The 100,942-nt window shown below is 53.2% G+C and overlaps 1 protein-coding gene and 2 long non-coding RNA genes across 12 annotated transcripts; 2 read left to right on the top strand and 1 right to left on the bottom strand.

Annotated features, from left to right (window-relative positions):
* Positions 1 to 1,780: 1,780 nt before the first annotated feature.
* Positions 1,781 to 65,062, bottom strand: MID2 (midline 2). Of its 3 annotated transcripts, none has more exons than XM_064427358.1 (10): positions 64,928 to 65,062; positions 48,888 to 49,609; positions 22,257 to 22,352; positions 18,548 to 18,655; positions 16,287 to 16,435; positions 15,691 to 15,818; positions 14,565 to 14,708; positions 11,094 to 11,255; positions 6,202 to 6,409; positions 1,781 to 6,020 (listed from the first exon to the last, which is right to left on the bottom strand). In XM_064427358.1, exons 2-10 carry the CDS (start codon positions 49,551 to 49,553, stop codon positions 5,618 to 5,620), a joined length of 2,064 nt encoding a protein of 687 aa, XP_064283428.1. In that variant the 5' UTR covers positions 49,554 to 49,609; positions 64,928 to 65,062; the 3' UTR covers positions 1,781 to 5,617. The 3 variants fall into 3 exon arrangements, with proteins under 3 accessions (XP_064283428.1, XP_064283429.1, XP_064283430.1); XM_064427359.1 differs by lacking the exon at positions 64,928 to 65,062 and adding an exon at positions 64,797 to 64,833; XM_064427360.1 differs by lacking the exon at positions 11,094 to 11,255.
* Positions 10,830 to 16,213, top strand: LOC135304682 (uncharacterized). 8 transcript variants are annotated; one of them, XR_010365956.1, is made up of 5 exons: positions 10,830 to 10,909; positions 12,639 to 12,716; positions 12,983 to 13,207; positions 13,356 to 15,013; positions 15,503 to 16,213. It is a non-coding gene; the product is annotated as an uncharacterized LOC135304682 (long non-coding RNA). The 8 variants fall into 8 exon arrangements; XR_010365955.1 differs by lacking the exon at positions 15,503 to 16,213 and having other exon boundaries at positions 13,356 to 14,296; positions 14,377 to 14,569; XR_010365957.1 differs by lacking the exon at positions 15,503 to 16,213 and having other exon boundaries at positions 13,356 to 14,034; positions 14,158 to 14,569.
* LOC135304683 (uncharacterized) lies at positions 16,366 to 18,550 on the top strand. The gene is made up of 3 exons (XR_010365962.1): positions 16,366 to 16,500; positions 16,828 to 18,024; positions 18,140 to 18,550. It is a non-coding gene; the product is annotated as an uncharacterized LOC135304683 (long non-coding RNA).
* Positions 65,063 to 100,942: the final 35,880 nt, after the last annotated feature.

Genomic DNA, 100,942 nt, shown 5'->3' on the forward strand with positions numbered 1-100,942 from the left:
CAGATTTTTGCTCTGTTGTGTCCCTGCTGCTCGCTGGGTGCTCACTGGGCTCTGGGCAGGCTGGGTGGCAGGGCTCCAGGTCCCTCCTGCCATGGGGACTGCTCACCAGGGTTGGGTCACCTCTGCCTTTTGGAAACTGTGTCAGGATCTGTTTGACTAGTGGCCAGAGCTCAGGAGCACTTGCAGATCCCTGCCAGACCCCACACACTTGTCCCAGGACACGCAGCAAACCAAGCTGGATGGGATGGATGAAGGGGATGGGGTTGGGACAACTCCCTGGCAAGCTGTGGTGGTCTGGGGCTACCCTGCCAGTCTCTGGACCAGGGAATAAAATGTCTGGAGATGGAGGCTGTGGGCCCTGGGCACTGCAGCTCCCCACTCCCCAGTGTGGGGCTCTGGGCAGTGGGGTCCTTGTGGCAGAAGCAGGAGCAGCAGCACCAGACCCAGCTCTTCATTGCTGCACGTCACTGACAACCCAGAGCAAGGGCAGAGCTCTGACCAATGCAAATGCCACAGGTTTGTTCCTAGCCAAAGCAGCAACTCATCCTCCAGGCAGGTTCCACGTGCTGGTGGTTTAACAGGAAAAGTTTGGAGCAAAGGCATAAATCAAGAAATATTTAATTCCACAGTGTTGGTTTGCACCCTATGTTTTCCACTTAAATATTTTAGGCACTTGTGGTCCCAAAATGGGCTCTGTTTTCTGCAGGTTTGTGTGCCTGTGCTCCCCCACACGAGGCTGTCCCCAGTGTGCCTTCTCCAGCAGCTTCTGCCCAGTGGCACCATTCCAGCATGGGCTCTGCCCACCCCCTGGGAGAGCCCAGGGATGTGCCCCCGAGCTGCCCCCTGCTCGCTGCCAGTCCCTGGGCACGGCAGAGGCTCTGTGCAGGGGGTGTCACAGCCAGCGCTCAGCCCCACCGCCAGCTCCAACCCACCCTCTCCAGGCCACTGGTGGGGCAGGAGCACCAGGATATGGCTGGCACTCAGAGGTGTCCAGAAGCACTGTGGCTATGTGGAGGAGTGTGCTCCCGGTTGACAGAGTGACAAAACTATCCTTTGTTCCCCAAAAAAGGAGAGAAGCCCAGAAGTTCCTCTCATCGATTAGGGTAAAAAGCCACCTCATAGGACCTTGGGGACATCACCTTAAACTTAAGGGCAGCTAAATGGATAAAGCCAAAAAGTCCCGCCTGACCAACTGGGTAGAAAAAGAAGAGAGCAAAGGAACTAAGGGCTTTTGTGAGGTGTTTTTACCAGGAGCACATCTCTGCACCTAGCTTGGGTTTTTCTGTTTGTTGTTTTGCCTTTTATTAAATCTTTTTGTTTCCAACACTGCAGCAGAAGCCATCCTGCTTATTTTATGCCCCCAAAAGTAGCTGAGCTATCTTGGATGTATTATATATTCTGAGCTTATAAGACCTGGCTCAAAGAAGAAAATATAACAGCCATCCAGGACGGGGAAAAGGCAGGCTGGCACACTCAGTGTCCTGGATAACAGGACATCATCCAGGGGCTGGCAGCAGGGTGCTCAGTATTTATGTGTACAGATGTTTTTGGATGGAGCTTTAGCACCCCCTGTGCCTGGCCACCCCACAGGCTCTCCAGGCTGGGCTGAGCCCAGCACAAGGAAAGCTGCTGCTGGATGGTACCACAAATTCCCTCTGCTCCTGTAGATGCACAGCCATACGTTTTGCCAGGTTTGGGGAACACTGTGATGGCCAGCAAGAAGATCCCAGGGCTGCCCTCACCTTATGGCCTCCCTCACATAGAGACATACACTGTAACGTATATATATTATATTATATTATATTTTATATATATATATATATATATATATATACACACACACATGTTAACAAAGAAGTTGCAAAAAAACCAACAAAAAGGGAAAAACCCAACAGGAAGAACAGCCCTCCCCCCAAGTAAAATGGAAGCAGGAATGTTACACGTGGAAGGGGAGGCTGAGGGGAGCCAGGAGTCCACACATCCTGAACTTGAGCACTGGTGTCACCAGGAGCAGAGGAACCAGCAGCAGCACTCTGGTCCCCCTGCATGTCCTCAGCAGGGCCCAGGGATGGGGCTGCTGCTCCCCAAATCACGGTGACGACTGGATGGGCTCTGCTTTCAGTACCACCAGAGGACAATGTGGGTGACTGGGAAAGATGCCCAGCCCCTGCTCGGGGTGTGGGGCTCCCCCAGTCCCCATCTGGCTGGGTATGAGACACGTGTGGGGTTCAGTGGGTCCTGGCATGAAATTAGTGCAATTTCATCAGGCGCAAATGTCCCGTTAAGGGCTCATGGTCTCTGAGCTGAGGATGCTGAATGCTCCCTGAGCCCATCCCAGCAGTGCAGGCCCCATCCTTGGCACTGCCAGGGCCAATATCCACCTCCAGTGCCTGGCATCCCTCTGGGTTGGCACAGGGCGAGCAGCCCCATGGGACCAGCTGAAGGGACTTCCATGAGACCTTCCCATGAAAAACATCCAACCTAAAAGGGTGATTTAACTTCCCAAAGTGAAACCAGGCCATGAGCCAGGCTGTGGGGATGGCAGGCATGCCCCTGCTGCACCCTCCCTGAGCTCCTAGGCTCCGGGGCTGGAAGAAGCAAACAGAGCTGCTCCTCTGCTCAGGAGGAGTCAGAAGGAGGGGGGTATCCCCTACGCTTGCCCTGCCAGGCACCATGGGGAAGCAGAGTGGATCAGAGGGAAACCCCTCTCAGCTTGGTAGGGGTGGCAGCAGATCCTTCCCCAAGGTGCTACCCACCTCCCTTTTCCAAAAACCACAACCCAGACACACAGAGAGATGGCATGCTGGGGAACACTCTCCTCCTGGGCAAAGCTGCCACCACCAGACTCACCAAACATACATCTCCTTGGCCAGGTCACTGGCAGGGGTCACCAGATGAATTCTGAACTGTCTCCAGATGAATTCAACCTGTCTCTGGCACAGCCCCCATGGGATGAGCCCTAAGAGCCCTGTCCAGAGCCTGGTTTTAGAATCACAGGATAGGCTGAGTTGGAAGGGGCCCATCAAAATCATTAAGTTGAACTCCTGGCCCTGCACAGGACACCCCAACAATCCCACCCTGTGTTTGGGAGCATTGTTCAAACGCCCCTTGACCTCTGGCAGCCTTGGGGCCATGACCATTCCCTGGGGAGCCTGTGCAATGCCTGACCACCCCCTGAGAGAAAAACCTTTTCCTGACATCCAACCTAATCCTCCCCCGACTCAGCTCCAGCCATTTCCTTCAGTCCTGTCACTGGTCACAAGAATGAAGAGATGGGTACCTGCCCTTCCACTCCCCCTTGGGAGGAGCTGAAGATGACAAAGAGGCCTCCCCTCTCTTCTTCTCCAGCTGAACAAACTAACTGACCTCAGCCACTCTTCACAACTCCTCCAGACCCTTCTCCATTCTCACAGCCCTTCTTTGTTCACTCTCTAACAGCTTCATCCCTTTTTATATTGTGGCGTGCAAAATAGCCCTCAGGGCTCAAGGTAAGGCTGCCTCAGCCCAGAGCAGAGCATGACAATCTCCACCCTGGCCCAGCTGGCCTGATGCCCCCAGAGCAGGGATTTCCCTCCTGGCTGACTGAGATCCAACAGGCCATGGACCAGGTACCCCAGGGCCCTTCCACAGCTGCTCCACAGCCTCTCGTTCCCCAGTTCACACACACCATCAGGGTTGCCCCATCCCAGGCACAGAATCTACCACCTTCCCTTGTTAAACTTCACATGGTTGGTGATTCTCCATCTGTATAATTTGTCTGGTCTCTCTACAGGGCCTCTCTACCCTTGAGAGAGTTGACAGCTCCTCCCAGCTTAGTGCTGCCAGCAAACTGACTTAGTATCCCTTCCAGTCTGCATCCAAGTTGTTAATGAAGATGTTGAAGAGCACAGGGCCGAGGATGGAGCCCTTCAGAACCCCACAAGCGACTAGTGCCACCCTGATGTCACCCTTTGTGCCTGACTCACGAGGCAGCTGGTCACCCACCCCATGATGTGTTTATGCTGCTGTGGGCTGGACATCTTGTCCAGAAGGATCCTGTGAGGGACTGCTAAATCCTGCTAAGGTCCAAAAGGATTCAATCTCATGGTTTCCCTGGATTGATCAAGTGGGCAGGGGTAGTTCCCTATCAGCAAGCTCCACAGGGAGAGGCTGGCAGAACTGGGTGGTCCCAGCTCAGTGGTCCCCACTCCCACTGACGCACCACATCTAGAGGAGGAAAAGGGGTTTCAAATGTCACAGAGCAAAGACCAAGCACCAGCTGCCTTGGGCCACCATAATGCCTGAAATCCTTGCCCCCACAATGTCCCAGCCACTCACATGCTCACTGGCCCCAAACCCCCATGGTGGCAACAGGAATTGTGTGGAAGCCCAGCTCCTCCTGGCTTCTTAAATAAATCTAGAGACTGGAGCTTGGCCAGGGGACTTGATGCTTCTGGCTACTGGGAATACTGGAGACAGGCAAGAGCTCCCAGTACCCAGGGACTCTGAGGCTCTGGGATAGACTCAGTCCTCTGCCACGGACTAAACAGGATGGCTCCACACTCATACCACCACAGAATCATGGAATAGTTTGGGCTGCAAGGGATCTTTAGAATCCACCCAGTCCAATTCCCTGGCATGGTGGAGAACATACCAGAAGTCAAGATTCAGGGTCATAAATTGAGATTTTGGATCACAGAGCATAGAGGTAGTCTTTGAGCAGGACTCTACTGTGGCCTCGGACTAGGAAGATGAATTTTTGCTGCTGGGACACCAGACAGGACATAATGGAGACCCATGTGGAGCAGGGCACTGCTGGCCAGACCCTGCATCAGGAAGGAGCAGCTGCCAATCTCCATCCCAGGGGCCAAAGCTTCTCAAGGATGCAGACCTCCCTGGTTACTGGGAAGCTCTCAAAGGAGGAGATGGTGGGCTGGGGGTCCGTGGGTCTTCACTGCAGGACCCCGAAAATTATCAGGAGCATGCCATTTGCAGCACAGACGGCCACTGGGAACACCCTCAGTGCCATCTTCACTCCCACAGATCACCACCCTCCCTCCACAGGACCACCATGCACCATCCACTACTGCCAGCACTCACTGAGCCCAGGGCCTCCAAGCCTTATCCACCCCACCAGGGAAGCCACCGAGCCTCAGCCACACGGAAAGTCCTCCCAGGAAAGTGCTGCTCAGTGCTCTGGGTCCCTACACCAGCTGTCAGCAGGGTCCAGAGCCCATCCCTCCTGTCCCAACCTGCGCCTCATGGTATGCACGAGCCGTTCCCTGACCACCATGGCACCTCAGGTCACCCTGAAACCTGCCCTGGCCTTTCCAGCCCCCCAAGGGAAGACAGAGCCATCCAGGTGACAATCTTCTTGGGGAGAGATGGGAGCAACCGCCAAAGAGCTGCTCCAGCCACTCTTGCACACCCTGGAGCTCACTAACAGCAGTTGATTTCCAGCTGTGATTCGAGGTTCTTCCACTTTTTCCATTAAAGTAAGATGGAGCTGGGTGTGGATGGTGCTCGACTGCTCAGGCGCACAGTGGCTCTCTGGCACGGCTGCCAGCGGGCAGCTCTGGCCACCTGCACCCACTGGCACGGCCAGTGCTGCCACGGGGCACGGGCAGGCCTGGGCAGCCTAGTGACAGGCTTTCATTCCTGACACGTATGGGGACTCCTGGGGCCGGCAGTTACACTCCTGCTGTTCAGGGTAATCGATGAAATCTGGGGCAGGCAGCCCCGAGAGGATCATCAGGGATTTGTTCCAGATGGTGAAGGTGGGACACACCGGCAGGATGAAGGAGACTTCGAAGGTGTGGAGGTGGAGGGAGTTGGCCGGGTCGTAGAAGGAGAGCGCGTTGTTGTCGTAGTCCAGGAGGACACCGAGGCGCTTCATCTGTGGGTGCACCTCCACCAGCATCTCCTTGTTGTTGTGCCGCACAACAAAGTTGTTGTTGCAGCGGGAGAAAACCCAAGAAGAGGAGTTCTTCCCAATCCACTCGTTTTTGGGGGCTGACTTGTAAGCCACGCCGATGGCATACCTGCAGAAGAGGAGAAGCTGTGCTCAGCACCCTTCAGGCTCGGCACAGCACCGAGCCCAGCCCTGATGGCTAGAGCACCCTGTGCTTTCAGAGCCCATCTACTGTAAAAGGGCACAGGGTGGGCATCTCTGGCAGAGGCCGGACTGGGAAAGCATGCCCCCTCACACAGGTGGTGCCTTACCAGGTGGAGGATCCCACCACCACCTCCCAGTAGTGGCAGCCGCTGTCGATGAAGACGTTGCCGGCCGCGCCGTAGCAGCCTGTCCCACTGAACCTCTCCGGTGTGTGGCTCTTCTTCAAGGAGCTCTCGTCCTTCTCCATCTGCAGCCCATCATTGGAGATCTTCAGCTTCTTGTGAGCCATCTTGGGGTCCAGCTTGAATGGCTGACCTGTGGGGAGGAGACACATGGATTAGGATTTATGTTATTAGCATCATGGTGCAGGAAAGGTGCTTCTTCACATCCCATGTTCTCAGCTTTGCATATTTAATGGTGGTTTGCTTGGGTGTTTTCCCCAAAACCAGACCAGATCTGGGTGATGTCCCAGAGCTTCAACCAGCCTCCTTTTTTGTTCATGATTTCCCTCTGAAAGTCATCAGACTATCCCTGGATTTGCAAACAAAACCCCAAGATGCTACAAAGAAGCAAATTGAGTTCAGGTGAGTTTTGCTGCTGTGTTTTCATGTGAGATGCAGTAAAGTGAACACAGGGACCAGAGAGCATTTCCATAGGCATTCACCTGCCTCAGGACAAAGCAAATGACAGCTGAATAGAACACCCCAAGTTCTGCCAATATCTTCACTCTCATGTTTTGGTACCCAGTTCTAGGCATGACTAGCTGTGTCCTCCTTCACACTCTCATTTTTGGCTGCAGACACAGAGTCCCAGCAAGAAGAAACAATGACACCACCACATCAGTGGGGTCCTGAGTCTGGCCTGGGGACCCCCAGAACAGCCAGGAAAGCCAGGAAACACACAAGAAGAACCCCAGGACACCTGGGAATGTCTGCAAAGAGCTGCAACATCAGCGACCATTGCAGCTGCAGAGCGGAGCTCATCTGTGCTGTGCTCTGTAACCTGATGGTAACTCGTGCTGGTTTTCCTTGGAGCCCAATTTGCTGAATAATTGAGTTGAGAAGCCTGAAAGTAAAGCTGCAAATTGGGAGTGACCTGCCCCCTCCTTCTTCTGGCTGCTCTGATCTTTCTGCCGTATCTTTTCCTGGCAGTAATGCAAAGAGACAAGCTCTGAGGAAGTGAGGTATAAAAATACTTGGCTCCATCAGGAGAGAGACACTCACAGCTCTGTTTCCAAAGGCAACCCCTTGCTAAGGTCAGTGTGAAGAAGTGAAGCCCAGCCCTTATCAATGGTTTGTGCTGGCGTGTCCTGGAGCAAGTGCTTGAGCTGCATGCACAGGCAGTGAGTGTGATGGGCAGGCTTGGAGGGGTTGGGAGGTATTTCAGAGAACACAGCCAGGAAACTGCCACCCTTCCCAACATATCACTCTGGCACTGGGAAAAAATATAGACTTCACACAGGTCATAACAGTCCCAACCTCAACCCCCCAGCAGGGGAGCTGCCAAAGGGAGTTCTGACTGTAGCCTTCACTCCCTGCTCCCACACCATCAGCAGCCTCTGTGCCTCCCAGTCACTGTTCCCCAGCCCCCCAGCCCTGCCCTGCAGACAGCTGAGGCTTGCGATGTCTCTCATCATTAATGTGTAGCTCCTGGGCTGGTCACTCAGATTACCTTTATCCCACAAATTCAGCTTGCTGGGATATTCCTGGTAGCCTTTTGCTGGTCATCCCTGCACGAGGCTCAGGAGCTGTGGGGAAGCAGCTGCCTTCAGGGCTGGACACAGCCGGCTGCACCCCTGGAACGTTTATCAGCTGGATTAGCCCTCCCTTCCCAGCAGAGCCAGAGTGAGCAGAGCAGAGGAAATCCTGTCTGGCACTGGGCGTGAGGGAGCAAAGAGGAGGCAGCCAGAAACATGGTCAAGGTCAGTGGAATGTGGGGATGGAGCCAGGCAGAGGGAGGTGTGTGCTGGAGCTGCATCCCCACCCTGCAGGACCCCAGACACCCACCCATTGCCCTGGACCTTGCAGGGCTCCTGCACCCATCACAGCGAGCAGGGGCTCACTGTGGCTTGGGACGATCCTGCCACCCACCTGGAGGGACAGTGAGAACAGGCTGCCAGCTGCTTTACATAACAGCTATGGAAATGACTGGAATGAGATCTCCAGGAGCAAGAGACAACATCCAACACTCAGCCAAATCCAGGACCAGCAGCCCAGCCCACCAGGGGTCAGTGCAGAGGTGCCACCAGTGCCACCAGTGCCCTGTAGCAGAGCAGCTCCTCTGTGCCCCACTCCTCTGGCTGCAAGGGCACAGGGACAGGGCAGGGTGGAGAGGGCAGACAGCTGGTGACTGCGTTTGGCTGAAAATGCGTGGAGAGAAAGGAGGGATGGATACGAACTCTGTACCCAAGGATGCTGCAGGCACCCACCACGTTCTGCCCAGAGAGCAAAGAAAGATGCAGGGACACAGGAACACAAAGCCAGTCCTTCCTGCATTTCGTCCATCCTCTCTGCCTGCAGTGGCAGGGTCCCTACACCCACCAGCCATCCAAGATGCCACATGTGGGGTACAGGACACCCACAGAGCACAGCTGCCAGCACCATCCTGTCCTCCCTGAGGACATCACCTTCAGCAAAGAAAGAAACAAAGATGCAGCACTGTTCTGCTGAGTCATCAAGTCATATGAAAGCCATAAATCCATCTAAATTTTCAGATTCCCTGCTGGGAAGTTTCTGCAGGGATCATCCTGCCCTTAAAAACACCTGCACTAACATGATTTAATCAGTAATACTGACCTTGCAGCCCACTGCTCAGGCATCAAACCCACTCCTGACATCTCACGTGGGATGTGGATGGAGCCATCCTGTAGAACACTAAAGTCTTGCCAAATATGCAGAAATCAGGAAAAGCCAGAATTGCAAGGAAAAATAAGGCCAGGATGCAGTGGCCAAGGCAAGGGCTGTAAACCCCATTTCCCTGCACTTTTATTTATGGCAAGAGCTGGGCCTGTCCCTGCATTCCAGCACTTCCAGCTACTTTTGGACACTCACTCCTAAATAAGTCCTGTTCAGGCCCAGCCTCAGCAGAAGATGGTCTCTCTGTCACTAAACCAAACCTGCTCTCCCCAAGCCTCTCTGTTCAGGAATGCAGATTTAGTGCCAGCACTGACAGCGCTGATGCTGAGGCAATCAATGTCTCCTGACACTGACCTTCTGGCGATGGAGAGATCTCTCCAGACATCCCTTCAGACACAGAACAGGCTGTGAAATATGTTAATAGGCATCTCTGTGTTGAGCCGCTGACACTTCCGCCAAGGTTACAGCAGTGGGAAAGGATGGGTGTGATATCCTCTGGATATTGTCCACTGGTAAAGGAGAAACCCTGGTCCCAAATACCAGCAGGAGGAAAAGCCAGTGGGGGCATGCTGGGGCTGCAGCACAGGGCAGCACCACTGGACACCCAAAGGAGCCCTTGTCCCCTGAGGCTGGCCATAGAAGGAAATAAATCAGTATATATTGTATCCATATATATGGCTAAATCAACCTTTCAGGAATTCAGAAGTTTCCATAAACACAGATGGCAGAGGAACACCAAACTGGTGGCAGAGAAGGATGTGCCCATCAATGCCACATGCCTCTCCTGCTCAACATCTGAGTAGGAAGTGAGGTCCTTGTGGAAGGGACTTTAGCACACCCACAATCACACAGAGCCTGTGCAGTGTCTCAGGTGGGGCTGCTCCAGGTTTCAAACATGCAAGAAGCTGCTGCAGACACATCCCTGCAGCAAGGGGGGCTCAACACCTGACTGGACTCTGATCGAACCCAGTCCATCCCCAAGCAGGAGCCCTCAGAGCTTGCTGGCAGCTCTGGTGACTGGCACTCAGCTAGGATCACAGAGAGCAGAGCCTGTCCAACGGGAGCTGCCACCACGGCCATCCGCCCTCGCTCCCAGCTTCCCAAGCCGCCCATTCTTCACTCCCAGAGTGAGCGCCTTGCAAAGCCAGGGAAGCACAGCAGAGAAACAGCAGCTGCAGGAGGGATAAATTTTTAATGAACAGGCAGATTGGGTTGGAATTTGCTCTTCAGCAGCTCCCTCAGCCCCACTGCCTCAGTGTTGTTTTATTCAGTTTAATGTCACACAAAGAAAAGGAGGAGGTAGAGGTGATAAATCATCATGAAAGTCTTGCTCAGGCAGAAGCAGCTGTTGGGAGAGGGACAGATGGGAGGGCTGTGCTCACCAGGACCACAGAGAGACACGCAAGCACTGGGAAGGTATGAGCACAGGGCAGGCAGCCTGGAGAGACAACTTATTCCTCCCCCAAGATCTCACACTGTTCCTCCTGTGTCACCCTTCAGGCCACGGGTGCCACTGCTTCTGCTGTCTTTGCTGTCTTTCAGTGGAAAAAGGTTTCCTATCACAAACCCTGGAGCTCTGTCTGTGCCAGAACAGACAGGTCTAGCTCCACTGCTCTCAGAGCTCAGTTTTCCCTAAACACATTTAACCTTCCTTGGCATCTCCAGGATACTGGAAAGAAAAAGCTTCTGCTTTGTGTGTGGCTGCAAAGCCCCATCCACCACCATGGAGACACTTTTCAATCTTATGGCTTTCCAAACCACAACCCTCAGCAAGCTAAACCGCACACAAGAACACAGTTGCTCTGTGACTCCTTGCATCAGCCCCAAAAAGCCCAGGGATGTAAAGCCACCAGAAGAATGGACCATTATGACCTAAGACCCCAGGGATGGGTGCTGACCAGAGCAGAGGGCTGATGGGAGCCCCTGGCACCACATGGGGTATCAGGAAACCATCCCTGAGGTAGGGAAGGAACAGAGGCACCAAGGGAGATGGGCACTCCAGTGATTTAACAACACAGTGTTTCCATCCCACTGCCAGCCACTGCCTGCTCACCAGGGGCACTCAGCCATACCCCAGGCATCCTGGTGCCCTGGAAACTCTCCTCCCCCACCTGCCACGGCCAGCTGAGTGCCTGGGCACCTACTGTTGGTCTTGAGGCGGGCAGGCTCACTGTTCCGGCTGCCCGCCTGGTTGATGGCCTTCACCAGGAAGATGTAGCGGGTGCCACTCTGCAGCCCATGCACTGTGTAGTGGTTCTGCTTGATGTTGGGCACGATCATCCAGCTGTCCATGGAGTTGTAGAGACCTGCAGTGCAGGAGAGGGGCAGAGATTTATTCCCAGGGAAGGACAGAATACAAAGCCTCTGTGCTGCTAATGCAGAGCTTACGACCCGCATGTCCCTTGGAAGGATTTACCACCTGCCTGGGAGTTCAGAGTGGCATGGAAATCTCCAGAGATGATAAATCACAGCAACACAGATTCTCTTCCATTATCACACAAAGGCAATGTTGGTAAGACAGGACCAGGGTTGCAGCACTGGCATCTTGGGATGCTGCCATGGGAAGTGATGGGAAAAGGGTGCAGAGATAGGGAAATGCAGCCAGCAGCACCTTCCAGCCAGGGCAGACGGCAGAGGAAGCTGTTGGTGCCTGGGAGGGGGAGATGGCCACCATCCTCCCACCACCACCCCACTGTCACTCTCTCCCATGTCTCTGCTCCCACAGGACAGCCTCCTTCCTGCTCAAGGGCCCCAGTATGCAATTCCAGTAGCAGAAAGGGATGCACTTGCACCCAAATCAATGTGTTTGCTCGCTCCTGCCCAGCCTGCAGTGCTCCAGGGTGGGAAACAATAATCCATGGCTAAGGGAGGTTGATGCTTAACTCCCTGAATAGACTGGTCTGCAGAGTGATTCAAAGAAAATAAGCTCCCAGTGAAGGGATCCAGACATTTGGAAACCATTCAGCAAGCTGAACTCTTTCTGGAAATGGGAAGGAATGAAGAATCCAAGACCGTAGAGGTGCCAAACTGACTGCTGCAGTGATTTGTAGTGCCAGAGCTACAGGGCCTGGCATGTGTGGAAATGTAGTACTGCACCTCAGGTGGGGTGACACAGCGCTCCAGGAAAGGGGAAAAGCCTTACATAGTGCCACAGGCTGTTCCTGCCATTGGCATGACTGGGATGAGGATCACCTGCAGCTGCCATGGGCACCTGAGTAGCTGAACTGGGGACAAAGCTCTGGGGCTCAGGGGAATCCGGGCAGCTACCACAGTACAGGGGTAGGGCTTTGAGCCAAAAGGAACAAGGAAGCATGGAAGAAGTAGCTGGAGGCTTCCTAGATCTGGTGAGAGGTGAAGAGTGCATTGTGAATTTGGGGTGACTGGAGCGGGGGTTTCAACATGTGCAGGGCTGGGAGGCAGGAGCTGGGAAGGCTCCACACCTTTTTTGCAATGGCTTCCAATTAATTTATCTTCAGTGGCTGGCTCAGCCGCAGGACAAGGGCAGGCTGCAGTCCCTGTCATCCTGAATTTGGTTTGGGATACACATGGGAATGGCCGAGGGGCACAGAGGAGTGTGATGTGAAGTAAAAAATAAAACAGATGTGATCCTGATTGCTGCCTGCATGCAGAGCTGCTCTCGTTGGAGAGCACAGCTTCAGCCTGGCCTGGTCGGTGTCACCTTCCTGCAGGAAGGACCAGCTGGGGATGCTCCATCCGGAAGAACGAGATGGCTAAGAGATGACAACGAGAAGGACTTGACCTTACAAGTAGGTTTCTTTTGCAAAACAACCTCAAAGAGCTTGGCCTTGAAGACTAACCTCCTCGCTCCTACCCTCACCAAAGCTTTAAAAAATCCCTTTTACTGTAGCATTCATCATCCACAAAAATGTCTGGCTCTTGCCAAACTCTTCACATGAGTTCAGCCAGGGCTCACACGGTCCCACGACCCAAACTGTGCTATTGCAAGGGACAATAAGTTATTGATTTTCTTCTCAGGGATTTAACTGATGTTTTCTTCACTTGTTCTACAAAGAGCAACCTGGAGGTTTCTGGCTGGCCAAGGAGGACACTTCTGATGTGTGACCCTTTGGGCCCTCCTCCAGCACTGCCCTCACTGTTCTTCACCCTCATGGTCTCCACAGTTCCTCCTTTCCCAATGCCTGTGCCAGGCCCCAGAGGTGGGCAGGTGACTCATTCCCAATTCCCTCGGTGTATGGAACTCCAAGACACATGTGTCCAAAGTGGCATGTGGGAAAAGGTGAGAGCAGATCCTTCCCTGCCATCGTCCCAGAGCAAGGGCACAAGCTGGAGCAAGGGAAATCCTGAGTGGAAAAGGGCAAAATCCTCCTAGCTGAGGGTGAGGAAGCAATGGATGCTCCATCCCTGAACAGTCCTTCTTCCTCAAGGAGCAAGCACTGAGCAACCTGTCAGACCAAACTGCACAGAGCTACACACGGACCTTCAGACATCCTCCCTACAAAAACCACGAGGTGACACCAGCAAGTCCCCATCTTGTCCACAGCTGGAAGTGCAGGGAACATGGAGCTGGTGGCCACCCAAGAGCACAGCAAGAGAGGTGGCTGAGCTCTCCAGGCTTCCAGAGGACAAAGAGCTGGAGACAACGTGTTCTAGCTGGGAAAGAGAGGAGAGCCAAGCAGGGCGGCTCTGGCTGCAGCAGCGCCGGCACCCGACAGCCACCATGGAAAGGAAATGCATCATCTTGTTTTCTAAAACAAGGGGAAAGGCTGGGCCAGGGCTGAGGAGGTGAGATCCAGCTTGGAAAGTCACAAGGAACTTTCTCTGGCAGCTTCCTGCACATTTCAGAGTGCACTGAACAGCCTTCCGGAGCCGTGACACCACGCTGCCGGTGCCAACTTCCTTCCAGCCAGCAGGACAGACTGACGGCAGCCCAAACACCCGCTCTGAGGCACCTTGTCAGCACTTCTCACAATGGCAAGTGCTGCTAGGAAAACCAGGAACAAAACTTTCTCACAAGCCACAGACCATCAGTGATTCTGTCCTCACTCCTCAAATCAAATCCCATCCCTGTGAGACAAATCTGCGGCACTGTGGAAAAACAACTAGGTATGGCAGTAATTTTCATGAAAAATTACCAGGAAATATGCCTCAGAGCCATTCCAGAGGGTTTATAAACCACCTTAGTTATGAGCCATGGAGCAGCCAGCGCTGCCCTGCGTATGATGCCAGGTATCCATGGATCTGGGAGCTGTGAAATGGACAGGAGCCTCCAATGTTCCTGATGCTTCACCAAGTGCAGACCAGAGCACCTCAGGGATGCCACCCCCAACACGAGGAGGTGTCCATTGCTCTGATTCACTAGCCCTTGGTAGATCATTTGCTGCTGTTTCCTCCACAAATACCCATCCTTTGAAAACACTGATGAACCTAAGAATGTTTTCCTTACAGAATCCCAGAATGCTTTGGGTTGGAAAGGACCTAAAAGCTCATCCAGTGACACCCCCTGCCATGGGCAGGGACACCTTCCACTGTCCCCAGTTGCTCCAGCCTGGCCTTGGACTCTTCCAGGGATGGAGCAGCCAAAGGTTGTCTGGGCAACATGGGATTCCTTGCTGAAGGGGAGTGTGGTGACTTACTGATGAAGTTGGCCTGGCCAGTGAAGATGGTGTACTGGAGCTCATAGGAGCTGACGCTGAACTCGTCCTCTGACATCCAGTGCACGGTGATGGTGTCATGGGAGGCCGTGCAGAGCTCCTCACGGACTGACGGGGGGTTGGGTGCTGTGGGATGGCACAGACCACAGACTTTGATCAATTTGGGCTTTCCTTCCTTAAAAACCCAGGCCTTTTCTACTCATGTTAGGACTGACATGGGCTTGCGGCAGGAGTAGTCTCTCAACACCAAAACCTCTCTCATTCCATCTGTCATTGTGTTTCCCACTGAACTAAACCTTTTAGTTTCACCAGGCAGCCAGAGGTCAGAGAACAGGGTTTTCACTGCTTCTCCATCAGGTCTGACATCCCTCACCCTGAAACAGGCTGAGAACCCGCTTCAAATCCACTTATTTCTCTGCCCTGGTTGTGGAGTAAGTATTTTATCCCATAACTGATCTGGACATGCTTGTGCTAATCTTGCACTGAAAGCTGATCTGCTTCATGATGATAAAATTGGATTTGGGTGAGTGAGGATGTCCTTGCCTCCCTGGAGCTCTCATCCCTCCAGTGCTCCAGCACAGGCTGATCCAGCAACCGTTGCTGCTCCCAGACCACCAAGGGCAGTGATCAGTCTGTGCTGGGGCATCAGGGCAGCACTGAGGAGCCCACTGAGGTCCCGCCCACAAGGGTTCATAATTTAGGACCAGGTGACCCAGAAAAAGGGCAGGAAAAGAGAAATGTTAAAGCACAGAGTGCCTTAGAAGTATAATAATTAGTTAATTCATCATTCCTCCTCTGTAATCCTTATGAACCCTCATACAATCCTTATCCCTCTTGCATCGTTATGGGCATCAGCCTCCCCCATCAGGTCATGGAGACCATAAATTTAAGCTTTCTGGTCTTTTCCATGGATCCTCCAGGAACAGCAGTGTGAAACAGGAGGATGGAGACACGTCACTGTCCTGGGGACAGCACAGGCCCTGCTCTGCCACAGATGACCTGGCACTTGTTACTGGTTAAGTCCTAAAATAGGTCTGCCAGCCCTTGGTGGAGCACAGGGCAAGGGACTGAGGGGAAGATACAAAGTGGAGCACACCTGAGCACTCACCTGTTAGGTAATCCAGCCCCTCCAGCAGCTTCTTCTCTCTGGAAAAATCTAAAGCAAAGTTTTCAAAGGCATCATTAAAATTGATATCTGGTATCAGGACTTGCGAGGATGCAGTTGCCATGGCGACCCTGGAAGGAAAGAAGGGACCATCAGTATGCAACAGGGTGCATGAGGGAGGCACAGGGATGGGGACAGCCTCCCTGTGCGTCACCTGCTGTCAGGAAAACAGCTACCTACGGACCACTGCCCCCACCCAGGGGGTGGCCTAACCCGAGGACAGGTTCCCTGAGAGTGGGGGGGCTCCATCCCTGGGGTTTACAGCTTTGACTGGCCCCTGAACTCCCTCTGGACTGGCATTTCCACCACTTTCCTACCTCAGGGAAGGGGGCTTGCTTCCACAGAATTGTTAGGACCTGCCATGCAGCCCCTGTCCTGTGAGGGATGGGAACCTGGTTTATTTGAGGACAGCACAGTGGGAGGCTGCAGGTATGGCTGGGGATCTCCAGGGAAGTGACTGGAGGGCACTTGGGTCATCTCTGGGCAGGGACCTCCAAGCGGGGGCCACCTCCAGCAGCAGTGTCCCTAGCCCAGCCCACCTCTCGGCCACGTTCCTGGCAGTCTGCAGGAACCGTGCGTGGTCGTTCTCCTTCAGGATGTGCTCGGCCTGGTTGATGAGGACTGTGGAGCGCTCCAGGCACTGTCGGCAGTTGGCAACCTGCTGGGCCAGCTTCCGTAGCTTCATCACCTGTCGGAGGAGCAGAAGCTTGAGAGGCACAGAGGGAAGGAACCCTGAGCCAGCAGCTGATCATGGTGAGCAAGGAGCAGTGAAAGGGCACAGGAATGTCCCAATGGCTCTGGGGAGGGGGCACAGCAAAGCACTTTCCATGTTAAATTTTGCTGGGGGTGGGAAAGCCCCAGGGCACAGCCTGCACCTGCTCTGAGGGTCCCATATGTGATGGACCCTGGGGAACAATGCATCCTCTCTCCACTCCTCCTGTGCAAATGCAATGTCCCCCCATGCCAGCCCGAGGAGAGCAGGCTGTCATGAAACTCCTGCCAGTCACTCAGCACAGGGCAAGGGAACATCAGGAACAGGGGAAGTGTTTACAGAGCTAATGGCAGATATCACATTCACAGGTGCTGAACTGAACTGCTGGGTGACCAAGGTGTGAGGGAATCTGCATGTTCTCCCCCTCCCTTCTCCCAGGCTCCACACATCCACTGGACCATTTGGCAGGCAAAGCAGGGCAGAACAAATGGAAAACCAAATGGCAATCCATCAGGAAAACAGAATTTCTCACTCCTCAGCTGGAGCACTTCAAACCAGCCACTAGAGGTTACTCCTTTCTCCACTGCTTCTGCGGAGGGTTTGGGCACTAATCTGTGCCCTTTGCCTCTACCCAGCTGCCAATTGTAGCAAAACAACATCTCGGAGCTTCCAGGTCTTTCTAAGCATGGGTGGAACTGGACAGCACAGCCTGGAGGAGTCAAGGAAGAGGGTGGGAAGAGCAAGCAGACAGACAGGTGGACCCCAGCACCGTTACATAAAATATGTTCTCTGGAGTGCTTGGGGTAGAAGCAGGATTCCAAAGCTCCCACTGCTGCCAGGGTGTCCTGGAGCTGTGCTGGTGGCTCTTCTGCCTACACACGTGGTGGAACCTGCTCCCAAACTGCCTGGCAGCATCTGTATTTGGGGCTTGGCCATGGGTACCGTGGTGGGACCCCAGTGCACACCCAAGCTCAGTGAGAACAGCAATGGGGTCATGCAGGCTCCCCTGGGCACCCTCAGAACTACGGCCCTACAGCCCTCTTGCTGCTGCATGTGGAGAGCCCAGATGAGGCTGATGTCTCAAACACCAACAGCTGGACAGCTGCAGAGCCAGCTGAGGGTTGTTAGAGCTGGAGAAGGGGCCCCACAGAGGTAGGGCAGCACTGTCCTGGAAAAAACATCCTTGCTGTGACTCCTGGAGATAAGCACAACACAGGAGCGAGATGAAGGAGTGGCATGGACTGTAGGGGAATCGAGACCACGAAAGACCCCTGAAGCCTCTGACCCATTTCCAGAAACGTCTGGAAGAATGGACTGTGCATGAGAACTGATTTGCAGAGAAAGTGAGAACTCCCAGGAAAGGCAAAACTTACCTGTAAAAAGGTCCCCCCCATAAGCACAGGCAGTGCCCCCAGCACCCTGACCCATTTGTCATTCCTTTCAACCATGAGCACCTATGAATCTTGGGTCCCTTCCCCTTTGGGGTGGGATGCTACACATAGAAACCACCGGGAAACACCTGGAGCCACTGGAGGAAAGGTCCAAACAGTCCCACAAAAATGAGGGTAAGAAGCAGCTCCCCCCCGCTCAGCTGTGCTGCAATGCAGAACATGCAGCCTCTGCTCTCTCTGCAGCACTGGACTATGGCCCTTCAATATTAATTCCACATTATTCTATTAGAACCACAGTGATGAAGAGCCCTGAGGAAGCTGTCTGGAGTGATCCAAGCCTCTGCACCAACTTGTCACGCTAACCAACACACTGTTCCTCCTCCAGCCAGCACATGCTTTGTCCTTGGCAGAGCAGCCCTGGGGCAGCAGCAGTGATGGACACCTGGATATAGGCTGGCATGGAGGGAGGCACCAGGGGACACCTAGAGTTTGTACAAGGAGATGCATCAGTGCTGCTCAAAGCAAACCCCTCATGGCAAGGCAACACATGCTGCTGCAGCCCCTCTGCTTGAGGCTGGCACGTGGCAGCCTCACCGGCTGCGGGAGTGCTGCTCCTAGGGAGGCAGACCCTGCAGCAGCCACCCCGTGGGCACAGGAGGGCCCTGTGACCAGGGACACACGAGCTGGGACCCCTCACCTTTGTCTCCTTGATCTTGACGGCGATGACCTGCTTGCGCTGGCGGATGATCTCCATCAGCTCATCACACTCCTCCATCAGCTTGGCCTCGTGCATGGCTGTGTTCACCTGGCCAGGAATAGCAGCACACAGGTGTTGGAAGGGACACACAACACGCTGTTATGGCTGTGCTCACAGTGGTGCACACACAGAGTGCACTGGGGCACAAGCAGAGGTTCCAGACCTCTGCCTCCAGGGAAGACCAGTACCCATGGGAGGATGGACAGGACAGGACAGGACAAGGGGGAATGCACTTCATGGAAGAGGAATCAAGCCCTGGCACTTCATTAAAGCACACTACAGGACAGAAATCAGTTTTCCTCATTTTATACTCCCAAACCTCTCTGAAACAAGGAAGCCTTGAGTGAACCACATTTTTGTTACAGGATCTTTTTTTAAACCTGGCTAGCAGATTATGCAACACTGGAGTGGGAGACAGCTGATGGTCTGCAAAGAGAGCTCCACTGAGGAAAAACAGTGGAAAATCTTCCCAATCTGCTGCATGTAGCGGGGGGTGGGGAACAGCCCCAGGGTTTGGAGCCTGCAGCAAGCTGCTGTGGCAGAGCTGCTGTGCTGCTGTGGCAGAGCTGTTGAGGCAGATCTGGCAACACCCTGGTCCCTCAAAGCTGTGTGACCACAGGGATGGCTGTCACCCCCACTTCCCAGAAGCACAAACCTGGACTCCTTCTCTCATTCAGCTTCTGGGACCCATGAAGGTGAGGGAATATGAGGCTGAAGGCTGTGCACAGCAAGGGGCAAGAAAGAAATGCTGGGCCAAGGGACAGGAGGGGAGACTGGGGCACCTCAGTTTGGCCCTGGATCCACCCCTCCAACCAGCTGCTGCCCAACAGTCCCTCAGGCCTGGAGTGTTCCCCTTACAGGATGGCTACAGGATAACATAAATCTGTAGCCATCCACAGCCTAAATCTGAAAACCTGCCCAGGGCAAGAAATCTCCCCTCAACCATGCTGATGTTTGGGGGGGCTGAAGGCAGGTAAAGTTGCAAAGGACACCACAGTCCTTTCCCAGTTGCCTTCTACTTCAAAACAGGACATTTTCAAGGCTGGGGCTCCCCCAAAGGGCCAGCAGAGCATAGAGAGGGTACTGCAGACCAGAAATGCTCCTGGCAAAGCCCTGGCTCAAGAGCACTTGGACACTGGCCAAACCACTGTATGGATGAACCGGCTCCCAGGTAAATGCTGGCTCAGGGTTGAATACTCAGCAGGTGCTACGGCTGCAGGAAAGCTGGGCAGCTTTTAGTTGTAACAAGGGAGAGAAAAAACATTTCACTCACCTCAGCGGTGGGGGGGAATGTGCTAGGGACAACAGTCCTGAAATAAACCAGCTCTGGGAAAAGCCTGTCCAGCACCTCGTGGGGATGAGAAGCAGCATCTCAGCCCACAGCCTGACTCAGGCAAGCCTCCTCCTGGCAGCTCGAGCACGGAGCAGAGGACCCCATCCCACCTCCACAGTCCTCAAGAGGTTTTTAGCTGCGTAGCAGCTGTGCCTCGGGGAGAGCAGAAGCTCACACCGAGGCTGCTGTGATACAGAGGCCACAGTCCCATGGCACACCTGCAGCTTCTGCTCTCCCCACAATGGGACATTGGGCTGGTACCATCCCTATTTTACAAACTCAGCTTCTCTGCAGGGTTGTTATCTGCCCTCCTTGGTCCACATTTCCATCACTGCCACAGGATTTGGCCATTTCAACCTCTCTCAGTACAAGCCCCCCATGCACCAGAGTCACTCTGAGGGGCAGCACAGGCTCAGGGCCTTGAGGACACTTGCAGTGCCTTTCTCTGGGGTGAACCCCTGTCCCCCAAGGTGTTGGTGGCACCATTCTCTAGACATACCATGAGATTTACACCAAATGTTTCTGAGGAGCAGAGTACATGGGGATTGTATGTGCCTGCCTGTGTGTCATGTCTGCAAATATCTCAGAAGCAAAATTCCCTGGAATCAGATTGATGGAGAGCACAGATATTTTCTGCTTCACAGTTTACTGTGCTCTCTGCGAAGGGGCCTCTGAGGGCCTGGCTGCATTCAACATAGCTGAGAAATGTTATTTGAACTGTTATTTTAAGAAGAGTGTCTGACAAAGCTGAAAACTCACAAGCTCTGTCAAAAATGACAGCTTAGAGGTCTCAGACTCTGAGGATCAGACAGAAATACTAAATATCTTTCAATTTATCCTATGTCAGGTCATTAAGACATTGGAGCTGGATTCAAAGGAATGCATTTGGAAGGACATCCAGCCACATCCCTGCTCTATCCCTGGTGGGTTCTCATAGCCAAAGCATGGCCCATCAGAGCAGTAAGTGCTGGTGACTGTCACCAGAGCTCTGCAAAGTCATCCTGCCTCCTTCTCTCTCTGCCAAACATCCATGCTATCTGTATTCCCAGACTCAGTCCAAGCCCACTGAGCCCTGGGGAAGAGGAAGCCCAGGAGAGACCAATCCAACAAAGCCATTCCTACTGAGCGGTGCACAGGCAGAGTGGTGCACAGGCAGAGAGAAGCAGGACAACACCTGTGACACAGAAGGCCAGCAGTGCTGCAGAGTGAAGTGGGATTTTTCTGCTCCTTATTTTGGCTGGAAGTTCAGAGCATCTCAGCCCCCTCCTCCTTCTCTTTGCACATTGTGACAGCGGCTGCCAGCTGCTGGCGGCACACTTGGCCCTGCTGGCACTCACAAAAAGGGCTTCTGCACTCACTTCCTCTTGCCAGATCATCAGGACATTATTGAGGGAGTGAAGAACAAAGCACTGATGCTGCCTGCAGAATCCACAGGGCTTGAAGCACCTTCACGGCCCCAGACCCCGGCTGCTCTGAGATTCAGGTGGTAAAGGACAAGCTGCAGCTCCCTAGGCAAATGCATCATAGATGCTTTGCTGCGGGCAAATGGCTTCACCCTGCACAGGAGGATCCCTTGTCCTGCTGCAGTATCCCTGCATCCTGCTGCAGCATCCTTGCATTCTGCCACAGCATCCCTCCATCTTACTCGCAGCATCCTGAGGCAACATCCCCACATCCCACCACAGCATTCCTGCATCCTGCTGGCTGCTGGGCCCATAGGATGGCTTGGGGGAGTGCAGGGGAGGCACAGGACTTGAATGCCCTGCCAGGCCTGGGGTGCTGTGGGTGAAGTAAACAACTGCTGCATTCCCTCAGGCACTGGCAAACTCCCCCTGAATCCATGGCTGCGATCCCGGCAGCTGCCTGGGGTTTAGTCCTGTGGGAAGCTGATGGTTCAGGAATTGCTGCATGCTTGGTGTCACCCAGCTGAGACCTCCTTGCAGGCTCAGTGTCACCCAGTTGATGAGCCTTGTTACAGGCTCAGCGTCATCTGGCTGAGACCTGTTTTCATGCTCAGTTTCACTCAGTCTTCCACCAAAAGCTGCTGCTGCCCCCAGCACAAAGCAGTGGGCAGGTCTTCCTGCCTGGAGCCAGCTCAGCAGCCCATGTCTCTTCTCAGTGGCTCCCAATCATGACAACTCCTTCAGACCCCTGGGAAACATCCCTGCGTCCTCCACTGCTTGGGACTACTCCCCACACTTGTCTCTGCTCCCAGGGGAGCCCCAGGAAAGGACTCTGGGGTGATCCATGCATTGACTCCCTAGAGCTGGGAGCTGCCCCGGGCACTTCCCCCAGCCCCCCCCGGCCCTCACCCACCTCCACTTGCTGGCAGATCTGTATCAGCTTGGCCATCTGGTTTTCCAGTTCGCTGTTGCGTTTAACCAGGTTGGTGAGATTTGTCTCCAGGGTTTGCTGCAGGTCCAGAAATGGGAGAAAGAGGAAAAATACAGAGATCAGCAAAGCTGGAGTGTCCTCAGTCCCCTGCCAGCAGCTGAGAACCTCTGCCACCAAGCACACTACTTGAGGGAGAGACACTGGAATAACTTTGGGCAAAAGCTCTGGGGGTCCTCGGCAGCTCCTGCCCATGCCAGCAGGCTGTGCCATACACTGAGCCCAGCACGGCAGTGACCCTGGGGTGCCGCTAGCTGGAGAGGACAACATGGCCGTCTGCCCTTTGCCACTCCTTTGGAGAGCGAATTTTGACTATTTTCATCATCAATTTTGGTCTGCACAGGGTGAGGGAGATGAACAAAAGCCTGAAAAGCCATGGGAGAGGGATGCCTTCTCTGCCAACCACTTCAGCTGGAGCTACAATGGCACAGGCAGGGAGAGCTCAGCTGCACTGTGCTGGCTTTCATTCCCCAGCCACGGTGCCCTTTGCTCACTAGAGCAGATCTCAGCCAGATCACAGCCAGTGGATCTGGGCCAGAAGATTATGAGCAGTGGATCATGGCTGGTGGATCCCAGCCAGCAGCTCTTGACCAGGAAGTCATGACCAGTGAATCATGGCCAGCAGATCTCTGCCAGCAGCTCACGGCTTGAGAGGACAGGGATGCAGGGCCTGCTTTAGTGCCCACAGGCTGCACTGTTCTGGGAGAAGGAGGGGATGCAGTGAAGCACCGATGAAGAGTCCATTTGAGGGGATATCCACACCCATGGCCATGGGGGGAACAGAGTTTCTGGGTGTTAACAATTTCAGAGACACAGCATTGCCAGTTCCACGTGCTCTGCTAACGGGAATGCTTTATAACAAAGCACTCGTTACCTGTTGCAGCGCTTGTCAGGAAATGATATCCTATTAATATTTTAAACTCCAGGGCTGGAAGAGGGTCCCTGAGGTGGTTCATGCATCTGCAGGTAGGAACTGCAGTCTGAGGCTTTCATCTGACTCCAGCAGGCCCATAAACACGGCCCCTCTCCGTACACATGGGTAATTGGGGGCTACTGAGCCAGGAGAACTTGAATTACAGGCACAGAGCACAGGCAGAGCACTCATTCCTGAAAAACCACTGGCTCCTAAAATATCCTGAGCTTGTTTGCAACCCTGAAAATTGCTGGCCAAGGGCAAGTAAGGCAGAATGCAGGAACAGGCTGGAGAAATGGAATAAAACCCAGAGAGCCTTGGTTACGCCAGAAGGGTTTGCAGAACGGGGCTGTATGGATAATGGAAAGCCAGCTGCTCCCACCCTCCTCTCCTCATAACCCAATATTATAAACATCATTTCACTACAGCAACGAACATTTCACTTGCTAATTACCTCCCTCATCACCAGCGTGGCTGCACTGAGGTTGCAGCTTTGAACTCACACCAATCTGCTTTAATCTTCCAAGCTGTGATGGAGGGCAGGGAGGGGGGCCAGAGTACAGCTTTGAAGCACAAGTGCCCACACCCCATTTGCAGCATCCCAAGTTTTCTAGGGGATGGTCTCATTCCTCTCATCCACAAACACACACAAACCCTTTCCCAGAGCACCAATCCCTTCATCACACATCCTTTGTGGCAATGCTGAGGCAATCGGAGGTGCTATACTGGTGCCAGTGATGGTTCCACAGCCCTTTGCTGCTCCCCTGCCCCTCAGTGCACCCACAGACCCTCGCTGCTAACCCCTCTGCATCCCAGCAAAACAGATGGAATGTTTCCATCTGTTTGATGTGCTAAAACAAATAAAATGGGCTTGAAGCCTGGATCACACCAGCTGGTTATTTTGTAGGTGTATATAAATTACAGCAATTACAGGGGTTGGGTTTTAATTGCTTTATAAAATGCCTGTCAATACCCCAAACCTCCACCTTCTCTCCTGAAACACAAATAGGTGATTTCTTTACAACTGGGGAGACAAGTGAGAAAAAGTGATAAAAAAGGCCTTGAGCAGGAGTCACTGGGGAGAAGGGCCTGGGTCACCCAGGAACAGCAGGGCCAGAGAGGGAAGTGCCCAGGCACCTTGGGACAGAGGCTGAACCTCCCCTATGCCGAGTGTAAAGAGACCCACAGGACCAAACCCTCCCATGACTCCAGCAGAGCAGCTCAACACCTGCACCCCTTCACCTGTCAGTCACCAGATACACAATAAATCCATTCCCACCCCGCCAGAGGAGAGTAATCACACAACACTGACCCCCAAGTACCAATGCTCACATTTGTTCAGTTATGGGCACAATGAGCAACAACTCCTTTTCCTTCAAATACCAAACAAGCAGTTGAACTAAACATGGATTTATTTCTCTGTTTGAAGAAGGCATCAAGGTTGCAGGCTCAAGACAACTTCAGGAACTATAAATACGTGGTGTCCTCCTAGTCCCTGTGCTTCATCAAACAACCATGCCTGTGCCTGGCCACAGTTGCTCACCATGGCCAGTCCCCAGCCCATCCACCAGTCTGGCAGCTGGTTCACTCTGAGAACCAGCTTTAGCCAGCTGAGAGATGGAACAGAGCAGGCTCTGAGCCCCAAGCAGGTGGCCAAAGAACAGACTCCTTACACATCACACAGAGCTGAGGGGGCCCAAGTCCCCAGGGCTTTGGGCCACGCAAGCCTCAGATCTCCTCCAGTGGCATGAACTGGTGGGTGTGGGATGGGAGGACTTGGAGAACCCTGGAGCTGGGGAAAGCCCTAGGGACAGGAATGCAGGGGTGGTGGGTGGCTGCTGCCATCCCTCAACACTGCTCAGGGGCAAGAGACTCAGCCTGGCATGATGGCACAGAGAGTGTCCTTTGGCTCTGCCTTTCCCCAGAGAGGTTTCTGCACTCATCCTCATGGGAAGGCAGCCGAAACCGCAGAGTGATACTTCCAGAGATTTCCTCAGGGCTTTTCTCATTGCCCCCGTTCATCTATAATCACTTCCAATAATGGAGGCAAATCCCTGCCCTGATCCTCCTGCGTACCACAAACACATATTGTGTGCATCCACAAACCCACGTGCAGGCACATAGGCACCAAGTCAAACCCACTCTAAAATGCTCCCTGCATGCCAAAGTGGCAGGAAATCCAGTTCCTGGAAGCCAGCAGCATTTGCCAGCCTCACCTGGACAGGGCAGGGGATGAGGCCCTGCAGGGGCCATCTGGGACTGCTGCCATGCTGAGGATGCACAGTCAAGCCCTTGGGGCTGAGGATGTGCTGCCAGGTCCCAGCATGGGGCACGATTCTTGCTGGGTGTCCTCTGACTTGTCTTGGAGCAGCACAGGGAAGCCAGATGTCACCAGGACATTGCCCAGGGCATCAGGAGTCTGCCATGGAGCTCCTAAGGGAGCTGCTCATTTTTTAAAAGCACAAAATTGTTGATAGCATGAGACAGCTGTAATCGCACTGGAGCCGTGGGAACCTCCACCCATGTCCCTGTTCCTGGCCAAAACACCGCTCTGCACTGAGCTTCTGCCCCAGGCACCCACTCTGGGGATGATGGAATTGACATGGTTTGTCTCAGGAATGCTGGGCCAGCCTTCTGGGGAAGCAGCAGCTGGACAGGGTAACCTGCAGGTAGCTCCCACCAGGGTTGTTCCAACCCCATCTTCTCTGGGGAGATTTTGGAGCAGGACAGTGACAGTGGGGCTGGTACAGCATCCCCTCACTCCACTGACAGCTGCCTCTGCACTGCCAAACTAAAATCAGAGAAGTTTGGAAGGGACCATAAAGCCCATCTCATACAACCTCTTGCCATGGGCAGGGACACCTTCCACTATCCCAGGGTGCTCCAAGCCCTGTCCAACATGACCTTGGACACTTCCAAGGCATTGACAGCCCTGCACAGATCAGGCTCCTCTCAGTGGCCACAGCAAGTCCAGAGCCTGGCATTGCTCCCGTGCCAGCGGATGCTCCCATTCCCACCTCCTGTGGCTGCACAGAGAGCTGAACACAGCACTGCTCACTGCCAGCCCTGGCAGCAGCACATACAGGTGATTCAAATTGGAAGAGGGGAAATTTAGGTTAGATGTATGGAAGACATCTTCCCTGTGAGGGTGGGCAAGCTCTGGCACAGGGTGCCCAGAGCAGCTGTGGCTACCCCTGAATCCCTGGAAGTGTTCAAGGCCAGGATGGACAGGGCTTGGAGCAACCTGAGATAGTGGAAGGTGTCCCTCCTCATGAAAAGGGGTATAACAAGATGAGCTTAAGGTCTCCTTTAAGCCATACCATTCTGTGATTCCATAATTCTATGTTTAGAATAAATTCCCACCACCAAGAAAAAAAACAACTTTGGGGAAAAATATGCAAAACCAGTCACCTACTGGGCTTTTCTCAGAGAATGTCCCTAGACAACACGACATGTGACAAAGGACAGGACTGAGCTGCCATGTGTGACATTAATGCATTTTAAGTCACTTTGGAGCCAAACAGGCTGAGTAAGAGCTGAAACCTCTGCCAGCATTCGGGGTTGCTGTTGCCCCACTGGCAGAACTGACCGAGAAACCAAGTGGCTCTGCACAGCATGGGGGTGGGGGGGCTCTGATGGTGGTGAAGAGTCAAGAGCCAGAGCCTGAGCCAGGCAAAGGGGCTCTGGCAGTGACCCCGGCATGGAGGGGATGGGGACCAGGGGGATGTACTCAACCAACACACACCTGAGGGTGCAGCGACATGCCCCATGTCCCCATATCAGTGTGAACAAGAAAAGAGCAGCTCCAAATCCATTAATCAGGTTTAATCCCTGATGATCTATCAGGCTTAAACCCTGACTTGCTCTTTCTACACTTACTTCAGTTGGGAAGCAGCTCTGGAAGGAAGCTCCCTATGGGGAGCAGGGCTGGGGATGCAGGGGGCACAGGGGTAGGTTTGTCGCAGCTGGGGCTCCCAGCCAAATCCACCATGAGCCCTGTGGTGGGAGTCACCCATGCTACCTGGGCACACAGTGCTCCAGCCATGTCCCCAGTGCCCAGCTTGGGGGTGGCCCCAGTCCCTCCCCTTCACCTCACAGAAAGCACAGGGTAATCCCAGCCTGGCAAGACCTAAGGCTGGATACTGCCAACAGTGGGGTAAATCCACCACTTCAGTGGCCATGCTCCAATTTGTAAATGGGATGAAAGAAAGGAAGGAACTGTCAAGAGCCCACAGGAGCAGCTGTGCTGGGCTGAGCAGGGACTGGGGGAGCAGGCAGGCAGGTGGGATCCATGCTCCTCCTCACAGCATTCCCGCGTGGGCTGCATCAGTACAAACTGTGTCTTGTGTTTCCTTGGGAATTTAAATTGAGAGAAAAACTAAAGCAGAAAAACTCGAGCAAACGGGGTGAGCTGAGTATGGGATTTGCAGCTGCTGCACGTGCTGCTGCCGAATCAGCACATCCTGGATTTGTGTCTTGTCGGCTCTTCTGCAGCTTCTTCTCTTGGGCTGACCCAACCAGCATCACCCAAATCTGCCTGGTTTTGGAGAGCTAACTTGTTGCTTGTGCCACATAAGCTAAAAGCACACTGCCATGCAGCTGCCTCACCCATGGGTAGGTGTCACTCATACCCACACCATTACCAGTGCCACACATCTGTGATGGCTCCAGCATTTAATTATGCCTGCAGAGCTCCTCCTTTTCTAGGGTGCATCTCAACTGAAGAAATGAGAGGGACAGAAATGGCTGCAGGTAAAACTTGCTCCATCACCTGCTGATGGAGTGACCTAGGGTCCCACTCACCTCCTTCCAATGCCTCACTCTTTGGCCTCTGTCACCCAGGAATGTGACCAAATGTTCCTGCTCCTACAGAAACCTGAGGGCCGGGGAGTGCCGCTAATTCTGTAAATCAAAGGTGTCCTGGGGAAAAGTCACAAGGGGGAGAAGTCACACAAATTACTTTAATGTTGTTGTTTCTCCAAAATCGCTGATTAGTTGCAGACTTGGTCTGAGCATTGTCTTGGCAAGGTTTGTGTCTGGCTGCCTAGTGCAGCTCCAGGGTGCACATTCCCTGTTCCTCATTTACCCCTGTCCCTGTGCTACTTAACAGCAGCAGGGGCTTTTCTTCCAAAAATATTCCTCCAGGCTAAATACTGTAAGAGCCCGAACACCTGGAAGTCCTTGGCTGTCCTCCTCAACGCAGGGAGCAGACAAATGGCTGGTGGTGGGAGAGAGTCTCTGCTGCCGGAGCTCGGCCACGCACGCATGTCTCCTCCAGAACGAGCTGTTCCTTGGCAGCCACATCGGGCTGCTGTGGCAATCAACACACACAGGTAACCAGGGCGACACCAGACCACAGCGGAAACGCCAGCAGTAGAAGCATTTAATTACCTTGCTAGCCATGCTGGGCAGCACAGACACACCGGGACACTGCTCCTTCAGGCTCAGCTCATCCCAGCAGGCAGGGCTGCCCGCCCCAGTGGGTCAGAGGGCTTTGTGCACACGCAGTTTATCACAAGGCTGTGTTTTTATGGTCTCTCTGTCTCCCAGTAGGAGGCTCCAGCATGTCTGTCAAAGCTTGTTACCCCTACACCAGAATTCTACTTCTCAAAACAGGCAGAGGATGAACAAAACTTGGCATAATAAATTGAGTTTTCCCACACTGATGTTCTTAGCATTCCCAGATGCAAGGTCACTGAGCAAAAGTATTCCTCCTCACCAACTCTTCCAGTTTTAACCCTTTCCTCCCAACAGCTGTTTTCCTGGCTATGAGAAAAAGGATGGGAATAAGGCAGCTGACACCCTCCCTGTTAGGGGGTGACCAGACCTTCTACATCACAAGTGCGTGGCTCCACCAGAAAGTCAGCACAAGGCAGAAGCCTGCCAAAGCACAGCACATTTCTGCAGCTCCTGGAACTGGAAGGGAAAACCAGGAGCTACCCAAAGACAAGTTCAGCTTCCACACTTCCACCAAATACACTTCCAGCAGAGGCTGGTTCCCTTCATTCCTGTGACAGGGCACAGCACAGAAGCGTTTGGGTGTTCCCTCTCCTGCATCCTTCCTTATCAACCAAGACATTTTGGGACACATCTTGTCGTGGTTTTGACACCCACTTCCAGGCCATGGAGAGGCAGGACAAGTGGCAGGTCAGGCCAGGGCTGCAGCTCCCCCAGCAGTCAGAGGGCACATGTGAGGCACACGCTGCTGGAGCACCAGGCATCCTCCCAGCCCAGGGTGGGGAGCTCCTGTGAACAAGCCACGTGGCAGCAGCTCCCACAGGACACCCAACTGACTGCAGAGGACGTTTTAACGCCACCCTGCACTGCCTGCTGCCTCAATGGGTATGATGGGGCCAGCAGCACCCAAGGCAGCTGTTTACATCTGGGCAGGTCCCCCAGTTCCCCAAGCACTCACCAGAATCAGCGAATCCCAGAATGGTTTGGGTTGGGAGGGACCTTAAAGCTCATCCAGTTCCACCCCCTGCCATGGGCAGGGACACCTTCCACTAGACGAGGTTGCTCTAAGGCCCTGGCCTTGAACACTTCCAGGGATGGGACAGCCTCTGGGCATCACAGAGGTTCATCCTGGCAGAAATGTGTATGGCTGATTTAGGTCCTTCAGTCTTTACATCCTTCAATCTCTCCAAAGCCATTCTTCTCCAATTGCATATTATCCTGGTTTTCTGTACCATTACAGAAGTATTGAAAATGGTTTAAATATTTTATTAAATTCGTCCTCACTGTGATAAGTCAGTTTTTTTCCTGAAGTCATCTAAGCATGATATGCTTGTTGGAGCTGTCCTAGTTAAACACTGAGATTTTACTCCTCAGTTCAGTCCGTGTGTTTTTCAGCTTAAAAGAATGTGATTTTCAGACATCTTATTAAATGTGCTACATTTGCTATAAAAAATTCCCAAACTACGGTTTTGAGCCTGGAGCGTATTTGTGCATTTCCCAGTATTTTTATTTATTCCTTTAAAAAGACAGAGTAGAAGGAAAAGATTTCCAGTGCTCCAAACAATGCCTTTTTCCAGGAATTTTTCTCAAGGGAGTAATTCTTGGCTCCTTCCAAACCAGGAGTTATAGAGGGGTCATCTTCTGATGCTCTGCTGTAGGAACCACCACAACTGCACAGCCCGAGGGGTAGAAGGGCTGGGGAACAGCTCCCCATTTCCCCTCTCTGAGTTCACTGCAGGATAGGTGATGGTGAGCAAAAGAAGCCAGTGCTGGCAGCAGCCCCAGAGCTCCCCACCAGCTGCAGTCCCTCCCACTGGCCCCAGAAAAACCCAGAGCTCATTTTGGGAGGAACCCAGGAAGCAGCTCTGTTGTCCCCAATGGAGCTGAATGTCACTGGAATTCCTGCTTCTCTGAAAAATCCCTTCTGTGAGAAAAGTAAGCCATTAACAATGGTCCTATTTTATTCTGCCACAGTGATGAAACCACAAAAACTGAGGAAAGAGAAAAAAAAACTGAAAGGAGACGCTGCAGATGTCCACCTACTCCTTCAGTCTCAACCTTCCAGCCTTCCGTCCTCTCAGGTTTCTGTCTCTCCTGTGCAGCAAAAGGGAGTAATTTGTCACCCCTTTGGGCCACTGTGGCCTTGGGGATGATGCTCAAAGCCCTCCATGCACAGGAGGATCGCTCTGAGGAGGCTGTAAGGGTTCCTTCTACCTCTTGGGGTTCCTGCTGCTGGAGCTGTAGGATCCAGGTGCTGGCAGCAGTGCAGATCCTTCCCAAGATCCTCAATGTCCTAAGGACACCCAGGTGAACAAACCCCTGCCGCACATCCCACCACATCTGGGGTCTGCAAGACCCCCAAGGGGGGATGGCTCACAGGGTCCCATGCCCAGAGAGCTCCACCAGCAGCACTTCAGGGGACAACAGCCCAGCAAGCCCTAGGGTAAGGTCAAGTAGGAGTCACCCACAACCCTGGGAAGACAGAAATTCCAAAGGACAGGCACAACCCACAGCCTGAAACACAGAACAACAGTCTCAGGCATGGGGAAGGATCAGAAACCAGAACACACCATGTGCCTGGAGGGGCTGTCATAAGGCAGAGGGATAACCAGAGGACAAACCAACAACAACACAGCTCAAGGAGAGATCAGACCATAGACACCTTGAGAGCTCCACATTTGAGGACTGACTGTCAGGCATAAGCCAGCACACTGGCACTGCTGGCTGTGAAGCCAAAGTGAACAAAATCCTTTCAAAGTACAAAAGACAGATAATGCTTTATTCCATAAATAAGTATATCCTCTTGGAAGAGCTGACTGGTGGAAAGAAGATGCACCTTGTGAATGAGTTCTATGAATACATGGTAGGCAAAGAACACCGTCAAAGTTTTCCTCAAAAGGGAGGAGTGGAGAGGAAAGGAGAGGAGGGCAAGTAAAAGGAAGGAAGGACAGAGCAGGGAAAGGCAGGGCAGGGCAGGGCAAGGCAAGACACTAACTCCAGCGAACAGCAGTCTCCAGGGTTGCTCTAAGGATACTGCAATCATGTAACTGCTCTTGCTGCAGGTAACTGTCTGGCTGGGAAGAGCCCTTTGGAATACTCTCAGGGTGTGTGCAAATTCAGAGATGGAATTTCCAGGGAGAAAGACTGACACATACTGATGTGAGGTACACAGGTGTGTCTGAGTAGCAGGAGATTCAGTGTCACCAGCCATTACTAAAGGCAGAAGAGGACAAACTACCTGAAAGAGCATCAACAAACACTTTTTCCATTAAAATTTCCTGCTCATCTGGGGCTCTCTGTGTGATTCAGAACCAGGAGAGTTTCATTAGGCAAAGCCCTGTGATACAGGACGTGTTCTCAGGAGCCATGGAACCATCCCGTGGGCACCTGTGACACCTGGCTCAGAGCATGGCTGGGGTTCCACAGGCTCCAACAGCTTTTCCAAGCAGCAATATAATCTCGGGGGTGCAAACACCCATCTGAGGCTGATAAAGGAAATCTGGGATTTGGCAAGTCATTTATGTAAATTCCTATCGGCACTTAATAAACAGCCAAGCTTCTGTGGCAGAAATGAAGAGATGCAATTCAAAGAGAATGCACTGAGCAGGGAGTTTAGTGCTAGAGAGAAACTCATGGAAGATTCATACATTCCCAAAGAACATCTGGTTCCATTCAACATCAAAAAAGCTACTTTGCGATTTTCACCAGATAATGGGTTTATCAAAGATTTACTAATCACTTAATTCAATTCCTATCTCACCTCCCAAACCAAATTAGCAAAATTTAAGCAAAAAAGAAGGAAGAATTCTGATGAAGGTACCTGTTCCCCTCCTCCTCACTATCTGGGCTGCACATCAAGACTGAGATCTGGCTGCTCCCAAACTGAATGGGAAACACGTAAAGTTGCTTCTAAACAGAATTCACGCCTAATTCACACCTAAACACCGGGAAGAAATGGTCTGAATTACAAATACAAAATTAGTTGGAGTGTGAAGTTAAAGCTCCTGCATTTTAAATTATGGCAGGAGTCATAGGAGATCATTCTGCAGAGATCAGCCAGACTTGGCACCAGAGGTCGGTGACAAGTGACAGGGGTGACACCAAGCCTGACTTGTGCTGTGAGCATGACACAGGATTCGGCTTTATTGAGCCAAAACACTGCAGAACACAGTTTTAATCTAAAATGTTACACTGCAGAATACAGTTTTAATCTAAAATATTAATTGGCAATAAATGCATAAATTATGTCTGCAAATGGTTCAGCTCCAGCCTGCCTGTTTGTCCCAGACTGAGGTTTGTTTGGTGTCTCATCCTCCTCATGCTTATACTGCCTTTATCAGCACCTCACTGTTACCTGCCATGGCACTGGCACCCAGCTCCTGTCCCTATGGATAATTTTTCAGTTCCTCCATCTGGGTAGAGCTGGGTAGAGGCAGAGCTTGAAATCAGACAATCCATGCTGGAAGGGATGAGAGCTGGAAGTGGATGGGGAATGAGGGCCGAGGAGGAGGAGGAAGTCGAAGAGGTTTTGCTGGGTGACAATGTCCAAGGATGGGGAGGGACCACCCAATAAGAAAAGCTCAGTAAGAAACCCAAAGGGATGGAAACCACTCTGCCTATATTCATCTCTGGGGCTGTGACACCCATCTTGGGGCTGTGACACCCATCTCTGGGCTACAACAGCCACCTCTGGGCTATGACAGCATGTCTGGGGCTGAAACACCTGTCTGGAAGATGTGACACCCATCTCTGGGCTGAAACACCCATCTCCAAGGCTGTGATACCCATCCCATCTCTGGGGTGCATCCCACCTGCAGGAACTGAGTTGGGCAGCCAGAAGCACCACAAGCACCCGCCCCAGGGAGCCCCCTCCAAGCCCCCTCCCAGCATGACACAAGGCAAGTGAGTCATTGCCAAGACTCCTGAATATTACCTCCTCATCCCTCCTTTTTCACAGCCTTCCCCCCCCACCCCACTCCTCATCAGGAGCTTGTGCTGGAAAGGGGCCCTGAGCTGGCTGCCAACGCCTGATAACAGAACACAGAGCCTGCACTCAGGAGTCTTCCCTCTCCCAGCATGCCCTGAAAATTCATCTTCCAGCTCTGATGATCAAACAAGCTGATCAAACGCTCCAGCAGCTGGGTTTTAATTCCCTGTTGATCCAGCTCCTGCGCACACTCAGAGCCTTTCTCGTTCCTTCCCCCATCCCTGCAGCAGCAGTAGCTGGAGCTGGAGCCACGGGACAGTCGGCCGAGGCAGAACAGCAGGCGGGAGAACGTCAGGAATCACACGCATCTCTTCACCTGTCTCACATCGAAGGATTCCTCTCAGTTTAAAACCTTTTCCAGGCAAAATACCAGAGAAGCTCCTGCAGATGCCAGAGCAAAGATCTACTTGCTTTATTTTAGGGGGCAGGATCTTCCAAGGAATCCCTCTCTTCTGAGAGAGAGTCTGATGGACAGGAAACCCCCAAAATGGGGAGGATTTCCCAGAGAAACATCCCTTGCATTTGGTGGCATCACTCTCAAAAGCTTGGGCACGTGGGGACAGTTTGCTAATGAGGATTGCAGTGATTAGAAGCATCAAATTATCTTCTGCAGCACACAACAAACAATGCTAATGGTGGGATAATGTCAGGCGGAATCACAGTGGATTGGAACAGCACTGATAGCACATGTTAAGCAGACATATAATTACAACTGTGGCGTCTCGATAATATTAATAACACTGCTAATTAGACTGATATAAATAGCAAGATTAATTGTCACAAAACTTCAGTGTCAGGGTTGAAAGGCAGCTGCAAACCTTGCTCTTGTGTCAGCACTCAGGCACCAGGGCTAAAAGAGACAGCACCCAGCACCGATGCTACCCAGAGTTTCCTGGCTGCACCTGGTGGCACCTGGCAGCACCTGACCCCGATGGAGGGAGATGGCATGAGGTGGGCAGCAGCAGCAGGAAGACACAGCCCAGCACTGAGCACTACAAAGATGCCTGAACATCCCAAAGACACCTGAACACCCCAAGGACAGCCAGGATGATCCTGGAGCATGTCCCCATGCAGCCCTGGCAACCTTATTTATTCTGGATTGACAAGGGAACAGCCTGTCTGAAGGAAACAACGTGCTACTTTCCCTTAATACCTTGAAGACAAAGGAGAATAGCATTGGGAGCCATTGATGACTGTTCTTCCACTGGGGCCTTGTTATGTTCCTGTGCAAGTGAGCACAAAGACCCCCCAAGGATGGTTTAGAAACCCACATCCCACTGCTGGGAAAGGCAGGACAGGAGCAAGTGAGGACAATTAAACCCAATGTGCCCCTTGGCAGACCTCCCCTCTCATCCACAGCTGTCTCCTGCTGTGAGAGGCTGGCATGGAGCAGCACCAGGCATAGGCTGGAGGGTGACACCACAACCCGGGTCTCCCTTCCTCATCTCCCCTGGTAGAAGAACAAATTTGGATGGAAAAAGTGGAGCAATTGGCCAGAAGGGGTGGGTCCCTTCTAACTCGGGATATTCTGTGATCCTATGAAGTGTAAACCCCGTGGAGACTGCTGCATAAATAACCTCCTCCCAAACTCCTGCTTGGGGTGGGATGTGCCTGCACTGAACCAACTTTTCCACCTTCTCAGCACCAGCACGGTGTGAGAGCTGCCGGGGGCACGTTCACCCCCATGTTCAGCTGGGCCATCCCACATTTCCCGGGGAACCTGCCCTGAGTTTCTCCCTGGCTGGCTGGGAGCCACGCCGAGGGGAGTGGGAGCTGCTTGGCTGGGTGAGCTCTGCGGGTGCTCCGGGCTCCCTGCCCCAGCACCTGGCTGCGGGGGCAGCAGGCAGGATCCTGGGAACACGGGGAGCTGGCACGGGGAGCTGCCAGCGGCCGGCCCAGCCATGCCCGGGCTGGCAGGTCTCCGTGTGGGCGCTGCCAAAGCACGCAGGAGGATGCAAACCCCTGGGCTTCTCTGGGAAGTAGAACCAACACACCAACAACTGCCTGGGACGGGGCTTATTTTGGCTGATTTGTTGCTTATGTAAAGCCATGGTGAGTCTGTTCAAACCAGCGCTGGAGATGCTGAGATAGATGCACTGGGTACAAACTTAGCCTCGGGGTGAATGTACCAATGCTGGAGAAGGCTTTAACCCCTTGTGTACATGCAAGCAGAGAGTCCCAATCCTTCTGCCTTTATCCCTTCACTCTTTTGCTTCTGGAAAAGTAAACAAAATACCTAAACCTACCAAAAAGTCACCAAAATCACCAAGCAATGGCACACCCAGCATTTTCGGAGTTTCTTCTGTGGCCAGAGCCTTACTGCTGCCTGGGGACTCCTTTTGCCCCTGCAATGCACAGGGTGCTAGGGGGAACTTGGCAGAGATGTGGAAGGGACACTGAACTTCCAAAGCCTTTGTATCCCAGAGTCCCACCACACCAAGTGGCACCGTGGCTGCCACTGAAATCTTGGGCCAGCAAAGCCAGTGCACTTTCCCCTGCACAGCCAGGGCACCACTGGTGACTCTGGGTTGAGGCCAAGACCAGCCCAGGGGTCTGAGCCCACGGCCTCCTCCAGCACATCCCAACACGCTCCTGGGCTGCTCCAGCACAACGCCAGTGCCAGCTTATCCAGCAGATCTTGGGCACCAGCCCCATGGATTACTCAAGCTCCAATGTGTTATGGCAATGGGCACGAGAGAAAATGCCTGAACAGGTTTTCCCTCCTGGAGCAAACAGCCCTGCCTGCCGTGGCTGCCCTGGGGCTGGGGACAGTGGCAGTGCTGGCAGGTGCCCCAAGGTGCCCGAAGGCAGCGGGTCTGAGCAGTGCAGAGGGAGCCCGTGTGCCCAGCCCTGCCTTCAGCCAGCCCTGCTGCCCTCCTCAGACCCCCAAAACCATGACCATGTGCCAGCCAGTGGTGCCGAGCACCCCAGGAGCTCCCTACCCTGTGCCACGCCGCTGCCCAAGCCTCTCGGCAGACCACCTTCAGGAACGGGACTGGGAACCAACCCAAGGCAGACTTTTCCAAAAGTTACAACATCTGGGAAGCGAGGAGGGGAGGGACCACTGGAGCCTTCGTGCTGAGCAGAGGGTAAGTGCTCATGCCAAAACCTGCTCCAGCTGCTTCAAACTTGGCTAAAGCTGCACCCAGTGAAGTGCAAAACTCCCACCAGCCCTTGTTCACTTTTCCAGAAAAAGCTCATCAATTTCTGATAAAAGGAAAAGTCTCCTTCCCTCCTCTGCACTAGGAAGGAAACAGGATACAGCCAGTAAGGGGAGCCTCAAGCATTGTAGGCAGGACCCCAGGGCCAAGCACGGACCTTCGGCAGGGGTTGATAAGGGGGCAGTGTCGCTGTCACCCCGTCCTCACAATTGCAGACCATCTCCACACGCACAAGGTTTCCCAGCGTGGACCAAGAGCAACCAGCTGTTTCCCTGGGAGAGCCCTGGGTCAGGCTGGAGCCACCATCACTGGCATACAGCAGCAAGACAAGGGCTCTCAAGGGGCAAGCAGCAGCCCCCAGGCAGCCCCTGACCCTGGGTCCCCTGCCAGCCCCTGCCCACCAACCCTGGCTGCCCAGCGCAGGTCTTTCATTCCATCCCAGTGAGTCAGAGCCTGAGGGAGTCATGAGGCTGGCTGGAAAATCCCAAGAGTTTCAGAAAATAAACAAACACCTTGTGGGTTTGCTTTGGGTTCCCCCCGCCAAGCCTTTGGAGTGGATTTGAGTCAACGTTTGAGCTTCTCTCCAAAGTCTCGGCATAACATACATACCAGCCCTGGGATGCTTGATTTGACAAGATGTTGATTTCACATCCCCTCTCCTCCCAAAGGAGGGGCTTCCCAAATCCCCTGGGATAGCTGGGATGGAGCTTGAACCAGAGACACCCTTCAGTGCAGTAAGTCCCACTGGGGCCTGGCTTGGTGGGCAGAAGACTGGCATCATCAGCACAGGGAGCTGCACAGAGCATCCCAGCTCCTTGGGGTCTTGGCCTGACTCCCAACTCCCAATGGGAGAGAGAATCTGGGAATGCCAAAGGTCCCTGCAGCACCTCCCTACGAAGTTCAGCAGTGGAGCAACACCTCAGGAAGACTATGCACATGGAAGGAACAACAGGAATTCCCACATCCAGGAAAATCACAGCCTCACCTCTTTGTACCCTTTGCCACCACACCAGGAGCTCAGCTGCATCAGCTAAAACACTTGGGCCATTCTCTGCAGCACATTCTGAGTTATTCTAATGAAAGGCTGACATAGGAATCCTGCTCCCTGCCTGCTCCCAACCCCTTCCCTGCCCACTCCTCCTGCCCACTCCCGGCCTCAGCAGCCCCTTTCCTGCTCATCCACCGATGGGTCAAAAGGCTCTTTCAACATTTAACAGTGTCAAGGCACAAGAGTAACCCTCCCACACTGATCTCCCTGGCAGACCCCAACCCTGAGGGTCACCCGCTGAACCTTGATCTAATTTGCTTTTCTTTCCTTTCTTCCCACCATTAGTCTCCTCATCTTTCTTTAGAGACTATCTTTGCCAATGGGAACTTTTTGTTCCCTCTGACGCCACAGATTTATGTGCTGGCAGGGCTGCTGTGAGCAACAGCTTCCATGAGAGGCCTCGGCCTGGGCTCTGGTACAGCCCCATTAGAATTTAATTTCTAATTTTTGTTTTACAACAATTAAAAAGTAGCTTTTGAGCACTAAATAACTCACCACAGATCATACTGGAGGTGTGCAGGATCCCTTCACTAACCCATGGTTACACAAAGCTCAGCCGTGGGCAACTTGAACAATAAACTCCCTGGATGGGCATGACTTGGATTTAAATGATTCCAAAACCGTCACGTTTATTACTCTCTATTCTCCTTAATTTTCCCAGCTCTCCCTGTGCCTCAGCCCAGCAGTGAATGGAGCTCAGTGCCAGGGCTGCCTCTCAGGCGGGACCCCCAGGCGTGCCCTGCTCTGCTCACACCCAGTTCAGATGAAAGGATGGGAAACCCCCAGCCTGGCCCCCGCAGCCCAGCCTAGGGGAAGGTGGGGCTGGAGAACAGCCCCTCCTACCCTCCTGCTGCCCAGAATGGGAAGGGTGTGGTTCCCCCACGGCTTCCCGTGTCTCTTTCTCAAGGCTCTGGTCCCATATAGAATGGGCTTTGTCCCTGGTGCTGTGTTAGAACCATGGAAGGGTTGGGAGGGCATGGGTTAGTGATGAACAAGGTGAAGGTGCTGGCTGATGGCTGGACTCGATCTTAAACGTCTTTTCCAACCTTAAGGAGTCCATGATTCAGTGTCTCAAACCCTGCAGCCAGAGTTTTGACCCAAATGCACTGCTCACCCCACGCCCCTCCGAGCAGAGCCATCACCCAGGAGCTGCTCATGCATTGCATTAATTAATCCTGAGGAGAATATAAAATAACTCAGCATCAGTCTGAGACACAACCCCCATCTGGCACAGCCTCCAACCAGAACCCAGAAACAAAGTAAGAGAGAATAAAAAAAAAAGAAAAAAAGAAGAGAAAAAGTGGGAACAAAATGGGTTAATTCCAGAGTTCAGGAAGTGACATGTTTAATTGCTAATGTGGATTTGGGATTATTCTTTTTTAAGACTTTTTTACCAGCCCAGCTGGTGTCATTCTCTAATACCCAGCAAGCAGCAAACAGATTGTGGGAGATGAGTTGCACTCTCGCTGCGCTTTCTGCTAATAAATAAATAAATAAATAAATGCAGATCAAAGGAGTGAAAAAAAACCCTTCTGGTATTTTTTTCCCTTCTGTTTCCCAACTGGTCCCAAACATATTTCCTGCTGGGACTGACAAGGAACACTGTGAAATTCAGAATCACAGCTTTAAGAACCGAGTGGCATCAAATGAAACGGAAACGCTGGGTTTGAACAAGGGAGGAAGGGGGTGAGCAAACACGGTCCTGGGCAGAGGCCTGGCCTTCCCAAGGCAGGGGCATTGCAAGGGGTCAAGGGGGTCCCTGCTGTGGGTGGAGGCCTCAGTCTCCCTGGGAACAGCCTCAGGCTGTGCCATCCTCCTTCACCCTCTTCCCAGTCCTAAACTTTAATATTGATTTTTTTCCAGTGGCCACACTATCACTGTGTGGGAAGGGAAACTGTGTGAGAAGGAAGAAATTTCCCTCTCATTTCACCGGGAAAACAGCTAAAAATGAGCTCAGGACAATAATTTCTCTTCTTCCAGGGCATAACCACGCTACACCTGAGGTAGATTGCAGGGCTCAGAGATGGTGATGAGGAGAAGGAGGAACAGAGATGCCCAAACTGCAGGTCCTGGCAGCACCTGCCACCCCCAAAACCACTGGCAGAGCCATGGGGCTGTACTGCTGGGAATGCTGCCTGCACGGTGGGCTTCCCCTGAGGGGTGCTTGGGAGATGTGCCCAAGGAAAGCACAAACATAGAGAAGACCAAGAAATAAATAACCAGCACTTTGTCTCCAGTGGAAGCATCAGCCATGGACCAACCCCAGATTCCTCTCTGAGCACTGCTCTGGTCCCCAGCAACTGGCATTCATTGGCATTAGCAAGCCCAGCATGGCCTGTGGCCATGCTCCTTGGGGAAGGGAGAGGGCATTCCCAAGGGAGTGCTCTGACCCCTCAGAGGTGAGAGGCTGCTCCCAAGAGAAATGCTCTGACCCCTCGGGTGGAGAAGCTGGCACATTGAAGCTCACACCTGGGACTGGGCAAACTATGCACAGTGGGAGACTTCAGCCTCGCACACACCCCCTGTAGCCCGGCTCTGCTAAAAACTCACCCTTTCATCCCGTGACTTGTAAGATTAAAGCAAAACCCCAGGACTCCTCCAGCACCAATGGAATAGCAGCAGCCCCCTCCGAGCCCGTGGCGCTGTGAAGAGGCCCTCAGCAGCTGTGAATCTCCCCTGCCTCTGATGCAGTGCTCAGAGCTGGCACTCCAAAGGCGCAGGAAGCCCAGGAGCATCCCAGGAGCAATCTGCCCCTGGGATGGCATCAAAGCAGGGGCTTGCCAAGGCCCACAGCAGCGTGATGCCATGTGGAAGCCTCACCGCAGATACACACAGGCTGTGGGAGTGGGCAGAGCCTGACCTTGCCTGGGGAGAGGACACTGCATGCCATGCCCTGCTCCATGGCCCCCGGAGATGGGCTGAGTCCTTGGTTTACTCAGTTTACCTGTGTCCCACCACTTCCAGAGCCTCCTGAGTGGGTGGCTGTGACAATAGAAATTGCAACCCCTTGGCTTTAGCCAGTAGACTGATGTTCCCAAGGGGCTGGGGAAGAGATGCCACTGCATCTTTTTCTCCAGCCCTGCCACTGGAGGACAATACCTCATGATCCCTGTACTGGTGCCTGAGTCTCTGGGAGGAGAATGCAATGAAAGCCACAACACATGTCCCACCTCCATCTCTGCAATGCATAAATAACCTGCTCTGTCCTCACCTGGCACATTCCAAACAAAACCAGTAAGTTTATGTTGCAAACAGGATTCCTAAAACACATTCCTAAACCCCTCCCTGCTCCAGCTGCTTTCTCCTTAACACCCTCTCTAAGCATCCTTCCATTTTCCAGCCTGTGTGGCTTCCTGCTGGATCTGACTGTCAGGAGTCTGCTAACAAAACCACTGCTGTTGGAAGCAGATGTGGCTGAAAACAAATTCAGACTCTCCTGCCTTTAACCTAGTCATTAGTCCCCTAGAACATCAACGTTCTTGACTGCTCACAGCTTCCCAGCATCGTGGCCCAGCTTTATGCCTGCAGATGCCATCAGGGAATAGCCAGCTTTCAACTTCTGCACCCAATAAACACACAATCCTCCATCCAGTGTTAATAAAAAATGGCTCCTTGCACCAGTTATCCAGGAAAAACACCATTTTGAGAAGTATGGAAATACTCAGGGTGAGTTATTTTGAGATGAAACTTTACAAACACACTTCAGAAAGAGGTATGGGTTTTGTCAGGCATCATGATGCAGCTCCATTACCCCTGAACCACTTGGAAACCTCTCCTTCTCCATAGTACTGGGAGAAGTTCAGGCAGGACACGGCTCCTTCCTTGGCAGGCCAAAGAAGGGGCTTGTTTTTCTCATGTTTTTCATTACAGGCTGGATTTTTATGGATCACTCTACCACAAGCATCTGACTCCAGCCAGGACACAAAGCTGCAGTGAGCACATCCATCAGGCTCTCTTGTCTCTCGACCTTTAGTTTCCAATTACCATCATCATAAAAATAAACAAACAAAGCCAAAGAACTCATGCTGAAAGACAACCCGTGCATGTTTTCTTTTGGATACCGGATGTCTGGTTCCCAAAAGCCCTTTGGAGAAACAAGGGAGGAATCTGGATTTATCATTTTGGCACATCCTGCATGACACACACCTTTTTGCACATTATTTGCTGAGCTTATCCCATAAACCAGAGATGCCCACAAGGGCACAAAGGGGTTCAGCTGGCTCACAATTATTTGGCTGCATATTGTGATGATTTTGAACACTAAAATGCCCAAATCCCAGCCTTTCACAAGCAGACGTGAATGCCTGGAAAAGCTGGAGTGCTCAGAATGGACTCCAGAAGGCCTGTGCTCAGGGTGCAGGGGATAGCAGGATGAAAATTTATCCAACAGCTTTCTCAGGAGGAAAAGGTGTTTCCTGCTGGGACATCCCACCTGATTCCCTGGCCACCATGGCTGCTTGCACCTCTGGCCATGGGGCAGGAGCCCATCCTGCCCAGGTCTCTCCATCCTGGAGCACATTTGGTGAAGCTCCACATGCACAGAGCTGATGGGGTCAGAGCCAAGGGGAGCTCATGCCGGTGGTAGTGTTTGATGTCCCTCCCAAGAACACTGCTGGACATGTTCCCATCAAAGCAAAATATTCTCCCAAACCAACCAAATGAAGGGAAGGCAACCAGCAGGACCAGGAAATGCCTAATCCATGCCATAGAGACTAAGATGATCAGAAATATCCCTGCTCCTCATATCTGAGACTCCATTTCCTCCACGCAGCAGAGCCAAGGACATTGATCTATGCCCCAGAGGGCCTGGCTCCCACAGACACTGTGAACACCCAAAGACAGCCCTAATCCTGCTGTGCATGGCCAGAGCCCAGCACAGGGACAGGCAGGTCAGGGGGACTGAGTGCCTCATTAGTGTAACAAGTCAGCAGGAACTCACCCAGCCTGGCTGCACAGCATCCCACCTCCTGACATAATGTTCTACCTCACATGTACAGACTTCATGTCCATTGCACATCATACAGCACCACAGGGGCATGTCACCCTGCAACAACAGGGGCACGACGCCCTGCAACAACAGGGCTCTCCAGCTGCTCCAGACATGCCCTCCTAGGACCACCCAGCCAAGAGCTCAGAAGCAGCATCAGAGGTGCAAGAACTTGTTTATCTGGAAGCCAGCTCAGAAAATTTTGGGGACACACCTCTGCTTTCCTCATCACAGACCTACCTGTTTGTTGACAGAGATCAAACCCAGGTGGGCTGATCTGCTGCTGCTCACAGAATCCTTTGGGGTGGAAAAGACCTTTGAGGTCAAATGAAAGGTCACAGCTCCCATGGGGAGCAGAATCTGTCAGCTCCACAGTAGCCAACAAGCACCCTTCAGCAAGAGGATGGTTTCCCTGGAGATCCTGAAAGCACAAAACAGGAGCTGGAACACTCATAGAACCAGCCTACAGCTGGTAAGGTAACCCCCTTCCCCTCTTTCTCAAGGTCCCTGAGATCCATCTCCACTCCTGACACAGGAGGATTTATCAGCAGATGTGCTGCTACTGCACATTGATTTCTCCAAAAAAGCACATCAAACTACTTCAACTGGATATTCAAAGCTGTTTAAAAAAAAAAAAAACAAACCAAAAAACCAAATACATCAGCTGTCAAGGTAAAATCACTTAATTACACCTGTCAGGTGTTTCACAGGCTAATGTGATAATAATAGCAATATTCAGTATCAGAGAGCAAGGTTTTGAGCCTCCTGAGAAATTCATCTGACACTCAACTGCACGTAGCTGACTTTCCAAATTACTCAAAGCCACTGAATGTTGCTGGGACCCATTTTTCAGGGACACACATGCCAGGAATCACCAAGCAGAGCCTGAGAAGAGCCAGCATCACCCCCAGCGCTCAGCCAGCAGCATCAGCTGAGCTCTGCTCATTCCCACTCTTGAATATTCATTGTACCCAAATGCAATATATCCTGAATATTAAACAAGAGCTACTCAGGGCAGGAATATCAATCCCTCAGCAAAGCTGCTGGTTGTTTGGGGAACGGAGGGCTGCCAGCTGTGGGGAGAGGGACAGCATTGCTGCTCCTCCATCTCCCAGGGAGGTGCTGCAGGGAGAGGAGGGCTGGTGGCCTTGAAGCAGCCACCCTGCATGCAGCCTGGGAGATGCAAGGGCACACATCCCCTGGGCACAGCCCACTCCACCCAGCCCTGCAGCCCAGTGCTGCTCCTGGGCCAGCACTGCTGCCCAGCCTTGAAGTAGGGCTACGCTCTCCAAAACTGCTGGCTATGCAATTTTGAAAGCAAAAATGGACTTTGTTTCCCTCAAATGAGGTGTCCACAGGGTGGCACCTTCCAACATAAGCAGCTCAAGACCCCTTGTCCCATTGCACTGAGCTCTGCCCAGCACAGTCTGCCTTCAGGTAGGGCTTGTCACTGACATGGCTGAAGTGCCAGGAGCACAAAGAGGGAAAAACCCAAACAAAACAGAAAATGCAGCAGCTGCACGTTCTCCAGAAATGCAGCCATTGGATGGGGAAGGATGGAGACTCACACCCTCCACAGCCCCTCTGTGCAAGAGGGTTGCCTCAAAGGGAGGCCTTTCTGAACAGCTCAACAACCTACAGAATGGAAAAGCAGACAGGTAACCACACCCTGCTGCAGAAACACAAAGAAGGTGACACCTGTTATTTCAAAAGAACCTCACCTGGAAACCATCTTTCTCCCTCCAGAGAGCCTGGACTCCAGTTCTGGGCTGCCATCTCCTAGGATACAAAGGCTAGAGATGAATCCTCCAGCCTCATCCCAAACATAGAGCCACCAAGGGATTTTCACACAGTTTTATGCTTTCATTTTCCAGCTCAAGCTGCTCTTGAGATAGCAACATTGAAATAATCTTGGATGTGAAGTAGATTTGGAAAAAGTGAGAGATTAATCTAATCAAAGCAGTTTGCAGCTCTGCTACCTCAATATTCATAACAGCTTAGTTATTAATTAGGTAAAAAAGGAAAACTCTCCCTAAAAAGAAGATTTCTGTGAAGCAAAGCAAATAATCAAAGATCCCAGCCCTCACTACTGGCTCCTGGCCCCCGTGACCTCCAAACAATCAAAATTTAAGCAGGGATGAGGATGATCTTCTGGGTGTTCAGTGCCAGCTGAGCACCAGCTGCTGTGCCATTGAGGGCAGCAATGGGGATGAGAACCCTGTGGTGGGGACCCTGGTGTGTGGCACAGGTCCCCCTGCTCAGGGAGGTCACTTGATAAAAAAGTAGCTCTGAGATAACACTAAAACCACCCAGAGCTGTTGAGAAGCTCTGGGCTGAGCTGGGGGTGCCCAAAGGCCCTTGCCCGCACAGCTGAGGCTGCAGCACCCGAGGGGACACGTGTCCCCTCCTCAGGTCCCCACAGCAGTGGGGGGCTCCAGCCTCCACCACCCCGGACCTGGAGTGAGCCTTGGCTGGGGCTGCACCCCCTTCTCTCCCCTTCTGGAAATAAAGCAGCCAAAGCATCCCTGGTTCAGGGCTCAGGTGCCAACAGCTCAGACACCACCAGAACTCTGTTCCTACCGGCAACTGCCCCCATCTGTTCTGTGGGAGTCTCATCAGTCACAACTGCAGCCCTTGTCCTCAACTGACTCTTCTTGGTGTGAAGAAATAGAGACACACACACCAAAACTCCTCTGAGCCCCATGGCAGTGCAGTAAATTATAAATCAAGCAGCAGTCTGTGACTCACCCTGCACTAGTGGGAACACACTTGTTCCCAGGTGGAACAAGTCCCAGGGGGAAGCGTGATGGAGGGTTTTCCTCAATTTTCTACCCTACCAGTCCCTAAAAGCCTTGGAATCACTACTGGCTCTCTGCACAATTTGTCAGCACAGTGAGGCTTTGTTAATCCTGGTCTCACTCCCACAGCCCCATGGGAGGCAGTGCTGCTCTGACAGGTAACAGGATGGGTTTTCCACCTGGCTCATGGCTCGTTCTCCAGCAGAGAGTGGATGTGTTACAAAACACCACACTTCTCTTTCTTTTGCATATTTCCAGCCTGTCAATCTACAGAAGACAGTACCAGCAAAAGAAAAGCCTCCTCAGAGCTGGCTCATCTCTGGCTCTTCAAAGGGAGGAGAGCTCATGGAAAAGCCACTGACAGTGGCCAGTAATTAAGGCAAAATCCTTTCTTCAAATACTCCTTCCACCAGAAATTGTGGATGGGGGAGCCAGCTGGAGCTCTGCACACAGAACTGCTCTTGCTGTGTCCCCCAGTGTAACAGAACTGCTCTTGCTGTGTCCCCCAGTGTAACAGAACTGTTCTTGCTGTGTCCCCCAGTGTAACAGAACTGTTCTTGCTGTGTCCCCCAGTGTAACCCTGCCCCAGCAAGGCAGCAGCACTGCAGCACGGGCAGAACTCAGCCAGGCACTGCAGAGAGGATGCCAATTACAAATTTCAAGCAATCTGAATTTATAATTGGCTGAGATTTCACTCGGCAGATAATGCACTGCTATCTTGGGCACTTGCTGTATCTAGGTCAGGCCATTAGTTTTGCTCTTAATCTACACACAGTTTTAATTTAATCTTTAATGTCGACTTCCAGCCAGTGCTCAACATCTCAAGCCCTCCCACACCCACAGAGAGGGAAAACAAGCACCACCATCCCGATGTGTGCTCCCAGCCATGCTCACACAGTGCGAGCAGCGCTGCCTGCTGCACTGGGGAATCAGAGAACCATGGAATGGTATCTGCAGCTGATAACCCCTGACATGAACCTTCCCAGGGAAAGAGAATGTCACTGCATCCATCCCAGCTTTAGAAAGCTCCTGGACATGGCCCAGCACTCCATCCTCTGCTCCATCCTGCCTGGCATCCATGGGATCCCTGCTTAAATCCAGAAAACTGCTCACACCAGCTGGAATTGTAATTTATGACACAAACAAATGGAGCTGAAGATACACAAAATAAACTCATCACGTGCATTAAAGGGATTAAACATGGTTCCTAAAACATTTGGAGGTGTGTAACACAGTATGTATGGATCATTGCAGAGAATCCACAGGGAAGTCAGGCTGCTGGCACACACTGGAGACTTTAGATGTAAAACCAGCTTGGAAGAAAGAGGAGCACTGGGAGAACGTTTCTCATTTACACACACTAGTCCAGTTTCAGGCACTCAGCTCTTCTAAAGAGACAAAAAAAATTCCCCACCAAAGATTTCTGTGGAAAGCACAGCCCTTCTGACAACAGGAAGTTACTCACTTCAAAACCCAATTTTTCATCAAAAAAATCTAACTTGAAAGGCGTTCCCAGCTCACTGAGGATGCGGGATCAAAGCCAGGGATTAAGTGCATCTGCTGACTGCTGGCTGCCCGAGAGCATTGCAGAGCTCCAAGAGCAGCCAGGGAGCTCACCAGTGACGTCCTGAGGAGGGGACAGAGGGGCAGAGCCCTGCCTGGGCACAGGACATGGGGCAGGCCCATGGGAGGCAGCAGCTGCTCCCCTGGCCACAGATTCCCAGGCAGCAGCATCCTATCAGCACATATTTAAGGATTTCAAGTATTTCAGGTACTTGCAAGGATTTTCATTGCTGCCAAGGAGCACACAGTGGTCAGAGCTTGGACTGAGGCCATGTAAGGAGATGGCACAAGATGCCAAAACAAATACTGGCTCTGTTGGTGAAGCCCAGCATCAATCCTGAGCAATTTCTCCAGTGGAGGCAGAGTGTCAGGAAAAGAAACACCCTAAACCATCCCCACCAGTGCACAGCCAGAGGCGGTGATGTGCTGGAGGATGAACCAGAAGAAGGACACACATTGAAGTCCTCTCCAGGCAGCTGTGGCCACCCTCACCCCTGCACCCCCAGCACCTCCAGCCCTGCAGAGGCGGAGGAGCTGGGCAGGATGAATGGCACAGGAAGAACGTTTTCAGCAGAGGAGAGCTTCCATCCATGGCCAAAATCACTTTGGACTCTTATTTAAAAGGAAAAAGTGTTCTGGCAAACTGCTAGGCTTTCTCAAAAGGACTTGCCTGGCTGGCACAGGCTGGATCAGGGAGGAATATTCCAGGGTTTTAATTTCTCTGCCCAGGTTTTATTGCATGCAAACATACATGGTCCCTGCTTTTGAAGGTTTCCAATTTGCTAATTGAGACATTTCCTCATGGAAAAAGAATGTCCTGGACTACAGACAGGGCTGCTGGCGCAGCTCTGCACACTGGGGAAGCCTAGGTGAGGATGATGAGATGGGAGATGGGCAGGCAAAGCAAGCCTCCCCAGGCCCCACTTGGCAGCAATAACCCAAAGCCAAACCTGGTGGCTGGAATATGAAGAAGAAACACCCAGGACATCCCATCCCATTCCTCATACCATCATGGGTGTTTAGTCACAGCACTGGGCACCTCACACCAAGTTCAGGAAAGTCTGGAGACAGGGAGGTGGGAAACCAGCCCAAGGAACTGGACATCTAGGAAGATTTCTTTCCAGGCACCAGTTTGTTTAAAAACAACGAGGAAAAAATTATCTGGTCTGCACAAAAAAACCCCCAGTGTTCTGTGTTTTTGCTGGAGCACTGAAGTATTCCTTCTGCCCTCAAAATACATGAGAGCAGAGAGAGTGGCTTTGTTCTGAACATGAACAGGTCAAAGATCCCAGAAAAGCACTTTTGGGGCAGAACAGGCCTGGAACATGAAGGGAGAAAGGCCAGAGGAACCAGCAGCTTAGAAAGGCATAAGCAGGGTTCTAATGGGAACATGAGTGCTGCCACAGTCACGCCTCACCAGCATGACCTCAGACGGGACTTGCAGTATGTTTTTGTCATTTAAAAAAAAGGGAATGAAAAGTGTTGTGCAGGCTTATTCAGAATTCATGGGGGGTGGAGAAGGAATTCAAACTTCATATAGGTCAAACATCATCCACACAGGTTCACATCACATTCAGTTCAACCTCAGTTCCTACACAAAGACTGAGCTTCAGAGCACTCTGGAGGAATCCTGTATCCTTACCTTCAGCTTCTCGAAGCGATCGCTGAGCGATGCCACTTGGTGGTCGCGGTGGCGGCCCACCAGTTTACATAAGGCACAGATGAGCTGGTCATCAGCGACACAGTACATGTTCACCTTCTCGTTCTCGTGCTCCAGGCACGTCAGTCCACGGAAGTGCGTGTCGGGCACGGGCTCCACCAGCCGGTGGCTGGTGAAGGGCTTCTTGTTGGGGTGGGTGGCCCGCAGACAGCGGTCGCAGTAGGACACCTCGCAGGTGATGCAGGTCTTGACGGCGTCGCGGGGCGGATCCTGCTCGCAGAACTGGCAGGCGATCCTCTCGCCGGCCACGGACATGGTAGGGCTGTTGCGATAGGTCCTCTCGCGGCGGCTCTCGCTGGGGGAGTTGGGGCCGCTCAGAGACGCCTTCTGGAAGCGGTCGATGATGTTCTGCAGGGTCACATTCCTCTTGAGGCCCTCCAGGCCCCGGTGGTTGAGGGAGATGACATAGCGGCAGGTCGGGCACTGGAAGGCGGTGATGGGCTCGATGGACTCGCTGGAGGAGCAGCTGGACACCAGAATGCGGTGGGCACAGCTGAAGCAGAGGCTGTGGGCACAGGGCAGCAGGAGGGGGTCCTCGAATAACTCCAGACAGATTGGGCAGGTCAATTCTGACTCCAGTGTTTCCATCTTTAGTTAACACAATCCTGATTCAGCATCAAAAACCAGGGAAGGTGGTCAGGAACCTGCAAGGAAGGAGAGCAGAGATGTGGGACTACTGCTCCACTCCTCCAGCAGCAGGTGCCTGGGGGCGTTGGACACATCACCCACGCAACACCCTGACACCCTTTGCATTCTGATGCTGTCAGCTCCAGCCCTGCCAGGCCCCTGCAAGCACAGGCTGGAGCTATCTCACCCCACATGGAGCAGAGCCTGGAGTCACAGCGGGACAGGACCCGTATGGAGGGGATGGGAGAGGAGGAGCAGCAGCTCCTCTCACCCCTTCCAGCCCAGCCAGGGCAGGACCTGGACCATAAGGCTGGAGACAAAACCAGGAGAAACCACATGATTTCATGTTTGTGTTAGTGTGTGCTGCCAAGACCGGGGCGTGGCTGTGCTGGCGTTCCGTGCAGAAGGGCTGCTCTGTATGGCAGAGATAAACCTCTTAACATCCCCTCCAGCAGCTCCAGGCCTGCTCCTGGTGAAGGAGAAAAGGCAAATCATGTAGTGGAAACTCTGAGCAGAGCAGGTTGGGAGCTCTTAACATCCCATCCTGCTCCCTGCTTTTCCTGGCCATTGCATTTTGGAGCAGGGTGGGGAGGGCACAGCAGCGAAATTATAGTTGGCAAAATTCCACTACTGGCTGTCCTCCGCTGCACTCCACAACAGCCAGGGATACCTAAATCAACTCCAGCTGAAGGCAAACAAGCTGTATTTTTAGCTCCCTTCCCTTGCATGAGGCTGGAAAACAGCTCCCAGCAGGCAACTCAACCTGCTGCTCCCAACTCTGGTTTGCAGAGCACCAGGAGCTGCACCTCAAGTGCTACCCACCCTCTAGCAGCATCCCAGCACGTGCCCAAACAGTCATGCAGTGATGTGGAACCAGATCCAGCCTCTCCTTTCTCACCCAGCACCCAGTGCACAAGGGGTATCTCCCGATTTCCTCAGCCACAGCAAGGCAGGATCTGAGTGATGCCCACTGTGGTGTCCCTCATTGCGGATGTAAGGAGAGCCCTGTTCAGTCACAGCCACAGGGACCCCTCACCCTGGCACTGCTGCAGGAACTGACCCTGTGGGAAGTAACATGGTGCCCAGCCCAGCCTTCTTTTCACCCCAGGAACACCCTGGTGTGGTACACAGGTTCTGCTTGGGGAGAAGACAAAAAACCCTTCCCTGTGAGCGTGGGCAGGCCCTGGCACAGGTTGCCCAGAGAAGCTGTGGCTGCCCCTGGATCCCTGGCAGTGTTCTAGGCCAGGTTGGAGGGCACTTGAAGCAACCTGACATAGTGGAAAGTGTCCCTGCCCATGACAGGGAATTGGACGAGCTTTAAGATCCTTCCAACCCAAATCAGAATGGGATTCTGTGAAAAAGGGCTGTAACCAAAGTGCAGGGGGATGACCCAGCAGCAGGAAAGGGTCTGGCTGCTGGAAGCACCGATCTGCTGCTAGCTACCTGCAAATGGAAAATTGCACAGGTGCCACACTGGGACATGCCTACCCCATCCCACTGAGCACATGAGTTCCATCACCCCCATCCCACCACACCATCTCTTCCCCATTGTCTGCAATAGGATATGCAAGTGCCTGGAAGAAACCCTGAGCTCTTCCCTGCACCAGCTCAAGGGGCTTATAAAATAAATCCCTTGGATATTTTCATATGTTCATGCTGAAGCAGCTCTTGCTGGCCAAATGCAGCCCTGTACATACATACACACATTTAAAATTATTTTTCTTTTTCCCAAGAGAGACAGTGGAGAAGTCACTGGATCCAAACAAGCAGAGAAGCACAAGGGCTCCCAGCAGCTTCCTCTGCACAACCCACGGAGGGTTTCTGAAGGCTCGGAGCTGCCGCAGCCATGGGAAAGCAGTGGGGAGGAAGCGCTCCTGGCCCGGTGCCTGCTGGCTGCTCGGACTGTCCTGGATCCAGTGGGCTCCCCACGCTGCAGGCCTGGCAGGATGAGGCATCCCAACACACCCCCAGTGCTCCGGGCACCTCCCAGCACTTGGGCTGGCAAACCTCCCACACTGGTCCCTCCCTGTGCCAGAGCTGCAGACACAGAGGCTGCCTGGCCCCAAGAGCCCCACACCCTGCTGTGTGAGCCCAGCTGGGGGGCACAGCCCCTCCTGCCTCCCCACATCACTCACAGCTTCTCTCTGGTCAGCAAACACAAAGACGACAAAAAAAAAAAAAAAAAAAAAAAGAAAGAAAAAAGACAAGAACGGGATTTGTTTCATAGCCTGACTAAGACTGGGAAAATAATTTAAAAATCATGATTGGTGTGAGAGGCTCCCCAACACCTTGCCAGAGCCAGCTGTCCCACAGAGCAGCATCTCACACTCCCATATCCAACTTCAGGCTTCACATGCAGCTCCATTGCTATCCAAGGGAAAACAATGCAAAAAGTTTAAACAGCCTTTAGTTTTGTAACTGAGGGACGTTTGTACATTAATCTTGTTTTCCTTGCTGAGACAAGAGCTTTTACCTGTGACATATCCAAGAGGAGCCTCAGGCTGGGACAGAAGCAGGAGCCCTCTCAGAGGTGTGGAGGAGGCACAGGAGTCTGCTCAAAGGCAGTACAGCAGCAGGGACAGGAGCACACCTGGAGGTGCTGGTGCCCTGCAGGAGGTGAAGGAGCCCCCTCGGAGGAGGGAGAGGAGCCCTGCTCCAAGATGCTACACCTGGCAAAGCAGCCATGCTGCCATCAGAGCCTTTCATGCCTCTCACTTTGATGTTCTCTTTGATGTCCAGGACTGACACAGCTCAAGGAATAGTTGATTAGATTAAAATCTGCTTTCTTTAGAGTCATTAACTCCCTAAAAATAAAAGTTATAAAATACTAACAACTGTTTATAGACAGCCCTGTGTCCTCTGTGCCCAAGAGTCAGAGGCCCTGTCCATGCTGGCCTCTAATGAAAACGTGCAGCACCAGCAGGTTAACAACACATGACATCCAACCAAACATTCTTCTGTGTTGATCTGAGCTTTGCACAAAACTGAGGGAAAAGGGGGTGGGAAATCAATGACTAACAGAAGAGGTAGGCAAGGCCAGCAAACCCCCGGGGGGGCAGAGCTGAGGATGGTACAGGGCCAGTGCAGAGCCAGTGCCAGGTCCTCTGGGACACAGTGACCACTGCTTTTACTTCCAGCCCAGATGGTCTCCAAACCCTTGTGCCAGCCTGGAGCAGCAGGAGCGTGGTGAGGGTGCACTGGTTACCCTTGGCAGTTACACCAAGAGTTCTTGGATACAAAGGTTCCCCCACCTCTTCTCCAAATTATTATTTTCGCAATATCAAAGCACTTCATAACTGCCTGAACTTCACGGGTTTGACAGCAGAGATGCAGAAGTCTGGCACCAAGGGAAGAAGGAAGGAGAGACATGGAAGGAGGGATGCTGCCCACATCACCCCATCCATACCTGGGAGGGGACATCCTGCTGTACATCACCTGAGGCCACAGGCAGCCAACCCAAAATGCACGCTTTCCCCTCAAACAGCATCCATTTTTACCCATGTTTTCCAAGTCCACATAAAATTCCCTCTGGTCTCTCCCAGCACCAACCCAGGGCAGAATTTGGCCAGTCTTCAGAGTCCCACACCAGGCTATCCAGATGTGTTCAGACAAATGTTAATTCTGCAGGCTGGTATTTTCCACACCAAATATGATTATTTATTTCCCCTTCCCCTTTTTATCCCTCTTTTTTTCTTAACTTCCCCTCCCCCTCAAAAAAGCTCCAGCAGAGATTGCTCAGCCCCTTCCAAGAATGAGGCTTTAGAAAAGCTATGCTGCTCCACCCGTGCATTAACGAAAAAAGTAATAAAATATGGCAACCCTTTCCTTAATTGGCACAGTGACAGCAGGATACAAAATCTGGGCAGCAGTTGTCTCCATCCTTTTTGTTGTCCTCGGGAAAATTAGTTCAAAACTGGATCGGTGTTGAGGGGAGGACAGAACAGCCCGTGCAGCAGCCATATCTCGTCCGTCTCATTCCTGAGGAGCCCAGCGCAGCCCCCACGGCAGCAGGGACCCGTTCTGCAGCTCGAGGGGCAGATGTCCCCCCTCCATTTCCCCAGCTCTGTCAATGACAGAGCCAGCCTGCCAGCTCAGCCTTCCCAACCAACTTGCCTGAATCTGCCCTTGGGATGGGCCTGTCCAGGAGAAACAGGGTCCTAGGAGGGAACACAGCCCCAGCTGCAAAATCAGCAACAGCTTCTGACCTAAGGAAGGCACCCCAGAGAGAGGGGAGGCCTTCAGGCTCCTCCAGCCAATTCACATCCACCGTTACTTATTTTTTCTGTGCTTTATTTCCATCAGCTGTGCATATTTAGCACCAAATTTAAAGCTCAAAGCTGCAGCCAGCATGCAACATCCCTCAGCCAGGCCAGCACAGAGAACCCCTTGGCCACATCATCTCCTCTACTCCTTCCTCCCAGAACACCTGAACATATCAAACAGAACTTGGTCTTTCCTCCCACCACTCCCACCATAGTAAGTCCACAGATTTGTCTGAAGCTTTCTGAAAATCCCAATGATCTGTCTCCCAGCTGCCCTCCCCAATCACTTTATTGCCATACTAGAAAAAGAACACAGCCTGCTGCAGTTAAACTGGATTCCCCCTATAAAAGCCTGCATTGCTGTCCCTAATCCATCAAACTGAAACAGCATTTCCATACCATCTTTAATTATTCTCCCAGCCAATTTGCTTAGTACTACAGCAAGGTTGCTCCACATAATTTCCACTGCTCTCCCTGTATCTCTTAAATGAAAGACAGAGCCAGGAGGCTGGGTTCCCATGCAGCAGTTCACTTCAATGAGAGACCCCTGTGTGCTGGCAGTTCAGTTGCTTCACTCTTAAACCCTCCAGAAGAGCCACCAGAGCCCAGCAGGCATTGGCCATTTGTGCTCTTTAACTCTTCCATTTGCACAGCACTTTATTCCCTCTGGGAATTTCACCTTCATCGTGAAAGGCAGCTTCACCGATGGGATGAGACCATTTTGCTCCATCACAAAATCTCCTTACTCCTGAATGTCTCCTGTCAAGCTCCAAGGTTGGGAAGGGCTGTCTTGGGTTTCCTGCACGGGACAAGGATGCTCCAGCTAAAGCCTACAAGGTCTCCACCTCATTGACCTCCATGATGTCAGAGAGCCAAGCACCAAACAAAGATTCTTTGCTTGATCTCCAGTGATATCCTGCTACAAGGGAAAATTTTTCCTCTTTTTCTACAAAGAGTGCCCAGGAAGGTGACAGCTCCTGGAGTGCTCCCACAGGACCTCAGCACAGCATGTGTCCACCAAGGGCTCCCAGGGGCCCTTGAGCTGCAGGGAGGATCAGGAAGGATCCCTGCAGTTTGCTCCCTGGCTCCTGCAGCCATAAGGCAAAAATCATGCCATGTGGATTCCTCATCAGCTGGAGGGGTTTGAAAACACCCCAGGCAGCAATGGCACACACTGCTCTCTGGGACATTATCGGGCAATTCCCACTGACACCATGTGGGAACCTTTCCCTGCCATCTTCATCAGTGGCCTGGGGGTTGACAGGACACAAAAGGCCCAGGACACCTCTCCAGCCCCTCCACTGTGGCAGGTCCCTGGAGCACAGCACAGCTGCTTCCAATTCCTGGGGAAGACAGCAGCAGCCAGTCTCAGGCTCTGGTAGGTCACAATCCATGGCAGCCCTCTTTCCCACACACTGCATATGTCCGTCCGTCCATCCATCCATCCCCCTGGAATGAAACCCACAGTCCCTGCCTCTCTGCCAGCAGCTGCCCCCACAGCTCAGGGGCTGAAACCTCAGCTGAAGCTAGGGGTCACAGTGATGCCGAGGGCTGGAAGGGAGGGGCCGTGGCACTGCCAGGGACAGCTGCAGGCGCGTGGCTTATAGCAGGAGCTGACCCAACTTCCCAAGGCCATTGCAAAAGTGAGTGACCCCCTTCCAGCCTGGCCCTTGAGAAAAGCAGCTGGGGACTGGGCATGCCACCAAAGTGGCACATCTAGCACCCGCACAGCCCTGCCACCCCCCCGTAAATCGTCCCTCCCCTCCTGCCACAGGACTCCATTGCTCCCCTCCCTTACCTCTCCTGCAGCTCTGTGCTCTCCTGCCACCCTGCTCTGCCAGCCTCTCCAGTTGATGCTGTGCAGCAGGTGAGCAGACCTAGCAGCTTCTGAAAACAGCCCCACTCCCAGCTGGCTCCTGCCAGACCACACATGGCAGCAGCCTTTTGATCTGAGCCTTTCTCCAGGCACACCCTGTGGCTCCGCATCCTTCCCCTCTTCCCCAGCCACTGCCTGCAATGCGGCTCCAGCCCAGCCTCATCCCTACCACAGCCACCAGCCCCTAGCCCAGCAAGGATGAGGGAGGGCATAGCTGCAGTGGCAGCTGGTGCTCTGGAATAACCTCTGGGCTCCAGAGCAAGTCACAGCTCTTATCCCCCAGATGGACGCTGCAGAGATCATCCAGCTCGGCACAGAGGTCTGCCTTGCTGAGGAGGAGTGCACTGCAAGGAAAACCCCTTGGTCTCTCCAGAGGCTGGAGCAGCAGCAGCCAGCTCCTGTGCTCACAGCCCCAGTGCTGTACTAGGGGACCAGCATCCCTCAGGGTCTGCACCCCACGAGGCACAGCAGGGTTATCCCCACTCCTGTGCTTCCTGAAGGACACCAAGTACAGGATACTGGCACAACTCACCCACAGAGGAACAGAGGTCAAAGAGGTACAGAGACATTACCACAGTGAAGGCAAGGCTGGGCTCATGGCAAAGCCCACCATGGGAAACAGCTGGGAAACGCAGACTCAGACCTGGGAAGGTACCGGTGCTGCATGGCCACAGCGAGGGGCCAGTGCACACCAGCAAGGAGCTGGCCCCACACCAGTGCTCTCCAGGGCCCCTCCTGCTGTGCAAAAGTCAAAGTTCTGCTGCAGGGATGTTTTCTGGGGGATGGAATAACAACAGATCCTCAACCAATGAAGGGGGGTTCCCCCTGCACAGCACAGTCCCACCCCAGCAAAGGCACAGAGCCCAGGAGGGGCATCCCACCATGGTGCCCCCAACCTGTTCTGGGCACTGCCCTTCTGCACCACCTGACTCATGGCAAGGGAGAAAACTGAATGGGGCCAAGGGAGCAAGAAGGGCTCCAGAGGGGACAGGAGCTGCTCTCGGAACCAAAGGCTCTGTCACGTCCCTGCTGGCCCAGGGTTGCCGTGTGTGCTGATGGAGCTCCGAGGAGCACATGCAACCCCGGCACCACACCAGCCGCCAGCCCACGGGAACACACAGTGCCGATGCCATCGGTTCAGTCCCATATTGCTGCTCAGTGCGGCAGCAGGAAGGCAGCAGTTCCGACCCCTGGCAGACCCCGGCCTCCCTGCATGGAGGCTGTGCAGTCAGCCCGGAGCCTTGTCGCTGTCCCGACCCAGCGTGCCCTCCAACCTCCCCGCCCCAAAGCGACAGACCGGCAGCACTTCCCAGAGATACCACAGGGCCGGGAAATCAAGGGCCATTGTGCTGCTCTGTGCACGGTTAAATATATCTGCACAGCTCCTTGGGCTGCATTCCTGGGAGGCTGAAAGGATAAACAACGCTTCCTGCAGGAACTGGAGACAATGGGGGGATAATTAGTGCTAATGCCCAGTGCAGAAACAAAGCAGGTAGCAGATATTTTGGGCTTTTCCACCCTCCTCCTTCCCTCTGCCCCTCACTCTGCAATGCTGAGGAAGAGGCACTCAGACTGGCATAACTGCACTCCCGGACCAGCTAAAAGAGATTAATGATTTAAAAGGAGGAAAGCTGCCGCTGTCGAGGGTTCAGCGTGGGGCTTCACCATTCCAGGCTTCCAGGCGCACGAGCACAATTCTCGGAGAGACGTTTCTCCCAGAGCCAGCCCAGCTCAAGCTGGGCCCATACACGAGGGTCCCAGCAGAGGAGGTCTGGAGATGGAGCTCGCAGCCATGCCCCGCTTCCAGCACAGCACAGCCAGCGATGCCAGCGCTGCTCCGGGTCAGCCACGCTCCGGCATCGCTGCAGGAAGGGACCCACGGGACCCCCACGCTTCCCTCCACAGCCAGCCGGGATCTGCTCTTCCTAGTTACCTCCTCTTCATGACAGTGAAGGCCCAACTAGGGCTTGTTTTCAAACTACAGCAATTTTTAATCCTTTTTCCTACCCCAGTCCCTTGGGAGTGCTCCACAGGCCAGCCACATTTCCCAGTCCTCCTCCCGACGCTGCCGAATGACAGCGACCCAGTGCTCCCTGGACACTCTTCCAGCGCATTACACAGGTCATTTAAAGCCTTTCAAGACAAAATGCTCCCACGCCCTGAGGTGACTCAAAGCCATTAGCATCTCTTTGGGGAGGCCTCTCCACTGCTGCACAGGAGCACTTTTGCCCGTCATCTCAAAATAAAATACATTTATAAACGAAAAAGCACCAATTCCCCTTGGCTCAGCCTCCCCCTGCAATATCCCCTGTCAAGGGGCTGGATCTCTAGAGAGGAGGAGGAGGCTCCAGCACACAGAACGGGCAGGTATGGCAGAACCACTGACTGTCCCCATGTCCCACGGTCTGCTCTGAATGTCACCGACACCCACAGTGGTGTCCTTCACACTTTATGAAGCACATCAAAGGACGCTCCACCAGCAATACCTACCTCACTGCATCCTCTGGGACCAGCCCCAGGCTCACTCCCCCAGCCACCCGGGAGCAGTTTCCTTAGCCAAGGGCACCAGCAGCCGTGCCACTGCAGGACATGGATTCCCATGGCTCATGCCAGGATGGGGACTAACTGCTGAAGGCAGGCACGGAGCTCACAGAGCCAGGGGAGAACCATGCAGCTCACCTCATCACCCCATGGATCAGCCTGTGGCAATGGACCAGGGAACAACCCTGAACCCAGCACAGGCTGCATCCCAGAGCACACTAAACCGAAGTCCATTATCCCCACCCCAGCTGGGTGGAGGACTTGGACTATGCTGGTTGCCTCCATCACCCCTGTTCCTGGCCAGCTTGCCTCCACCACACTGCATCTCTCCAAAGTTCTCTTCCCTGCTCTGAGGGGCAGCCAAGGTAATTTTGGCAGCATGCAGGAGCTGTGGATCTGCCCGCCATCCCTTTCAGCTCTGCTCAGCTGCAATTCAGGACATGAAGCAGGTAACTACAAAGGTAATTTCCTCCTTCCATCCCTGCTCCCTCCCTGTGGGCTGCCGGAGGGAGGCAGAGGCTTCTGGCTGGTGACAAGAGGCAGGGCACAGACAATACCTGCTCTCACACACTTATAAGTTCTTTAATGATCTGAAAGGAGCACAAAACGTTCAGAATTTTGCATTTGTCATGATCACAGATGATTCCAGAGCCTCCCTGGGGGTTTGACACACCAAGGTGCCTCCAAGAGCACTTGACACTCCCTGATTCCCCATGGGAAATGGCTGTGGCTCCACAGGCAGGCAAAGCACACACCTGCTGAGGAATGACACAAATTCCTGGACGCAAATTCCTGTGGTGCTGGAGGGAGCACAGCACTCTGCAGGGTCACTCCAGGACTGACCACAATGGTGGCCAGAGGCTTAGGAAAGTACTGAGAGGAGCAACAGAGTAAAAAAAAAAAAATCCACCTTAAAAAAATTAATAGTATGTGTACAGATATATATTCAGTCTGGCAGGCCCACGGTCTGCCTCATCCAAGTGCTGGAGCACTGAGCAGCACCACAGCCAGCAGTGCCAGCATCACAGTGTCACAGTGGGTCCCAACATCAGCACAACAGTGTGGGTGCCAGCCTGAGCCAGTACAGCACCCAGCCAAAACCCCAGCCTGCTCCTTAGAGAAGTGTTGAGCCATGGTCACCATGCAGATCAAACTCTCCCCACATTCCTCCCCCCAGGAGGCCCAGGGGGCAGTGAAAGAGAGCTGCTGCCCACAGCCCCACGCCCTGAGCTCAAAGGCTGGTGCTACTGCCCCAGCCCACCCCTGCTCTGGGTTATTGACCATCCTTGAGACCACCTTTCCCTGCCTCACTGCATTCAGTCCTGTTATACAACCAGGTTTGTGGTGTTCTTTGAGAATCATCCACAAAATGCATTTAAGCTGCTCTGTGTCTCTTTGAAAAAGAAAGCTAATTTATTCCTCAATATTGCTGCTGTGGTGTCAGAGGATGCCGCAGGCTGCACCTTGGACAGCTGACACATTGTCACCTCCTCTGTGCCCCACAGAACCCCACTCCAGCCAGGCCTCTGCCTCCTGCCTGAATGCAATTTTTCCCCTTCCGTCAACCAACTCAAAATTGGGTTTCTGTAGTAGTTGATTTCCTGCATCTGCAAAACGAGAAAGAGACTGAGCGATTCATTTCTCTCTGAGACACAAATCTCAGTTATAAACACAATAATGACATTCTGCAGAGGCATGGAGCCCTTTCATTTTGGAATCCCACAGAAAGTGTGCGAAGCTGGGGGATCCCTGACACAGCTGGCACACAGACCTGCTGTATGTGTTCCTGCACGGATGCAGCGTGAGTCCCTTGGATCTGCCCTCAGAGTCTCAGTGATGCAGCAAGTTTCCACCTATTTATCACACTGGCTTTTCACAAGCCCGTGGGTTTTCCTTCTCTAGCAGCATCACCAGATAGTGAGATCTGTAAAATACAGTTTTGAGACCTGAGAGCTTGCAGCATCCAACTGCAACATCTGTAAAAAAATCTCAGAAAAATCAAAAACTCTTAACTCCTCCAAACAAACAAAAACCCCCCACAACTCTCCCCTCCTCTCTCTCTCCCACATTTCCCTTCAGTCACTCTACTGCGAGTGAAAAACTCGGAAGCTGTTTAACCCACACAGTGACAGCAACATCTCCATTCATTCACAGGCTGCTCTGGCCGAGATTCCATTCCAACCGGATCCCATCCGCACCCTTTTCCTGTCCAAGGGCGGAAATCCCATGGGAAATGCCCAAAAGGAAGCAAAATAGATTCCACCACCCAGCCGGGAAGACCTGGTGGCGGCGTTGGGCTCCTGCAGCAGCTCCTCACTGGGACCTCCCAGGCAGCCTCCCCTTCAGTAAAAAACTGTTTCCATCAAAATCACCACAAGCCTTTTCCACTTCGATTTAAGAGACTCCCCTGATTCAGCACAGTCCAAAATGCTCCTGGACCATGCCAGGGCAGCCCTGGCTGAGGTGGGAGCAGACACAGAACACACCGGGCTTTCCCACACACCTGGGCAATGGGGGACCTGATGGCACTTGCAGTGGGGCAGTGTTCCCTCCCCAGTCTCAGGCTCTGGGAGCAGTCACTGGTGTAGCACCAGGGGAGATTTGGGACAGCCCACATCCCCTGTGAGCAAACGCACAGAAGGGACATAATTTAGGGGGAGGGAAAGGGGGACAGGGACATGATATTTATGTTGGACATCAGGAAATGTTTTTTCACCCAGCAAGTGACTGAAAACTGGGACAGTCCCCTCAGTGAAGTGGTGATGACCCCTGGGGCTGCCAGAGCTCATAAAGCACTCGACAACGCTTTCAGGCAGATGATGAGATTCTTGGGGTGTCTGTGCAGGGCCAGGAATTTGATTTACTGATCCTGATGGGTCCCTTCCAACTTAGCCTATTCTATGATTCCATGAGAGGGATCACAGCAGCACTAAAACACAGGAAACCCCCCAGCAGAGAGATGTCCCCTGCCCTCCTGGCACCCAGGGCACTTCAGGTTTGTTTGCTGGGGGAGGAAGCCAAGCCCACAGTGACACAGAGATCAATGAGCTGCATGGAGGCTGACTGGCACCACAGAGCTGAGACTGCATGAAAAGAAGATAAAAAGTGGTCTAGCCTGAGCAGCCCACCAGCATCCCAGATTTTTGTCACCCAGCCCATTCCCATACTGGAGCAGGCCTGGGGGCCAGCAACCCACTCCTGTCCTTGCTGTGTTAAAAGGCATTACTGGGGGCTGGGGGCTGCCTTCCCCACAGCAGTGAGCTGGCAGCCCCCGAAAACAAGGGCAAAGATGTCCCCATCCTGGCCACAGGACCCACCTGAGCCCAGGGCAAGTGGCCAGAGCAAGGCAGAGAGATGGACTGCCAGCAAGCACAACTGGCTGTTTCCTGAGAAAGGGCAGCACATCCAGAGGCATAAAAAGGGCAGTTCTGCCACTGGCCATGCTCTCTGGGCCAGGGGCTGGGACAAAGACAGGGAAAGGGCAGATGCTGAAGCCACCACATCCTGCCAGCATCGGCAGGGCCCCACCGCTGGCACTCCAAAAGCCAGGGCTGCAGCATGTCCAGCTCTGCCCCGCATTCTCCCAAGGATGACACAGCCACAGGCTCCGGGCTCAGCACCATGCCCCTGCCTGCACCCAAGGATGAGAGGCACATCCAGGGCCGCTGGCACGAAGATCCAAGCCAGTGTTTCCAGCACTGTGTAGGAACACACGCAGGCGCCCAAGATCCAAAGGGTGAGATGTTCTCTGCACACCACTGGAGCCCCCCACCCTCGCACAGCACAAGGCGCCTTTCAGAGCCACACAGAGACACCATTCTCCTGCTGGTGACCTCCTTGCCCTGACATTTTTGGGACCCAGGCTCCACAGCAGCGAGTGACGGCGCTGGAAGCAGCAGCCCAAGGCTGGTCATCAGCATGCCCACAAGGGTGCTCGCTGCTCAGAGGGCTGCCAGGGCTGCCCGTTCGCACAAGATGAGGTACAGCCAGGCATTCATTAGGCTGCAACACACACTCACTTTCCAGGCAAAGAACACTAAAAACAAGGGAAAGCAGCAACACAGGCTCCAGCCTCCCCAAGGCTTTGTCCCTCTCCAGAAGTGAGCTCAGGGGAGCAGCCACAGACCCTCTCACCCCAGTGTGGGGAGCACCAGCCTCAGAGGGGTTCCAAGCAGGCTAAGGTGGATTTGTTACAGAAGGCATTTATAATTGACAGCAGCAACTCCTTCCAGAGGAACAAAATAATCACACTGCTCATCAGCTTCCTTTAATGAACCAGCTGTGCAGCCTGCAGAGACAGCTCTGGTTCTAGCATCTCTGATGGGACAGCCTAGGTCTCTCCAGTGACCAGCCTTTGGGATGCACCAACCCCTTAAAGCCAGGGGTTGACCCAAGAGCTAAAAGGCTCAAGGTGCCCCTCCCTACTATAGAAGTCCCAGCCAACAGTTCAGAAACCCATAGAGAGCCCAGGGGAGTTGCAGCGTGGGTTTGGAAACACCTATCCATCCCTGGAGGGGAGCAGGAGGCAACATAATCCTGGCTTTTAAAGTAAGTAATTTATCAATTTCACATAGTCTCAGGGCCAATCCCACTCTGCTCACAAACTGGCACACACACTGACAGACACCCCTGAGCCCTGCCTGTATCTCAGAGGCCAGCACAGCTCACCCGGTGCACGCTTTGCAAGGCAGGGATTTATCTCCCACTGCAGCTCCATTTCTTTTGCAAAGCAGCACTTCCAAGCCAGGCAGGACGTGGGCCGTGCACAGGCACGGCCTCCCAGCCACCATGGAGGCTGCACAGGGCACAGACCCAGCTCGGATCGCAGCAGCCGGCACATCCAGGGTTCTGTAGCCACCTGTCTGAACTGAGACAGCTGCTGCTGTCGCTGGCATCAATTCACCCGTCCTCCTTGTACTGCTATTGCACTTACTGTATTTTCCCAGGAGCATCCTTGGGGAACATCCCCTTGGTGTGAGAGTATTCCAGCACTGCTGCCTGGGCCAGCCTCCCTCCTTCCCTCCCTCTGTACTGTGGCCGGTTTTACTACCCCTAGGTCAGGGGCACAAGCCAAGCCTTGAGTCTGCTCCTCGATGGTGAAATGCAGCAGGGACAACCTCAGCACCGAGCCCATGACACCCGGGGGAGTGGAGGCAGCTCTGCACAGCCCCTCCAGCACAGATCAAGGGTCACAGCCTGCTGCAGCCAGGGTACAGGAGGGAAGGGCACTGCAGAAGGGTCTGGGAGCAGCTCGAGCCCATACTCAGTGCCTCCCCGGCAGGCCCACAGGTCGGTGGCACCCCCCGATTTGCCAGACGCTGCCTGATGATGCCCCCCTGCCACTTGGGAGCCAACAGTGCCCTGTGCTCCGCCAGGCACCGCTGCCAGCTCCCACCCGGCTGCGGCAGCTCCTCCGGCAGAGCCGGTCTCCTTGAAGCTGCCTTCTGACAACAAAAGCTGAGCCGAAACCTCCGGGCTGGCTGGGGAGACCTGGGCGGCAGCCAGGAAGGGCAGGAGCCATTAACGCCGGCGTGTCCGGACTTGAGGGAATGACGAGCAAGCAGAGCCATCTGCCCTCGCCGGAAACTCCGCAGACCGCGGGGCAGAACGGCCCTTCACGGCACTTCAGCCCTCGCCAGCTGTGCTCCAGCCCTGGCCAGCTGTGCACATAGGGGCAATAAACCTGCGGTTGGGATGTTTTTCGAGGCAAAACAGGAAAATAAAGCGCGAGAAAGAGGTGACACTTGAGCACGTCTTCCAGCAGCTGCAGAGATCCTGGGCGCAAGCAAACACTCTCCGCTGCCACCAGTGACACCCCAAAGTGCGGGCAGCAGCCCGGAAACGTCTCCCGGCCCCCAGTGCCCTGGGGGACAGCGCTGGCAGACCTCCCATGTCTGTGGCCGTGTCCCTCCTCTGCGGCTTCCGAAGCGCCGCTCACGGAGCCCGCTACGATAAACTTCCATGGCGCTGGAGTTCATCAGGGTCCAGCCGCGCCGGGGGAAGGGGCGTGGGGGGCCCAGCAGGATCAGGGCAGCACCGGCCCCGCGCCGGCTCTGCGGCACCACAAACCGCCGGGAGCTGGCACGGGGCTGGGCGGCGAGAGGGGATACGACAGTCTCCAGCGTAAAACCCGGGGCGAGAGGGAACGGCGGGGGCACGACGAGGGGCGCGCGGGATCCCTGAAGCCGCGGGCGGGGAGCCGGTGAGTCGGCATCCGCTCCGCCGCTAACGCACGCCGCTCCCCAGCACGACGGCTCTCGGCGAACCGGGTGAACGGGAAGGCCGCGGGAAGCCCCGAGCGGGGACAGGCCACCAGGGTCTCCCCGCCAAGCGGCGGAAGGTGACGGAGCCGGCTGGCAGACGCACTCCGCAACGCGGAGAGGCAATCGGGAGCGGGGGGAAGCCGGCAACGGCTCCCGGGAAGGGCGGTAGTCCCCCGCCCCGGCACTTGCTGCAAACCCGCGGGAAAGGCCGCGCTGGGGCCCCGACGGCCGGTTCGGTGCTTCCTCCCGCCCCGGTACCTACCAGTGGGTCGCGACATTCCCTCCCCGACCCGGTGCCGCCTCCCGCCCCGATGCCGGTACGTACCGGCGGCCCGCGGGAGCCCCCCCGGCCCGCCCCGGTGACCCGCCCGCCCCGGTGCCGCCGGTACGTACCGGCGGCCCACGGGAGCCTCCCTGCCGCTGCCCGGGCATCTTGGAGGCGCGGGGACACGGCGGCGGCGCGCGCGCGGGGCGGGGCCAGAGGGAGCGCGCGGCCCCGCCCCTCGCTCTTGGTCCCGCCCCGCCGCAGGTGAGGCCGCGGCAGCGGCGCCGGGAGCGCGCCCAGGCCCGGCGGGAGCGCGCGGGGCGGGGGGACAGCGCGTGTTCCGTGCGCCGGGGACACTGTGCGCTCGCTTGGCGCGGGGACAAGTGCACGTTCCCCTGGGGTGGGGGGCACTCGGTGTTCCTGTGGGTTTCGGGGCAATGTGGGTCCTTATGGGGCGGGGGGCAGCGTGTGTCCCCTGGGATGGGGGACACCGTGTGCTTCTGTGGGGTGGGGGGCAGTGTGTGTCCCTATGACATGTGGGGAGCTGTGTGTTCCCATGCCATGGATGGCACTGTATGTCCGTGTGTTTATGGTGAGACGTGGTACCTTGGCAGCGGGACTTTCAACACGTTTAATTTTTTTCAAAGTGAAAAATGAATTGAATGGGGTTTTCACCACCTGGTTCAGCATCACAAAGTCCCACCCAGTGTCCTCCTTACAGCAAACCAGCTCTGGGTGAGGTTGGATTGTTACGTGCAAAGTGCACATATATATGTATCCACAGCAATAACATCAAAGGGAAACATGGGAGGGGAAACCCAGAACTGTAATTTATTCCTTGGTAATACGGGGACATGTGGCACAGCTTATTTATATTTGAAGGCTGCCCAGAGTGTAAAATGAGCCGTCTTTTAAAAATAAACCTGAGGAAAAATACATCCAGGCTCCTGGTGCATCTGAAGGTGAGGCCGGGAAGCTGCCGGCAGGTGCTGGAGGAGGCGCTGTGAGCGGGACCGGCAGGCGCCTCCCCTGTGCCCTGAGCGCCATCACCACTGCACACACACAGACAGGGACCCTGTTGGCCCCGGCGGGCACTGAGCACACGGCAGCTGTCCTGCTGTGGCTCTCCAGTGAGACGGGACACGTGCAAGGCCGCTGAGCAGCCAAGGCTGCCTCCAGCACCGTTCTCACCTGGCTCACTGTGCAGAGGCATCACAAATGCTTGCTTCCAGCAGGGTCTGACAGCAGTGGAGTTAATATGCACCATGTTGTTTGCATTAAACCCCATTTCTGCTTTTCTAGCAGTGAAAGCACAGCACAAGCAGCTGTGGCCGAATCACAGAATCTAGAACTGTCCTGGGACCAGCAGAGCAATGTGAGTTGAGTGAACAGACTGACCAGAGCCTCCTCCTCTGACCCTTGGACTGGCAGGAAATTAAAGCTACTTTTTCCAAATTCAGAGCCACCCGTAGCCCACAGCAGAGAGCCAGGGGTGGGTTCAGGCTCTGAGCAGAGCCAGAGCCCGTGGCTGGGCAACAGCAGAGATGTGCAGCCCCCAAACATGGCACATTAGGCTGCAGGGAACTGAGACCAGTGATGGTGAGCAGATGGCTGGAGGTCACAACAAAGTCCCACCACCGAGGGTCACAGAGTGACAACCTGACTGCCCAGCACTCGCTGCAGCGCTGGAGTGGAGATACCAGCGGCAGCTCAGCCCTGATCTCTGACAGCCTCAGCCTCCTTCCCACAGCAGCCAGGGACACAAAGCCACAAAGCCCAGATGGTGGCACTGTGCAGTGGTGGCCAGCTCCGTAGTGTGCCCATATCCCTCCAGCTCCCAGTTCTAGTGCCAGCCTCACTGCAGAATGAGCAGGGCCAGGGAACAGCTGCAGGGGTGGCACAGCAGAGATTAGCCTCAGTGTCTCCTCTGCACACTGGGAACCAGTTCGTGGGGCTGGAGCAGCTGCTGGGATGCCCCAGTGGAGATCAGCCCCTGTGCCTCCTCTGCTCTGCAGGATCTGGCTGTTGCTGGCACTCCCTGGCTGAGGGGCTGTGCTGGATGTGCACAGCTGTGGCAGCTGTCTCTGAACAGACCCAATGCCAAGGCCCAGAGTGGGCTGGGACCCACCAGACCATAGCTCAGAGACACAGTATGTTTAAGTCCCTCAGACAGTTTTCCTCATGGATCACTGCAGATGCCAGCCTTCCTCGAGGCCTGGTGGGTGCTGGATTAGCTGGGATCCTGCATTTATCGGCAGAGGTGGCAGAGGTGACCTTGGGCAAATCTTTACAGTTACTGTGGTGTTGTGTCTGTGCATGTACTCAAAACACAGAAGGGGTAGGTTTCAAATGGCACTTTAATGAGCTGCAGGGCAGCAGAATGATAGAGCTCCTCACACTGATGTGCTGAGTAGTTCAGGGTTGGGAGATCGTCTTCATCTGCCCACAAAGGCGTGTTGTTGTCAGAGTGGCACATGCTCAGCAGCCCTTCTAGGACCTGTGTGTTTTGAATAGGGACCATCTCAGTTTCTGCATCACACGGCTCTGAGTGTCTTGCTTGGAGTCGGGGAATTGAGATTTTCCCGCCCAAGGCTGGTCTGCACTCACATCCACATTGCACAGACAGGAATGGAAACACTTGAGTTGTGCCGTGTGCCTGAGATGCTGACTGAATAAATAACATGAGGTTATAAAGCAGGATTCCCCCTCAAAAATTTGTTCTTCCAGTGGAAAGCACAGAGGCAAAAAATCCTTTTAATTTCTGCATCCCTCTTCCCACTCCTTCTGAAGAGCAGGCAGGCAGTGTGGAGATGATCAGGGCTGGATTGATGAATCCCACCAGAAGAATTTCTTCTCGATTCTTTTCTACATGTTGATGATTTCATTTCCCCAGTTCTCATTAGAAACCTCCTTTATCCCCAGTTCTTCCCCAAAGGCATTCTGCTCTCGCTCCCTCCTGCCGCGAAGGGAGCAGCAGAGCAGGGATAGAAGTGGATGCTGTGCACCACCTCATGTTGAGGCCTGGAATTTCAGAGCCTGATACCAGCTCCAGCTCTCTCCCATGGTGAGGGAGGTGGAGTACTCATCTGCCCCGGAATTTACTCTGCTGGATAACAGCGATGCCTCATCCTCACACAAGGGCTCAGTGGCAGTGTTAAGACCTTTGTTAAGGCCCCGTGGTCTGACAGACCTCCCAAAGCCCCAGCAGCTAGATGAGCTGTTCCACAGGCTCTGAGGGCTGATTTCTGAACAGGAAAGTCTGTTTTCCCAAGTCCATCAGTTTTCTGCATTCAAACCAAGCCTGGATACTCCCTAATCCAGTCCAGCTCTTTCAGAAGGGTCGCAGGATTTTGTGTCACCCTGTTTGTGAGAAATCCCCTGCTCTGCCTTCCCTCCCCAGGACCTCTCAAGAGGGAAAGGAGGCAGGCTGTGATAGATGGGAACTATCCAGACAGGTTTCCAGTCATCTCCTGCGCATCTCTTACTGCCAATGCCATTTGCCCTCTCCCATGCCCAGCTCAGCAGCAGATTTGCACGCAAAGACCTGTTGTGCCAAGGAAAAGTCTCCTGAATCCCTCAGGTCAGGCTGAGGGACATACAGAGGGATGACATGCTGCCTGTACTTTTCCCTAGCATCCTTGGGCTGTGGGTCCCCACTGTCACATATTCATGTCGGAAAAACATGCACGATACTTGCGGAGCTCAGGGGTCAGTGTAACACACCTGTAATTCTGCATTCTGCACAACATCCCATGTGCAAAGCCAGCTGTGGTGGCCTGCCCGTGCATGGCAAAGGGGCCCAAGCCTATCCAGCCTGCACCCAAGTGTCGTGGCGGGCAGAGGTGGTGGAGTGCCGCGACCTTCCTGGAGAAGTGTCTTTAAAAAGACGTCCTGGGTGCACAGGCAGGTCCTGCTCTCGCCCAGTGGTTTCAGCCACAAGCGACGCAGAAGGAAGGGACAGAGTCTTCCTGTAGGGCTCCACAGAGGGCCTTTATTGAGCCCTTACCGCAGAGGTGTCCAGGCGCCAAGAACTCACTCAGGAAGAGAGAGCAGAGGTTTCTGTAGGGATAGCAAGGGGTGGGGCAGAGCATCAGAATGAACAATGAGGGCACAGGAGCAGAACTAAGGGGAAGGGCCAATGGGATACATGGAATCAACATACAACAACAATGCATTCTGGAGGAAGCTTTTTTCCCTCACCATGACCAGAGGTTGTTGCTTAAGGATTGTCCCTCCAGGGGAGTGGGGCAAGCTTTTTCCCAGCTGGTTTACTGGCCTCCATACCCAATAACACAATTTTGACCGCTAAACAATCAATTGAGTAGGAAATAAAACAAGAAGGAAGTGCAGAAGTTACTCCCAAGGTCACGCACTGCAGAGCGCAGCACTGCACTCAGTAGGACATGCACTGCAAGGAGCAGGGCAGCGTTGCTGCAGTGTTCCCCATGAACTTGATTTCAGGCTGCTGGACCTGCTCAATGGAGCATGCAAGGGGAATACTGGCTCTCAAAGCACAGAGATTTCTAATGTGGTTTTATGAGAATTTCTCCTTCCTCTGATATACTTCCAAAGTTGCATTTGAGAATGTCTCTTTGTACACACACATCCCTGTGATAGCACAAAGGGAAAAGGAGGTTGCACACATCTGCATTCACCAGGTCCTAGCCAAGGATGGCTCCGGCTGCTGTCATGGGGTCCCACAGTCACCACATTGGCTTGGGAAATGCTGCAGGTAACCCCTGTGCTGTGCAGAAGAGAGGCCAGCTCTCAGCAGGAAAACCAGCCTTCCTCAACCCCAGCCAGCTCCTGACATCACCAGAGCTGTCCTGACTGACCATGCTGCAAGGAGCATTGCCCCTCCCCAGCTCACAGCTCACAGCTCACACACACTCAGGGCAGCCCTTCCATGTTCACATGAACCTTCCACTTTCTTTGAGCCTCACACACTGACACGTAACAGGTATAGTTTTTTCAGCCCAGCATTAGGATATCTTAGCAATTAAACAAAGCAAATATGCATTTAGTAAGACCTAGGTCAGGCTTATAACCAGAAAAAAGCAATATGCTCACTCCAGAGCACTCAAAATTTCCTCAACAGTCATCATCTGCATCAAAGGATAACAAAGACTTTCCAAAAAGGAAAAATGTGCTCTTGCAGCTTATATATTCCCCTACCCCCTTGCCTGCAGCACCGAGCAAGTGATTCCTCCTCCCTGTTCACACTTCATCAGCTGGAAGTCGAGAGAATAAATGAATGCTGAACTTGAGGGAATTTAAGGAGAGACAAATGACAGCAGATTCTCCCTTGGGGCTCACAGTAGCACCTCTGGGTAGGAGCACGTGCTGGGCAGGGAACTGGGAAGACAGGACTGAGGTTTGCCAGAGCACGATCCCTGTTTTGGCTGAGCAGGTGCCCATCCCTATGTGTGGGGCACATGAGGCTGTCCTGAACCCGCTGCCCACCCTCAGTAAATAACTCATGTTCCTAAACAGCACTGTCTTTGTTCCTAAGGCAGAGAAGGGAGCAAAAGGCTCATTGAGGGCATTTACTGAATCAGGTTGTGAAACAGAGGCTGCGTGGTCCCAGACATCACCGTGGTCTGGCTGCCCACAGTCTCTCCCCAGAGGTGGCACAGGCAGAGCAGCTGCCAAGGCACAGGTGTGGGGCTGGCGAGACTGCAGCGGGTGAAGCTCAGATGTTTATCTGGGCAACAGGAGCAGACAGGCCTCCTGGAAGCAGCTAACCTTAGGAACGGCTGAAACCCAGGGAGAGAGCTGGACGCAGCCCTGGTTAGGGAGTTGGTTTCTCTCCAGCCAGGAGAGAGGCCAAGAGCTTTTAGGCAGCCTGGAGAGTGGAGCTTGCCTCACTGTGTCCCACTGTGGCAGCCAGTCAGATGAGACTGAGGCAGGCCGTGCGGAATAGAACAGAATGCAAATCAGAGCGAGAGAAGCTCATCTCAAGAATACCCTGATATGCTGCTGTTCAGTGAGAGGAGGTGGGAGAGCAACTGGTGCTGAAAGCACAGCAAGTGAGGCTGCATGAGGTGACAGGGACACTGATGGATGTGCCTGAGTCTGGCAGGAGAAGACCCTACCCATGAATATGGTTGCCACCTCACGACAGGTTGTCAGCCCTCAGGTCCACATGCGAGGCTCAGTGAAGCCTCCCTGAGCTCCAGCCCCTTTTCTCTGCACCCCTCCCCCAGCCAGCTGTGACTCCCCGGTGTCAGGAGAGGAATTCCCTGTGGAACAGGTCCAACAGGGTGCATTGCCTGCTGCTCTGCTCCTCCCTCGGCAGGCGTGGGGCTCGGGAGCAGAGTCGTGTGTGCTGGCTCCAAATTAAAGCGATGTTCAGGCTTGATGGGAAATTGAAGTCTGGGGGAGGAAAAAGAGGAGGTGGAGGATGGAACCATGCACATGTGTACACATACACTGTTTTGCCCCCTCCATTGCTGCTGGGGCTGATGAAGAGAAGGGACATTGCATATGGGAGCTAAAACCATGTAGAGAAACTGAAAAGCTGTGGTAAGGCTTCAAAATTTCAGCTGCTTCCCATAGCAGAGGCCATGGTGACACCAGTCCAGCCCATGAAAACTTGCATGGGGAGCTGACTCTGAGTGGGAAAAGCTTCTTTCACCTAACACAGGTCTGGCTGGGAGTATCACCCAGCAGTTCAGAGGGGAAACACAATTCACTCAGCTCATTAGGAGGGTGATTAGTTACTCAAACCATTTACTGAGGATTGTGGTGGGATCTCCACCACCAGCTCTGAACACCCACCAGCCTGTGCTTCATTCCCAGAGAGATAGGACCCAGAGCTGAGCTGATCAGTGTGGTGAGCTGTCTGGTCATCCCAGCTGCCCCCACTCTCTGGGGATGGTCCATTCAGCTGACATGGCAAAACAAAAATATTGTTCTTTTGGATGGAGATAAAAGGTAAATCTTCACATCTAACGGCTCAGAAGTGTTGTTATGGAGGTGGTTTATCTCCTTGTTTTCCAGAGAGGCTCCTGCTTGACCAAACCACTGTGCAGATGTCTGAGGATCTCAGTCTTCAGCCGGTACCAAATTCCTGCGAACAAGGCACTCGCACTTATTTTTTTATTTTTAAAGCTCCAGCAGGATTGTCTTATCTCACCATCTACTTAAAGTAAGGCAAGTTTCTTGCCTTCCCAGCAACTCACAGATGCAAAGAGAATGTCAATATAAGGTTTTAAGGAGATCTGATGTTTGTTTGATGGAAGTAGATTTCCCAACACTGTCCCTTCATGCTGGTCGCATCCCGAGGTTTGTGAAGCTGCTTTGCTGCTGCTGGAAAAGTTGGTCTCACTCTCACACAGCTCATTATTGTAATTGCAGCTCTCGTGAGAAATGTGCTCCTTCACTGGCACATCCATCCTAATGGCTCCTGCCTCACTGCCAAGGATAAAGCATCACAAATCAGGGCTATGAGGACTTTTGGAGAGCACTTCTGCTTCAGGTGTTTCACTCTGTCAGTGAAGAAGCCCTCTGAGACACCCATCAGCCAACTGAGAGTTGTGTTTGGGGAACACACTGCTGGCTCGACAGAGTGAGGAAAAAACCACTTTCAATTAATTTTCATAGTGAGCAGAATGTTCAGAACCGTGCTGCCTGGCACCCCCTCCAGCAGGCAGCCCCAGAGAGTACCTGGGTCAGTCCTCACAGGTGCTGAGTGCACTGGGTGAGTTTTTGCAACTTTATAGCCACTCACAAAGGTTTACAGGTCTGAAAAGAGTATTTCCACCTGCTCAGGAGGGCAGGAAAGCTGGCTCAGTGCACGGGATGCTGCTTTTTTGGGGGGATGTTGCTGGTGGAAGGGGTTGGTGCTCAGTGGGCTGGGCAGAGCTCAGCACCTCCCCAGGCATTCTGCAGGAGACGAGGGTAGGGGAGTTGTTTGGAATCCCAAGGGGCTGCTGTGGGCTCCAGTGGGCAGGGGAGCTCCAGGGCTGCCCATAGCCTTTGCAGGGCATCACCACAGAGTGCCCCATGCTCCCAGAGCTTGCCTGTCCTGATGGAGCAGCAGCAAAACCCGTAAGAGTCCTGAGGGACTGCGTGTGTGCTGAGCCCAAGCACAAACCACGGATGGGACTCTGAGGTGATGGAGCTGAGCTGAAGTGTGCTTTGGCCTCATCCTCAGCCTTCATCCCCATCCCCACGTGCAGAGAGAGATATGGGGCATGGGGAGCAGAGCCCAGGAGTCACCTTAGCGGGACCTTGTCAGAACAGGGAACCCAACCCTGTGCTGAGCACAGCAGGGATGATGAGCACAGTGCATGTTTGCAGCAGAAGGTCTGGCCGAAGGTGGCCTCACGCCCTCCATGTCACCTGTGGGATGTGCCCCAGCAGGACACCCCAGAGACCCTGTGGATGCTCTTGGACACCCGCAGAGCAGTGCCACACAGCCCTACCCACTGCCTGCACCACAACCAGCCCTGGTTGGGTTCCCACCCAGTGCTGCCATTATCTCTGGCTGGGATCAGGTGGTGCCAAGCCCTTTTTGGGTGAGAGGCAGCTCTCCTGGCTTTGCACCACAGCAGGAGCCATGCTGGGAGCCAGGCAGGACGAGGCCACTGCAGGGCAGCTCCCTGCCCGCCCCTCAGCACTGACCCTGGGCCGTGGTGCCTGCCCTGCCCCGTCTGGCTGGACGGGACACCAGATGGATGCAGTGGATGGCCACCAGAACCACCCGAGGCCAGCCCAACTGCCACTGTCCCTGAGCAGGCTCTGGATCCCCCTGCACACAGAAGAACAGGTTGTCTGCCCTGCTCCCCAGGAACCAAGAACTGGGGCTTTCCAGACACCTCAAGGGGCACAGAACTCTCCCCTGCAAGCCAGGACATCAGCGATAGCCCCATGCTACTCCCAGGAGTGATTGTCCTTCCCACTGACTCATACCCACAGGCACAGAGAGATTTAAATCCTTCCAAACTTAGCAAGAGTCATGGAGGGTTTTCTAAAAATCATTCATCAAAACTTCTGCAGATAATTATGAGTTTGTTGTTCATTTATTAGCACCAGGCTGTAATTACTTGGTATCCAGATGATTTGCTACACAGATCATGTGGTGCTGAGCAGGTCGGATGAGTACAAGGCTCAGATTAGGATTTTTAGGTGTGTTTTCCCAGGAAGGTCCACAATGCATCCCTAAATGCTGCTGTGCTGTCAACGGCACATCTGTGGGAAGGCAGAGGCAGACATGGTGACTTTGGGATAGCTGTGGATTAGCCTTTATAGATAATTTTGCTCTGTTTTATCCAGCTATAGCAATGTGGGTGCAAGCACATTGCTTTGTGTTTTCCAGGTGTGTCACACATGCATCCCTGTGACACTTTGCCTGTTCCCAGCCTTTTCAAGGCATTTTGCTGTTCAGTGGCCAGATGCAGAACATAAGTGGCCATGCAAGAGCACTTGGGCAAAGCCCTGCCCCTGTGACCCTGTGGTGACACTGTCTTCAGCCATGTTTCTGCTCCCCATTCTTGGGACAGCCCTGGGGCTGTGGTTGTGCATTGAGGTGTGCAGGCAGTGCTGCCTGTTTTTAGAGGGGAAGGATGCCATGGTGCTGGAACTACCCAGGAACACAGGCAGCAGATCCTTTTGGCAACAGCTGCCCTTTCTGGCTCTGTTTGGACACTATGGCTGCCATAAAGAGCCTGTCTTGTTGCCCACACCCCCCACAGCAGAGGCAGAGCAGGAGCTGCCTCTCCAGCTCAGTGGGGAACGGAGACCCCAGGAGCTGTCAGGGCTTTCAGGAGCTCTCATATAGCAGGTGAAACTCAGCTGGTGCTGCAGCTTTGTGTCAGGGCCAGTACCAATGGAGAGCCCAGGCTGCCCTGGGCAGGACATTCCCTGTGAGAGCTATACTAGATCCCCCTTTATTGTGGGGATGGGTAATGCCATCTGCTCAGTGTGCTTGGAGTCCCTCTGCATGGCTTTGGCTGGGCTAGCTGGGCTTGCAGCACAATCTATCCCAGCACTGGAGTGGGAGAGGGGCTTCCTCACATGCAGTGAATCACCTGCAGAACCCAGGGAGTTCTGGGCTGCCTTTGAAGCACTGGTTCCTCTCTTTTTTCAGCGTTCTGTGGAGGAGTTGGACATCCCACATACCCCAGACCAAAGGTGGTTTGAGGGGAGCCAAGGTGGGATCACTGCCTGGCTTTGTGTGGAGCAAGTCAGGATAAGCTCTAGCACCTCCCAGCCCCAAAACTGGCGTCAGCCTGCTGCCCACAGAAGTTTTGCTCCTGGAAACCACCCTCATGGCTGGCCACAGCCAACCCAGCTCCTCCGATCCCTAGCACAGTCTGGTCCCTCTGTGGTGAATCACGTCCCTCCCCTCCCTTCCCAGCTCTGTGTGTGTGGGGCATGTGGGGCTCAGAGGGTCTCCAGCAACGCTACACCATAAACAGCAGTGGGTACTCTTTGCCTTCAGCTGAGCAGGTGTCAGTGTGGCCTACTGAAGGGTGCATTAACCTCTGGGAATGATTCCAAGAATGAAGAGTGAGCCACACATCCCAGTGTAGAGTTAACTTCAGTGTCTGTGGCTCCATCAGGGCTCATCACTCTGCTCTCCACAGCATCTTCCTCCTCCTGCTCTCCTCTAGGCAGAGGATGCTCCACAGCCTGTTCCAGAGGCAGCATGTGTGACCAGACACGCTGTTTCATCCCCTTTGTGCAGCTACCCAGCCAGGAGCTGTGGTCTCATTTGAATGACTTGCCTTCAGCAGTTAAAATCCTTTGGCCAAAATCCTCAACTCCTCAAAAGGCTGCAGGGCAGCTGTGAGATTCCCTGAGGAGCCTCAGCACGGGCAGGAACAGGGAGCTATGCCACAAGACCAGCTGTGGGGAACAGGAACCCGTGTTGTTCAATGGCTCCGAGGAATCAGCTCAGTCACTTGGAAAAGGGGACCAGGAGAATGAACCACCTCCCACAGCTGCTGGGTGGAGTCCCCAAGTGCAGCTCCTGTGCCTGTGGATAACAAGGAATGTCACCACTCCTCACCCCTTTGGTCATACCATACTGGTTGCAGGTGGTGGAGAGGTCCCTGCTGTGGGACACCTCTCAGAAAAACAGTGAGGGTGATGTCAAGATCTCTTTGGAATTTTTTTTTAGAGCCACCAGAAATACATGGGAAGATGATATCCTTCCCCATGGCAGCTACCTGGGAGGCACATCCTCTGGTTCTGGCCTGGTGGCAGACAGGGATGCTGCCTCCCCACAGAGTCAAGAGCCCTGCACCTGTCCTACACAGTCCAGAGATGTTCAGCAGGGCCAGGGGTGTTCCAGCACCACCTCTGGGAGTTTTTCTGCAACTTAGAAATGAACAAAAACAGACCAACACCAAAGGTGCTGGAACATTCACCAAACAGGAGGCTTTAGGGACCTCTGGGGAGAAGTATGAGGCATTAATCACCACTGGCTCTTCCCATGCTAGTTCTGTGCAGACTTTGGGCCTGGCAGACTGTGGCATCTCCTGCCAGTACCACCAGCCACCTCATATGAGGTCCTGGCTTCATAAGGGGATGAGGCAGATCTGCTGGGGCAAAGAAACTTCAACTGTTTATTTTTTGGATGCATCTTCCATTTGTTATTGCTACACCCATTTCCCAGTGGCTGCTGCCTTGGAGAGGGAAACACTCTGATGCTGTTCCAGGTATTTTTCACCAGGTTGAGGTATTTTGATTTCAGGTTTCCATCCAGATTTCTGGTTTGAGATAAGAACTAACAAGCTGCTTGTCTGGGCTTGGCTGAAAGTGCCCAAGATGAGCAACCACAGGCTTTTACACCTTACTCCCAGTGCAAAAGCACACAGTCCCAGAGCAGGGTGTTGGGAGCAATGTGACCTCCCTCCCTGCGGCTGGACACAAAGTCAATGACAACACACAGGTGATTAAGTGATGGGCCACTTGCTTGCTAATGAACTTGCTTGTGGTGCAGTGGGTGCTCTGGGACACACACACCTGCTCAGTGTGCCAGACTTTGCTCTGCTGGTACTCACAGGTCTGTTCTGTATTCATATCCTATGGGTGCAGCATGGGACTGTTGGGTCTCTCCCATACCCACAGTATAAACAGAGTTGAAGCTGATCTCTGCAAGTGTTCTGACACCTTTTGATCAAAACACTTTCCCTCCAAGGAAATGCAGAAGGGGCATAAAATGAGCCCTCTGGAAATTTGGAGAGCTGGTGGTGCACATCACACATCCCCACAGCCCATGGCAAGGGGAAGGCAGGAGCAGGACACAGCTTATGTCTTTGTGTCAGCTCAGGTGTGCTGGGATGGCAAAGACCCACCTGTCCCTCCTGGCCCCGATGGCCTCTGCTGGCTGCATCACATGGAGCACAGATCTCAGTGGAACTGGCTCCATCACTAACCACAGGCATGCAAGTCAGAGTTAGCACCATTAAAAAGAGAAACCCTGCACTTGTCCCGGGGCACACCTGGGGAAAAGATGGGTCAGAGACAGGGGTCTGCATGACTCCTGGGCCCGGGTCCAGCTGGGTCCCAGCAATGTCCTGCTATGTCTGTCAGTTCTTGAGTGCCAAAATACAGAGGTGTCTGGGCTAACAGCTCAGGCAGAGAGAGAAAGCTGTCAAGAAGTGAAGCAGGAGGATTTCCAGCTCAACTGGGCACCTCAGGGAATCTTCCATTAGCGGCTTTAAAAGAGATGTGTTGATGGTTCTTTCACCGTCTCTTTATTTTTCTCTCCTTTCTTTGGAAAGAATGGAAACATTCTGGGATTAAAATCCTTGCAAAGTCCCTTCCCACTCTGCAGCTTTAAAGCTGATCTGTCTGTACAAAGTCCTCCCTCCAGCGTGATTCATTGGGACAAAACTCTCCGTGGAGCAGTTCTTTCCCAAACAAGGACTCACAATGAAAATTTCTCCCAGCACACCTAAGCTCAAACCTTGAGGCACAGGCAGAATCAATTCAGCAGGGACTGAGCACATCCATGAATGCCCTGGCAGGCTGGGCTCCACTGGACTGCTCTCTCCCAACAGGAAGACACTACTGAGGAACCAAGAGGTCTTAATACTCCTCCAAGGTCTTTGCCAACTTGCACTTCATGCTCACAGCTAGGAGAGATCAACACCTCCATTTGGGGCACTGTGAGGTAGGGGATGCCCAGTGTGGAGCCCTGCTGGGCTCAGCCTGTGTGTAGGAGCAGTGGGAGGTTGGGATTCAACAACCCCCCTCTCATCAGCATGCTGCTTCTTTCACTGGCTCATGCAGTTTGTTCTGGGGGAGCTAAAAATAGGGCAGCGAGCAGCTTTTGATAGCACCAAAAAATTAAGCAAAAATGCTGGGTTTTGTTTCCGTTGAAAAGCATTTTCGAATGTCCTCATGGCTGTGTCAGAAATGACAGACAGTGAGTGGGCTTCAACAGAAAAGTTTGACTCCCAAGGAAGATGTGTGGGGCAGGCGGGGCAGGCTCAAGCTGTCTGTGGAGTCTTGGCCAGAAGTTGTAGCACAGGGACCATGTTGGGCACTGCCCTGAGACCCCAGGAGAGGACCAGGGGCCACCAGCACAGGCAGCACCGCACACAGAGCTGAGGCAGCACAATGCGCTCTGAGTAATTGGGAAAAATGAAGGAATTTCTGCAAATCAAAGCACTTTTTTCTGATAACCTGCAGACAGAATCACTGCCTGAATTCATCAAACAAATCACTGGTCCTGATGTGCTTTCTCATCTCTGATACTCTTACTGAACCTGTTCAGCACTGGTTCAGAGACACTCTGAAGGAGCCTTTCCAGGGCATGCTCAGTGCCCATTTCAGGGCTCACTGTGACAAGAGTGACATGTTCCTCTGCTCCTCTGGATCCCTGCCCCTCTCTGCAGCTTGTTCTCACAGTAGTGATGCTCTTTCACAAGGCTCCAGCTTATGCAGATCTTCAGCTTGGTCTTTCCAGTCCTCAGCATTCCCACTGCTCCCATCCTATGCATCCAAGTCAGTTTAATTTAGAAGACAACTCTGGAAGTGGATCCCAGCACCAGGATGAGCTGCTGTGTTCCCCCATGCCAATGAGCCTTCCAGAAAGCTGTGTGGCATAGGTTATTGAAATGACAGAGCTGGTCAATGCAGCTGCCACACAAGAGTGCAGATTTAAAAGTTGAAAAGCCTCAGGGACTTAGGGAAAGAATAAAAAAAAAAGAACATTCATACAAAATAATTCTCTGACTTTCACATCACCCCCCTGGCCCCACAAGCCCTGGGCAGTTCTGTAGTTCTGTTCTGCACCATGAACTAATAGCTCAACCTTCTTCAGCTAAAGTTGAAACAGTCTGGAGCTAGAGAATTGTCAGAAGCGTGTCTGAAGCAATCTGTGCCCAGCTCCTCATCTCCTCCACTGCTGTTGGTTATGAAACATCTTCAGTTACCTGCTCTGCCCTGCCAGGCGCTGCTCTCAGACGTGTGTGGGGCTGTGCAGGCAGTGCCTGCCCGGGGGCTCCACACTGGCACACAGCAGATTGTCTCCATGCCATCAAGCCCTGACACCTGCCCATGGCCACAGTGACCTGGGACATGCCATCATTTAATTCAGTTCTAAGGCACAGATCAAACCAGGGGCCTCACTGACTCACATGTGGCCAGTAAGGGTTGTAGGTTTGAGGACCAGGCAAAACCAAATTCAAAAAATCTCTGCAAGGCAGGTGATCTCCAAAACCCCCATTATCCATATGCCTCTGGGGACAGAGAGTCATGGAATGGTTTGGGTTGGAAGGGACCCTAAAGCTCATCTCATTCCACCCCTTCCACTATCCCAGGTTATCAAAGCCCTGTCCAACCTGGCCTTGGACATTTCCAGGGATCCAGGGGCAGCCACAGCTTTTCTGGGGAACCTGTGCCAGGGCCTGCCCACCCTCACAGGCAACAATTTCTTCCATATATCCAACCTAAACTTCCCTTCTTTCCATTTTGATGCAGCACTCCCTTCCTCAGGTATGACAGAGGGACTGACTGTACCAGTCTGGGGGGGAACCTCCTGCACCTGAGCATCCTGCTGTGTGTGTACCAGGGGGCTGGACATGGTGAGCCACAGGGAATGGCAGGGAGCCTTCCAGAAGCATCATAGATGGTGGCTAGCCTGGGTTCCCCCAGTTATCCAAATTTCCCACAAGTGAAAACAAGACGCTGACAAGACCTCAAGGACTGTATCCCATGACAGCAGCAGCTCAGCTGGGCACAGCTGCCTGAGCTCAGCCAAGCATGCTCTGAGTCATTCCAGAGATCACCCTGCGGTCGGAACCCTGGGAATAAAATCCTTGTGGGGTCTGGCTGCTGAGCCAACATCCCCAGACAGCATGAACAAACACACACTTTGGCAATCCTGTTTGCTGAACTTTGCCTTCGCACCTCGGCCCCTGTGCTGGCAGGGCTGGGTTGTGTCCATCTGCAGCTCTACCTCACAGCACATAACCTAAAGGGACCAGAGAAAACCCGTTTCCAGAAACAGCTCCCAAAAGCAGACATGGGACAAGGGCAGTGTCTCCTGTTCATCTTCCACAGGATGCTCTTCTCGGACATTCCTGAGTAGACCCCAGTGGTTTCAGACACAACCCCCACAGCATTAACCTCTGGGGTTTTTTCACAGCTCATGCACCCCTCAGTGAAATGGGCAAAGGATATAAAACCAGAAAGAGAAGTTTCCAGTTTTTAATTTTTTTTCCCCAAAATTTTGTCCATTCATTCTGGGCATAGGGCCAGAAAGCAATAAAAATCTGTTCTGTTTAGAAACAGCTTAGAAACATATAAATAACAGCAGTTTGGGGTGGCAAGAGCTGCAAATACGGCGACTTGTAAGTTCTTGAGTTTATTAATATCTGAAGGGGATAATGAGAGCTTTATAATGTCTAATTGAATTAAACATCCAATTTGGGGATGTAAAATTTGCCATCATGAGCCATAATTATATACCTTCCTGGCACTGTTGTTGTTTCTCTACAAGTGAAAAAAATATGAGAAAGTGGTGTTTTAATTGATGTAGTAAATGAATTTGTGCCCATTGCTCAATGATTTGTAGGTCTGGGGAGGGCAACTGTGACTGCTTGGGCAGGGTGTGCAGGAAGAGAAGGGGTTCCCTGGACCCCCATTTCCAATCTCCTTTGGCCAGCAGGGAAACTGCCTTCAGGACTCAGGCCTGACTAGCTATGGTAGCCTCTCTTGTACTAATTGAAGCAAGATCTAATTTTTAGCCAGGCCAGGGACCAAGGTCCTCATTAGTGGGTTGTTTCAAGCCCTTGGAAGCCCTCATTGGAGTGCACGAAGGGAGGGCAGCCCCAGGAGAGGGGAAACCACGTGAATATTTGCGAGGAGGACAGGGGAGCTAATGCCACCAGGGCTGAGGGACTCAGCCATCTGTTCCCAAAGAAAGCTCCCACCACCATAACCAGACACAGCTGGGCTGGCATGTGCACTGGGAACCAGAGCAATATCTCACGGCAGTAGGGAATAGGAAGGGCTGTGAGTCTGCTGGGCAGTCTGTGTGGAAGGCCAAATCTCTGACAGTGCTGGTAATACCAGAAGAGAGCAGACCCACTGCAATTAAAAACATTTTCTCCTCCATCCAGGTCTTTTATTTCAATCCAGGTTCTTTGGAAATAGACACACGTCAAAGGCAAAAACCAGGAGTGCTGGCCTTGGCTCTGCTGCTCACCCATGCTGGGTTTGTTTCCCTCTACACTGGTCCCTGGCACAGCGAGATGGAGGATGTGGAGCTGCTGTGTCAGACTGGCCATCCCACACATCTGCACTGTGGGCCAGGCCTGGGCAGGGAACCTCAGGAACCATGCACAAAGAGCCCACTGGAAATGCTGCCACTGTCTCCAGATTACATGTCCCTGGTTTGGAGGAACATTTAGTATCAGAGAACTGGGGTTAGAGTTCAAAAACCAGTCCTCTTTACTGGTACTGCTGTGATCCTGGCAGTGATCCCTCTCCATTAGGATACAGGGGAGCTGGCTCCTTGTTTCCCAAGGCACAGCAGCTGCTTTGCAGCATAATGCCAGTCCCCAGGGTTAAAACAAAAAAGATTTCAGTTTAATTCCAGTGTCTGGTTTCTGATTATGTTTCAGCTGACTCCTTTTAGATCACCATCCTGGTAACACCTCCCTTTCCAAGGCAGATCCATTCTTCACACCTAATGCCCTCACTGAATTCTCCAAGAAAATACAAACATTGGGAACATGTCAGGAATTCCACAGTGCCATGGGCCCCAGCATGGCTACACTGTCAGAGCAGGAGAAGAATGAGGATGGTCAGCAGTTCTTGATCAGGGCTGCTGGAGTCACCTTGTGTCTGGGAGACAAACCCAGCCACCCCATACCCAGCTCAGCAGACACTTTGTTTAGGTAACAAATAGCTTGTTTTCTTTTGGCTGCTTGAGGTCCCTGATTGTGCCATCCAGGGATCCAGCTCAGGGCAGGGTGGGCTCTAGGAAAGAAGGGTCAATATTTGCCACTTTGCCTCAAACCTTCCCCAGCCCTGACTGAATCTTTGGAGCTGCAAAAGAAGATAGAAAATTAAACCACATATGGATTATGTCAGCCATAAAATATAATCAAATTTAAATTAGAGCTGCTTAAATGATGAGTGGGTAACTGGTGACTGGTATCAACCACAAACAATCAGGGGAAGGATGCTGCTGGTAACAGATGGTGGGGACTTATATTTCCCCCTGTTTTCAGGCTGGATGTCTAAAAAACTCAGACAGCAATACGCCAGGGTACAAATAACAATCCAGGGTAAAAATCCCATTATATAAACCATAGAATCATGGAATCACAGACTGGTTTGGTTTGGCAGGGACCTTAAAGATCCAGTTCCACCTCCCTGTAATGGGCAGGGACACTGTCTTCTAGACCAGGTTGCTCCAAGTCCTGTCCAGCTTGGCCTTGGAGGCCAAGTTGGGGCCCAGGCATGGGGCAGTCACAGCTTCAAATGCCCCAGGGTACAAACCCCAGGGTGCCAAAGCTTGCTGTCAGTGCCCCAGGGGTTGGCTCTGCCTCTGCCTGCAGCCCAGATTCAAAGCCTCCATCCCTTCCAGAATTTCCACTGCGTTCTCATGCTGTCTGAAGGACACGCTGGGTATCAGCTGGGCTGGAAAGCCCTGGGGTTATCACATTGGCTCCCAGCCCATGCCCCTGCTCCTCTTGGCACAGCTTGGCACAGATCTCCCGTGGGTCCAGGGTCAGTTTGAGGAATTTGTTCTTCTCCTGTGCCCAGTCCTTTGTGATCTACAGCAGGGGCAAAACATTGTGAACTGGAGCAGGGACAAATCCAGCTGAGAAATAACCCAAAGAAAAAGAAAGGCAAGAAAGAAGGGTTATTTTTCAGCTGTCTGATTTCTCAGCTTGGTTCAATTTGTAATGGCTGGGTCTGAGGACAGGGAGGAGATGGGGACTGTGAGCAGGGCTTGTTCTGGACTGATCCTGCTCTTCCCCTTCCTGGACTGTTCACAGCCCAGAGCCTGGAGCCAGGAGCTGCCCACAGGCTGGAGCTGAGCCAAACTCTAGCACAGGTCGTGAGCTAAGGGTCACCTCTATCCCTATCCATAGGGAGACGCAGCTGGGAAGGAACTCAGTTACCTGGGCAGTTCATGGTTACAGATGCCTAGTCCTGGTTATCTGTAACCTCCTCCCACCACATCACCTGGCAGTCATTCCTGGGTGGGATCTGCAAGCAGATGTGCTGTGTGCTTCTGAGGAGAGACATTTTTAGCATTGACAGATACTGAATGGCCTCTCATAAGAGATGCTTGCTCCTTGCTCCTGAACAAAAGTGATGGGATGTGCAGTGTTAGGCAGTGATTTACCTGCTGAGGTCCCCAGCTGTGATGCTCAGTGGGAGCAGAGGTTTGCTGAGCACGCATGGCATGAGTTAATGCACAAGAGGCCAGTGCAGGGCTTCCTCTCTACTCTGTCCCATCCTCTTCTTCCTTCACCTGACATTGAAGTGGCTCATTGATCACTGATGGATACTGCTGGGGCATGTTAGCAGCTGAGCCTGGCAGCAAGAGCTGTGCTGCACAACATGCCTACCCTTCTGACCAGCATCCCCAGCATTCCCACCCCAGCAGTTTCCCAAACTTTTAATTTTCTCAGTGCTGGTGGCTCTGATGTCAATGACTGGCTTTGAGAGAGCAGCAGGAGAGAGAGACCATTTGTGCTTCTGTGGCACAAAGAGCACAGCACAGCCCCAGGGCAGCTGCCTGCACCCTGAGCTCCTCTGCTGCCCACATCACTGCCTGGTACCAACGGCACCAGCGGCACCAATGTCAGTCTCCTGGCCCCCCCGAGCTGCCTTCCCTGATAGCACAGTGGACGGAGCTACCTGTCTCCAATCTCTGAATAAAAGGTCTTAAAGACCTTTGTGAGAGAACATGATGTTACTGGGGGCCAGAAATGCACTTTTCATGTGTCAGCGCCTTTGCAAACCCAGCAGAACCCTTCTCCTAAGGTCATGTGGGCTGCTTGTTCCTTCCTCCCAGGCAGGTTTTCTGGGAGCAGGGACCAGTTCTGCCCCACGCATGGCTCCTGTGTTCTATAGGATGGGTTTCTAGGGAGTCTTGCTGTCCCTGTGCAAGGGTTTGTGCTCCTCCAGCCAAGGGGGCCCCATGGAGCTTCAGTGAGGAGACAGAACTGGGAGGTGAGCGTGAGAGCGCGGGAGCAGGCGGTGGGAAAATGCCGACGGCAGCAGCCTGGAAGCAGTGATGCAGATGGTCAGCTGAGCCCAGCACATCAATCCTGCCCACGCATCTGTGCTTTCGCAGACTGACCTGAGTCCTTCAGACCATGACACAAGCCCACCCTCCTGTCACTGGCTTTTAACCTCTCCAGCCCCTCAGCATCTTGCCATGAGCAGGACAGGCAAAGGCATCCTAGCTCCGGAGCACAGGCAGGAGCAGCTGGATCCTCTTGCACAGAGTGCAGCTGCACCCACACCACTGGCCAGTCCTGCTCCCCTCTGGCTCCCCACCACACTGTACACCTGCCATGTTTCTATTGATGTTTGAAACTCCAGCAGCCTGAAATGCCCCCTGAAAATGCCTCTCTCCTTCCAGCTCACGGACAGAGCACTTGGACAGCACTGAGTCAAGGAGAGGGTCCCCTTGCAATATGTCCCCTCTGTGTGATCCCCTCTGGCTCACAAGCTACCTCTACCAGCTGGGAAAGGTCTCATGGATTTGGTCTTTGGTACCCCAGTAGCACTGGGCTGGAAGCTTGGCTCTGGGCACATGGAAAGGAGCCCCTGGATCCTGTGGGAGCCCTGTTCTCCTGCACCCCAGTAGGGGGGACAGGTTCCATGGTGAGCTCTCTGAGTGCCTCGGGGCCAGTGGTTCTGTGCTGCAGGTGGGCTCTTTGCAGCACCAGTGCAGTTAGTTCTGCACCCCCCACTTTCAAGGCATTGATGATGAGCACATGTCCTCCTCTTCCCTAATGTTCCAGAGGTGGAAGTACATGTGTTCATCCTCTTAGCCACACTTGACCACCAGAGGTTCTGCAAGTTCACAAGATGCTGGAGGGGTTCCATGGACACCCTCATTCCCAAGGCAGGGGTGTAGAGGACAGCACAGCTCCAGGCACCACTCAGTGCCACTGTACCATTAATCCATGTCACACTTTCCTGAGCACATCCTGAGTCACTGGTCTGGCCCAAAGGCCCTGCTGTCCTGGGCACACAGGGAATATGGTCTCCCATGGGTGCACTGCCCTTCACCTACCGCCTCTCACTGATGGAAACGTGCAGCAAACCAGGGCACCAGAGGATCTGGGCTAGAAAATAAGCTGCAATGATTTATTTATTAACCTAGATCTGCAAAAGCAGGAAGAGAAGCTGCAAAAGCCAGAGAAAATCTTGCCCTTCCTCCCTGCTTCCCTGGGGGAAAGATCAAACACAGAAGCAAAGCCCAAGCACTTGGTTCAGGCCAGAGTTTTCCCCCTGAGCATTGTCACAGCCTCCATTCAATCTCCTGCCTGTCCCCTCCCTGTGCCCTGATGCTGCAGCACTGGTGTGCAGCTGTAGCCCAAACAGACTGTGGAGGATTTGGGTTAAAGCTGACTGGGAAAAGCAGAAAGGCAAGTGCTACTTCCAGTGTGTCCTGGCACTGGGTCCTTACAAGGTCACACAGGCACGTCCCTGGGGGAAGGTGGCCCCAAATCCTTCAGCAGTGGAGTTTTGCAGCATTCCAGACTTTTTGATGGTCAGGGCTCATGTAACTGCACAGGGCTGATGGATGCAGCTGCTGGCAGCTGTGGTCCTGCCCTTGCCCTATCCCTGGGCTTGCTAGCTCTTTCTAAACCCTTTGGGGCTCACCCTGTGAGCTGCTGCTGCCAGCCCCAAGCCAGGCACTCACTCTGTGGCAAATGCCTTTTCCTCTTTGTGTCCATCCCTCAGCAACATCATTTTGCATATAAACCTTGAAGGAGGATATATAATCCCATAACTCTCAGAGCAAGTCCAGTTATTTGAAAAACTGAAAGGATGTAATTTATTTCGTTCTCAAAGACTGTTGTTCTACAGAAATTATGTGTATGTGACAGGACAGCACAAAGAACAAGGACTCCAGAGAAGAAATCTGAGGGAAAGGTGGGTTCAGAAATATTAAATGATTTTTCAGAACAGATTACTGCTGCAATCTGTGCAGTGCAGGGAAACAAAATGCTTAAAAGAATCCAAGAAATGTGTTCAGCATCAGTACTGCCTACTACATTTTGGCAAAATAAGCAGGGAAAAGGAGACCTATCCAAGAGTCCCTTTGACAATGATCCATCAGATGCCTTACCTGGCGTGACTGGGAGGGACAGGAGCTGGAGGATGGCACGAGTGACCATGGTGGGGCCAGTGGGGCCCTCTGCCACGGCAGCAGCCACCAGTGAGCCCTGAGTTCCACTGCAACCCTCGCATCACTTGGTTGGTTGGGAGTGGATCACAGAGAGAATACACTGCCCAGCAGGACCCCAGTGAGGAGCTAATGCAGCACACATGTGCTCTCTTCTGTGCGCTCCGGAGGGAGCATAGAGCCAGCCCGAGGGAACATCAAACAGCCATGTAAAGCAAGTGCTTTTCGTGTTCTAAGCTAATCCCTTTTAAACAGGGGCTGGAGAGGGAAAACCAGCACAGTGTTGGAGTGTCAGCAGACAAGCCCCCTCCCATCCTCTAGGAATGGCTGGGAGCCCTTTCCAGAGCCAGCTTCTCCCTGCACATCCTCATCCGCTGGAAACTGGGGAGACACTGGCTCTTCACCACCACATTCATACCAAAGCTTGGGCTGGGTGAAACATTTGTTTCTTCTTTGGGAGGAAACTAGAGTACATATTTCATGTATTTTGATGTGAAATTCTGTTTTAAACCAAAATAATCCTTCCAGAGAATTTGAGGCAGTATATTTCTTTCCTCTTGAGCTGTTCTTATGAAAACTTAGGAGAAGTAACACCACCCATGGCATAGACCTGGCTGGCAGAGAGCCACCTCACAGGATATCCAAGTGCTGAGTGCTCTTAGAGGAGGCAGGGGACAGTGGACAAATGTGGTTCCACCATGGCCCTTCTGCCCCAGGAGCCACCAACAACCACCAACAGTGTTCTTTATGAGAAAATTAAGGAGAGTAACAGTCTTGCCCCCATATCATAATAGCTTTTCCTAATGCTAGAAAAAAAACCCAACCCAAACCAAACCTATTTCACGCTGTAATTACAAGTAATAAAAAGCTCTGTGCTGACACCCCAGTACCTGCCTCTGTCAGCCTAGCCCCAGCAACACTAATCACCGTAACAATCCCACAAGAACTGGTTATAAGGCTTTCCCTGATATACCTTGCTCTGCATCTGTTTCACTGCAGCCCCATCCAACCTGCCCTTGGACACTTCCAGGGATCCAGGGGCAGCCACAGCTGCTCTGGGCATGCTGTGCCAGGTCCTCGGCATCCTCACAGGGAAGAATTCCTTCCTGTGAGATTATTCTTATCTGGCAGCAGTGCCTTGAGATGGGGTGTTGGGGTGCCTGGCTTGTAGAACATCTGCTGGCTGTTTGTGACCTGGGGCATCTCTGGAGCTCTTTGAGAGTCCTTGAGGAGTACTGAGAAATATGTTCTCAGACATAAGGGAAGTTCTCACTGTGTCCTTGCTTCTCCCTGCCAAAAGGAATAGGCTTGCTCTGCACAGTGCAGATGTGGGTGTAACAGCAGGTCTCATCAATGCAGGCACCCACCACCCCTGGTGCCAACACCACCCCAGGTGCCATGCTGCCTGCCCCAGACTGTCCCCTGCAGGCCCACAGCTCCTTCCATTTGGTGTCCCTGTGTGCCAGAGTGCAGGGACAAGTGTGTTCCCTGGGAGCTGGTGCTACTGGCGTCAGTTTTTCCTCCCACTCCAGACCTCTTCTGCTCTCCTGCCTACACCCACCTCTCTGCTGGCTCCCATTCACATCTGCATATCATGCATATTCATGACAGATGTAGATAATTAAATATTCATGTACACAGTCATTGAACTTGCAATTAATCTGAAACTTGCTGTTCTTCTTCCATCTCCCTCACCCCACAAGGAGCCACAGGAGGCTCTGGCTGCCAGAGGGTGCTGGGCTTCCCAGCTGCTGAGGGCTAAAGCCCAGAAGAGAGGAACCAGCCCATCTCAGCCCCTTACTGACCCACTTTTCCCAATCCATGCTGTTGTGCAGGAAGGAAGATGAGAAGAACCATTAGCTACTCTTCTTGCTCCAGGGAGCCCATGGTGCCTGCTGGAAGCACAGAAACTGGCAGCAAAATTCCCAGTACTGTAGGTGCAGGAAGTTTGCCTCCAGGCATGGCTGGTCTTAGGGCAAAGCTGTCTCCACCTACCACCACTCTCTATGGTGGTAGGTGGAGGGTGAAGGCAAGGTGCAGGGTGAGGTGGGTGCAGGGTGAAGGCAAGGGCAAGGGTGAGGGCTCTCACCAACAGAAAGGACAGTGCCAGGGTTTTACAGATGCTGTAGTTCCTGCACAAGCCCCAGCCCAGACTCTCAGTATCCCAGCAGCTTGCTCCTGCTCCAGGGTGCTGAGGGAATGGAGCCACTGGAGCTCCTGCATAGAGCCCACTCCTCACTCCTGGGGCTCCCATTCACTGCCATCTCAAAGCTGCTTCTGCAGCATTCCATCACATCTCCCACTGCTCCTGCAGACTCTCGCTATTCACCATGTGCTTGTGGTGTGTCAGGAGCTTCTGCTTCATACCACAGCCAGCCTGACAGCCCACCCTGGAAAAGAGCTTGAAACAGCCAGAGACTGACAGAAATAGAACAGAGATGGGATGGGGTCCTGAGGAAGGGGGGTGGGAAGTGAGCACAGGGCTGCGGAGGTCCCCAAAACACTTGGTCAGCCTGTTCTGCCAGCACCTTGAGACCAGAGAGCCCAGCCTAACTGGTTCTGCAGCCACATCCCCCCTGCACCCCACACAGCATCCCCCCTGGTCATGCACAGCATCATCCCCAGACATGCACAGCATCATCGCTGGCCACACACAGCATCATCCTTGTACTTATCCCTGGACCCACAGGGCCCCACAGCCCTCACAGTCCTCACCAGCACACTAGGGTGTCATCATCCCCAGGGTCCCAAACATTCCTTTTCACCCGAGACCTACATTAGAACAACACAAGTGACCCCCTGATGACTGTGACCCTTTGAACAGTTTCTGGAGCTGTTTTATTAGTAGTAGCCAACAAAAAATGTGGGTCGTATTGCCTGACTGCTCTGCCAGGACACACTGATGTGCTGACTGTGCTGGGTCTCCCAGACAGCAAGAAATAGTTAAAACCATCAGAAATGTTTGTTAAAATTTTCTCTAGTAAATCCCTCTGTGTGTTTTGGGGGCAAGAATTGAGCCCCTCAGGGCCATCACAGGTGACCTAGAGCATACTGTGGATAAATGATAGATGCCTTGAAAACACTGGCAAAGCAATCCTGAGCATCTACTCACCTAAAAAGCTTTTCCAGCAGCATTCACACCCTTCCCCAGGCCTTTTGTACTGTCAGTGATATTCTCATCTACTGCTCTTCACTATACAGATGGGTTTTGAAAATCATCTCCTTGAAAATCCCTTGTTTAAAGCAGGAGAAAACATCTGGCAGCGATACAAATTGTTTGTGGACTGAAGATTGGAGGTAATTCAGCTGAAAGGGGTTGAAAGGGCTTTCTGGGGAGCCCAAGCACAACTCAGAGCCCCCCAGCTCTCTGCACTGACGGTGACAGCTCTGCTGCCCCAGGGCACTGCCAGCTCTCTCTCCAGTTCCCCCCAACCACTGCCTGCTCTTGAGCTGGTTCTCACTCTTGGCAGTGCCCATCTGCCTTGTGGCAGAAGTGATGTGTGCTAGTGGTTTTTCAAGGTAATAAAGATGTTTTCTTCCTGTCACTCAAAATCACCCAGGGAGCAGGTTTCATATCAGCACATATACAGGAGACCTAGTTCTGTGGGAAGAGCAACTCCAAACACATCACAGCTCCTGGCAGCACAGGGCAGTGCTCTCCTGCTGCACTCCGTGTTTTAGCTCTAATTATCTCATCGGTGCTTGCTGCTGCTGGATAAAGACACTCATAGCAAACCCAGCATCTGGAATGGCAAAACTGGTTTGCAGAGCCCCAGGTCAGCCACACTCTGCAGCAAGACACGCTTGTCCCTCTGCCCAGTGGCACATTCTTGTCCCTGGCACTGGCCATGGTGTGTCACAGCACAAATCACTCACGTATGAGTAGATATGGGTGTGGATGTGGATGCAAACCCTTCCCTGACTCCCATGCTGTCTGGTGAATAAGACCCCAGTGTGAGTCTCAAGGTGCCCATCACACCCAGGGCAGTGACAAGAGAGGAGTGCTCCCCACTTCCCTTCTGGAATGGGAATGGATATGTACCCCAGGTCTCAAAGTGGGCTTGAGTGGTAGTTCCAGGCTTTCCCTGCAAACTCAGTCAGGACTGGAGTGGCTCAGGCGAAGTCTGAGTAGACTGTAGAAGGAAGCCTGAGCAGCCTATTAACAGCATTTTGACAGTGACAAGCCCCCACCCTTTCCTCCCAGTGCTCTGAAGGCAGCAGAAAACAGCTGGGGTGGTGCTGGAATTTAGGGCTGTGAAGAAGAGATCCCAACCTGGCTTGCTGCAGAAGAAACAGGTAGCTGGGGACACAGCATGCCCCCCAGTCCTCCCTGCAGGTCCTTCATGGAGCCCCAAGCCTTCTACAGAGCTGAGAGGGCTTTGGTCACTTCACAGCCTTCAAGCAGCGATGGACACAGGCACAGCAGTGCACAAGGATGCACCACCAGAATCCTGGTGAACCCCACCATCCTGAGGCAGTGACATCCCTACTTGGTACCTTCTGTAAACCAGATGAGGGCCTTGGGGCCACATTTACAGTGGACAAGCCAATGTGAGGATTGTTCCACAACAGCTGTGCTACAGCCCCAGCTGTAAGCAGCTCCTTCTGGCATCCCAGAGTGTCTTGGTTTGAGAAGACAGGTGTCTGCTAAGGAAGGCAGGAGCCTCCCTTAAACAGAAAATGCAAACACCCTCTCTCCAAATTATTATAATTTTGAAATTAAGGGGCTCATAGGCAAAGATATGTGAGTAGGAATAACAGTTCTTTATTAGGGAAAAAATAAAAGAAAATATAAATAAAATAAATAAATAGTTTAAAAGAAATAAGTTTAAATAAAAAATTAAAATAAAAATGCAGTACTATAAAACAACACTGACAGAATCAGAATAAGACCTGATACCCTGTGGGACAAGCTGTTGGCAGCAGTCCCATTAAATGGTGGCTGCAGCCCTCCTGCAGTGCCAGCTGTGGTTCTGGTGGAGCAGGGATCCTGGAGAAGGGTGGAGTTTTCCTCTGAAAATTTCAGTGCTGGTGTAGGTGGGCCTGATCTTCCTCTGGGAATGCAGTGTGAGAAGAAAGCTGGTCCTCTGGGAATGCAGTGCGAAAAGGCTGCCTGTAGCATTCCAAATCTCAGATTATATCTAGGTAGGAATGCTTGGCTCCTCCCCCCTGGGCAGAGCTTCTCCTAGTGGGATGATGTAATTTTATCAGTCATGCAGGGACACTCACTGGCCATAAACAGCAAAGATCTCCTGCAGGGAGGATTGGTTGTGGAAGAGATAAAGAAAACTGCCCCACTTGGTTTTAACAGATGGCCTAATTAACAGAGGATAACTGCCCCATGTCTAAAACAGGTGGCAATAGAATACACATCCCAGACACATCTTGCATTTCCAGCCTAAGATACAGAGTCACACCCCACCATAATGGTCCTTCCTGCTGCATTGCTGAGTCCATTCTGCATGACTACAAGCATGCTGCTGTGGGCTGCTCGGCTGAGCTGCCACAAAGGCATGAATGCAAATAAATCCACTCAGAGAGTGGAGGCTAAGGAGCAGGAGCTTCAGGGCTGGGGTTCCTTCCTCTTCATTGTAGTAACATGAACATCTGGCTTCAGCTGCAGCACCCACTGCTCTAAGTTGCTCCACGTTCTCTCTTGACTTGTGCAGATGCTGCTAACACAGGTCAGAGGATCTTCCTTGGCGAACACCTTGCACTATTTGTCATTGTTTGCTGGTGCCTCGTTCCAGTGTTTATGCAGGCTCTGTCATTGCTGAGTCACAAATTGGTGGACGTGAGATAACTCCCTGGAAACCTTCTGTAAATACTAATAAGGCACTATAAGCAAATGGCACAGGAATCAGGGATGAGGCCGCTTCCGGGAGCTGGCAGGACCAGGCACAACCTTAGGACTGGGGGCTGGCAGAAGCTCAGGTCCCACCACAGGACCCCACCAGGAAGAGCCCACCATAGGCAACTGTACCTGCACAGTGCTGCAGCCATAATGATGTCACCATTGCAACATTAACATCCTGATGTGGTCCTCCAGCTCTTCCAACACTGGAAAGAAATTTGCAAGTAGCATTTGCAGGGATTTACTGTCATGCATAAATGCCGAGGCTCTTTGCAAGGAGCATGGGTACACCACCCCTGATGAGGACAGCATGAGTCTGAGCTTGCTTGGACAGGAGGAGAGAGGGCTCACAGCCACACTGAACAAAGACCTGATCAGTATGTGGGCTTCGGGCACCTGCATACCCCTCCTGAAGCCTATGCTATCCAGAGAATCTCCTTCCCACCTTGAATCAGGCCATGCCCAGAGTCTGTTGATTCAGAGGGGTTATGAGCATCAAGCCACCCTTGCCCAAACTGGTCTCAGCAGGAACCAGTGCAATGCAGAGTGGGGTATCACATCAATTGATGCTTTGGCTACAAGCTCTGAAGCACAAATAGGTCCATTTGTGGCCCTCCTTGTCATCCTCACCAGCTGATGTGGGAGGAGCACACATCTCCCACTGACCGAGCCTGCCAGACAATGCAGTGCCCAAAGTGCCCTCATCTTCCCCACCAGACCAGGCTGGCCTTGGCAAGATGCTCTTAGAGCCAAACCAAACTCAGCTGGTGGAATGGTAATGCTGCTCTGGTGGGTGTTTAGACACTTCCAGGCTTAGTTTGGTGTTGGGTTTCTTAATTTTTTTTTCTTTTACTTATAGATTTTTTTTCCCATAAGTTGCTAAGAAACTAACTACTGGGTACTTATGGATATTTATGGGTACTTTAAAAAGACAAAAGACTATGTCTGAAGTCACAAGAAGAATAGAGCATCTGACTATACATTTTTTTTCTCTGAAAGTTTCTCTCTGAGGGACAAAGATAGCATAAGAATGAGGGGCAGGTAAAAAGACAACAGCTGGGGCAGCTGCTCTCTCTCTTTGGCGTCAGAGGTGGATGGCCAGGCTGTCACTTACTGTGGGGAGAATCCACTGGCACTGCTGGAGCTCAGCCCTGAGGGACTGATCACCATCTGCTTGTGTGCCCTGGGAATCCTGAACCTCGTGTGCCCGGCAATCCCGAACGTCGTGTACCCTGGCAATCCTGAACCTCGTGCAGGAATCCTGAACCTCATGTGCCCTGGGAATCCCGAACCTCGTGTGCCCCAGCAATCCCAAACCTTGTGTGCCCCGGGAATCCCAAATCTCGTGTGCTCTGGGAATCCCAAATCTCATGTGCCCCGGGAATCCCGAACCTCGTGTGCCCAGGAATCCTGAACTTCAAGTGCCTGGCAATCCCGAACCTCGTGTCCCCTGGCAATCCTGAACCTCACCCCTCCCTGCCCTGCTTGGAGCTGTGCCGCCGCTGCCCTGCCTCAGCTGTTTCTTTGCTTTTGCTCTAGTTTTCTCCATGCTGTAGCTGGCACTGTCCTGGAGTTCCAGCTACCACTGTGGAACTTCTAATACATCTCATCCACCACCCCGAGATTCTTTTGCTCATTCCTGCTGGCTGTGACAGTAACTACACCAAAGGGGAAAGTGCTGGCAGCCAAGAAGGCTTTTACTCGGTCCCCAGTTCTATTTGTTGTTAATGTCACAGTTATTGTAATTTTGTTTGCCTTGTTATATACATACTAGTAAAGAACTATTATCCCTATCCTCATATATTTACCTAAGAGCCCCTAAATTTCAAAATTATAATAAATCAGAGAGAGGGGTTTTACATTCTCCATTCCGAAGGATCTTCCTGCCTTCCCTAGTAGACACTTGTCTTTCAAACTAACATATGTGGCTTAAAAATGAATATTTATTATTAATTCTATTTTTTCTCTGGTGCCATGGCAAATCACAGGATAAATCACTGCTACTTGGTGATAAAGAGTTCAGGAACCAATCTTTAGCTTTGCCTGAGATTTATTCCCATTTGAAAACAAAGATCCTGACAAAAGAGACAGATTTCCTGGCATGGAAATAACTCTGTTTAATTAGTGAGATGATTCATGTTTTCAATCACAGTTTATAGCAGGCCCTTTACAGTCAGCCATAAAGCAGGAGACTGCAGGTCTGCCAGGCCCTCAAAAACAACCCATCTGTGTTCCCTGTGGTGCAGGCAGTGGCACATGCAGCTCTTCAGGGATGGGGTCACCATGCCAAGGGACCCAGCTGGACCTCAGCACCTGGACACCTTCACCAGAGCCACCCATAGCCCCTTCCCAGTGGGTCTGAAGCATGGCAGAGACAGACACCCCCTCCCCACTACCTTCTCCTCTCATGCCTCAGGCCTGGTGTCAGCTCTAGCAGGGAATTCCCTCCCTTCCTCATTCAGCCCTGGGCTGCTCCTGGTTGGAGCTTTGCCCTCCAGGTCTCATTCTCTGGCTCCCAGCCTCCCTGCAGCCAGCCTCAAGGGGCTCTGCCAAGTGCCACTGCTGTCCCTTGGTGGTCATTTGGCTCACAGGTGTACAGAGCAGGTGGAGGCTGGCTGCCCCTCTATGTTTTTCCCAATGAGATCATAATCAGGGACACCCTGGGACTGGAGGGCTGGGCAGAGTGCTCTGAGCATCCCCAAGCTGAGCAGATGCTGCTGGAGAAGCTCCTCCAAGCTCCCATGGCCATGGGAGTCATTGCCAAGTGGATCTTGGGGAGGCCAGCTATGAGAAAGCAAATCCACTCTAAAGTGGGAGAAAAGGTTATTGAAAGGTTGACAAATGATGCATGAGGCAATGTCATGCTGAGCCAGTCCCTGGAAATAGGGACAGGCTCTGTGTCCCTGGGATGTGGTGCTTGGATGTGAGTCCAGCCCTGTGGGACCAGCTGGGACAGAGGCCTAACTCAGCCCTATTTTCCTCCTGCTCAGCTGAGCTGGAGTAAGAGCCAGCCTGGCAAGGAGGGTAAGTGAGGTAGCAGTCCTGCACAGGGCCACCACCCCCACACAGGACCACCAGCCTCTGACAGGGCTTCCAGCCACACTCACAGCTAGGGCTGTCTAGACTGTCCCAGGAGCCAGAGACTGCCTTGCTCTCTGCACCTCCACCAGTACAGCCCAGGCATTAACTCAGAAATGAAACAGAGGTGGCCAAGGCCCATAAAATTAATTAGCTCTCACTTTAAATTAAGCATCTCAAATGAGTGTTTCATGGGCATTTAATTAAAAGCCGGAAAGTTACACTGTAAAGAATGGCTGGAGCAGTGCCTCAGGATGGGGTGAGGGTGCAGTGCTGGGACCTGGTGCCATGTCCTGGCTGTGCTGAGGCATCCAACTGGCAGCACGAGCTGGTGTCTCTCTCCTGGCATCATCAGCTCCTTCCTCCTAAGCCTGTCCCTGAGGGGCATGTGCCCCCAGAGCTGGACACAGCTGGGGCACGCAGCTCTGCAGGAGTGACACTGGAGTGGCACTCTGACAATAGTGAGGGACTGCTCTGAGGCAGAGGTGATTTGGAGTCTGCCCCGATGCTTCAGCGTGGCCCTTGACACCTTCCTCAGCACCAGAAGATGTGGGAGAGCCAGGAGGAGTCCTAGACTGGGAAGGCATACCCAGAGCATGCACTAACATCACCAGGGGCAAGAGGGACCAGGCTGACTCTGCTCAATGTGTCAGGTCCATCAGCATCACCTGAGGTCCCTTGTATGGGATATACCTGATGCTGAGTGTGCCTTGGTTATGCATCAGCAATTAATGGGCAAAACAATCTGTGTTGAACAAACCTTGACCAAAGGCAGCCCTCACTCAGCAAGATGTCTGCTGTCACCTCAGGTCCATGTCCTTATGCTCTGCCAGTAAATCCCCTCCAGGTCAGCCTTAGCAGGACTTCACATGGACACTGGAGTGTCCCTTAGAGCAGCAGCCAAAGCTCATGGTGCCAGCACACTGCTGAAAATTTATGCTAATGGAAAGGAAGTAGTGGAGAAGAAAAAGCAGGTTATTCACACCCCTGATGAGCCCTGAGGATGCTTGGCAGCATATCCAAGCAAGAGCCATTTCTGATGGTTGGGCTGAATTCTGCACTTCTTCCTCACTCCTGTCTCTGGACCCTCAGGGAATTTAGAATGGGTTTATGTGAGCCCACAGGAGCACAGTGCAAAACAATCATCTTCATTTCCCAGCCAGGTGACCTCCTCCCCAGGTATCCCTCTTCCCAGGAACACCACAAAGTACTCAAAGGGGTGCTAAAGATCAGGGTGCCAAGGGATTTCCTTCTCTGGGAAATTGCAAGGGCTTAAAACCCAGCAGCTTTGAAATAAAGGAGCAGAGACCTGGGAACAAGGTTCCTGTGGGTAACAGCAGTGCTGAGTCCAGACACAGCTCTGGCATAGCCACAGCCCTAGTACCAGTCTGAGTGTGGGAACTCCATCCTCCCATGGAGACAATTATCCACCTGTGAGCCACCCCATTCCATGCTCTCCCTGGAGTGCCTACTCCCAAGCAGCCTTCCAAGGGCAGGACACTGCCAATGAACCTACAGCCCAGCTCAGCTGAGGTTTGTCCTTTATTTGGTGTCAGGTTGTGATCTGAGGTCCCTCATTGTTTAAATTGAGGCCTTGCAAGATGTCTAGCACAAGCCAGGCTGCAGCAGACAAGCAGGGCTATTTCTGCCCCAGGAAGCAAACAGGGAGCAGGCAGGACATCCTTCCAGGGAGAGGAACTGGGACCAGGGCTGTCTTTCCCTGCTCATGCTGACCACCACCAGCTCACACATCTCCCAAAGCAGTGCTCAAGGAAAGAAGTTCTCTGGGGTAAGGAAGGTCATTTGTGCCCCCTCACCTTGGGGGGCACTACCTTGGCCAGGCACCCTTGTGCTACTCAGGCCAGCCTGGCAGCACAGCAGCAAGGGAGGCTGTTACACAGCATGCCAAATGGAAAGGGCTGAGCATGAGGTTTAGCACATGCTATTGACACCAAAAGCACCCCTCCAAGGCCTCCCAAGACCCCAACTTCTAAGGAGTTCTACTCTGTCTCCTGGGGTTTGCCTGCTCAGATGGAACAGCCTGGTGATGAGCTGGGGGCTGGGGAGAGAGGCTCCTTTGAAGTCATCCTGGGGAATCCATCAGGGCACAACCAACCCAAGGCTTTCCTCTGTTACAGAAACTAGATGCTTAAGATCCCACCTGTAACATTTCTCCCATGAGATCACTGGTGCTTGAGCCATGCTGTTTCTTGTCATTCTGGTTTTTGAAGAGGAGCTTGAATTTGAATAATGAGTCTTTGACAGGAAAGCATCCTGCCTTGTCTTCTCTCTTTGTGCTGAGACTATTCCTGTCCCTGAGGAAACCCAGCCTGGATGTTGGAGAGTGAGAGAGGCTGTGTTCAGGAACACAAGTCCAGTCACGTGGGGTGCAGGTGCTCCCCTCTTCGTGCACCCACCTACACCACAGAGGGATCCCAGCAGCCCTTACTCATAAAGGCCACACAAATAAGACATGCCTAAAGGGCATTGTTACATGTCCATGTCTCACCATCATGTAATGACTAATTTACCTTAATTATATTAAACTTATAACACACTTTTACCTCATTCCAAAGTTATTTACGCTGTTTATTCATTTGCTCTGCCCCAGCCTTCTGATGAGCAATTCCCAGCTGGTTGAATAGTAGCCCATCACAGCACAGCCTGTGCTACCTGGTTTACTTTGCCCTGGAATTTCTAATTCCCATACTGCTAACAATGTGCCAATCCCAACAGTGCCCCAGTTACCTCATCAGCACTTTGGGGGTGTTTGTGAATCCCACACAGCTGCAACCAGGTTGGACTCCGCCAGCTCTTCCACCCATCACCTTCCTGCAGCCACTCCTGTACCTGGTTCCCATGGGGAAGTGTTAGAAGTGACATTCTCCCTAAGCCACTCAGACTCATGAGCCCATTAATTCCTCTCTGAGGCTTAGTGACATTGCCTGAGAAAGAGAGCTACAGCAGCTCACAGAGTCCAAGCAAGACCAGAAATCCAGGTGGGAACAAGAAGCCCTTTGCAAAGATCCAGTGGCTCACAGAGCTCCTCCCTCGCTGGTTTCCTCCCCACCATCTCCCTGGGACTGTCTTCCTGTTTTCAAAAGTGTGGGGACAAGGGACTCTGCTGCCAGCAGGACCAAACTTGCCATGCTGGCCTGGATCCTTCTTGTCATTGCTGTCCTCAGCTACAGCTGCCCTGAGTGCTTTTCCCAACCTTTCTCAGTTGTGAGAGCACCTCATCACCCCAGAACCGTTTCTGGGACACTTCAATGGATGCAAAGAGCCTTCATTCTCTCATGCAAAGAGCCCTCTGCAGCTGAACCAGGAGCATCCTTCATTCGCTGGAAGCATTTCCAGAAGAGCTCCATGTTCTCCTGGGCTCCTGAAGCCAACAGCCTGGGACCTGATTTTCTCTTGCCAAGTCCAGAAGTGCCAGAGAGGTGTGAAACACCTGGATCAGACTGGGGTGTCGTGCTCATGCCTGCGCAAAGGCATCTTCCCGTGCAAAGGCCATCTGTAGAATCAGCTAGTTTGCTACAGAAAGCCGTTTGCTACAGAATCTGCCGGAAAATTTTAATTCCTTAGGGCTGTTCTTCCCCCTGGTGTTTGCACAAGCGGCTACCAGAGGGATGGCAGCCAGAGTGCTTTCATGACGTCTACAATAATTAGGATCAAAGGCTCAAGAGGCTTTGTGGGCCAAATAGCACCAGGGCAGTGCTGGGCTAATTGTTGGACTCCGTGACCTCAGATGTCTTTACCAACAAAAATTATGATTCTATGATTCCATCCCTTACACTGCGGCACCTTGTACACCTGGCCTTTGGACAGGTGGGTGCTGTGCCCCTGCCCCTGGGGAAGTGTCCAGCACTGCCGGGCTGTTCAGCAGGACCTGTGCCATGCCCATCTGATCCTGCCTCCAGGCTGCCCCTTGCCTCTGCCCTGCCGCAGCTCCCTGGCCCTGCCGGTTCACCGCTGCCCAACAGCCATCCTTCACCTTCAGATCTCACCAGGCTCCATAAAGGACACCCTGGCACCAGGACACTCCCGGTGCGGTGGGCCTGCCCGCCCCTCCTCTGGTCCCTTCGTGCTCCGCAAGGCCCCGCTCCGCACGCCCGGTGCCCGGCACCCCCAGCCCCGCTCCGCACGCCCGGCGCCCCCAGCCCCGCTCCGCACGCCCGGCACCCCCAGCCCCGCTCCGCACGCCCGGCGCCCCCAGCCCCGCTCCGCACGCCCGGCGCCCGGCACCCCCAGCCCCGCTCCGCACGCCCGGCGCCCCCAGCCCCGCTCCGCACGCCCGGCGCCCGGCACCCCCAGCCCCGCTCCTTCTGCCGGGGCCTTGCTGCCATCCAGCGGCTGCTCCGCAGGCATGGAAACTCGGCTGCAGCTGCCCCAGCACGGGGAACCCACGCGCGTGTCCGTGTCTGTGTGCCGCTGCTCACACACGCGTGTCGGTGTCTGCACACAGGCGTGTTTATTTCCGCCCTGCGTGTGCTGGCTGTGCTATGAGCAGGGACGGGGACTTCCCTGTGCCTGTCACACCTGCTGGCTATTTTAGGTCCCAGCTCATCTCACCACCTGCAGCTGGGGACAAGCGAGGTGCAGAGGCACGTACTGAGCAGGATGTCCTCTCCCAGAAGGATCTGGGTGGGGGACAGCACAGGTCAGCCATGTGGGTGTCACTGGAGCACAGCTGGTTCCACAACAACTCTGCGTCTGCATGGAGGGTTTGGGACGCACCCCTCAGAAGAGAGCTCAGTGTGCCATGTTCTAGCTCCTGCTACCTACCCATCTTCCAAGGTGTGCGTTCTGGTGTCATAGCCAGGAAGATGGCAGCCAGTTCCTGGTCCCAGGAAGACTGTAGGCAACTCCAAGGTGGGAGACTGCCCCAGCACCGATGGGACAGGCAGCCCCACTCATCCCCTCCCCAAAAAGCAGCACAGAGATATCATTAATTAGTACAGCTCCTTCTCTATGTAACCTCAAAGGACTGTCCACCCTGGGAGCCCCCAGCTACCCCAGTGCAGCCAGGCCCCATTCTGCCATGGCACTGCCCCATGCCAGCCAGCTCAGCATGTAAGGATCTGGGGGAGACAGGTTTACTTTTCCCTGGCCAGGCTGTGAGCAGGACTGTCCCCACAGACCCCCGTCACCTAGACACATTCAGACAGGAGCTGGAGCCACAGGTCTGTTTGATTCCTGCATCCAGAACAGGCTTACCTCATCTCCACAGCTTGGCCAGCCTCCGTCTTCATCCCTGACCATGGAAAACTTGGCAAGGGCAAGACTTTGTCCACTCACTTGGGCATCCACTGGATAAGCATTGAACACGATTAAATTGTTAAATTGTCATAAAGC

Source organism: Passer domesticus, chromosome 7 (assembly GCF_036417665.1).
Source record: "Passer domesticus isolate bPasDom1 chromosome 7, bPasDom1.hap1, whole genome shotgun sequence".
NCBI classification, from domain to species: domain Eukaryota; kingdom Metazoa; phylum Chordata; class Aves; order Passeriformes; family Passeridae; genus Passer; species Passer domesticus.

What these genes read in the sequence shown, in the direction of transcription:
- MID2 (XM_064427358.1), bottom strand. Translation starts at nt 49,553, where the DNA reads ATGGAAACACTGGAGTCAGAATTGACCTGCCCAATCTGTCTGGAGTTA. An exon ending in ATCGCTTCGAGAAGCTGAAG is followed by an intron (nt 22,353 to 48,887) that starts GTAAGGATACAG and finishes CTGGACCTGCAG; the next exon opens with CAAACCCTGGAGACAAATCT. An exon ending in AGATCTGCCAGCAAGTGGAG is followed by an intron (nt 18,656 to 22,256) that starts GTGGGTGAGGGC and finishes ATTCCTGGCCAG; the next exon opens with GTGAACACAGCCATGCACGA.